Consider the following 144,179-nt stretch of genomic DNA (forward strand, 5'->3'; position numbering starts at 1 on the left):
AACTGGATGGTCACAGTTGGTACAAAGATTACTAATGATCCAAGGGTGTGTCATGGATTTGATCCAACATCATTCCGGCAAGTTCAAGGTCAGTGGAAAAAATAGCAGTTTTGTCCGACCCATTTATTTGTAATAGAGAGTCACTGCAAGCTTATACTTGATATAGGAATTGCTTATGACAAAAGGGTTTGCCACGACCTTCATCCAAGGTTATTCCTGTAAGTTCAAGGTCACTGACAGAAAAGTGTAAGATTATTGTATGTGCTATAATTTTGAAAGCTCATATTTGGAACAAAGATTACTTATGATCCACGGGTTTGAGATAACATTGTACTAGACTGGCAGAAAAAGTTGCAAAATTTGTGCCTGGATTATAAATTTATAAGGGGTGGGAGGAACACAGGAAACTTTTTCTCAGATTGCTAAAGATGGGTTTGTCCTGACCTTGAACAAAGGTTTTTCCGGCAAGTTTAAGGTCACCGGCAGATAAATATTAATTTTTTTCCATGCTATAACTTTGTAATATAAAATCACTGGAAGCTTTGACTTAATACAGAGATTGTTTATGATCCAAGGATATGTTTTGACCTTGATCCTAGGTCTTTCTGGCAAGTTCAACGTCACTGACAGAAAAGTGTAATATTCTTTTCCAGGTATACCTTTTGTCATTGAGTATCACTGGAAGCTCATAATTTATTCAAAGGTTGTTTTTAACCTTATCATAGGTCATTTAGTCAAGTTCAAGGTCATTGATATAATAAGTGTAAAATTCAAAAAGGTCTAGTAGCCCATGTGGCGCAGTGGTAAGAGTGTCTGCTCTAGAGTGGTGGAGTAAGGAGTTGATCCTTACGTCGCAGGTTCGAATCCCACTGTGGGACGCAGAGACGGGTCTTTCGGATGAGACCGTATAAACCGAGGTCCCGTCTGGCAGTAGGTGCTGGCACGAAAAAGATCCCTCACTGTTCAATGGCCATGAGTGCTGAGTATAGTTCAAAATTTGCAGATCTCCATCGGCAAATGTTGGCATCTCCATATGATTGAAAAAATCTCGAGAGGGACGTTAAACAACATACAAAAAAAAACAAACAAAAAATCAATAATCTTGGACAAGTTCAAGTTCACTGACAGGGGAATTCTACATTCCTGTACTGTCTTTCTACTGTTGAAACATTGCAAGTTGATACCCCTTACAGGATTGTTTATAACCTTAAAATGTTGCATGACCTTGACTCAAGGTCGCTATGTCCTGTCCAGAGCTCCGACGGAAGACCTATTCGTTGCATTGCAACGAGCTCGGCTCTAGTTCTTTTTTTTTCCTAGACGCCAACTTTGAGAACTCATATCTCGCTCATTTCTCAACGGATTTTGCTCAAATTTGTAGGGTTTATAGACGTTACAAAACTCTATCAGAATGTTGTCAAACATTTCAAAAATCCACTTCCGCTTTTGGGTTATCTCCCTTTAAATGAAAATTTAGTAGGCTTCATTTCCAGACAAAGGCTCAGAGACTACAAAAGCTGGAGTAGAAAATCTACCGAATTTAAATAATAGAAGCACTGAAGTTGTGCACATCGGTTTTTGTTTTTCAATTTCTGTATTCAAAATGGCGCTAGAGAGGGGTCAAAAATAAGAACGCCTAAGAGAGCGAAAATTTACACATATTTTCTTTTTTATCTTCTAAACTAAAAATATTTTGATAAAACATGTAGAATAAAAGTTGTGCACAATTTTAAGGCCTTTCATCTGACACCACTAAAAAAGGTCTGGCCCCTAAAATTAGGGATCTGGGGCCCTTTAAAGTTTTTGCTTTATAACTCAAAAACGGTAAATATTTCAAAATAGCTGCCGTAATTAAAGTTGTTATTTAACATCTTATTGAAAAAAAGATAACCTTTTCTTCTTATCATATAAAAACAAACAATAAAGTTAAAAAATAAAACAAAACTTTAAACAGAGACTATTCAAAGCCATTAAGTACACGCCTTTCACATTCACCTTGTGTGTTTACAATTATGTAACCCCTCACTCGATAGCGCGTGGCAAAGGAGGTCACCGAGGATCAATCGGCGTGTGAACCAGCGACCTAAGGTCATACACAAAACAAACCATAGAATGGCCATTCCAAATACATTTTGTAATCTAAGTGATGAGTGGATAAATATGTCGAATCTTTTAAATTATTTTATAATATCTTTGATTAAGTCGCTAGAACATTTCAACTTATATTTTATTCGCTGAATTACAAGAAAGTTGCATATTTATTTTTATAAACATTGTATTTCTCGATGTTGAGATAATTGCGCTTTGTGGAAAATTACTTTAAAATCATTTCGAATCTTCCATATGATTTCGTCTTAGTCTGTTTATCACTCGCTCGTTTTAATCAGCTAGTCTTAACTGCCTTTCACTTATTCACTTCAAATTCAATGCATTTTGAATGCCGAAAAGACCACTTTGTTTGCGTATCAAAGAGACAGTTAATTTATCTCTCTAATGTTATTATTTAATTAGTTGCTATTTCTTTCATGAACATTAAACAGCATGTATATAACTATCACGATAATTGTACGTAGAGGTCACATTTTTAATTGTCAGGAAAATCGAAAATAAAATTAAGTACTTTTGAGTTTGTATTATTTTCTTCCTAACTTACAATATTATTGCATACAAAATACTAGGTCGGACGCAAGTAACCTAAATATTTCACTTGTATTTGAAAATTCTATCGAGAGTCGAATGAATTTTACCCGTTAAAAAGTGTACAAAAAACCCTTTCTATGCAGTTTTCTTTGGAAATCAATTGGATTAGATAGTCTACTCCGACATGTGTTGACAAAACTCACGCAATGAGAAACCATACATTTCAAACATGTAACCTCTTGGTCAGTGCATGTTGAAGATTAGTGTCTGGAAAACGAAGTATGGTTTATAAATGATTTGACAGGTTAAGATTTGTTCTCATTCCAAATTAAATACAGACACAAATGCGTTATTTTCTTTGTTATTTTATACCGTCAGTTATATTAGATAGATTGTTTTAAAAACGTGTTGTTTAGGAAGATTAATCTTATGCATTTGTTTTATTTCAACTAATAAACTGAATTTACCCATGACACGAATTACTGGTACATGCATGTAAGTACGCGTAAATGCGGTTTTATTTGTTTATCTGGAAGAGCGCCCAAAATAAATACACTTCGAACTCTGGAATTTCCCTATTTTACTGTTTAAATCATGGGTCCGCTCAGCTGACGAGTTGTTTTAATAACGGTAATAAATTATATTCAAGTCCTGGCCAGCGATCGTTACGCTTGGTGACATTGCAATTAAACAGGTAGATACTAAGGTACTAAGATACTAATGGGTATATATATTTTCACCTAATATGTTTTCATTGAGTGTTTTCATAAGAAGTAAATTGCTGGAGGTTATCATGTTCTCCCTGATCACATCGATAGCGCGTAGAAACAGCGGTACATGAACACGCGCTTTTGTGTACAAAGCAAACGTGTAAACCAAAAGAATGGAAAAAAACGATGAAATAAAAACATTTCTCTATTAACTGAAATTGTTGTCTTTGGACAGATAAAAATAAATGAACTTTAGACAGATAAAAATAAATGAATATCCGCCTGAGAACATGTGAAAATTATACCCATATACAATGTAACGAAGGATGTTGGGTTTAATCCGAGTACACAATTATAGCAATGATGTGTACATGTACATGCAGAATACCGCTTTTTTAGCCTTCGTCCATGTGTTCCTCCTTAACGGAAAAAATTATCAGTAAATTATATTATACCGAACGAGGTTGAAAAATGCCGAACTTTATTTTTTAAATTAACAGCAATTATCAGACTTTTCTCATATTACTGTAACAAGAATAGATATGGGTTACCCAATATCCAAGATATTCGACTTTTAATTTATTCGAATTTTCATTGTGCTCAGATGATTTCTAATAAAAACAAATATTTATTGACAAAACGTCAGAGATACTCAAGCTGTAGAAAGTAAACTATAAAAGTGCCATATCCTAAAACTACATAATATTTAGGCTACTGAGTTTCAACATCTTTTGTTGAATAAAATATGCATGTACTAGGAAACAAACTGCATGTACATATATAACGTTACATGCATGTAGTGACTTTATCACAAAAACATAGTTTTAATTTCACATAGAACATAGACTGAATATAATTAATCATTTTAAAAATGTATTTAACACCTCACTCGTTTTCAGGAATATTTAATCCAAATAGCATGTTACAGGCCTGTAGCAACGTTTTCAAAGTGAGAGATGGGGGGGGGGGCTCCGAAAAAATCCCGCGTACTATGGGCCTGTGCTACATGTGTATCATCTAACTTTCCAATGATAGAATCTTCTGTAAAAAAAAAATTCAAAACAAGTCCAAGCCGTTATGGATTATAAAAGATAGCCCAATTTTTTTAAATAGCAAACTATAGATCTATCAAGGATAGATATTAATTTTTTTTTTAATTTTGTGCTATTAAAGTACTATCACTCAAAGTATAGGCAGATGTTAAAGATGGTTCAACCTGTCACCTTTTAGAGTAATCAACGAACTCCTCCAGAGATGCATTGACGGCCTTTGTTAAAGGAAAGTGCGGTTGCGACTGTGGAGCATCACTGAATATTCCTTCGTCATAGAATAGAATCCGACATTTATCACTTAAAATAGATTTTGAACATACAGACGTTTTGAAGATAAACTTCATTTTTGTTTCTAGAAATGTTTTTATTTACAAAATGTATATTTTCGTGTCTTTAAACTGAGTAGATCGATGACCTAGCATCGTTTTAGATAACTCAGCCCCTCTTGCCCAGTCTAGGGCTTGAGTAAGAAACCTGCACTTGTTATGAAACTGGTGTATAGTTCTAATCTTCTTCGTGTCCGTAGCAAATACTGATACCCAGTCTGCATGATCTAAGCGTCACTAGGGAACGGTGCGCACACCTGTGCTTGCAAGACCAAATAGCATAGGTCTACACTTTCCAACTAGCTCGGAAAATCACGTTGCTTTGCCGAGAAGTTACGATTGCAGGTGTTTATCCATAATAACCATTCTGTTATTTAAAAAAAGAGAAAAAACACACACACCGTTAATGATTAACATTCTAACTCAAAAGAAAATATACGGCAATTAACGAACAATAATCACGACAGTAATATATAATTGGTGAAAAGATTTATCATTATCAATCGAAGTTTGACCTATATATTTTCGTAAAAAAGACTGAGGAGGCAGCGAGCGTAGGAATATGAAAACTTTTTATCTGCTTTTCTGGGGAAAAAGTGATTTTCTTAAATCTTTTTACGTTAATTTTGTTTTCTTTAACGTTTTATATTTACATTTTATGTGTTTTTCTACTAAGCCAACTGTGAAATTGATTTGAAAGTCATTTTTGTGTAAACTCACGCGTAGAAATATACACGGTGAAACTCGCGCTAAAGTGACGTCACAATGAGGCTACAGAGACGTAAATAAAAATGTAACGATAAAGGGCAGCAAGAAATTCAAATATTGAGCATAATATTGGTTCTTTTAAACTTGTAAAATGTACATATAAGGAATATTTTTAAGTTTAGTGTGAATTATTGGTGTGTAAATCACACAGACTTGCACGTAGGCATATTTATTATACACAAGATTTAATAAATCAAATTTTTATGTGGCATTGGGCCCCTAACCCGACCCAAAACTGGTCGGGACCCCTTTTCAAGATTCCTGTATCCGCCACTGAAAAAAGAATGTGTTGTTTTCTTGGATGTCGATATCTGAATTAATTAAACACCCTGTCTAATATATCATGGGCGCCCATAATAGGACGATTTTTTGTTTTTAAAATAAAGTGTTTCTTACAGATGTTAAAAAAAACTTTATAAACGGCTAAATAATTATTTAATTCATCTACAACAAATGTTAGTTTAGTTCTTTGCTTACATAATCTAACTTTTATAAATTAACACGAAAGTCGTGCGATCGTATACAAATACTCAGAAACAATCTTTCATATTTAATGAACGTATAGGTGAATAAATTTCCTCTCATCACTTTACATATACCCCCATCCCCGAAATAAATGGAATGTTTTCCTTCGCAGTCGGTTGGTTTTACCAGGTACAGGTAAGTACAAGTGAGGATGGAGCTTTACAGAAGCAGGTGATGAATTCCAAGAAAAAGGCACTGCCTATTTTATATACATGTACATTCCTAGGGACCTGGTTTTCTGAACCGATGTCACTGTTATTCAAAGACCTAGGTAGAAATTCTCTCTCTCTCTCTCTCTTTTGAAATGCAGGCCCGTCGATCGTAAAAAAAAAGAGAAAATAATTTCAATGTTTAATAAGTATCTCATCTCCCAAACTAAAGACCAAGTAAGCTTTTCTGTTCATAATTCTTCATCTTTGTTTGCTTTCTTGGTGTATATAAGCGTTATCGTCGTTGTCGTTCTAAAGCTACTTGTAAATTTTTCTCATTTTTATCTTATCAAGAACCACTGGACCATAACAACGAAAATTAACGCAGAATATTTTTGGTAAAGTTTTGTTCAAATGAAGGGTCACATCCTCTTTTAATGGATACATGTAGTAAAAATTAGATGGGGTCCAGGCGCGGATCAAGGAATTTTTTCCCACGTGGAAGGGGGGGGGGGATCCCAATAAAAAAAAATATTTCAACCCAGAAATTTCTTGACGAGCCAAAAAAAAAAAAACTCTTTTCCCAAACGTGAAAAACCTATTTCGTGTGTGTGTTTTTGTGTGTGTATGGGAGTGGGGGGTGGGGGGGTCGTTGACTTTTAAAGCTTCATACCTAAGACTTTTCATACCATTTTAACACAGATCCGCGTTTTCGAGGAAGGGTCCGCGTTTTCTAGGGGCGGGGGGGGGGGGGGCATGGTCACTTTTACTTGGTTTAGTATATACAGTTTACTGCCCCCAACCCCCTCTAGATCCGCGCATGGGGTCATTTGAAAATAGTATTCTCAAGAACCCCTGGACTAGAATGAGAAAATTTCCAACGTAGCATACATTCTTTTTTTTCTTCAAATATTGATTCCAAGGAGAAGGGTTGCGCCGGAAAGAGTGTTCATAATTTAACATAGCAATTTACATATCTCCCCAAACGAAGTGTGTGGATTTGGGGTGGGGGTGTTTTGAGTTTTTTGGAATCACACTGTCCGTCTGCCTAGCTGTCCGTCTGTACGTGATAGTTTGCCCAGGATATAACTTTGTTATGAAGAAACTGGAAGGTCATTCTTGGTACAAAGATTACTAATGATCCGAGGGTGTGTCATGGTTTTGATCCAACATCATTCCGGCAAGTTCAAGGTCACTGGAAAAAAAATAGCAAAATTTTGTCCGATTCATTTATTTGTAGTAGAGAGTCACTGGAAGCTCATACTTGATACAGGAATTGCTTATGACAAAAGGGTTTGCCACGACCTTCATCCAAGGTCATTCCTGTAAGTTCAAGGTCACTGACAGAAAAGTGTAAGATTACTGTATGTGCTATAAGTTTGGAAGCTCATACTTGGAACAAAGATTGCTTATGATCCACGGGTTTGAGATAACATAGTACTAGATTGGCAGAAGAAGTGGCAAAATTTGTGCCTGGATTATAAATTTATAAGGGGTGGGAGGAACACAGGAAACTTTTTCTCAGATTGCTTGAGATGGGTTTGTCCTGACCTTGAACAAAGGTTTTTCCGGCAAGTTCAAGGTCACCGGCAGATAAATATTAATTTTTTTTTCTATATTATAACTTTGTAATATAAAATCATTGGAAGCTTTTACTTGCTACAGAGATTGCTTATGGTCCAAGGATGTGCTTTGACCTTGATCCAAGGTCTATCTTGCAAGTTCAAGGTCACGGACAGAAAAGTGCAATATTCTTATTCAGGAATATCTTTGTCATTGAGTATCACTGGAAGCTCATAATTTGTTCAAACGTTGTTTTTGACCTTGACATAGGTCATTTAAGCAAGTTCAAGGTCACTGATATAATAAGTATAAAATTTAAAAGGTCTAGTCGCCCACGTGGCGCAGTGGTAAGAGTGTTTGCTCTAGAGCCGTGGATTAAGGAGTTGATCGTTACGTCGCAGGTTCGAATCCCACTGTGGGACGCAGAGACCTATCCTTCGGATGAGACTGTATAAACTGAGGTCCCGTCTGGCAGTAGGTGCTGGCACGAAAAAGATCCCTCACTGCTCAATGGCTATGAGTGCCGAGTATAGGTCAAAATTTGCAGATCTCCATCGGCAAATGGTGGCCTCTGCATTTGATTGAAAAATTCTCGAAAGGGACGTTAAACAACATACAAACAAAAAAGTCTATAATTTTGTAATAGAAAAAATTGCATGCATTCCCATTTCACTGAAATGATGATAAATATATCATCCAGAGTGTGTAATGGCCTTGACTTAAATTCGAGGTCACTTAGAATATGATGTTTTGGATGAATAGTCTGAAATACGTGACTGTGATTTTTTTTATGTTGGTGACATACAGATGGTGTATGCTCTTAACCAGCTGCAGAATGTGTCATGGCTTGACGCAAGGTTATTTGGACAAGTTTAAGTTCACTGACAGGGGAATTTTACATTCCTTTACTGTCTTTCTACTGTTGAAACATTGGAAGTTGATGCCCCTTACAGGATTGTTTATAACCTTAAAATGTTTCATGACCTTCACTTAAGGTCGCTATGTCCTGTCCGGAGCTCCGACGGAAGACCTATTCGTTGCATTGCAACGAGCTCGGCTCTAGTTATTTAATGATCATTGTGATTGTATAGATTTTCAATTATAAACCCTGGATTTTCATCAGAATAGACCAACACACTTTGATCATACAACAGTTCTGAGATTTACACTTTTGCCAAAATATTCAAGAAGAGCTAAGAGCGAGAAAAAAATGCGAAGATATATTAGAATTTCAAAAAGTGTGTTTTTTCCAACAAACAGGTATTTAATGCTGAGAGAGTATTCATAGTCCGGTTTCATATAGTAAGACTTCCCTCATAGTGAGACCCCACCCCCACCCACCCCCCTCGGAAGACTGGCTATATAGTGAGAGAGTCTGTGGCTATATAACAAGTCTTCCCTCCCCCTAACAAAGCAAAATGAGCCCCCCCCCCCTCCTACGTGGTTGGTATTATTATTATACATATCGTAGATATATTATTTTTATCAGGAACTGTTTTATATAGTAGTAAATATTGATGTTGATCTCGGGCGCATTTGATTTGGATCTGGGCGCACTTGAAAAGTGAAAATTTCGTTGATCCATCACATATGATATTTTAGCATGCTATTGATATAGGGTTCATGTAATACAGACATCGAAAATATTTTATAATATATTCAATAATATATATTGTGTTTCGATCTGCTAAAAGTTCTTTTGAATATGGCATGATGAGTCATGGGGTACAAAATGTTACTTTAAGACAAGTCTAAAGATTTGTCAATTCCAGGTCATCTCTCCATAATTTTAAAGCATTATAATTTTGTGAGAATTTTAACAAAACACATCGTCGCAAACCACACTATGCACCGCCAAAAAGTACAGTAACTACACGTATCCTCTCACATTCTGGAGAAAAAGAGAGAGAGAGAGAGCTGCAAAATCCTGCTAGCTACTTGGGACGATGAACTCATCAAAATGAGGAAACATTTGTAAAAAAGAAATGGATAGAAGACACGGAGACCATATAAAAAATTCCAAAAAACAACAACGACAAAAATGTAAATGCACTGCTTCATTGTTGTTGTTGTATAGTAGAAATCTCCTATAGAGAGACACCCCCTGGAATTCTGCCTTTATTATGAGATTTCTCTGTGGAAGACTGGATATTTCTTGAGAAAAGACCAAAAAGAACATTTCAAGAACTTAACTGAAGGGGAAAACATCGCTATGAAGGGGGATAGCCTAAGACTTTCCCCCTGGAAGACTGGCTATGAAGTAAAACTTTCTCGGGGGAAGTCTTACTCACAGGCGCTTGACGTTTTTTAACCTTTCTTTCCATAAATAAAACCCCCCATACTATAATAATAACAAGGTTCGTCACGGTCGCCATCTTGAATTTTTCAGTTCAGCTACTTAGCCTCGATTTTTAGTCTACAATGTGTTTAAAATTAACGGATACAACCGTTTCCCTCAAGTACTTACTTTAACTATGCCTCCACTTTCGGGCAATTCAACTCAAATCACATTAAATCCTCTCTAATTCTTAAAATGTCAATTCAAACTCAGTCTACTGCTACCGATTCCGTAAAACTTAGAAAAGGGAGGCCGGAAGTTGATGTTAGAACGTCACTATCCGGGAAAACCCTTTTCTGGTCGGTGGATATCTTGAGAGTTATATTGATATTAAGACGTGTTTAAAAATGGAGCTTGAGCAGTTCTAGACTACTGGTACGTATTTTATAAATAACTTAGTAATATATATTGATACATTTAAGAAACACTGAAATATTTAGGCTGAATATTATACACTGTACTTTACATACAAAGGCGTAGTTACACACCTGAAAGTATTTTAGGGGGGCTTAAATCCAAATAAAAATTCAATTATATTGTCAAAACATAAAAGCGTTTACAATTTAATTCTGAAACTGCAATGGGAATAAATTCTAGCTACGTCTCAGCATATGTCTTTGAAGTTGTCTCAATACCTGCCAAATATCTCATGGATTTCTCAGGACACAGAAAGTTTTGCCCAAGAATGATGCTTAAAATGTCAGGAGTGCAACATCTTTTTGTGATTTTTGAAAATTCAATATTTTTTGAAGATCTGTATAATAAATAGTAATGGTTAATGTTGGGAAGAAAGGCTTTCCTGATAATCTTCAAAGTATTGAGCTTTAAATGTAGACTTTAGCAACTTTTGTTTGTGGTCATGACTGATGTTGAAAAAAAATGTTATACTATGTCAGGAGTGCAACAGAAAAAAATGTAGTGTTGCCAAAAACACTGATTTTAAAAATCTGTATGACAATAAAGCAGAGCTGCCAACATCATAAAATGAAAAATGGAAACAAGGAGATCCAGAGGCCTCTTAGACCCGCGGCCGCTAGATATTTGATTTTGATTACTTTGAAATGATTTAGATCTCAAGTTAGCATTATGATAGAAAGGGACAATAACAAGTCAAGGAAGCGTCGTAAGGACCATGGCTTTTGTATTGTAATGGTGAAAACTGATTGTTAGAAAGCTATGAAAATAACAGTGTTTCAAACATTTGACGGAGAGAAACAGGTATCTTAAGGATAAATAAATAAATCGTAAGGCGTATTTTAGACCCCCACACCGTAAGCCTTACGCCAAAATCGTAAGGGTTGGCAGCTCTGATAAAGTCAAAAAAGAATTTTAAAAGCGTAAAACAATAACTGATATACTATTTAAAACTTAAAAATATTACATAAATCACAAGCAACATTAACGGAATTAGAGTCAAGTATCTGTGCATGCCAAAATTATGCCAAGAGTGCAACATTTGATGTTTTGCTCCCCAACATGGAAAAAACTTTTATCGGTATATGATTCGGTGATATCTAAAGACACAAAGAACATTTTACCAAATAGATCTATCAATTATAGGGTCTGTGTGTGTTTCATATCTATATTTCTATGGTAAGGAGTGCAACACATTTTTTAAAGATCCAAGTTTTATGATGAAAAGACTTCTATTCATACCGATAAATTTTCTTTAATCAAAAATGATCTGATGAATAATTTAGTACTAAATATTGAGAGTTTTGTTATTAAAATCTTTCTCTTTTTTCAGTTTTATCAATCCATATGTGTTTTATCTTTGAATTTTTTTATGAAAGTAAAGAAAAAACAATGAAAAATTGTTATAAAATTCAAGTTATTCCACCTCAAATTCAATGAAACACAGAACACGTTCTGATGTAATTTATGCCTCGCAATTCTACTTTAAAGACTTGCATTCTCTTGGTCAGGAGTGCGACAAAAATGTTAGAATTATTGCTGATGAAATATGCATAAATATAAAGAAAAAATCGATTCATGTAGTAGAATGTTTCTGGTTGTCCACAATTGCTTACAATGTTTGTCCCATGAAGGAAAATACACAATAGAATATACTTCTGAATATAATTTTAGCAGGGTTTTTTTTTTAATATATAGGGAGTAACTCAAATACAATGCCAAGTTTAAACACTTTTATGTGTTTAAACCATGAAGTTATGGACAGTAAATACTGCACAATTTCGTTATCAGTTGATGTTGCCAACACTTTATGATTTTTTTTTTTTTATTATTTATTTTTTTTCTATTTCATTTTTTTTTTTTGTGTTCTATGGTTTAAATGTTAAATTTTACTGCAGTCAGAAGTACAACAAAACTGTTTTATAATTATCAATGAACTTCATCTATCTATACTAAAAATGAATTGCAGAAAATGTTTGAAACTATTTGTAGTTCAAATCATTATGTCTATCAATTAATTGCAGATATTGTTTGGACATTTTACAGTCAATTCACAGAATAATTTTCATCACTAAACATATATTTTTTATATATATTACACAAGCAAACATATTTTGTAGTCTAGACAATATGAAAAACTTGCTGTAAATGATAAAAAAAAATATCAAAACGATGAACTGATTTTACAAACTTTGAATGAGTTATTGTGTGTCATAATATTTAGATAATGTTTAATAAAATACATTGCATAAACATGTATCAGATGTCAGGAGTGCATCAAAATAAGGTTAAATAGGATCACTGCAAATTCTAGTATTTTTTGTAAGAAAACTTGTATATCAAAATTCTTTTTTGGCTTAGATTTAAAGAACTGACTTAAATGGACTAAACAATACTTTTGGGGAATTATTGCATCATATTTCTTTTATATTAAAACTTTTCAAACTAGAATTGAAAAAGATTAATGCTAAATATCAATTAAAAAGCCAATTTCTTTCACATACACAAGAGAAGATACTCAGTCAAGGTTAAGATCTAATCATTCTTATCCCTGACACCATTTTGAAGCATAAAAAACATTAAAAAAAATCATTTTACATTTGATTATGTATTTTTGAAAGTCTTTCAGGATGTAGTAATATTTTCTTTTTTCAATTAAGCTTCACTAATAAAAATTCTGAAACTTTTTTATGCAGTTGTCTATTTTTTTTGCCATTTCAGGAATTTTGACTAGAATCCATGCTCAGTATGATGATATAAGTGAAAAATGTTATGGTTAGTTAAAATTTTTTCTCAAAAAAATTTAATTGTGGTCATTGTTTTTTAAATAACCCAGATAGGTTTTGCTTATATGAGCAATGAACAGAACATTAATTTTAAAATATGTTCAATGAATTTCAATTCTATTATAAATTTCTTTCAAGAATTCGAACGTATGTTCTTTCAAGAAAACAAAAGTTTTAACTTTAAATTCTATTTGGAATTTTTGTACTGCCAAACATGATAGATAGACTACCCATTGTGGGCCCCACCCTACCCCATGGGACTGATTTAAACAAATCTGAATCTACACTACCTAAGGATGTTTCCCTATAAATAATAACAAACCTGCTGTTTTTAAAGTTTTTTCCTGTATATTCATATGTACAAAAAAAAAAAAAAATGATCGCCCATTGTGGGCCCTACCCTACATCCCATGGGATTAATTTGAACAAAGTTGAATCTACACTACCTAAGGATGTTTCCCTATAAACAATAATAAACCTGCTATTTTTAAAGTTTTTTCCTGTACATGTATATTCATATGAAAAAAATTTGATCGCCCATTGTGGGCCCCATCCTACATCCCATGGGATTAATTTGAACAAAGTTGAATCTACAATACATAAGGATGTTTCCCTATAAATGATCACAAACCTGCTGTTTTTAAAAGTTTTTTCCCGTTATCATATGTAAAAAAAAAAATATTATCGCCCATTGTAGACCCATCACCATCCTCGCAAGCCAGGGGTCCTGAGTCAACACGTAACGGCATCGTGTTGACTCAGGACCCCTGGCTTGCGAGGATGACCCATCACATAAATCTACACTACCTGAGGATGTTTCCATATAATTATCACAAATCAGGTTTTTGTTGTTCTTGAGAAGATTTTTAAATATTTTCGATCTACTCCTAAGTAAAACTTTGATTGCCCACTATGGCCCAACCCTTCCCCTGGGATCATAATTTGAACAAACTTGAATCTACACACCCTGAGCATGCTTCCCCATAGAATTGTCTAATCATGGCTTTTTCTGTTCTCTAGAAGAAGTATTTTATATGATTATTTTTCCCTAAATATCCCTATGCAATCATTGCATTACCCATTGTGGCCTATACCACCGGGGATCATGATTTCATAAATTCAAATCTACACTATATAATAAAACTTAAACATCTTTCATAACTTCTGGCCAATTTGTTCTTGAAAAGATTTTTGAAAGATGTCATTATATTTTTACTAATTTTTAATTATCTGCCCTTGAAAGAGGGTTTGGCCCTTCATTTCAACAAACTTGAATCCCCTTTAGCCAGTTGTCAGATGAGCCAAGTTAAAAGACAGCGATAATGATAAACGGACAAACTTCAGAAAAGATAACTTGAGTCATTAGTTCAGGTATGGGAATGAAAAAAATTGAGCCTAACTTGTAAAATATTTTTCGTGGCATTATTCTTTGCAATAATTCATACATTAACTAAACACAAACCAAAGATTTTTTAACAAAAATTTAATCAAATGTTTATTTATCTTTTGGTTCAAGTGATTTTCAAACATTTATATCATATAAACAAGTGTTTATAATCATTTATAATTAGTTCAACCATGTTTTCATTTAACCTGCTAAAACATCCAAGGCAGTCAAATAAAATATTTGGATGTAAAGATGAAACAAAATAAAGAAAATATGTAGTTTTGTAAACCTCAATTACATTAAGAATATAACCTTAATTACATTAAGGATATCACATTCTCAATTTTAAACTATATCAGATCAAAAACTGTAAATTAAAGGGTATAAAGTTTTCTTTGTTTGAACACATCTATTTTTCATTTAAAATTTACTTAAAGATATGCCTTTTTAAACAAATGAAATAATTAAAAAGAAAAAAGGAATCCGTAAAAAAAACTATGAGATACTTAATTTTTAATTTTAACAGCTGTACAACAAATAAAAAATATTATGCTTTGCATATTCATATGTAAGACAAAAACACAAAACAGGTTGAAGAAACAATCTGTTTTTTAAGCTTTGTAGTGATAAATGTAATTACTTGACAGTTAATTGCATTGATTATTTAACAAAATAAAGACAAAAACAAATGAATGAATAATAACTAGAAAACTAGAAAAAAAAAATATTCAAACATTTGAATTAAGCTTCATTGGTTTTAAAATTGTTACATCTTTTAAAGTATGTTTAAAAGCAAATGTGCTTAAATAAATGCTACATAAACATAAAACACCAGCAGTGCTACATCTATAGACAATGAAGGCACATAATTTAGGATACACTGTCCAAAAATAAGAACAAGTATCGCCTTTTATATGTCTGATTAAAAATGATTCATGGAATCCTCTAATCGTTTTATTAAACAACAAAAATCAAGAAAAATACAACAAAATTGGTGCTATATCATAGCAGAACCATACAGATTCGACTATCTTCAACCATATTTAAAAAACATGAAACAAAAAAAAAACAACTAAATCTAAGAATACGTTATGTCTAAATCCACTTATAAATCAGAATAAGCGACAGACTAGACATTACTAAATCTACCAACACAAACCTACATTTGTAAATAGTAACTAAAGTAGACGTAAAGTCTAACACTGGGTCATTATTGACAACTTCTTTGTTTGGATTTTCTTTGCATGATTCTGATGCGTTTCAAGAAAATAATCCTTTGGAGGAATATCGCCGAAGATAAAATGTGCTTAAAATATATATTTATATATTCACATGCAACTCCAGAAAATCATGCCAGGAAAAGGACAGATTTTTGTGTTTTCTTTGAGTTTTTTCCCTTTTCTCTTCAAAATTTTTTTTTCCAAAAATAAAATTTAAAGTCAACTGGACATTTTCACTTTGTCAATGAATGGTGTTGAGGCATTTTCCTCCTCTGCTTTTTGAACGGAGTCAATTATCTCCATAAATGTACCGCTTTTTGAATGTGATAACGAGGCGTGGTATCTCTCTCTATCTTCTGGCTGACTGGGCCCCCAACTTTCTAGAGGGGTTGTCAACTTGTTCCACCTCTGCAAAAGAGAATACGGTGGTTGCTTCATTAAGTTAGGTCTCCAACACTTTAATATTTTCTGAGACACATCAACAATTACACAATTTTCGTCCCCAACATAAGCTTGTTGTACGAGAAGCATTTAATGAATTAATTAGTACATGTAGTTACTTCTTTTCAACACTTGAAATTTGCTGAAGCACATCAATAATAAAATGATTTTTTTTCAAAAGCTAAATGTAAGAGAGACCTCTGATGATTTTATTGGTAGTTACTCCCTTCCATATAAAATTTTAATGAAATATGTGAATAACCAGTGCAAAATTTCAGCATGTGCTTTTTTTTTCGATATTAACTCTATTTCATGGAATAGTAATTGAAACAACGATTTTCACCTCACAAAGTGTTCCTTCTGAACATATAAAAGACGTGATAGCAATAATTGGAATCGGAAGCATTGATGCCACACCAAGACACCATCCAAAAACTATGGCCCACTCGGGATATGCTCTCCCATCGTATGTAACAGGTCCTAGAGTGATGACGCTGAATAACCAAATGCCCTGTTCAATTATAATTTTTTTTTTAAAATAAGGGTAAGAGTCTTACGTGAATATCACAAAAAAGATCTAAAAATAGATGATATAAGAAATGTTCAATAAAAATCAATATAAACAAAATAAAATTACCAAGATTATAGTTGGTGTAATATATCGCCACATTATATGCCAAATGGCATGAGGTTTGTACCCAAGCATTAATTCAATGTCTTTGTAAAATCGCTCTGTGCCTGAAATATACCATTCATCATCAATTGAAAAGTAACGTGATAAATTGTAAACTATGAGGGTATGCATGCATTCACATGTATCTCAGTTCTGTATCAATACAACAACAGTCTAAGATTCTCAAAAATGTCAACTTTATGAGGCAATATAAATGTAAATATATTCCAACAGCTCGTACCAATATTATTAAAACTGAAGCAGAAAACATTCTCAGATCCGTCTTTATTCCATTTGGATAAGAAAAGCAATTCAGAAGACATCTAAATATTTACCATATATCCATGCAATAGCCAGACATTCTGTTAGGGAGATAAGCATTAACGAGAAGCTAGCACAGTACCAATCCATTATCTGCAGAACGTAAATTCCACCCTGAAAATAGAAATTTTGCGTAACATTTCAGAGAAATCTAGCTTCTGTCAACACACTTAAAAGGAAACGATATGAATTCGTTCGATTTCTTTTTTTATGTACATTTTTTATCAATATTAAAGCTGAAGAAAAAAAGGTGAAAATTTAATAACTCTTAACAATCAGCTTTAAGATTATTTCATATTAACACATATATATCTCACCTGTGTAATGCAAGGAAGACCCAACAGAAATTCAAAGAGACAGGCTAAGAAACAAATCAGTGTTCTCTTCTTTCGCAATAAATGTGGGTATTCGTCCAAAAATGCTGATATGCAAGTTTCAACCATACCAAACTAAATAAAATAATTTTTGAAATACTATAACATCGGATCTTTTATAAATTAACCCTTTTTTCCTTTTAACACTATAGCATGTAAATATGAAGGCAACAAAATATATCAGATATCTATAATTGCTTCAGTCATATCTTTGGAAAACCAAATTTAAAAACACAGTGATTTCAAATTTAGATATTTACACATCATTGTATTCTATTTGCCATTTCTTTAATTTAGATAAGATAAAGCAATTACAAATACTGAAAAATATATAGTAGTTATAAAATCACCACTCATAACCTGAGTATGATACTAATAAACAAGCAGTCTGATTTGGATGCATTTCTGTTTTTATGGGGTAAAGGGAATTTAGTTTTGTGACCACATTAATTTACAAAATTTGTAAGTATTGAGAAGTTATTTGGGGTAGAAAGATGTCCATATTCTTGGGTAAATATAAAAGCATATTCATTTAATTTTACGAAGAAGTAACCTAAAAATTAAATTGTACACATTAAAAAAACTAAAACAAATCCATGGGGTGAAGATATGTCATTGAAATGTTAATTGATCATGCTTAGGAATATAAATTTACATTCCTCCCTAAGGATGAAATTAATTCACTTTATGCAACATCACCACATCATTATTTTAAAAAGGGGACTGTGATTAAATATTTCTCATATGAATATTTTCACCCCGTATATCGATATCCTAGTTCCTCAAATATTTCAATTTAACATCTATGTTTCGATCACAAAATGGACATATAAAAACCTATTTGACTTTCAGCCTGGCGATGCCTGTTCGAGGCCCCCTTTGCTTCTGTTGCCGACCATACCTGTCTCAATGAAGGAAATCAAAATCATGTAACACACAACACTATCTCAAACCGATTTTTCTTTGAAAATTTTGAGAAAAAAAATATCCAGTTAGTCCAAAAATCGACTAGATTTGGATCCAACTTTGAGTCCAGACAATCCAGATGAAGCAGAAATATATGCATTCGCTAAATCTGCATGATAAATATATTTTGTCTGATTTATAGAATGCATAAAGATATATCTGATTGAATTATTGAACATAAATTAGAACTTTGAAGTATGTGTGCTTTATTTTCCAATCTTTGAAACCGGAAGGTTTAAACATGTACGAATTCATGGAATTATATATTTGAAGCATCAAAATTGAACAATATCACGCTTTGTAATATATGAAGTAAAACTACATACAGTGTCCTTTTTTTAAAAAATCGTTTTATGTTTGGCTCACGATTAAGCAGTTTCTTCACTGCATAGATATATATTTTTTAAATTGTTCAAAGACACGTTTTTGGGAATGAAACCTATGCACTAACTATTTAAGGGAGAATTTTTATTGCAAACTTCAGTATACTCACGATCAAATTCTAAGGAATTCTTTGTCAACTGTTTTGCAAATAATTAGATTTCAGTGTATATCTACTAAATGTACCTAATCTTAAAATGTTCATGACGTGTACATAACAAATTTGATATGGATCCTTTGTATTTTTAAACGGGGAAAAGAGCAGTGCTAGGTAACGACATCTACAGATTCTTAAATGGATACTACATGATTACGAAAGCTGAACAGGGGCCAGGCCCTTATTTCGGCAATTTGGTAATTGAGCAAAAAGGTTTCACAATAAAACGTTATTTTACTTTTGTTGATGTACATGACTTTAATATTATCTCGAGCTCTCTCTCTCTCTCTCTCTCTCTCTTTCTCTCTTGTACAATTACACACCTACTGGCAAAAAACTAAAGCAAAATTCATTTACAACTTTACTCAAAAGGTTCATTCATTCAATATTCAATCATTTATATACAAATACTCATGCGTTGATTGACGAGCATATAAAGAATTGGATAAAAAACACCCTGTCAAAACCAGAAAGCGTGATATAGAAAGCATTTTTAAAAGCATGAAATACTTTTCTGAAATGCTTTCAATTATCAAAGCCAGGATTTCAACAAAGTGTTTGTTACAGACATGAAAATAATTAATTTCACAATGTACCCTTGTTTTCTCTAACACTCTGTTTCATGTATTTGCTTACCTGGATGAATTAAAAGGTCGACCTTACCCCCAAAGAAAAGCGCTTCACATTCACCTTCTAACAGAATATAGTTTGTTTCATGTATACAAAAACTGTTAATTTTGAAAATGAACTTTTCAGCATGGATAACATAGTTGCTCCTTTCAATCTTTTAAAAATTAATCTAAAATATATATATTTTCAATTCAAAATATCTTAAAATTTCCATATTTAAAAGTATGGGTTATTTTTCAATTTCAGAAATATACATTATTTTCTTATATACCCTCCCAACACAGAATATAATTTTTTTGAAGAACTGACAACACTTTAAAGCACTTTATATGAAAGATAGTTTGTGTTAGATGACCTTTTAGGCACTTTATATGAAAGATAGTTTGTGTTAGATGACCTTTTACAAAATGAGAATGCTAACATTTTCAATGTCATTTTAACTTATGAGTGAATGGAGTTTAACGTAACTGAAAACAGCATTCAATGCAACAAACCATACAAGACTGGCTAACCAATTATAAAAGCTGGTTTCATGACTATGCAACAAACAGGATTTTTTTTCTGACCCTTTCCTTCACTTAAAATTCAAGTCATACAATGTACATGTACTTAAACTTATAGCACACTGTCCTTGCATCTCTGAATTCACACTATGAATACATCTATATGCCTATTGTAATTTTGAAACATAAATCTCATTATTACTATTTTGATAAGAATTTTCTGTGTTGGGATAGTAAACAATACCTTCAAACAAAATCTGAAGTCATTTTAAGATTACATTCTCTGCAACTTTGTTTTCCATATATCAGAAAGAGTAAAACGTCTTTTTAGCTTGGGTAAAACTAACTCAAACTTTATCATTTATAAAGAAAAAATTACAAATATTCCATTATATATATAGTTGATACAGTAAAACACTCTAAAATCTACACATGTTAATTCAGAATATTTTTCACCTCTGAAAAGTTTGATATTCATAATTCTCATTCTGTAATATAAAACTGCTTACATACTTGTGAATGGTGTTGCTTTCTGTCTAATGTTAATTTAAGGTAACAGGAAAATATTCAATTCAGTCTACTTGAGAGTGTCAAACCACATTTATTCCATTTTTCTTGGCTCTTTCTCGAAAAACAAGTAAAGGGATTTAGCAACAAAATTTTTACATCAAAAATAGTCTTCACCAATTTTAATTTCTTTATCTAAATCTGTGTGAAAGGTTGTACAGATATGTGCATAGAATATTTTGATTGGTGAACCACAATCAGTGATTGCTTTCAATAAATATTCAGAAACTTGTGTACATGTTCCATATGTAACCATCATATAACCATCTGTTCTACATCATTTCTTCAATATACCTGCCTTACCTATTGATTCACCTGCACATCTTCTTGGATAAATTTATAATATATACAAAACATTCAAATGTACGTGCACTTTTAAATGTTTCAACATAATATGCTAATTGCCTTGAAGTTTACAAATGGTTACATGTACTATCTGATTTAGTTATCTTATTTATCTAATAGGGTTTTTTCTTTATTTTTCTTTTGTTTTTGTTTTGAAAAAAAGAGCCTTCACCATGAAATTTGGAAAAATGAATAAGTTCATCTTTTAAATATCAATTTTTTTATCATTATAAGCATTTTCAAATGTAATAAATAACTCAGAAAAGGTTACTTGACCTCTCAAATAGACTAGGGAACAGAAAATGTAACGTAAATGATAAGGAGATGAGGTTTTAGCTACCTGGCTGTCCAAACCAATGGTGAATAACATCAGAAAAAATAGAACTGCCCACATAGGTGAAATGGGGAGGTTGGCAACAGCTTCTGGATATGCCACAAATGTTAATCCAGGTCCTATGGATAAAATATTTTACAAATTTAGTTTAACATTAATGCCTTGAACAAAAAAGTTCATTTTTGAATTTTGATATTGACTAGTATTTAGCTATTTGAAACCATTAATTTTATTTCTTTCCAGAATATTTTCAACTACCAAATATACTTTTCTCGTGAAATAAGTAAGAAAGAAAATTTTATCCTTCTTATCCTTAATTCTCTGAAAATTTTGCAACTTCACTGGATTTAATTCAGCATTGTTTTTTTTTCTATAATAATAAGTTATGTTTCTACATTCATGCCTATCTTTTCGGTTTCTAATGACTATTAAATTACAAATTGTTTGCAAAAATAGCTTGAAAATCAAAGATTTAATATAATTCGAATTTGGAAATTTGATCATTAATTTAACAGATCTCTCATGAAATTTTCTATCAGTGTGAGTTGCTGGTGTGTTGATTAATTTAATGTTTATACCTTGACTGACAACATTTTCAACTGTTGTATTGGCGGACTCTGCCATGAATCCCAAAATGGAAAAAATCACAAAACCCGCAAAAATGCTGGTGCTGCAGTTAATTATGGGCACCAACATTGCATCCCTTAAAATAAAAATAATAACATATATGATTATAAACATGGGTGATGATATTCTAACACCAAAAATACGTCTGTTTAGCGTTGGCCATGGTCTACTGACCGACTTTACTAACCTTGATATTGAAAAAAACTAATATGAAACTTCATCCGCAGCTTTTAAATTCATACATAATTAACTGTGTTTCATGTTGAAAAATAAACCTTATATTAAGAAAACGGTAAACAAGACTACAATATTATATTTTTCTTCATATTAAGCTTACAGAAACGGGATTATCTTCATATTTTATTGATCATCATACCTGTAAATATTATTGCTGAACCTGTTATAACTGGCCATAGTAATAATTCCTCCCCATGCCATGCCCACTGAGTAGAATATCTGTAGCGCAGCATCTCCCCACACCTACCACACATCAAAATCAAACATATATTATTTAATCATTTCGAAGAATAATTCTGTATTTTGTAAAACTGGGGGTGGGTTCGGGGTGATGTCGGGGAGGGGGGGGGGGGTGAAGAGTTTCATTGAAAATCTTAGGACGAAAAATGTCTACGAACTTCCTGAATCCAATATACTCCAACCCCTCCCTTTTAACTTGTGAACGTTATTTATTAATACACACGGGACCATTGAAACCTCAAAAGAAGAGCTTAAGAATTGCCTTCACAAAATTTCTCTAAAAGATAATCATTTCTGAGGAATTTCGATGATGACTTTCTGAAGTTACACATGGCTTCACATGGTGCTTAAATGTATTTTGTTTGGCAAAGATGCAGAATTCAACTTTGCCAGTAATAATTCTTTCGGTTGAAGCTGTGTTTCACTTCCAGCAAGAGTGAAAAGATAACATAAAGCCTATCTCACATCTGTAATTTGCCAACTTGAAAGTACAGAAGTAACACCAAGTTAATAATTACAAAATAGATGGTACACTTTTTTTCTTTCTCTGGATGCTAAATCACAAAAACCTTTCCCCGTTTGTGTATGAAAGTAGAGTTAGCTTACTTTAAGCGAAAGTTCTGAATGTCTGCATCTCTCAATTTTTGGTCGTTCACACTTTGTATTAGATTGAACAAGCGGAGGCTTACGGGCCTCAGTGCTCATCCGACTGCCCATTCACTATTCACTGTGACAAATTTATATGTGGATGTCGTTAACTGAACCCCTTATTATGGTCGATAAATTACAGTCTTACAGTCGTCCACAACTTCAACAATGTTAATTTACAATATAGTAAGGCCTGACTTCAACTTTACAAGTTCTAGCCTTTTTGTCTTATGAATATCTTATTATTTCTGTATAAATCTGCGCCCTCAGTCCATGTCCAAACATGAAGCTACTACATGAAAAGGAACCTGGGGTGGGGGTGCCCCCCAGTAATTTTGCCCATATATAGAATACTATAGAAAACATAACTATATGCTTGTGCCCCCTCAATGAAAACGTCTGATAACCTTTTTTTTTTTTTTTTTGGTTATAAGTGCCTCCCCAACTGAAAATGTATGTCTGTGCCCCCCAAACTAAATTGCTTCTTACGGACCTGATGCTGACTTAATTATTATGACCCTGCTGGTTTTCTCCTCCATGATTTTGGTCAACCCTTAAAAAAATGAAGGGGGTCCGAGAAAGGGGGATCCTAAAAAGCATCATGTTCAAGCTTGTCCTACTTAGCCAACTATGTTTTGGATTTAATTTTCAAAAAAGAAATATCAGTCATATAACTGCAGAAAATTACGTCTGTCTTTAGAATGTTTTAAAAGATTTCTTCTACATATTCATAATACCTAATACCATGTAAATCATAACTGTATTGTGACCCTACCCAAGCCGAAGGGGCCATGATGTGAACAAATCTGATTTTAACCTAAACTACTGTTCCTTTCTTTTTAAAGATTTTCCATTTATTAAAAAGATATTATCTGCTACGACCCCAGTCTTGCTTATAGCAAACTTCAATACATCTATACTACCTGATGATTCTTGTATAAAAATTTGACTGCGGTATTTGTGTTCTTCTTGAGAAGATTTTTATTTTTTTTATTTTTTTTTTATTTATTGTAATTTTTGTATACATATATTTAACTTTGACCCCCTATTTCTCATATTGGACCCACAAGCCATGATATGGAAAAAATTTTAACAATACAATACTATGTATTGAGAAGTTTCCAAAATAAGTTCTGTCTTTTCTGGCCAAGCGGTTCTTTAGAAGATTTTTAAGGGATCTCACACTAAATTCTGTATAGTTTATATTTCTTTTTTTTTTATATCCCCTCCATATGAAAATATTTTTATCCCCTTTATGCAATGATGCTCTATGACAAGTTTGGTCGAAATTGGCCCCTGGGTACTTGAGAAAAAGATGAAAATGTGAAACTTTACACACACAAACACACACACGATGAACATAATAAATCCTCTTACTCAAGTTTGCAAATATTTACATTTGATTATCTATTTAGAGAGCAAAAAAACATTGCTATTTCGAAATATCGATCGAGAATATTCTGGGTTCGTGTTCAAATTAGGTTTTTGTCACGGGAAGTAAATACGACTCCTCTATCGTATATTGTGTTCTATTTTCAAACTTATCTTTTAAATTCAATATCTGTGTCATGTATCTAACAAAAGAAATTTTCCGCTATTTTGAAATTATATACATACTGTTAACCGCTGCCAAAACAAACCACTTATTTTTTAAATTTATTCAAAAATTTAATATAATACAATCAAAATTTATCAGTCGATTGCCAACCATTTGCTCAGATCTTCCTCAAGACGCATGCTGTGAAAAACTCGCGAAATATCCATAACATTTGTTGACGCTCGTTTAAAGTACAATGTTATTTTATTACGAAACCTTGAACATGTTAAAAGAGCTTTTTTGTACTTGGAACTATTTTCTCCAATTAGTCTGTGTGGGTTTTTTTTATTTACCTGGTAGTCAGCCAGCCTCTCCCACTTCGGTAAAATGTAGAATTTAATGCCGTTCACTGCACCCGGCAGGGTTACTCCTCTGATCAATAATACTAGCAAGACTAGATATGGAAAAGGGGCTGCAAAATGCATCACCTGAAATAAAATAAAAATCTTTAATGCAATACATGTGTATATATCTAATTACGGGATTAGCAGTACTCTACAGAAAAGCTTAGCTTCAAACGTCCCAAATTCAAGAGTAGTATTAAGCAGAAAAAAAAATATGTTTTATCAAACGTTTATTTATGTGTTTATATGGTGCTGATGACGAGATTCCGAATTGTCTTCTCCATATAGATTTTAAAACAATAGAACAGTCAATATAAATCTATTCAAAATATTGATTAATAATACTAGGATAAGTAAGAACATTTTATTCTCTTATTTCATCATACATATACGATGTTCATATACCGTTTAACATTTGTTGCATTAAAAGTTATGGTTAATATATATAATTCTGATGATTCATATATAAGAGGAATTGTTGAAGAGTCAAATATACTTGTATATCATGTTCAACACCTGTTCAAATGAGTCACCAAAATTAATATCGTATCTGAATGAAAATTTCAATCAATTTTTGATCTTTGCTAACAAGGATATAAGGATGCGTTCTAGGTCAAATGACTGTTAAATGAAGACAAAAATAATTTGTTTTAGTTGAATGTGCTGCTAAGTTTTTATTATGTAAACCACAAAACAATTGACACTTTATGTTGCTCAATATTTTTTTTTAAGCAAATCTTCAAAATTTGAGCACTTGACATTATCTAACGAGAGGTCACTTTTATTGTTTGGGTGAAGACTTGCTTAATACTTCTAGCTATTTATGGTCGTCCTATTTATGCATGTACTTTAATCTTATTGAACGTATGTGTGATCACAACTGTGATTCTACTGAGGCCCAAGTTCAACGTACCTTTCCTAAAACTTTGACACCTTTAAATAGGCACAAAAACACGGTGACCCACGCCAGAGTCAAGCAAATCAACAGCTGCCATCGTATGGTACCCGGATTGTTTATTCCTTCAGTAATTTCTAGAACGTGCCGTCTGCAAGAAATAAAAAATAAATAATAAATTTTAAAAAATAACAGTCTTTATATCTTCTAGAAAAGCAATATTGACCATGATGTAATAAATTCATAATCAAAGTCGACATATATACAAAATACATCAATTTAATAAAAGTGAGGAGAGATTTAATAAAAACAGTATTTACATAATTAATTGATCAACACACAGTAGTTCCGACAAAAAAAATATTTTTGAATTTATGAATACTCACGTCCAAAACTCCTCGCTTGCTGACATCTTTTTGCCGACAAGAGCCGTTGCGGCCACAGTCCCATTGAAGAAAGTACTATTTGTGTTAGATGTATCATTGTATGTAGAATTTCCCAGGGAGAAGGCTGAAACATTACCCCGAGTAGGATTGTGAATATTTCCTATTCCTACAACGCAATTTTCCGTATTCCAATCATTATCACACGTACTCCAAGGCAGAACTGCCCGGAAAGACATGTACAGAAAATACAACGTCCAGGCTACTATCACGTTATAGTAAATACACACGATTGCAGACACCATAACCATTCCTACTCCAACACCTGAAACATAAATACTTTTCATTTTTAAGCAAGAATTTTATGTTTTTGTAGTTTTTTAAAACCTATTTAAGTGTTGTTTGATATATTTTTTTTCTGATACATGTGAAAAGTAGATAAATTGAAGTTTTGAACATAAAATGTTAGAAATTCTTGCAAATTTTACAAGGTTAGCATGGTAAGATTTGCCTAACAAGGGCAATGGCGTATTTTGCTGTCTCTTTGAAAGATTTTCTTATTATCCATTAAAAAAATTCCCACAATGCATATTTCTATTGCTAGGAAATATGCCAGAAAGATCACTTACTTCATGAACTTTGTGACTTTAAGGATAAGGGTCAGTAAACTTTTCCCAGGGCCTTATCAATGGGCATTGCACCTTAAAGATTGCCCTAGGCAAGTATCAATGTACAGGTAGCCTATTGTTATAGTCCACATAACCTCACATTCACAAGGTAAATGTATTGTTTTTCAAAACATGTCAGTTGCCAGTGCTTATCAGTTTAATTTGCACCAATTGCCCTTGTCTAAAGTTCTATTGCACGCACTGCAAATGAGAGAAAAAAGTGGGAATTTTCCATGCTTATTTCGCTGACTGTTGCAAATTCTACACGTTGCATGCATGAATCGATTTTTATTTCATCACAAAATAAGGAGAAATTTCCTGCACCTTTCTTTGTTGTTATACACCGACAAGTATACGTGTAGTTTCCGGCTTATAAAATACAACGAATTATCAGTTTTCTTCCGGAAAAACGTAGAGAAGCGGAACCTTTTTAACAAATGAAAATTCAAGTATGGTAGTGCTCGAGTGTTGTAAATAATGTTATGTGTAAACGGACACGTAAATTACAACATGCAAGTATAGTGAATGAAAAAGTTAAACCATGTGGCGCACAGACAAATTTCTTGCCAGTGATGGGCAAACGGGTAACCAAGCCACGGACAGGTAAACCGGCCGTTATTGCCTATAAACTCCTGCTCAACATTGATCTATCTTACCTTTGAACAGTGGGCACATTCTCCATACTGAAATTGGACTCAGACTAGAGAACTGTCCATAAGACGCCTCCAGAAAGAAAAGAGGTACCCCGCAAAGGACTAGAAACATCACATAGGGAATGAAGAAAGCACCTGAAAATCAATTACCTTTATTAATTTTAAGAAAATACAGTAAATATCATTTCTTCTAAATTTAAAGAAATCTATAAATTCCACATTTTGACCTGTCATATCTCTGTAATTCTAACGTTTTAAAAACTTGCAATTGCATAAAACGGAATCATGAATACCCTGAAAAAAAATGTTGCGACATTTAATAAAACCGGCGAAATATTCATTTGCCGCAATTACATTTTAACACAAGTTATGTCCTCGATGGATCCATTAATGTAGTCTCGGAAAATAAAATATCGATCTGATCAATAGAGACTGATAGAATTCTTTTGTTGACTATCGCTACGTGCTCTGCAACACCATTCTCTGATATTTTAATTTTAACTTTTTATGGCAAAATAACATAACATTCCAAATATTTTTTAAGTAAGGAGCTTCTTTCAAATATTAAATATCTTTAACGCTAATCTCGCGGTCTCCGTTACGGAAGACTAATACAATACGGGACATTTCACCAGTCAAAAATAGGTCAAAGTTTTAAGGTTCTTCTTTCACCACTGTGATCTAGATAACCAAGTCACTGTCCGTTTTTTCCATCCTTATAATTCTTAAACATAGGCTAAGCTTGATCCTGTTTTTACTAAATCGTCAGGACATTTTCACTGTGTCATCCAATTTAAGTACATTAGTACTCCTGCATGGAGCGCTATTATAAATATTTGTTTACAAAGTCAGGAAAATATACATGTACATGTAGCTGTCGAGGCCTTTTTTTTTTAAATATTTAAATTTTTTTTGTTTTTGTTTTATGTACTCCGACCCCCATTTCTCAAGGTGGGTAGGTGGTAGGTAAGTAGTGTTTTTCTTTTCTTTAGAACGCATTGATAATCGTCATTTAAACGACTTTTAAAAATATTGATGTTTCATTATAATATATACACTAGACAGCAAGACAGATTTTAAATTATTGCTGTAAAAACATTCAATCTAAAAAAAAGCGTCTTTGGGAAATGATAAACCTTAACTTTAAAAAAAAATCTGTGTTTCAGTGGAAACAAAAATAAATAAATTTAATTTAATTTAATTTAAAGTGCTGAAAAAAAAAAATGATCGGAGAGCTGTGATTTTGACGGGTCGCTCAGGCTCAGAGCATATCAAACAAATCATTTTATTTTTAATTTTGGACCCAACATATTAATTTGAAAAGTTATCAGTAAGGGTATTTACAACTGTTAGTGTAAATATTTTCATGTCAACATATCCTTCGCATTTTTACGGTATATAAGTGATTAAGTGGAAAAAAACTTCCTCCACTGCTTTGTTGTGTGTTTACGTAAACTATGTACATATACTTGTTTTGTCAATTTACTGAGTATACAAGGATCACAAGAAAGTCTATATGGATAACACGACTGTAAGCAAGACTTAGTTCTTAAATTTCATCTCGCGATTCTTTACATCTAACGGAAACCTTTCACTGTCATTAAATGACGACGTCTCAATATTCCAACACAAACTAATCACAAGTAATTTCTCTCTCTCTCTCTCTTTGGTTTTACTATATATACATTAATCCATGCGCTATTAAATAAATCTTTTACTGTTATAGCATATTTTTTCCCCTTCTCATTTAGATTCCAAAGCAATCCTTCATAACAATAGCACTGTCACTTTATTCATTCTGTCTGTACTAAAAAATAAAACCATTGCATTTCCTTCCCTATTGCATTTACTGCATTTACTTTAACCAAACCTCAAACATTAATACTATATAAATATCAGCATAATGAATTCAGGCTTTTCAACAGGCATGTGAGGTATGATGCACATTGTAATTTAGAAATATTTCCCAAAGTCTACACAAAGAACACACATCTTGGATTCTGAAGATTACATTTACATCCATAACGGAATGTGTAATTATAGACAATGTTTATTTTCCTTGATTTTCCACACCTCGGGCACAACATTTCAGATCTATTTTTATTCTTTCATACAGCATATTTGTCGCTGATCTTTTGACTTACATCCAAATGCTTATGCAAATGAAGGCACTTTAAGCAGCTACATCCTTTTCATTTACAAAAATTATATATATTATTTTTTTAATTAACAATTTTTTTTTCGAGAGTTACCTAAAAACTTTTGCACCCCTCCCTTATTTTTTTATAAAAAGAAATTCACATTTACTTAATTTTTTTTTTAAAGGTGCGTAAATGTGCATTCTTTGTCATCTTAAAGTAATAAAATTCATTATATGAGGTACCAATTATCAACGCAAAATCACTTACCACCACCGCTTTTGTAACAAAGGTAAGGAAATCTCCAAATATTTCCCAATCCCACGGCATACCCAATGCATGTCATAATAAAGTCCAGTCGCCCTTTCCAGCCATCCCTCTCTTGGATTTTTTTCTTCTGCTGGACAATAGAATCGTCAGAAGAGCAGCTTTTAGAAGACTCTGCATCCTCCTTCTTCATCTTTGCAATATCTAGCGTAAATTCCAAATCCTGCGTAGAATAAACAAAGATCAATAAGATAATTAGGAGTTTTCCAAGTGTCATTCTTCTTACAGATGTATACATTTGTCCAATGGCATGCCGTAGTGTGTTTTCTTCTCTTTATTTTGAATATTCATTAAAGTCAACATGTCTGCTCTATCCACCCTTTTGGTTTAATGTTTTCTCCACATATATATTATTATTGTCTTTCATGATTAAATTTGCAGAATTTGTTGACTTTTTATTTATTTATTTATTGTTATCTACATTATTATGGTGCTTACAAACTTTAAATTTAATTTACCATTACTTTGAAAAGAAATATTATAAAATATCAAAAACAGAAAATATTTCCTAAATGAGCTGGATATAGCCTAGTTGAGCATGTGTTTACATGCTGTATTCTTGACAAGCCTATTGCATTTATTTATGTAAATTCAATGAAGACCTTTTAAGGATTCGTATTAGCAAAGTTATTTTATACTTAGGGTGGGATCAAACGATCGATGTCTGATCCAAAAAAATTCAAGGGGGGGGGGGGAGGGGGAGGGGTTAAAAGCCCCAACAGTTTTCCGACATTTGATGATTACATTTTTAAAAAAGCACATTGTACACAAATATGTTAAACAGTATATATTCCATTTACAGAGCTCTAGTTCCCAAGCATTATTTTAACAAAAAATATATCTATATTTATCATTTTATTCTATAGACGTGTAGTTTTTGTTATTTTAAACGAAATGATTTCAATACACATAGTTAACTTATTTTTTTAAAATTAAACAATGGCTAAATTTCATAGTTACAGATACTTTTTAAACTTCCATAACATGACAACCTTCTGCTTTTTCAAACCTCCAAAACAGGCGAGCAGACGTTTTTAATTTCATCGTTCGAATTGACTATGAATTTAACCGGATATGATACTGCGAAACTAAGTCATGAAACCCGTACGATTACGCATCTACATTCCGTTCGTATATAGATATTTACATTACATGGGTAATTAAATAAGAGATCATATATTTAAAATTCGCGCTTCTTTAATAAAATAAAAATGATTTTATTAGTAATCGAATTTTGTCCTTTTTCCATAAATAATCTATGCGATAATGGTTCTGTATGAATATTTCCGAGAAAAAATATGAGAATTATTATTGTTCTAAGCTTTCAAATAGATTTAGATTTTTTTTCAGATTTATTACCCCTTTCTGAGCATGCAGCATGCACGGTTATATAAAATCAAACAATTCACAATACATGTATTGTAATATTTTGCAGTATATATCATTTTATTTAAAATAATAATATACATCTTCATCTGTTCATATAATTGAATAAAACAGTTATAAGAATATATATCTTTAAAACTATTCTTTACCCTCACACGAACATCGATCATAAACCACGCGGTTTTTTTATTCACAATGCAAAATCCATGATAACACATTTAGACAAAAAACATAGAATGTCCTACCTTAAAATTGGTAGTTTTTAATTTATATCCAAAACTCTTTTTTAAATAAAAATTGAAATATTTTTATTAACAAAATGGACAATTGAGCTCGGGGATCGTCTCTTGCATCTAACAAAAAAGTCGGTCACTGCTTGAATATATGTTCGAGGTTACAAGAAAATTTTCCTCTACGTCACTTCACCCTACAGGGTTGTGCTAAAATCAGAGGAGTTTGGTATATAGTAAAGTTCAAAAACATTTCCTCTTAGTCAAAGGTTTTTACTGATACATTTTCAAATTTGTTAAACCTTAAATAGAAGTAAGTTGACCACAAAAAAATGAAACAGTAATTGATGAACATGTCGTAAAATACTATGTATTTACCGGCATATACTTGATTTATATCTATAAATTTGTTTGTTTGTTTTTATTGTAATGCATTTTTAAACTACAGAAAGCAATGGTTTATATCTGCCGTATACATATTTTTACCGCTAAATTATTCATCTAGTCTTTCTGGAAGTGGCAACATAAATTAACGAGAACTGCATTAAAAAAAAATTCTGGGAATAGCCGTACAACATCATGGGGTCATTCACGTGACCTTGCAATAAACAATTAATCAACAGCGTATATTATCCGCATTAAATTCATGGTAGTTTATTCCTATTTTTAGGCCGTTTAAACACCTATTAAAATGCGTATGATACTACTCGGCGTACCCTCCATTTAAAGCGCTATAACTACAACAAATAAAAAAGCCAAACAAATTAACAAACAAACAAACAAAAAAGAACAAGAAAAAAATATGCATGGCCGTGCCGGAGAGTAAGTTGTTAAAAAATTCAATTAAGACAGGTATGGTCCGGGCTTTAAAAAATTGTCAATTTTATTTATCTATTTATTTATTTATCTATTTTTTATTTACTTGCAATTGCATGAATAACTACTTTATAACTAACTCGATCGTAAACTAACTAAAAAGACATGTCTTTTCATGTTTATTATTATGTATAATGATGAACTTAATAAATAGAATGCATATAACAAATACAAAAGAAAAGCATACAGCTGTGTACGTAATATATATTTTTACCCCCCCCCCCACAAAAAAAAATGTATCTCCATGTAAAATATTCTCTTAATTTTAATTAAAAATCTTATATGAGTAACTTCAATTTGTAATACCTTTCAAAAATTGTTTGATTCCTTTAAAAAAGTCTAACATTTCCTTTTTTTCTGAGCGGCCTGAAAAAAAAAATCGATGTTGGACTGCAAGGCGAGATATTGGACCTGTCGATGAGATATTGGACCGCTATGACGTTATTACGTCACAATATAGACGGGATTAAGGTTAAATCTAATTAAGTAATTACAAACAAGGAAGCCATCGCAATGTCCCCGAACACAGTCAAAAAATGTATATTATTACCCACGAGATCTAGTGTACTAAACTTACAACAATTACTATAATAGTAAGTCTAGCGAAATTATGCAGTGTTAAAGAAAGCGCGTATTTGCTGGCTCTCTCGAATGCTATAGCAACTACATGTTTTAATGGAATTCTGGCGCGGATCCAGGATTTTGTTTTAAAGAGGTGCTGTTAGATTGCGAGGGATATGGACACCGCCGAGGACCCATCGGGTTTAAGACAATGCCCGGAAGGGGCCTTGGGGTGACTTGGCAATTAGGTAAAGATACGTGTATTTATTTTAACACAAAAATGACTAATTCGACTTTTATTTCATCCATATATGGAAATGAAAACTACATCTGAAATTATTTGGGTTATAGAGGGGGCGTTCATCGAGAGTGCCCCTACCTGACTCCGCGCCTGGAATACGCATGCTCGAATTCACGGCAGCATTTTGAAAAATAATCGTATTACATCGATGTGTCATCTGAAAATTAATTCATATCATCTGCAGTTTCGTGTTTTGTCTGTCGTCTAACCTTTACAAAAAAGTACCAACTTATCTTAGGTCCTATTATACCAAGACAGCAGAGATCAGTTATATTTCTAAAATTGATAACACAGTCATGTGAATACCTTACTCGGGCTTTTCTTCGGGCAAGCTCGGAATTGGTACAGTGTACGCTAGCGTCCATGACAACCTTATTTTCTTAGAAACATTGAAATATATAAATGTTTTGGCGCCTCTAATCTATATAGAGGCTGGAGGTAAACTTCATTGAATGCAACGTACGATGTAACCTAAATATATACTAAGAAGAGAAAATCAACTCTGTCTATAGCAAAATTAATACTTTAATTAATGGGAAGCGACTCCATTTTGTACAACATTTTAACCTCCGTCGGGTGATGTAAAGTTTTTCTGAGCTTTTCGAAAAGGCCCGAGAAGTTGTGATTGCTACTTTATCATTCTGAATCGAGACCCCCCCCCCTAGCTCCCTCCCCCAGTGCAGCGCAATCTTCCTATTAATAGTTATCTGCTCAGAAAAATAATCATCTGCTTCTGTTTTCAATAATGGCTACAGCGCTAGCTTTTTTAAAAATATAAGCTTGTTTGTATATTACATTATGAAAAAATTCAAGCTTTGGTGGCAATTTTGATTTCTTTTGGGTAATAGTTGTTTGTTTGCTAAATACGTCCCTTTAAGAATACGTGTATGTTAGGACGCCACCATAAGCCGACGGAGAGATGAATTCAAATTTAAACCAGTAAACCAGTTTGACACTATGGCCTTGAGCATGCATTGAAGAATTTTTTCAATGAAAAACATTTTGACATTTTCATACAGATGTGCAAGGAAGAAGACCAAAGAGCAGCTAGGGTCATGGAAACATGCACAGCAGTACGTGGTCATCATTAAACCGCTGTTGGCTGGGAAAATTACTGCAATAAATCCCTCTAACATTCCTAGCCCCAGGATTGTGAAACGATTTGGCCTTCAGTCGAAACATGTATAGCGTCCTGAAATGGTGGAAAGGCCAAAATAATGCATCACCAGAGTGCTTATTTTGAGTTCAAGTTCAGATTCCAGTTACTAGTATTAATGGTATTTTACAGAAGATTGGACTCTGTGTGTGTCTTTTACGATCCCGGGGCCTGGACCCTATCAGAGAAAGCACCATTCCCTCCACAACATGTTTTTTACTTCCCTATGAAATATATACGTATATATGCATTGTATGACAATTTGATTCGAACTCTGAATGTTATGGTTTAAGACCCCCCCCCCCCCCAACTTAACCATCTCTCCCACTCCCAATCTGAAAAGCTGTTAGGGACCTAGCTGCAATTAATCCATTTTTTTTTCTCTTAGAGTGTTTTTCCCCTCTAAATCCATGAGTTAAGTTCAATTCACTCTTGCTTTCATGACTTATACAACATATCTGTTTTCTTAAGAAATATGATCCGCCAAGATATATTTCAAGACAAAGTTGAATGTAAATGTTGAATATAAGACAAAGTAAAGTTGAATGATCTTTGGGTTACTTGTAAAAAAAAGTAGAAATTTAAGCTAAATCAAACAAATTTTAAATTCTACAGATCAAATATAAACAATTTTTTAGTGCTTTTCAATGTCATTTATTTAGGGACATCCCTTGATTGATTGTGTAAATATTCTAAAAACAGAATTTTAATGAATTATAAGTGAACATACACTTCGGCTATCTTGTGGTTAATGAAGAACTATGTTTATTGAAAATGAACTCCACTTAATAAAGAACTGCATTTCTAGTTTCGTGTTGGGTTCTAATCTAATAACTGAAGCCGGTGACTATACTGATGAAAATTGGTTGTATTATAATTCCTTACTTTTGAGCGAAATAATTTACATTGTATATTAGAATATATAATGATCGTTTCGACATGAAATACCAGGCCCCTAGAACGCGGGGTAGGGGACCCCTCCTTTTTTCTGAGCTCGAGTATAGTATTTTTGCTATAGTAAATTTTCTTTTAGATGCTGGTTGCCCCCGCCCCCCCCTCCTCCTTCCACTTTTTTTTGTTGTAAAGTCGAACACTCTCAAATTCTAGAATTTCGAAAGTTCATATTTAATTTTGGGAATACCACAGCAGTTAAAGTGCTTCAAATATCTTAATTTTTCTTTATTTTTCTACTTTTATATACATGCGTATTTTTTGTTCATGCTTATATGTTAGAAATAATCCTGGGGCCTCAGAAAATAAATTCGTCAGCAAAAAGTGCACAGTACATGTATATAAGCATTTTGTAAATTAAGTTTCATTTGTCCGGCTATAAAATGGAGAATGATCTAAACTAAGTTTGATTTAGGCTTCAACCTCATGTTTTCTTCGAGGCACGATAAAAAGACAGTCAAAAAATTAGAGAATCTCCATGGACTTGAGGCCTTTCCAATCAAATTTAATCATTTTTCCATGCACATGTCTACCGTACCATTTTACAAAATTAACAAATTTAATACCCTTTCATCAGACAAATCATGTACTTTTATATATATAACTATAAAATAGGTATAATATGGAAGTACATGTACTTTATTTATATATGTTACTATAAAATAGGCATAATATGGAATAACCATCTTAATTTATGAAATGTTTCAGAAAGGAGATAAACTGATACTGAAAATAAAATTGGATTGTACGTCAGAAACATTTATGTTTTTTAAAGCCATTTTCATTGCATTTTTTTTAACCAGTTACCAGTTATACTTATTATACTACGCTTGTATGACTTTGCATAGACCTACATGCATAATTTCAAAGCGATATTTATAGTTTCAGAACTTAAAAACTTAACTTAAAGAACTTCTTTAAAAAAAAAAAAAGGAAAAATAAGACTTCTTTATCGACTCTCCAAAGTTCGTCAACCAAACCAGCATTATCTTCATATGGTATGCGAAATCATAAACTGTCCCTTTACCTTGATCTATCAATGCGTCTGAAAACATTGTCCCCATTTTTTTTTTTTTCTAATATTGTCAACATTAAAAGTACAGAAAGGTGGAAAATCCTCATTGTACACTTTACTCATACATAACAACGTTCTGGAATGGAATGTTATTTGTCCCACAGTATTGTATGACGCTGAAATATATGTAAGTGTGTTAGCATAAATACTTTAATCATTTAAAAAATATATTAGTATTCTTATTACATTGTATTTCCCAGTTCCTGAATTATCAGTGCGATTTAATCTCTCTCTCTCTCTCTCTCTCTCTCTCTCTCTCTCTCTCTCTCTCCATACATGTACATGTACGTGTATTATGTATAGTGTTGTTGAATATTATATCCAAGAAAGGTAACTCTAGGAACTGTAAAAAAAAAATAGATCTGTAAACCTGCTTAATTTTCAGGTACTTGTAATTAAAGAATGAAATCTTTATCACGTTTAAAATGTCAAATAAAAGTGATTTACAGTAAATCTTGTAAACTAAATCGTGGAAAGTTACATAAATAAAATGTATTACCTCCTCTTAGTTCATCCAGTAACCAGAATCAAATGTAACCGAGTTTCATTAATGCGGACAATCTAAAAATTGTCTTGGTCTCTTTTTTATTGACCTTTAGATGTGATATAACACGTCTTGTCCCTACACTGAATTAAACCCTTCTGTTCAACAATCAAAAGGTAAATTTAATTTTTTAGCTCACCTGTGCCAAATGCAATTTCGTCTCCAGAAACACTAAGCCAATCTAATCAAAATTTCGTACAATTTTGTTTAAAAGATGGGCCTTGTGAAAATAGAATAAGGTCGTTTAAATACCCCACCCCCTCAAGAAACACAGAGTCTGTTAAAATAAGTTTTATATACATGTACGTGCCCTGATACAGTATTACCTATTCATTTAATCATTTCTTCCTTTTTTTTTAAATCATGACCAATGCAGGAGCTAGGATGGGGCCACATGTATAATAGGAAGTCAAAATTTATTAAAGGTATAAGTTGAAAATATCTTAAGGCATACACCATATTCTTCTCAAGAACAGATGAACCATACTGAGTTAGTCAAATTAATACACAACCTCCCTATGAAGCTATGTAAAGATTATCGTTTTTCCAGATTTTGACAGAGGAACGTTTTATTGGGGGGGGGGGGGGTCAAACTTTACAAATATTCATAAAAACAATTATATAGGGCAAAAAATATGCACCTTAAAAACTTCCCAAGGGCAACCAGATAGCAATTACACGCCCGCCCGGTCGTATAGGGAGCAATTTCAGTTGTTGTTGGGGGGGGGGCATTTTCAGTTGAAGGGAGATTGCCAAAAAATTCTTGACAAGCCAAAAAGGGATCATCAGACGTAAATATAGAGGGGTAAATCCTGAAAGTAGCTTTGTTTCTATAGTAAATATACCAGATATTGTTAAATTGACATATAACATATCTGCATATAACAGATTTCCTGCAAAGGAAGTCCAAACATCGCCCCAAGGGTAATTTTCTTGCACTTAGCAATGCTGCTGCAAATAAGCACAGAAATATACATGAAAAAATGAAATTCTGAAGAAAAGAAAGTTAACAGATTTTTGCCATTCCCCATATTCGCTAGATCTCAGCCATTGTGAGATCTTTTTATTCCAAAAATGCATGAAAACAATCAAAGGAAGATTGTACAATATTAGATATGTCATGGGAAGTGATATTCATCAGTGTCTTTGGGGCATCCCTAAAGATGGGTATGCTGAGGTTTTCTGGCCATGGGTACAAAGACTTAAGACATATGTAAAGGACAACAGGGAATGCTTTGAGGGATTGAAAATGTTTAGCATATGTATTACGTACTTTTCTTACTTTTAGATGACCTGTTGCATTATTTATTGAACGACCCTCGTATCTACATTCAAACCTCAGGAGGTAAAATGTGACTCAGGTGAGCGTTGTGGTTCAACGACCATTTTTTTTTTTAATTTTGTAAGTTTCTATTTTATAGATTAATTTTACTAAAACTCTTCTTCTTGTATACATGTACTATTTATTTATGTTTTTGTCCTTTGTAAATGAGGTGTATGGTAATAATTTCTTCATTGAAATATCCACGCCATTTGAGAAGAACGGACTTCCACTGGTGATTGTGACTTTTCCTTAAGGTAACAGCAATATATTGTGATACAGGTTTCAACTAAATAAATACAATTTATTGCAAAAAGGGGCCCACTGCTAGACTGATTGTAACTCTATGCACCGACGTCTCAGTTTGACTGCTTATATACTTCATTCCTGGGGAAAAATACAATATTAAGTACGTAATTCATCTAATTTTGAATAAAATCTTACAAATATACAGAAATAATGAACACTTTTAGGAGAGGAAATAAATCAAGCAATTATGATTACCTGAAAGGTGGACGGAGGACATATCAACATATAATTTTTCTTCTGTTTCGTCTACATGTTTGTTCGTTCACAAGACTTCTCAGTTAAAAAATTGGCAAAGGTTTATAATGGACGATCGGTCAAACTTTTAAGCGGTTACTTTTAAGGTTACAGGTGTGAATATTGGGATTATTTCATACATGCAAAAAGCCTAAATTATGAACTTTAATCTAACATGAATGATTATATACTATTCCAAGAGAGGGGGAGAGAGAGATACGATGCATTCTAGAAATGCTCTTTACACAAGAAGAAAGTAACACGACGTGATAAATTCTCTTTAATTTCCATTATGATATATCGGCTTCCTTCGCAACTTCGACCGAAAACACATTAAAAATACAGGAAGATCTCGCTCAAGTCTCGAAGATTTTCATCCGAACTCCCTTTACATTCAGCTATATTTATCACTGATAAAGAATACAATTATATGTACAGAAGTACATCATAATTATATACGAACCCGACATCGTTTCTACTTTTTTATACAGCACTACATATAATTTGAGTGCTGTGCAGCCACTTTAATAGAAAGCTCGTCCAGCTTTAATAGAAAGCTGAATTTAAAGGCATCTTTTTGGGAAAAAAACGTTAAATAATGTAATGAACGTTTCGAGGAAATTCAATGACTGATATTATTAGTACAGAGGGCATTCCGCCATGTATGTTTACCAACAATTCATGCAGATGCTGGAACATTGTCAAGGTTGCGATTTCTTTACAACATAAACAATAATCTGCGATTTGGAGCAACATCCTTTGGAATTTTAAGAATTTTTTGCATAAAGCAAAAACTAAAGCGCATTTGCTTAAATTCTGATAATGTTCTTTTTTACGCTATCTGATCAGATCTAGAATGATGCGCGTGCTCAAGTATTTTTGGAATCTGTAACAAACGACGCACGTGCTATTGTTTTGACCCACTTTCTTCCTACACAGTGCCTTATTAAGAGAATTGTTAAGAATCATGAGACGATTTTTTTTTTATTTTGAAAAAGAAATTAAGCATGCAGTTTAATGCCAAGTATATGAAGCGGTATATTAATTTAGAATTCTCTCTTCAAAAAAAAAAAAAAAAAAAAAAAAAAAAAAAAAAAAGGCATCGAATTTTGAGGCAAAGTCACAATGTATTCAAACCAAGTTGCAATTAAAAACATTTTATGAATATGTTCTTTGATATTTTTGAAGGAACAATACAAATTATCTTTAAAGTTCGACTTCATAGTTAATTAACAATCCAATAATTTAATGCATTCGTCATTGTAAGTAAATTAAGTTAAAAGGGACTGAAAAATCGACGGAAAGCGCGTGTATAAACCTAAAGCAAGAATGGTCTACTTTATTCACATTTGTTTTTTATTAAATCTTTAATAAATTAATCTTTATTTATATATATATATTTCCTTCAGTTAATTTTGCTACACGCTACACAAAAGAACATTGTATGGTACATAAAATGTTCTTGTGTATATAATGTTCTTACCTTCATAGTACAATAGTACTTGCAGCAACAACGTAGATAGGTCAAATGATTCGAAATAATCCTGGGATATGTTATATAGAGGTAGCATATAATTCCTTGAAACCACTTTCAACCGGTTTGCTCGGGAGCAAGTATAGTTAGTAGACTTGTCTAGTGCTCTTTTACACGGTTTTTACATGTACTCTTAAGTAATGGTTGATCTGAGCCTAGTTCAAGTATATAGAGCACAATTGGTAACATAATTACGCACTTATTACAACAAAACATGTAGAGAAGAGAAAAAATAATATTCATATGTTGTAGATGGGCATCTAATTGTATTAAATGTCATTTTGGACATGGAATTGCGTCGTATGCTTACTTCATACCTTTATTTCATCAGAACACCTTTATATGGTTATCCAGGGGAGATCATTCCGATAAAATAAGCAGGGGTATTGCGCTTGTAAACAGAAACTTTATTCAAAAGTAAGAAGAATTAACAAGAGGCCCATGGGCCTCCATCATCAACTTGGATATGCTGTTTTTCATCAGTTTTTTTTTTTTTTTTTTTTTTTTTAAAGAATCCTTTCTTTTGTCCTTTGAAAGATTTTGACCGAATACTGTACATTCATGTACATTATCTTCATGGGATTATGACTTAACCGAAATTGAAACCACACAACATAGGATGCATCGGGATAATGCTTCTATATCGACATAACTAAAATGGCCTTACTGCTTTGGAAAAGAATATTTCTTTTATTTTTTTCTGTAAACATGCATAATGGAAAATTTGACCCCCCCCCCCCAATTTTAGCCCCATACTAAGCCAAGGTACTTTAATTTGATTTGAAAAAGTTTAGTATGTACATACAATTTGCAAATAATATTTTTTGCCCCACAAAACCCCCAGAGGCCAAGAAACTTGTTTTATACTCCCTGAGGCTGTTTGTACATCAATATAAATACATTTAAATTCCAATGTAAAATGACTAATCGTGTCTTGCTGTTCTTGAAAAGAAAATTTTAATGATTTTTCTTATATATTTCCATGTCTCCTATTATGGACTCACCCTGTCCTCGAGGGCCATGATTAGGGGTGTAACAATACATTGATACATCAATGTACATGTATAGGGTATCGATTTGATACATCGAAACACAAGAATCGATTTGGAGAGTTCTGGAGAAGATTCAAGAAGTCAAAATTGTCAAAAGTTAGACATACAGACGACAGTCAACAGTTGTCACTGGAACTTTTGGTTCAAGTGAGCTAAAATTGCTAACGACTTAAATCGCTGGAGCTTTTAGTTCAGGTGAGCTAAAATTGCTGACGACTTAAATCGCTGGAACTTTTAGTTCAGATGAGCTGAAATTGCTGACGACCGACTTAAGTCGCTGGAACTTTTAGTTCAGATGAGCTAAAATTGCTGACGATCGACTTAAATCGCTGGAACTTTTAGTTCAGATGAACTAAAATTGTAACGACTAAAATCGCTGGATTTTTTAGTTCAGGTGAGCTAAAATTGCTGACGATCGACTTAAATCGCTTGAACTTATAGTTCCGGTGAGATAAAATTGCTGACACAGGTAGAACACAGGTACTTGTGAACAGGATCCTGTGCTCAAGACCCCCTCCCCCCTTACATTTTTTAATCTTTAACTTCGTTTCTGTTTAAAACTTATATATATTAGGGGGTATAACAAGTATTAATACGTCTAGATACTACTGATGAGTCATTTTTAAATAGAAGCACGTAGACGAAGAAGTTTCATATTTAATTTTTATGCCCCCGTAATGGAAGATTCGGGGGCATGTAGTTTTTGCCCTGTCCGTCTGTCTGTATGTTTGTCTGCAAAACTTTAACCTTACCGATAATTTTTGATTGGTTGGAGCTATGGCTTTCATATTTCACATGTGTACTCCTTGTGACAAGACCTTTCTTTGGGTACCATTATATTTGACCTTTTGACCTTGGAGTTTGACCCACTTTTGCAAAATTTTATGAGACTTTAACATTGGCCATAACTTTTGAACACGTGGAGCAAGGGCTTTCAATTTTCACAAGTGTATTTCTTGTGTAAAGGCCTTCCTTTGGATACCAACGTCTTTGACCCTTTGACCTTGACTTTGGAGTTTAACCTACAGTTGAAAAAACTTTAACATTGGCTTTAACTTTTGAACAGTTTGAGCTAGGTCTTTAATACTTCGCATTTGTACTTCTTGTGACATGACCTTTCTTTGCATACTAACAGCTTTGACCTTTTGACCTTGACCTTGGAGTTTGACCTACTTCAATTTTGAAAAAAAATTGACCTTGGCAATAACTTTTGAATAGTTAGTGCTAGGGTTTTTATTCTTCACATATGCTTTCCTTGTGAGAAGACCTTCCTTTAAATACCAACAGCTTTGACCTTTTGACCTTGACCTTGGAGTTTAATCCACTTTTGCAAAATTTTAACCTTGGCCATAACTTTTCAACAGTTGGTGTTAGGGTTTTCATACTTCACATATGCATTCCTTGTGACAAGACCTTCCTTTAAATACCAACATCTCTGACCCTTTGACCTTGACCTTGAAGTTTGACCTGCTTTTTAAAAACTATAACCTTGGCCATAACTTTTGAACAGTTGGTTTAGGGCTTTCATACTTCACAAGTATATTCCTTGTGACAAGACCTTCCTTTGGATACCAACAATTTTGGCATTGACCTTGACCTTGGAGTTTGACCTACTTTTAAAAATTTTTAACATTAGCCATAATATTTGAACGTATGGTCCTAGGGCTTTCACATTTCACGATCATGTGTATCACTTGTGACAAGAACTTCCCTTGGGCACCATTTGATCTTGACCTTGCCATTTTACTTACTTAAAAAACTTTAACCTTCGCCATAACTTTTCAATGATTTATACAAGGGCTTTCATATTTCACAGGTATATTCCTAGAGACAAGACCTTTCTTTGGGTATCAACATTTTTGATTTTTTGACCTGGAGTTTGACTTGCATTTAAGAAACATTAACCTTCGCCATAAGCTGCCATACGGGGGCATCAGTGTTTCACAAACACATCTTGTTTAATTAAATAATTAAATGCTAAAGAAGTCATGAAATGGGGGGGGGGGGGTCGTAAGGACAGGGTCTTGTCCACAAGTACCTGCGTCTGAAATCAAGAACGTATATTGATATGTGAATTGCACTATGGGTGGGCGACCAGGCGGTTTCAAACACGTTTTCTCTCTTCTACATGCAAGTACATGTAATGAAAATTTGCTTAATCTCTTGAATTAAACCAAGTTTTTATAAATACACATTTACTTTGCAAAATTTCTCGTTCTTTTTTTCAATATATTGATCAAAGGCACACAGCAACTAATTTACTAATTTCTTTGGTAAAAATTACATACTTTCTAAAGCCACAGTGCAATTCTGAGATAGTTTTATAAATGATGGATTAGGTCAGAATTATAGTAAGAATATGATTATTTATCATTTATAGTGAAGGAATTCATAAAACGAAATAATGCACTATATATACATGTATTTTCCTGATAATCTTCAGTGGAGGGGATATTGAGATATTGTACAATGTTATGAAAATTATTTAACATATTTAAATCTGCCAATTTTAGGAGTAAATATTAAATAAATCTATCTATCTATCTATCTATCTATCTATATATATATATATATATATATATATATATATATATATATATATATATATATATATATATATATATATATATATATATATATAATCCGGACTTCTTGGTTAGGGAACCCAGTTAAGCATTTATATATCGGTCTGGGACCCCGATGGATTAAGCAGACTTTTTCCGGTCTCCCTAATATTTTAACTGATCATTAAGGCAGTGTACTTTGTGGTAAGATGACTGATGTCCTGAAATAAGACTCTTTCGTAATTATTTTTTTTCAATGCAATTATAATTTCTGCATTTTTTATTCGCATAGCGAGAAATAATTAAATTATTTATAACCCGGCATATATTTTCATAGGAATATATATATCTATTAAGTCGCCCAGAGAAAATGTGTAATATTAATCAAAATCCGCTATATATGAATAGTTTTAATTAATATCCCATTTAGTTTAATCATTTCCTATATTTTCTTACCCTTCATTCATTCGTGAGTTCAGTATTTAAAATTTCGAAAATTCATGGTCTACAAATGACTCATGTTTGTCTGGCAATAAGTTGCCTGGTTTCCGGTCGACCTGGAGAACCAGAAAAGAAGACGATGGCAGACGCCGCGCCTCGAAGTGCTTTGGATCCTTTTTCGTAAGTATAAATCTGTTACTTACTATCATTTGCAGCTGTTTTTTTTATGTTTTAGGCCTATATCTTTTGTATATTATTTTCCCCTTTTTTATACGACGCGCTTGCATAGCGTCAATATTGACTAACAGCGAACGTCGAGGAAATTCTGAATACACATTTTTAATTTCTTTTCATTCATAATGATACATCTTTTTAAAAATCATCAAATATTTATTTTAATTAATTATTAAGTTTGTGGATGCTCATGGTTTGACGTTCGAAACATGGATATGATTGACGCATTATTTAAAGAAGCTGATAGTAAGCGCGGGGGGGGGGGGGGGGGGGTTCTTGTGTACGAGAATCTGAGATTTGTGTTTTGAGATACAATAACAAACGATTCTACAAAAATTAATGCAACACAAACCACTTCCCTCCTTTTATGACACTCTTTAGTTTTTGAACAATGAGTAAAATTTGGTTTAAGATTTGAACAAGACTTACAATGTCATATATTGTCAAAGACTACTTCTACAATTACATGTTCAAGAATTTAAGGTATTGCAGAGGTTTTTACTCTATTCTGCAGTTTTCAATGATGTAAACAGTTTCTGTCTATAATTTTAGATATTATAAGTAAAGATATGTTATTTTGTAGTAACAATAATTTGGCTATTAATTCATGTAATTTTCTAAGGTACTACATTTGATAATTTTTAGGTATAAATATTATTTTTTAATATTATGTCATAATCTGTTTTATCAGCATATATCATAATTATATTAATAACAACTCAAATATGAATCTGAGTCTTCAAGGTCTTTAAGTGTATAATTTCTTTTCACTGCCCATAAAGCATTAAAATAAAATTTGTTATGTTCCCCAGAAACATAATTTTAGGAGGTAAATCTATTATTCGTATTTTAAATCTAAATTCCTGGATGAATATTAAATTTCTATTACCGTAAAAAACTGTTCTTAAAACAGTTTCTATATACCCCTTCCCCCTCATGTGTGCCAAAATTTAGTAAAGGTGAAATAATCATTTTTTTGGTTAGATATTGCTTTTATTATACATAAAATATACATAACACAACTCACAAAACTGATTTAAAAAGGACCCAAATCCTGGGAGCTTAAAGGGGCTTTTGTCCTTTACCCACTGGGGCCACAAGGTGGCCCTCACTGGCTCAGACCCCATTATTAGCCTGTTGAACCCCCCTTTAAAAAATCCTGGGTCTACCAAAGATAATTTTGAAGTCTTTATATAAAATGTATTTATTAGCAAAAGAAAAAGGATATAAAACGGGGGTAGTGTACCACAACTACCCAATTTAAAAAAAAAAAATCAATAAAATTCTAATTAGAAGATTTAAATGTCAAAAAAGCTTCAAGATAAGTATACATACATATTTTTGTTGTATGATACATGTACTTACATGTATGATAACTCTGCTAATTAGTGTATTAATAAAATTGGGTTTACTTGTACTTTTTCTTACTTATATGCCTCTTTGGGGCACACTGTACCAATTAGTGTGTTATGAAGTACTTTTATTAGTATTTTTAATTACTACTTACTTATCACAGGCACTTGTTTCAGTAATAAATTTTTTAACCCATAGTATAGTAATAACGCAATATTATTATACTATGGGTTAATTTTTTTTTATCGAATCAAGTGCCTGTGTTACTTATACCTTTTTTTTTTGGGGGGGGGGGGGCATATGCCACCCACAAGATTTTTCCAGGACTCAATCCTGTGCAATCCTTAAATTAAAATCATTAATAAATGAATATACATTTTGGTGGGTTCTGGTGCATCCTTGAAGTCATTTTTCACATATAAAATAAAGAAAGTCTAGCAGTGTTACTTTAAACAAATGAATTATTATCTACTCTGTTTCAAAAATGATATTTTTGAGTGTTTCTTCAGGGGAGGGGGGGGGGGGGCTTGTGTCCAACATTCCCCACCATTACCACTTCTCTGTTCCTACGGCCCTCTATTCTACTGTACTGCTACCCTAAGAGGGGATAATAGTCTGCTCTTGGGATAGTCAGGTTGAACTGAATTCCAGCAACACAAAGTAAAACAAAGATAAATATTTGATGTGAAATTTTATTTACAAGGAATAAATGAGAATAAATGAGAAACATGTACTTCCAGTTGTACTCAAAATAATGGGGAAAAGGTGATTTATATGATTAATGAAAATTTGAAGGAGCTTAAAATTTTATTAAAAATTACTTAGAAGATATGGATTTTAGCATTGTTTAGAGAAATCCGTTGAATTTAGATCGGGTTCGAAATTCTTAATGTTCTCAATATGGCGCCTAAGTAAATGCAAAGATTTGGAGAGAACCAAAAAAAATGGTAAGTTATTAGGAATTCATTGCTCTCATAATTTGTACCGAAGTCAATATGGAGTGGTCAGAAACGGGAAGATGGGCTAAGTTGCCAAGAACAGTGGACGTAAGAACTCACACAGCAGGGGTGTGCAATTACAAAAATTAGTTCCTAGCCCGTCGGGCTAGTGGCAGTAACAAAGTTACTAGCCCGAGGTTGCCAGTCACTAGCCCATTAACTACCGAAAACAATACATGTATAAGTATAACAAAAAGGTTAAAAAAAACATTTAAGTTGAAATAAATAAAACAAATAATGGTTTGCGCTTTTTTCTCCCTATTTTTATCGACTATGATAATCAGGGACCTATATACTAGGTCCCTGCTATAATTATTATGTCACTGAAACGACTGGCGATAGCAACACACAAAACATATAGGTTAAAACGAATTAAAGATTATGATTTTACAACAAGGTTAATTCGTACATCAATTCAGTCGCCGTAAATATATGTATACTTTCGTTTTAGATTTACCAGTGTTTACTAGCCCGACGGGCTAACGCAGTATAGATTTATGATAGCCCGATCTCTAAAATTGGTAGCCCCGGGCGTCGGGCGATGGTAATTGCACACCCCTGCACACAAGACAATTGAAACAAACAAGTATGGTTAGAATAATGTCCGTCGAACTCAGTAACATGTATACATGTAACAGGAATGATGCTAAAAAAAATTTAAAAGGCATGCTCCATAAACTGATTAACTGAATGTAAAATAAATCAATGAATACCTTGCAAATGAAGAAAAACTCGAATTCATTTAGAAGAAAAAGTGTTAAATATGATATTTTCTCTAATCTGCTAACAGGGACCTATATACTAACAATATATAGGTCCCTGCTGCTAATTACAACCAAATTTTGCTATTTTTTCCAAATAGAAAAGCCCAGGCTCTTGATTTAAAGACCTAGAAAAACCCCTGTATGTTAACAGTACATGTATCACCGTTGGGTGAGCGCAGATGGTGGAATATTGGATACATATTCAGTTTTAACTTTAACCCCTTTGAAATATGTTTTGGGATGTGTAAAAATGCTGTGTTCTGATTGGGCAGAAAAATATTTACGTGTATATGATGTATACTTATGGCAACTTTCAGTTATCGTTCTTGACTTCCATTTTTGGAAATCGTCCAGACCTGATAATGTGCCAAATAAATAATAAATATGTCGTCAGTAGTCAAGTAAAGAGGTGATATTTCTTTTTTATTAGCTAAATTATGAAACAATGTCATTAATTTGAAATCAATTTCACAGGTATCATTTGCAATGAAGCGTAACTAACTAATCCCATCGTCTTTCTGCACGAGATAATCATGCCACATTGTGTACACAAACTGTAATTAGTATTTTTACGTGGAATCCAATTTCAGTGTGTTAAAAACTGCAGGTTTTAACTTTTTCGTAATGATAACCTACTACATTAGAAAATGTTCGGTAATACATTACAGCCATAAAAAGTGCTTACCACATGTTTATAGCTATGTATTGGTAGGCAGGTGTATGTTCATGACCATCGGAAAGAATTTTTATTTTTCTCACTCTTGAAATTTTTTGGATTTTTCTTTGAGGCATGGTGATGAAAGTAATGGTAAAACAACCAGTTTTGGAAAAGAAATTAGCAGTATTATAACAGCTGGCTTTGCATATAACATTTAGAATTAGGAATCCCAAGGGGGGGGGGGGGGGAGTAGGATAGTTATTCAATTTGTTTCGCCAAGCTGTCGGGGAACCACACCTGGATGCCTTAGGGCTCTCGATTGTCTATAATTAGGGCCATTCAAGGGCCCCATTCCTAATTCAAAAGAGGTACCTTTCTTCCCAGTTGAATGTGTTAATTTTCCCAATAGTCATTTATCACCAAAATTAATGAAAATATGGTTGGATCTGTAATAAATAAACTTGCTATTCATATTCCTCTGTATTACAAAACAAAAATTTAGTTCATAACAAAGACCAGAAACCCAGTACAGTGGACTCCGGATATAACGAGATGCACGGGACTTATTCAGGACCCTACTTTCGTTTTGTGTACATGACTTGCATTTCGAATTTATACTTTTCTCTTTGTTGCCAGCTTACAACGACAGATTATGGTCCAATATTCATTATAACATGTGAAATTAATTAACACACACAATAATATTGAAATTGCCTAATTAAAAATTATTTATTTAAAAAAAAAATTGTTAAAGTACAAACCAGCAGAGCTACAGTCTCATCAGAGACTTCTGGTTTTGACACAAGTCATCAACATATTGACTTCATTTTCATACCATGATGTCATAAACATGCAGCAAAATGTGAAGATTTAAAGAGGCTGGGGGGTTGTGGCCATTTTTAGACTATATTGATCTCCATTAGAAGAAGAGCTCCATATGAAGATATAGAAAATGATCAAATTTTAAAACTAAAATTTTTGAAATTTTTCTTTGCCAAATGATAGTTCACAGCTTAAGATACCATATCTAAAAAATTAAGTTAAATCTGGTGGTTAATTTGTGGTTAATTTCAGGGTTCGAAATTCACTATATACAACTCGCAAAACGCGAGGTAGAATTCCCCAATTGCGAGTTAAAAATTAAGTAACTCGCAAAAACTTGCGAGTTGATTTTTTTTGCATTGAAATTGTAGCAAAATTATATAATATGACAGAACACAATGCCTTTGATTTAAATCAGTAATTTAAATAAAAGTCACACTGTAGTTGTGTTTTGTGTATTGTACAGTAGTTACTTTTTCCTTAAGTTACATGTATTTAATTTATATGAATTTAACTTTATATGAAAATTGCGAGTAGTCTTATAAAATTGCAAGTTCACTTTCTTGGTACTCGCAATTATTTGCGAGTTGTAGTTTTAAGGAGTTTCTAACCCTGAATTTGTTGACCCCCCAGCCTCCTTAAATGTAATATGTACATGTATGCCAAATTCTATTATGATCTGAATTGTGGTTATGTTACTCCTTGTATTAGACACAAAATCCTTTAACAAATATGACTGACCTCATTGCAAAAATGGTGAGAAAAAAGGGAAAATTAAATGAATTTTGAACGAAACAAAGAAGAAAGCAAAATGGTAGTTAATTAACAGGGAAATTCCAATCTTTCAGGTGATGAAAAGGTGACTACAAAGATATTTTTACTTATATAACTAAGCAAATTTACGTTTGATCTCTTGAACTCTCAGTCTCTTGATTCAGAAATCCATGATCCCTCCAAGTCAAAATGCAGTCTTGATATGCATAATCTGTTGTTATTTACTCTCAATACCTCGAAGTGTCTATGTTTTAATGTTTACATGTTTTCAAAAACCCCAGTCACATTTCCAAGAAAGACCAACGGGTGACAGTTTTTGAGGCAAAAATACCTTCTTCAGGCAACAGTCAGCTGTTCATCTGCCATTGTCTTGCCCGAATTTGACCTCTTTTTTTGTCAGCCTACCAATTTTGTGTCTGTTGGGCCATGTTATAATTTTCTCTGCATCGGTGGTCGATTCCTTCAATTGAAGCAGTCGTACAATAGTCTGTCGACCAACCTTCAATCATCATCCGAACATTGGTAGACAGTTCTTAAAGTCGTTCGTCGATGGGTCAACATTATTGGAATTGAGTTTTTGTAAATGTTGGCTGATGGTGAAAATCAAACTGTGGCTTAGTGAACGATGATTGGGCGACTATTGGCCAACTTAGAATTATCTAAATTTTGAAAATTACCAGTGTTCTTAGGAATTAATGTGACTGCTCCACGTCGCTCGATACTACTGTCGGCTGATCATGTTTTTAAGCTGACGATACGACAAAAATTTGATTTGCCTGACCATCAGCTTAAATGTGACCTAGGCATAACTCTGCACACTTTACTGAACACAAACCCACAACACATGATTGCAGTCCTGCATACTTTGAGGTATTGAGAGATACCTATACTAAATGTAGAACTCTTCAGTGAGCAGTGTTTAAAGCTTCCTTTAATTCAAACAAAGGTGTGATGTGGGGATGGGGGCTTGTGATTAATTCCAGATAGGTGAACTTGTTACGTGTCTTTGAGATCAAAGACTGTTGAAGGAGTGAACAAAATAGTAGTTTAGACTATATGAATCAGCCTTGATAGTTCAATGGTTAGAACATTTGACTAGTGAAACAGGTGTCCTTAGTTCGATTCCAACCTTTTATTTTCTTTATACATTCCTTTTCTACTACAATAGGTTACAGATTAAAAAAAAATGTATATTTATATTTTAAAAATGTGTTTGTTATGACTTATTCACAAACAAAGGTGTGATGGAGGTGGGGGTGGGGGCTTGTGATTAATTCCAGATAGGTGAACTTGTTACGTGTCCTTGAGATGAAAGACTGTTGAGGGAGTGAACAAAATAGTAGTTTAGACTATACGAAACAGCCTTGATAGTTCAGTGGTTAGAACATTTGACTAGTGAAACAGGTGTCCTTAGTTCGATTCCAACCTTTTATTTTCTTTATACATTCCTTTTCTACTACAGTAGGTTACAGATTAAAAAAAAATGTATATTTATATTTTAAAAATGTGTTTGTTATGACTTATTTACATGTTAAGGAAAACATTTAGATTTTAGAGTGATTAATAATCTGTTAAGAGAGGTACTTTTGAGTTTGATTAAAATACCTGTAATTATGAAGCTTTTATTTCCCTACAGATGTCAACAATGAAAATGAAACAAACCAATCAGTGGATCGAATTAAAAGTTTTGGTAAAAGAAAACAGTTGCATATACATGCTAACAAGAAAGGACTTATATGAAGAAGTGTTGTACAACTATGAGAATGGAAGGAGGATTTGGTGTTTAATTGAGGTAATTTAAAGTGTTGATTCCTAGGGCTGTTTGTTTGATGATTTTAACCATTAGAATATTTAGTTTTGAAGAAATTTAAAATAAAATTATGCATGCAATTCCATTCAGGTGAGTTTTGTGACCAAAAGTCATCTTTTTCCTGATATTTTATCACAAAATTTTGTAAGAATTACAGTAAAACATGCTTATAACAAAGTGCCAGGGATGGAAAATTTTGCTTCATTATAAGTGTAATTCGTTTATATATCCAATAAGTTTACAATATATTTTAAAGTCACAGGGAATAAAAATCACTTTGCTCAGGGAATAAAAATCACTTTGCTCTAAGAGTCAATTCATTAGAAGTGTGTTAGCTATAAGCGTGTTTTACTGCATGTAGAAAGAATGATATATAATTTCAAAATCTGGTCACCTTAAAGATTTTTTAGTTACACTGTAAAGAAATATATTCTAAAGGTGAAGGTAAAGTTGTTAATTATGTAACGCTGTACACATATCCACTTTGAGGTATCAATGGTAAAATACAATAGATTATGCACAGCGGGTCTGCATTTTAACTTTGAGGGTTTTGAGAGATTGAGAGTTAAGAGATCAAGAGAAAATTTGCTAAGTTATATATAGAAAAAATCTGTGGATCTTTTCACAAAAAATCTTACAACATATTTTTATCTTAAGTGAAAACTTATGATAAAAATCGTTTTTACAAAAATTCTTAAGAAAGTCGTAAGTGCAAAATCTGTCATAACTTTACGAGAGCCCCAACCCTCTCTTAAGTATTTTAAAAATGATTTTATTGTAAAAATATAACCGCAAAAACCAAAATACATGTTAAATTGAACTTTGTAAAGCAACTTACAATAATATTTTATATTTTTTTCACAATCATTGTCAAAAATTTAAGTGAATTACACTACAAAATATTTACGATGTAAGTTTCACTTTAATATGACCTTCTTTTACGTCAGACTTTTGATTGTGACATAGATTTTAAATTTCCTTGCTTCACAAACGATTGCATTCGATATTTGTTGTCAATAATGTTTGTTATGCTGACAAATGTTAAAAACTAAGTTTTATTTTTATTTTCACCCACTTATTTAAGGATTATAAAGCATATTGAAGTCGTTGCTAGGGATGAAGTCTGTCGTAAATAAAATCTTAACTTCAATCTGCCATGAATGTGTTCTTGTCGTAAGAAATTCTTAAGTTAAAATCTTACTCAAAAACTTAAGTTTTTTTGTGAAAAGGGCTACTAGACCCAAGGCTAATATTTCAAGCAATCAAGAACGTCGAAAGATCGATGTTTGAGCCATTTGGAGTTGCCTGTAGTAAGGAAATGTGTTGCTTAACTTTATAATATCTGAGAATTTTCATACCTGTAATGACATAATCCCCCTGTTATTCTGGCATTCCCCCCTCAGCCCCCTTTAGCATAGCTAGAGGAATCCAAGACACCCTTCTACTTTTAAAATGTCTCATTTCTATTTCATTTCTTATGGATAACCCTGAATACCTGGTCACCTCAATAATTATTTTAAAGAACTGGGTACGTTAAGTATAACAGAGCGGCCCTGTCTCCAAATTTGATTTCAGTTTTTTACAAACATGCCTACGATGTGTCCTTTCAAAATCATTTTATTTTTTTTAATTATCACAAACCGTTTTTCCGTCAGAGGTCTCGAAAAATGGGAAGTTATCTTTAAAATAACAAATTTTGATGTGATAACGTCATCACGTCGTTACTGATTTTAACGTTACGTTAAAAGAAATCTGTAAATTCTCTGAACCGGAAACTATTTACTTTAACCTGCCTTATGTTCCAGAAAACAATTTTGAACTTTTATTTCAATTCATCGTAATGTATCTTTAATAGCTGGAAGGAGTATATCAATTTAAAGGAAAATATATTTTATTACAAAGGATTTCATCAGACAAGTAATGAAGCTTGAGTCATCCATACAGACGAGACAAGGTAGTACTTCTTTTAAAATGTGCTCGTATCAAATTCATCATTTTTTATGTAAAAATGTCCTAATGATTTCTTCAGTCATTTTCCGGATTGTCTATGAAGTTACATTAAAATTTTTAAAGATACATGAATCAGTATTAAAAAGAAAATTGGAACGTCCCATATAAAGTTGTCAAAATTGGATTTTTGGCAATGAAAAAGCCATCAACACCACTCCCCTTTTCCATTCCAACAAATGGCAGCACTATTAATTTCGTTTTTTGTTTGTTTGTTTTTTGGTGTTTTTTTTTGGATAAACGTATAAATCACTCACTATTACGGGGTTACGAGGTGTCTTAAACTGCGTTAAAAATTTTTTCTCTGATGTTAGGATTTCTTTTATAGATCGTTATTTATTCATTCCAGTGGATCCGCTTTACTGCATGGTTCATGTAAAATACCCTAACCAGCAACAATCCCCAATATACTTACACACAATCTCTTTCTATATTAAAACCACAAGAGGAGACCGGTTATAAGAGTCCTGATTTATGAGGCAATTCCAAGTTTTTTCTTTGTTTAGCGTCCATCCTAAATTCGAAAAACTATCTTCCTATCCGAGAAAACACACAAACCAAAAGGGGAAAACGCAGCATTTTCAGAACAGTTCTAGATTTTTTTATTATCATTTGAGACCTCTCCTCGCCATAAAACTTAGTTTAACTGCTAGTAATTGAAATAAAAAAAATTATTACACCTCTTAAAAAAGAGAGATGTTAATCCCAAAAAAAGTAAAATGCATTACAGAGATTCGTATTTGTTGATTTTAATTTGAGTTAAATTTGTGTTTGCATTTCAAAGCTTTGTTTTTATCAATTTTAATTTGTATTTGTTTTTAATTTCATAACCTCAAAACCAATTCGTCCGCGTACACTGCACATAGAAAAAAAAAGCAAAAAAAAAAAAAAAAAACTTCGAATGGCCTTATCATAACTTGCGTTACAGACCTTGAAAAATTTTCCTTCAAATAAAAACCGTGAATCTCCAAAGGCTTAAAAAAGGGTGTGCGATTTGTTTCGATCAATTTTTCGATGAAAAAAATATTTTTTTTATAGCCAATGCTAATAATTTAATTTTAGAGACAAACACAGTACTTTGCATGTACATACTCATTATTTGATTAACAAAATCGAAAATTATATGCCTAAATCTGCGTAGTGAATTCGACAGGAAATGCACACGAATTCTCGGGAAGGGATTCAGAAGCCTGTAATACACCTTAAAGGGCATAATTCCCTAAAACTAAAAGTTATAAAAATAAGGATATAATATTATGTGTATGATTTGCATATAGAGTTTATCCGCGTCAGCTTTGAATATATGCGCATGTCGTCTTCAAAGCAATGCAGCATGAAACGGCAGACACTTGCATTTATATCGATCAGTAAAGATCGATCAACGGTCACAGTCCATTGGGGAGCCAAAGGAAATTGGAAAGGGATGTGTTTAGTTTTAAATCAAATACTTGATATATTCTTTTTATTGGTACTCATTTCAGTACATGTATAACTTGATTATCAGTAAGCCCCCCCCCCCCACTTCTATTTACATAGAGACAAAATACAAATAATCGAAATGCACAATTATAACAGAACACTCACATAGAAGAATTAAAATTCACTTTCACGTCCCTTTTTATAAGCTACATAGAGATTTTATTTCTAGTTCAGTTATCAAATTATACGAAATCTTATGTTATTTTGTTACTTTGTTACTTGTGGGAACAATACGCAAAAACGTCACAGTGCTTCTTTATAGAGTTATCCTTGCCATTCCCGGATTATAACACTAGCTTGATTATGTACTTTTTCATGTTAGTGTCCGATAAAAAAAAAAAATCTTAAAAAATATACCTTACAAACTGCTGACATGGATTGCAAGACGATACATTACATCATCTACTAAGACAAAAACTGCATTAAAATAGATAAAGATTTTCTTGAGAACTCCTCCCTATGTTTACATGTTACACAGCCGTATGTAAGATATTTGATATATTTCGGTGACAATGATAATTTTATCACTTCCTTTGGATACATTAACTCTTTGGGGCATTTCCTTGTGCATTTGTCCTTGCAGTAACGATAAAATACTTTTAATTTGTTTTTTTCTTCTGGAACGGATATTTATCACAGACGGACGTTGAATCTTTAAAATTTAGCGATAATGTGCACCGCCGTTTTCACAGAGGTGTTATTGGACAGTTGCTCCTCCAGCCCCGATGAACATCTATTGGAATACTAAACATATTTTCTATGAAATATATTACTATTATTTTATGGATAATCTGGATAAAATCCTTTTAAAAATACTCGCTTACTTCAAGATTAACAATAGTGTACATGTAGTTAATATGTACATTCATTTTTTATACAGATAAATATCTATAGAGAAATCTTTCTTTTTTTTCTTCTTTTTTTCGTTTCAAGACTTGGAATGCCTTAAAATGTAAATAGGAAAACAATTTCTGGAAAAAAAAAAATAACGAGTTAAACCATCGATTATGGAGCGGAAAGGGGGTGTCTTGTCCACAAGTAATGCAAGATCGTGTTTGTATTTCTTACAGAACTGGGAACAGATAATCTTTATTTATTGACAATAAAAAAGGTTGATTGTTTCATGTTTCACTTAAATTTTCGTAGAAAATACGTACACCACTGTATACGTTTTTTAAGCCTTATAAACTTGGTCAACATAATTATCTAAAATTCCTTGTAAATTATAAATTAAACCCAATTTTACTTGAAAACACTGATGTCAATATTCCGATCAGCATGATAAATGTATATATATAATTAATAAGTATAAATACATGTAAGAACTTTTCCATTCCCAGCTGCTGACCTTCAGTAAGTAAATATAGGTCGGCAGTGGCAGATTAAAAAGTATTTAGTCATATATAAAAACACTTCCTGATTATGCGATAAAAAACTAGAATCCTTTCTGACATAATTAATTTTGTCAAATGAAAATCTGCAACAATACAGTGACAAGAATAACAAGTTTTGAAAAGAAATGTTCAAATGGTGACTGCTATACATGTAAGCCAAGCTTCCAATCTACCTCCCCACCCCACCCCACCCCCACCCCCAAAAAACGTTAGCTATTGTCTTCTGACATTCATGAATCCCAGACATATATAAATTGAAAACGAATAAAACATACTTAAGATGATTTTCAACAAAAAATGTTAAAAATAATCTTTTCTTGAAGTCAAATAAAGTCGATGTCCACTATGAAAGAGACGCGCGTTTTAATTGGAGGTACATTGTACATATAGGATTAAATGTAAATTGATTGTCTGAACCATCCCAACTTATGTCGTTAAATTACTCTTTCACGCTGTAAATATTGATTGAATATTTATCATAGTTGCGAAGACTGAAGAATGTTTCAAGTACATATTTTCAACATGATTGCTCTTTGTGACGTCATTTTTTCAATGCATTGCGTCACTAATATACATGTAATGTCCCATAGTAAAATTTCACTGAGAAAGGTTCATATGGTTTTCATTTGCATAAATAATTGTATTAAATTAATTTTTTTTCAAACGCAGAATTGAATTTAAAAGACAATAAAAAAATAATAAAGCCTTCAGATATAGAATTAAACAATTAATTTCTTTAAAAATATAAATTTTATTGTGGAGAAAAGGTGACGTCTATCCAAAAATGCAGCATTTTAACTTCAATTTTTTGTAAAAATGGATGTGGCCGCACTTTTGTAAGGTTATTTTTTCTCTTTAATATTAAAAATCGTAGTGTATTTGTTCTTTCTGCAAAGTTTCGCATACATACTCGGATGCAGCCATATCGAAATATAGACTTGAAGAGGAGGAAAATGTCCAAAATAGGGGAATTCCGGAATATTAGACCGGTTTTGAACGTTATATAAATGAAAGGGCATGTGAGTTGAGAAAAAATTATTCCTATTTCACACACAGGGAAACCTTAACAGTTAATTGATACAATTGATAGAATGTAATCATGCGTTTAATTTTTGCCGAATTTACAGGGCCGTAACTTGGTCTTAACGTACCCAGCTCTTTCAAGGATCATACATATATCTCTGGTCCCCTTAAAGCTGACATGAACTCTTAAATATGCGATATTTTCATCCTGGTACAACTTATTTCATTCTCGTACTCCCTTTTTCCGCCATATTTCTTTCAGATTCGCTCTCTTATTTTACCGGCTATATAAACCCTGATGACCCTGATGCCTTTGTTACACTTGAGTGATTTTCTAGCCTGGCTGTCGACATGTACACATCTCTGATAGCAAAGTCTTGGAACACGCCATGAACTGACATAAAAACATGTAGACCTGTACACATCTCTGATAAAGCAGTTTTGGAACATACCATAAATCTGAAAAACTAGGAATTTTACTGAAAACCATAAAGAAGTATTTAAATTTTAAATAATTTAGATGCAATGCATTAAAATCAAAATAGCACATGCATGTTTGATTCACACATATATTTGAACAATAAACAAGAAAAGGCTACCACATGCTACCTCATTTTTCAAATAACACTGTACTATTGAGCATTATGCCTGCTACACGGTATATGCACATACTATGCAACTTATGCATTCAAGTATAACAAATTCAGATGTACATGCATGCATGCCGAGAAAACGCATCGAATGCTTTAAAATCTACCTGAAATACTGCTATCGGTACAGGGATGTGCACATGTCGAGAGAATAACTTCCTTTTTAATGAAATATGCATCATGGAAGAAATAAATCCATTTGTAACTCAACGGTAAACACATAGTCACTAGCACTTAAACACATGTGGTCCCTGTTGATCAGTATTTTTGGTCAGGGAAAATATCAAAGGTGAAAGTGACACTGGTATTTTGCCTGATTACACAAAATAGTCACGCAAATAAAACGTTTCAGAAATCAAAATAACTGTTTCGATATATGTATTAATAGTTCATGAATGTGGCTTCATTACATCAAATTTAATACATAAACATACATTCTTGTTACGGATTTTACATCTTTTAAAGAAAATAAAAGGAGGGGGTGGGGGTGGAATATGTATAATACATTTTTCAATATATTTTAAACAAACGTCGGAAAAAAGTCGGATTTTCCTTGATCAAATATATTTAAATACGTACAATGAACTGGCTTAAACTGTTTTAGATATAAAACTAAAACTAATATATCGTAAATTTAAGCAACACTGAACAATTTGTTTCTGTACATAGATTATTTTCAAATCGGGGCCCTTTCAGGCATCACAAATTACAAGCATGATTGATACAATTACCGACAAGAACAGACATAATTATGTGTATATAAAATAATCTACAGTACATGTTTTGGTTTAAATTGAAGTTGAGTAAGTACATGTATTACACTATTAGTATATATTAGGGATGTCAGAGCCGGAAATAAAAATGTTGCTATCACAAACATGATTATCAAGGATTGTTTACCACTGATTGTTGTAAATGGAGAGGACGTTCAAGAATTGTTTGGTTTTGTAGATTCAAATTATAAAGCTTCAACCTGCAATTCCATAAGATCTGACGTGATGCAGCTATTCATAAAGAATATTAAACAGCTGTTACAAAATTGTAAATACATGTAAACTGGGGGACAGTTATGAGTGTAATTAAATGGATATTAATATCATGCAGTCTTTTTAGCTCACCTGAGCCGAAGGCTCAAGTGAGCTTTTCTGATCGAAATTTGTCCGTTGTCTGTCGTCGTTGTCGTCGTCGTTGGCGTTGTCGTAAACTTTTCACATTTTCATCTTCTTCTCTAGATCTACTGGGCCAATTTCAATCAAACTTAGCACAAAGTATCATTGGGTGAAGGGGATTCAAGTTTGTTCAAATGAAGGGCCACGCCCCCCTCCAAGGGGAGATAATTACGAAATAGCAAAAAATTAATGGCATTATTGAAAAATCTTCTCAAGAACCAATGGGCCAGGAAAGATGAAATTCATGTGGAATTATTGTCAGGTAGTGTAGACTCAAATTTGTTCAAATCATGACCCCCGGGGGTAGGGTGGGGCCACAATGGACGATCAAAGTTTTACATAGGGATATAGAGGAAAAATCTTCAAAAATCTTCTCAAGAACAGCAAAGCTATGATTGGTCATATTTATATGGAAGCATCCTCAGGTGGTGTAGATTCAAATTTGTACAAATCATGACCCCCGGGGCTAGGGTGGGGCCACAATGGACGATCAAAGTTTTACATAGGAATATATAGGAAAAATCTTCAATAATCTTCTTCTCAAGAACAGCAAAGCAGTGATTGGTAATATTTATATGGAAGCATCCTCAGGGGGTGTAGATTCAAGTTTGTTCAAATCATGACCCCCAGGGGTAGGGTGGGGCCACAATGGACGATCAAAGTTTAACATCTATTAGGTGTATATAGGAAAAATCTTCAAAAATCTTCTTCTCAAGAACAGCAAAGCTATGATTGGTCATATTTATATGGAAGCATCCTCAGGTGATATTGTTTCAAGTTTGTTCAAATCATGACCCCGGGGTAGGGTGGGGCCACAATGGAAGATTAAAGTTTTAATTAACATAAAAGTATATAGGAAAAATCTTCAAAAATCTTCTTCTCAAAAACAGCAAAGCTATGATTAGTAAAATTTATTTGGAAGCATCTGTAGGTGGTGTAGATTCAAATTTGTTCAAATCATGACCCCCGGGGGTTGGGTGGGGCCACAATGGATGATCAAAGTTTTAAATAGGAGTATATAGGAAAAATATTCAAAAATCTTCTTCTCGAGAAAGCCATTTTTTGATTGGTCATATTTATTTGGAAGCATAATCAGGTGGTGTAGATTCAAGTTTGTTCAAATCATGACCCCTGGGGGTAGGGTGGGGCCACAATGGACGATCAAAGTTTTACGTAGAAATATATATAGGAAAAATCTTCAAAAATCTTCTTCTCAAGAACAGCAAAGCTATGATTGGTCATATTTACAATGGAGCATCCTCAGGTAGTGTTCAAATCATGACCCCCGGGGATAGGGTTGGGCCACAATGGACGATCAAAGTTTTACATAGGAGTATATAGGAAAAATCTTCAAAAATCTTCTTCTCAAGAACAGCAAACTTTTGATTGGTCATATTTATTTGGAAGCATCCTCAGGTGATATTGGTTCAATTTTGTTCAAATCATGACCCCTGGGGGTAGGGTGGGGCCACAATGGGTTATCAAAGTTTTACATAGGAATACATAGGAAAAATCTGTAAAAATCTTCTACTCAAGAACAGCAAAGTCATGATTGGTCATATTTAATTGGAAGCATCCTCAGGTAATGTACATTCAAATTTGTTCAATTCTTCCCCCCCCCCCCCCCCCCAAACCACTTTTATATTTAAACTTTTCAACCTTTCAAGACTGAACTGATTTCTGCTTTTTCCTAGCCATAGTGCTCAGGTGAGCGATGTGGCCCCTGGGCCTCTTGTTAAGATTGTATTGATAATTTGCACAAAATCTCATAATTAAAAGTTCTCTCTGTTTTTATAAGAGGCACGCTTTAATTGTTTACCAGTCAAAGGTCACTGACATGACGTAGAAATGGCTTCAATTAACGGGTACATGTAGTCTCATTATGACAAGAAAGGACAAATGCAAGCATTTGATATCCTGCATTTAGATAAAATGTGCAGTAAATATTATATTAATTTTGAAATCAAATGCATTGGATAAATGTAGATGTATAGTATTTATTGTACTGCGTAAATGTTTACAAATCAGAAATTCGTTGTATAATGGTGATAGCGTAGGTTAAATATTGTACAACTAGTCTATAAAAGACAAATAGTGAAAATGACATGAAAAATTAATTTAAATTTCAACAACTATTCGACTATCATTCGACTAAAGCCTCCAACTATTCGACTAAGCTGTTCGAATAAAATTGACATCCCTAGTATATATGAAAGTAACATTGGTAATTGAAATAGTTCTAACCGTGTACCCAAATGTAAAGTGAGGAGATTCTTGAAACCACTCATGTATGCTTACACGAGAGGGAGAGAGAGAGAGAGAATGTGTGTGTGTATACTTGTATGAAAATGCAAAAAAGTATTTATCCACAATCTTGCGGGTAGGGTTTCAAGTAATCCTTACAGATTCTCTTAAAATACAAGAAATTGTATAGGTATCAAATTTTATACTACCTAGGGAAAATTTTCAAACTGGATGGGCTTCCTATACATACATATAAAACAGGCATGTAGCACTGTTTCTCAAAATGTGTATATGCGATGGGGAGCAGGGGGCAGTAAAATGATTGATAAGCCAAAAAAACAAAAAAAAAACAAAACTTTCGGCACTTAAAATTTGGAGGGGTTCAGAAAAATGCCAAAATACTTTGGGGAAAAATGAAAAAGGAAAAAAGGGATTGAAAAAAATCCGTAGTCAGGGGGAGGACAGATTCCATTCATACTATCATTTTCAGAAGAAAAATATTTGAGTATTCAATACAGTATCGTAATATCGAAAGAAATATGGCAGAATACGGCTAGTTGGTATGAAACAAGTCATACATTGATGCAAATGTTGCGCTTTTAAGAATTCATGTCAGCTTTAATGATAGTTTCATGCATGTAAGCTAGATTTTTGATTTATAGGATTAGTTTATTCATCAGTTTTAAGAAAAAGTGAGGAATCATTGCTTAAATGTAATTGATTAATGTTTTACATGCTTAAATATAGAATATCCAAGGTTGTGCTCAAGATGTGGGGGCCAGGGAAATTCCCCATCTGTAATTACTTAATCCCCCTGGCATTGCTTCCTCAAACCCCACTAGAGGAGGAATCCAAGACACCCTTCCACTTTTGAAATGTCCCCTTTCTATTTCAGTTCTTATGGACAAACCTGAATACCTGGTCACCTTAATAAAGATTTTAAAGTTCAAGAATCATGCATATATCTCTGGTCCCCTTAATGATGGGTTAATGCATGTAAGCTAGATTTTTGATTTTTAAGGATGTTTTATTCTTCAATGTTAAGGAATAGTGAGGAATCATGTTGCTTAAATGCAGAATACCCAAGGTTGTTATATGATATCATATATATATCTCTGGTCACCTTAATAATGGGTTTTATGCTAGATTTTTGTTTGATACATTTTCATTCACCAAATTGTACCACCAATTTTTTTCCTTTTGAGTTTTGCAGGTCTTTGTGACATTCTAGATGAAAATTGGGTATTTCATGACCTTAATAAAGATTTTTGAGTTAAACGAGTACTTGTATGAGGGTTGTCCAGAAAGTTCTTAGACAAATGCCATAATTTTCTTGATATTGACCACTCTGCCAAATGTTTACAACATAATTTTAATATAGACCATGATTTAGTAAATATATAAAAATTAAACAATATACACTATTTCACAAAAATTATAGGTGTGAATAGATTGTATATACAAGCTGCACAGCCCAGTATGACATTAAGTTAGTTTCATGATAACGTCAAGAATATGGATTTTGAATTTTTAGCTCACCTCAACGAAGTTGGGGAGCTTATGTAATACCGTCAGTGCAGGCGTCCGCATCCCAGGTTAAAGTTTTTGGAGCAGATTTCTTTTCAAGTACAGTCAAACCTCGTTATCTCGAACTCAAAGGGACAAGGAAAATACTTTGAGATAACCAAGGATTTAAGATATTCAGGGTAAAATACTTAAGGAATAAGCAGATGGGACTTCGAAATATAACTTCGACATATCCATGGTATTTGAGATATATCCGTGTTCAAAAAACAGAAGGTCAGCTGTACTTCTATGCCCTATATTAATCAGAGATGCATGAAGGATGCTTCTAGAATGTTTCATTATACCAGTCAAGATTTCAGATGCTGCAAATTCAGCTAAAAGGAGCATTTCCAAGTAACTATAAGCCCTATATTGACCAGACTTGCATGGATAATACATATAAGGATGCACATTAATGGACTTGCTTCAATTGCTGGATCTGACCTACATTTTCCAGATGAGTGACCAGATTAAAGTTTTTTAAGCAGGTTTCATTTCCAAGTAACTATAAGCCCTAGGTTGAACAAACTTGTACAAATGATACATCTTAGGATGCACACTATACTTGACTTCCTTCAGATGCTGAATATGACCTACATTTTCCTTCCGGATGAGTGACCAGGATAAAGTTTTTGGAGCAGATTTCATTTCATAGTAACTATAAGCCTGGTGTTAACCAAACTTGCATGGATGATACATCTAAGGATGCACATTAATGGACTTGCTTCAGATGTTGGATCTGACCTACATTTTCCAGATAAGTGACCAGGTTTAAAGATTTTTAACAGGTATATTGCCAAGAAATTATAAGGGCAATCTGTACCAAACTTGCATGATGATGCATCATGGGATAAACACTCTCAAACTTGCTTCAGATGGTGGATTTGACTTACATTTTCTGGATGAGTGACTAGTTTAAATTTTTTAGGTAAGTCCATTCCCAAGTAACTGCAAGCCCTATTAGACTAAAATTGCATAAATGTTACATCTAGGGATGCAGACTACTAGATTATTAGTTTAGTGTGGGACTTTGCCTTACTTAAAGACAACATTCGTTGAGGTGAGCTCTGTTATCTCTTATAACCTATGATTATCAAGTATTTGTGGTGCACATACAATTTTTTCTTGATTTAGCCACATGCACTGCTAGTGTGTGTGTGATATTTACATATAGACCATAATGGAGTAAATTTTTTAAATTCAATAAACGATAATTTAAGAGTATCATCAGTATGCACACTTCCTGTATATAGCTGCAGAGCCCAGTCCGATGTTGTGTTTTATTTATTACACATTATTATGCTTCCTGTCAGTTTGTCTCTATATAATCAATACCCAACTATTTTCGCATAGTGTTCTAAGGAATTATATATCGTAAACATACTATGCCGAAATAGCTAGTGCGTGGCTTCTTTTTCTGAAAAAAATCCAACAGCTCCCACGCCATGGATCGAACTCACGACCCCGACATCATCAGTCTGACTCGCTACCGATTACGCCACAGACGACATTGTCTAAAGCACTGTATTATAATATATATAAACTTCGTTTCAAATATTTTACACTTAAAGAAAAAAAAAAATAAACAAATTAATTTTCTAAAATAGTTTCTTGCAATTTTTTCCCCTTCACTCAACTAAAATTCTCTGAAACTACATGTGTCTGTACATGGATCATTCAAAATTAAAGAAAAAAGATAATGTACATGTAGCACAATGTGACGTCATGATAGGGGTGTACTAACATGAATGTAAGAAGTGATGAAACATTGGAAATGGAGAAGATGTTGTCGATTTTATACAGCAGTCAGCATAATAATAACTATACTGTTGTACTTTGCATGCACTATGCCTAAATAGTAGTCAGGGTTTGACACATAGTGCACTCGCCTCCGGCTCGTGCACCATGTGTCAAACCCTGACTACTATTTAGGCATAGTGCATGCAAATTACAACACTATTATATAATTATGTCATAATTTTATTTTCATCAAATAACAGTAACAGTAGTTTTCCACTTTTTGTACTGTCTTTCAAATTGTACTCTCCTTTGAAAAATCATATATACCAATTTCAAATCAATGACCTAAATATATTCTAATAATTTTTAGATGTTTGTCAATGAATAATTAGTTTGTCTCTGACAGATAATACATAATTTTATGATTGGACGCTGTTCCATACGGATGGCCGACATCGCTTTTTCTGTCAATTTTTGAAACATATTTGTTGCAGTTTTTTCTTAAGGTCAAGAATTAGTAAATGAAAGGAGCCTACAATTTCTTTAATTTGAGAAATTGATTCCTTTAATGACTATAACTTGGTCAAATAAGGTGTATTGGGGCATAACTTTTAGGTAAACAAGATTTTAAAAAATCATATTTTAAGCTGTTATTTTCAGTGAAAAATTAAGAAAACCTGTCATGAATATGGGAGTTTTTTTCCATGTCAGACAAAGGAAATGTATCCAGATTGCCTAGTATACTGTCTCTAAGAAAACTGTAATTTGTATGTTCTTAGCCTTTGAGGTAAAAAGTTTAATTTAACATGTACCATATAGCTGAACTCAGACAATTAGTCACCAAAATATTTGTCTATTGATGACAGGAAAGTTGAATTTCTCTGCCATTGACATTAGGTGTGTAACAGGAAAATGCTGCATAAGCAAGAACAGGATTTGAACCCAGCCCTCTGTATCACTAATCAGGTGCTTTAGCATGTTTATTAACTGAGTGATCTGGCGATGGGGATCAAGCCTGTCTGATCGCCAAATTCCTCCCTCCTTAAATTGTATTTGCCCTTGAAGACACAACTCAAGTTCTTTTTACCCCTGGCAAGCCTTTTACCTGCAAGTCGAGGGGTGATCAATGGCACCAAATAAATATGGGATGGACCAAACCAGGATTTGAACCTAGGTCCCCTGAATCACTAGTGTAAGTTTCTTTTTAAAAGGAATAACATTTTAATACACATAGTAAATTAGAATTTCATTTTTTTCAGGAAATGGATAAAAAATTGGTATGTGTCAAGCAACTATAGCCACCTGATAGAAGGGTAAATTAGAAAGTTCAGATTACATTATGCCAACAGAGATGATAACAATGCCAACCAAGCTAAAAGTTGTCCAGGTTAGAATTATTTTTTTCAATAAATTACAATGTATGTACATTTAATATTTTCATATCAACTTACATGTATGAAGGTTGTTATTTTTTTAATTACCTGTTGTGTAGGAAAACTTTTGTATTGGAGACAAGACAAGTTAATGACTTAATGATAGACTCACTGCAGAGAGAGATGTTGGAAAAGTGGATTTTGTTAACAAAAGGAAGATAAGGTAAAATATGAGAGGAGTTGTGAGTTTTGTATGACACAGTACTATTTGTTAACCAAAAAATTAATCTGAAAAATCTTGAGAAATTTAACTAAAGAAAACTTCATGAAAAGGAGCACATGCACATAAGGGGAAGCAACCTATTGAAAATTATCTTGCAGCTGTTCTCGGGTCAAAAAGTGATTTAGGATTAATAACTTGTATGCATATACATGTATATAAGGAAAATCTACATAAGAGAAGAAAGGGGGTGCATCTAGATAAACAATTTTATTTCTCTATGTTAAATAGCTGACATTGACTGTGTTCTTGATTTAAAAAAATACGTACATATGTTGGGGTAACTTCAACTGAATGTTAATATCTACTTTAGTTCATCGAAACTTGTGGACAGGATCATATGATCCTGCATGTACTATTCAAGCCTTAATTTTTTTTTTTTTAACTTAGATGCTTAATTCAGCTTTGACAACTGAGTGTGTTGAACATCATTATCAAAGATTCCATTCATTTAAGATTTTATGTTGGTTAAGAAATGTGTCATTTAGGGAGATTTGTTTTTTATACATGTGCGTAAGTTATTTTGTAATTATTTTATAGCAAAGTAAATTTTTCAATTATGATTGTTCTAAGTTTTAGAGATTAATAGAGATTTTTCTTTTCTTTTTTTTTTTTACAGATCAAGGCTGCCAACCTTTGAGAGATACACTTCAAAAAGAGTGTTTAAATTCAAGACATTCAGTCACAGTACTCTGTAAATATTATAAAGTAAAAGTTATTTATTTAATTTGGAAAAGCATTTGAGAAACAGAGGATGTGAAAAAGACTTTGTCCATTTCAAGCTATCTGTTGTCAAGTACCAGGAATATGTGGATTTTATTCAACAACTTTATTATGAATTTGAATAGCAACTTTCAATGTCTGGAAGCTTTTTTATCAGTAGGGATGTAGATGTGAAATTATATAAAAATTATTTTTTAAAAGATATTAATCAAGAAAATTTTTGTAGATTAATAACAGGTAAAATTTGTAATGAGAGATCTTTTATTGATCATTTGCAGTAGTAAGCGACAGTTGTTATAATTATACCTCCACTCTGAAGTAGGGGGGTATACTCATTTACCCTTGTGTGTCTGTCTGTAACAATTTTTTGTCGCAGTTTTCTCAGCAACTACTCATCAAAGATGCTTGAAATTTTGACACTCTCTTTGACTAGGCATGCCATATTGTGGGATTCATGAGAGTGTATATTCACATCAGAGCGGGGGTATTACTAGTGAGCATTGGCTCACAGACTTCCTGTTTGCTGAAGTTTGTGTTCGACTTTCATGTCTTTAACATGATATGGCTTAAGGATATGCGCAGTATAGTTTGAACTATATTTTCTTATTCTCTCTATAATTTAAGAAATCCAGTAATTGAAAGATCTTTGTGCAATTTTATGATACCTGGTAATGCTTGCACACCTTATCTGAATCAAATTTTGAAGAAAATACCACATAAAACATTTGGGGGGGGGATTTTTCTTTTAAAAAATGCAAGGGTTTTCATCATTTGATATTTTTTCAAAAACTCCTGATACATGTAATGTATGCTGATTTTTTTGTCAAAGAACACCTAATGGTATCATGATTTTCAATTATATTTTCTCTGAAAATTATTAGTTCGAAGGTTCACTGTAAAGTGCATGTACATTGCATATGACCTTAAAAATACTGTGGTGGCAAAAGACAAGAAAATTTTTTTTTTCAGTTTTGGTACATGTACTATATTATTATTTCGTTAACCTGTCAATTTTAGGTCAAATGAATAAAGGTTAAAAACTATTATTTGACTCTTTGTTTTCGTGAGTTATCTAGAGCAGGCTCGTAGCAACAGTTTCAAAAGAAAAACAAAAACAAACTGACCAAAAGTGGGGGGGGGGGGGACTTCCCGAAATTATCTGACAAGCAAAAAAGAAAAGGTGATTTACTGTCCAAATCCTGGAATTTGCCAGTGCTGGACCTTACAACATCAAAAAGTGTGTGTGTGTTTGGGGGGGGGGGGGGCATCCAGCATCTAAAGGGAAACTTACTATAGCAAAATACTATAACCTCCACACCCACCCCCCGCATTCTACGGGCCTGCTAGAGACATCTAATAGTCTATTTTAATCAACATGAGAATGCAAATTTCAAATGGTTTGTCAAGATAGATGTATGTTGGAAAGGACCAAGAGAATTTTGTAATTATATAGATGTACATTATACAGCTGACCATATGGTCTGAAGCTGACATTAAAAATTGCAAAGTTGTAGAGTAAAATCAAAATTTGTGCCCCAATTTTTGTGATGACAGTGGCATTTTTCTTTTTAAAAAAAATTTATGAGTTTAAGTGAGCTTTAATGATTTTTATCTCACATGATCTGAAAGCTCAAGTGAGCTTTTATGATCACCTGTTGTCCAGTGTCTGCCCATCTGACTATCCACTTGTCTGTAAACTTTTCACATTCGACTTCTCAGGAACCGCTAGGCCATTTTTAACTTAGTTTACTTATTTGCAACTGTTAAATAATTGTGTACCTCTAAAAATACCCATTATTATATATTATACATTTCAAAATTATAAAGACCAATAGCGCTTTTGAATTAGATTCAGCACGTACTGTTGAATTGGGTTCTTTGGATATAGGAAAGGGAATTTTTTTCCCAGATATTGTGTGTTGTTTTACTAAAATTTACCTTGAATTTGTTACAAAATTTTATTTACACACGTTTTTCTATACATTTGCTATCTCCAGGTCATCGCTCCACGATTTAAAAAGTTATTTGTGTGTATCAAACTATTGACATTAAAATTTTAGATCCCTAAAAGCCTTTTCTCGACATATTCAGCCATATTTTGTTTTTAAAAACTAGAAATAAAATTGCAGTTTTGCTAAAAATTTTATTTGAAACATTTTTGAGTATCGGACAATTCCCTGGTGTTTGGAAACATACTCATGTAATTTCTGTCTTTAAAACAAATTCATCAAGTTAATTACATACTGGTATCCTTATTATGCTGCATAGGAAAAATCTTTGAAAGAATATAATGTTCAAATACTTTGTAAATTGTTATACAAACTACATTATGGCAGGTGCGTAGCCAAATAAAAGTGAAGTATACGAAGAGGACGATGGGGGTGGGGTGGGGGTTAATTTCCAGTTTTCACAAAAAACTATATTAAAAATATTATCAAATTAGCATGGTTTAACTATGCTACAACAAAAAGTGGATGGGGGCAACCACCCTTTCAGTGAACATTTTCAATAGTCAAAAGTTAGGTTTGGAAAAGAATAGGCAGGGAACCACCCCCCCCCCCCCCATACTACATGCCTGCTGGTGAGGGCCCAGAAGTTTCTGAGTTTTACCAAATACATGTATATCATTCATTTTCTTGCAAAATAAAAATTATGTCATTTATCTTTTGTTTAGAAATAGAAGACATAATATTTATTGTTTTAACGCAAAGTTAATACTTCTACGGAAACTTAGTGTACATGTAGTTTAGGCTAAATATCTAATCGATATTTGGTATCATACTCTTTTCTATCGTTCAACAACTTGTATACTTAATGTTAATTATTAACAAAAAATATCGTATTTTAAATCATATACTACATGTAGTAGATCATGACATTCAAGGATGTGTCTGAAATTTTATTTCTCAAAGATCTTTAAAAAATATCAAAAATTATCAATGTATCAAAGAACGAATACAAGTTCATGAATGCTTTATTTAAATTTGGCAATGATTTAATAAAGGACTTCAAATTTTATTATATAGTCATGATTATATAAAATTCAAAGCGCTCTTCAGCAGTATGACACAAAATAATTCGAAATCCGAATATTTGTTGGATGGTACTGAGATTTTTTCTTCGAATAACTCTCTCTCTTTCCCATAGATTTTATTTATTTATTCATCTATTATATTTATTTGTTTATTTTTTACAATTATGTGTATGCACTTGCATATTTGCGTATAGGCAGCTACGCGCCTATGTGGGTTTTTAAGAAATCATTAAACAGTCACCCAGTTAAAAGAAATTTATCATAATAAATGGTTTGTGTTAAACAATAAAGAATTCGAATTAACTTGTTTTGCATTTTGTGATAACAGCAAGACATTCAATACGGTTTGTTTAAAAGAACAAGAGACAGCATAGATTTGCGGGTGAAGGTCTTACCCTGGTACCTTGTTGACTAATTATCTTTTCAATCAATCGCAACAGATCGAAAATAAATTTTCAGTATATTTAGTGAGAAGGACGGAAGCTGGAGTTCCCCAGGGCTCTATTCTTGGACTTCAACTTTTCTTACTTGATATACAAGACCTACCAGGTGGTCTATTGGGTACCTCTAGGATATTGTCATATGATGCATGTTCGTGTCAAACACCTTTCAAAACGTGCAGAACTTAGAAAGGCTGAGCAATCACGACTTATAAATGAAGAATGGCTAAAAACGACTTGTGAAATTTAATCCCACTTACCAAGCTAAAATTATTAATATTTTTCAGCAATGAAGATAAAATATATAACTGCACTTAGTGTTGAATAATCAGCAAATCGATCCTTCTCTTGGTCACTATCATCTTAAACTTGCATTCTCAAACCCTGGGGAGTGGAAAAACCACACTGACAGTATTATACAAAAGGCTTCCAAAGAAATTGCAGTTTTTCGTAAATTAAAAGGGTTACGTATCGTGACTTCTTAGCTTAAATGTATTCTAGTATTACGTTTATACATGTAAGACCGATACCACTTTTGGAATATGCATTAGAAGCATGGAACAGCATCTCCGCAGCTGCTCTGAAAGGCCTGATAAACTTCAGCAAGAAGCTGTACATATTGTAACTGGCGTTCCTGTTTATCGTGCCTTGCAAGATTTCAAGTATTTTGTGCTGCCACGGTATATTATTCTTAAATTGAATCATTTAACTATTCTCTGTTAAATTTTAGTTCACTATAACCTTACAACTGTAAGAATAAAAAAATGTCGACCTAAGCCAGATTTAGTACTTACGAAAATATACACTGGTCACCTTAACTCACGTGAAAGGGTTACAAAATATTAGGGAGACCAATTTTTTTGTATATTTTTACCTACAAGTTTTCTGTAAAATTTAGCGTTAAAATGGTAATTAATAAGCCCAAGTACCAACAAAAATGCATTTGGTTTTTATTTCAAAGCAATGGGGAAAAAGATAAATTTTGTCTACTTAAGCCAGATTTCATGGCATTGGTCCCCTAACCCAGAAATCAGGATTATATATATATATATATATATATATATATATATATTTATTTATTTATTTATTTATTTATTTATTTATTTATTTATTTATTTTAAAAAAAAGAGTTCTCATAGCATTTATTCAGTACAAACTGTCGAAGCTCACTTACATCCGAAGCATTGAATGCGATTGTTCTTTTTGCAGAAAAAATATGAAAAATATTTATGGTGACACAAATTTATTTTTTACTGTCGGATAATAAATTTCTTTCAAATGTGACAATATCACTGACATGAGAGATAACTCTCAGAGAGTAAAGTTACTATTAATCCTTTATGAAATTGTCAAGTTAAATGCTATTTCTGTCAAATTTTGCACCGCAGAGTATGTTGAAATTGTGTGCATTTTAATTAAAAAGTATATTTCTTTTCGAAATCATTAGTGCATGTTAAAGCAGACTTTTATATGAATGACAGATGGATGACAAACCTTATCATGGTTAAAAATCTGGCATTCTAAATTCCTTTAAAAAAATGCAATTTTGTGTGCTACATTCAGTGGCCTAAATTATTCTAACAATCATATGCGGATTATTGCTGATATTTATAGTATTTATAGTATTACTTATGACAGAAAAAAAAATGCAGTCAAAACACCAAAAAATGAAATATATGTATGGACTCCTCGCACATATATGTAAACATAATTACATAAACAATTGCAAAGAAAATGTCAATCATCGCGACAGTTTAGTAAGGCATATTTTAAATTTTGCCATTTTTGTCCATTCTTTAATCTATAGTTCATTTTAGTATTCTAACGATTTTGGGTATGATAATATACAATCTAATTAAAATTAGATGTTCCGAATCCGCTACCGCTTCTCAGCATCTAATTTTAATTAGATTGGATAATATACAACTGTATATTAAACAAATTATGTCCTTTTTGTACTTTCAACAACAGGAGTTGTAAGAAAACTCTAGAAAAAGAAGGAAGCTGGACGTGTAAAAAACCAAATGCGCAATTATTCTAAAAATAAATGTATCAACAATCACACAAATGGCTATCTATTTAGGAAGAATAAATGAGATTCTATATATCGATCTGAAACTGCGTCTGTCAGAGTTTAACTAGGTCTATGGGTGATATAATTTATACGAGACTGTCCGTGTGACATTGGCCAATGGACTTTTTTAAAACCTGAAAATATCTTTATCTTTCAGTTGAATTCTTTATTCAACATTTTTGTTTAACATAGATGTACATGTACATGTTAAATACCTTAAGTTGTGCAAAACAAGCCTTGATCAAGACAATGCGGTTTTATTCGCATGATTTATTCAGATCGAAATGGTTACTACGGAAGCCGGTAGGTGCCAGGTAGAAAAATATTTTATCTGGCGGCCGCCAGATAAGTTTCTGGCGGCCGCCAAATAATTATCTGGCGGCCGCCAGAAACCTATCTGGCGGCCGCCATATAATTTTCTGGCGGCCGCCAGATAAATATTTGGCGGCCGCCAGATAACTTATCCAGATAATTTCTGGCGGCCGCCAAATAACTCTCTGGCGGCCGCCAGAAAATTATTTGGCGGCCGCCAGTTATTTATGTGGCGGCCGCCAGATAATTATTTGGCGGCCGCCAGATAAAATATTTTTTCTACCTGGCACCAACCGGCTTCCGTAGGTTACACTGTATAACTGGTATAAATATATGCGTTAGAGAAGTTTTCATTTCGCAACACTTTCACGTACATGCAAGATCTGTACAGATACATGATCATAATACACAACGTCTTTGCTTGTTCAGAGTGCACTGAACTTCAAAGAATCCTGGCAAGAAAATCTGAAAGTATACGAACTTTGTGTCATCGACGTGTGCAATATAGAGAGTATTATACAGGTCTGGGGATTATTTTTTCTTCTTTGATTAGAAGTTTTTTAATACCTAATACCACGTGCACATGTAATTACATATAGACTTCTACAAATTGTTCTAAAGACGGAGCCGATTGCATCTGTTCGAATCTTTCTACTCATTATATACGATACATGTATATATTTGGCAAAGATTTATAGCTGAAATATTTTTAAATTAGTCTTTGCAATGCCAATGTATTTTTGGTTACTTTCCTCATATACACATTACTTATTTGTCCTGAGGAGAGAATTGTATTGTTGTTCTGAAACGCATTTTTTACAAATTGTTTCCTTTGTTATTGTTTGTTTATTTATCAGTAGAGTAGTGCTTTATATACATTCATTTCGTGGCCTTGCATTAATTTTACATTTGTTTTCCTTCATTTCTTTTTTTTTAGATCTCTCTCTCTCTCTCTCTCTCTCTCTCTCTCTCTCTCTCTCTCTCTCTCTCTCTAACAACAATGCAAACGAACCTTCGATCATTCCCCCCAGTTGGGAGACAGAAGGCCAACTGTTTTGTCGAGAACTTGACATCTTGTTTGGTTTCAGTATACAGAGGATAAGGTGGATCAACATATAGTGACCTTTTCACAAGGGGGTATTTAATTCTTGATATACCTGTAAATAGATATACGCCATATATATACATGATTATTCATTTACATACTTGATCTATTTCGTATATTTATACAATTGTATACGAAGAGGTTTGGTCGTGAAAATAAATAAACTTATGCGTTATATTTATTTAGCATGTCATTATAATATTATGTCAATGATGCACAGTATTCAATTAATTAAATATGAAATTAATTTGACGTCTGAGTAAATTATTATAATAGTAAATACATATATGTAACAACCCCCATCCCTAAAATGATTCATCCAGTACAAAATATCAAAATCAAATGCAACCAATCCATCTCATCAACAAAAACTTAGGATTTTTTCTTGATACCTGGTATATGATATCGAAAATATTTATATAGTATTAACTGTTATATTGCTCATTTGTACAATTGATTTACGTCTTTTTGAGAATATTTTACACACATTGGGATGCCACGAATTGCAAGTGGAAGACTGCAAATTTAGGCCTGTAATCTGAATATATACTTATGGTCACATTGCCGATGATGAAGCAGCGAGGGATCATTTTCGTACCAGCTTCTACTACGGCACGGGGCGGGTATTTACGGTCTCATCCGAAGGACTAGTAAAAATGTGTTACATTAAAGTTTATCAAAAAACTTATTTATAATTATGGTGAGCATATTGGACCATATTAACAACTGACTATAAAGATGGTCAACTGCTAATATCTAGTCCATCCCTTATGCCATGCGTACATTTACTTCGGAGGCGCTAAATTGTGGATAGTTTCAGAGGAAACTCGAAATCTTGCTGCTACCCTTAATTAAATGATCAGCAATGCGGGCAGAAATATATCTTGATGTTAGGGATATGTGATTGTCTCTTTGGTCTCATCTTTCGTGGACAGTCTTAACATGATCTGATCAAGTTTTCCTCAGTGCAGCGACTACTGACCAATCGATATACAGTTGTTTAGTGTAAATTAAAATGACGAGCAGCCAGTTACATTTGATATAAGCACAAAGCAGCTGTCCTTAATGAATTACGAAATATTTCCTTTATTCAGTGTAATTCAATGTACAGCTTATGACATTCCCTTTACCTCGTACGAGTTACTGATGAATAAATATGTACAACTTACTATGTACCCGCCACTCCCAAAAGCGACACCTATGAGTCATTTTTCGAAGTCATTTTTCGAAATGAAAGAAGAAAAGAAATAGTATAATCTAATCTTTTTTCTTTGGTTTTGCTCGAGGATTCTTAAACCATGGGTAATATAAATGGCTATTACATATAATGTTCTTATTTCAGACATTTCTTTCATAGGTAAAACATGAATCGATGAATTTGTGCGTACTTTTCAGCTCTTATTTCGTGAGCTTGTGTACAGTGTATCATAATTTAGACACGGTGGCCTGATTTTCAACCAAATGTTGGCATTATCCTGTTATTCGCACCGCGGAGTGAATAATATTTGACGTTGTTGACGTTATGTTTTTCTACTTGCCTTTGAAAGAATATATATTTTAATAAAAGAAATTAGCCTTTATTCCGTCGTAATTTTTTCTTTGATTATCATATATTCTTAAACTCAAATTAAATGACGTTTTTTCGTATTTTAAACCTCCCTTGAAAGAATATATATTTTAAGAAATTAGCGTTTATTTCGTCGGAATTCTTTTTAACCCCGATTAAATTTCAGTATTGAGTGAAATTTTAAATGTGAGATAATATAGAGCGTTTTTTCCGTGATTTTCTTTATTTCTTTTGCGTGAGGAAATAAATTTCATCAAGTTACTCTCTATATAATGTAACGGAATAAACCCTATTTTCATTAATAATTTCATGTTCATTCATTTCTCAGGGAATAAAGTGAAATATATTATATTTTCATGCTTGTTTTATTACGGAATAAACCATAATTATCTTCATGTTTTATCTATTGTTTGTTTACACGTTAATTTAAAACTGAGGAAATTAATAATGTACTCAACTGTATAATATATTTTATGTTTATTTATACACCTGTAACTGAATAAACCATATTTTCATGCCATTTCAATTAAAATTTCTTTTAGGTAAGGAAGTCATGCGTTTGCAGAGACACAGTCCTGTATATTTTTGTGAATTTACAAAACACATTATGTCATTTGAACAGGGAATACATCTCTGTACATACATGATATCATTTCTTCGATCTTTACTGTATCTGATCTTTAAATTCAATGCCATAACAACAATTAAAGAAAAATACGCTTTCACATTTACTCCTAACAATAGGAACAATGACTAACAGATGCATGAATAGCATTCACCTATGGTCCAGTTAACACTGCTAAACAATTGAGAATGGCGTTTGTAAAAAATCTACCTCTGTTCATTCGCACCGGTGCGAATAAGTATAACTCTATTTTCATCCATAAAATGCCTTTTCATCATGAATATCCCCCCCCCCCCCCCCAAAAAAAATCCAGAGAACTTCAGCTTGAAAATGGAAATTAAGATTGTCTGTATATATATACTCCTGTTATTCGCACCGGTGCGAATAAGTATGGCCCTATGTCCTTTCATAAAATGCCAATTTTAGAGTGAATATCCCCCAAAAAACTCCAAGCCCCATTTTTTATATACTCTCCCCCAAAGAAACCCTTTTCCCGGGAAATCTTCCCTTTTCAGAGCATTTTAGCTTGAAATTGGAAAGATCGTCGGTATATATGTACTCCTGTTATTCGCACCGGTGCGAATAAGTATGGCCCTATGTCCTTTCATAAAATGCCAATTTTAGAGTGAATATCCCCCCAAAAACTCCAAGCCCCATTTTTTATATACTCTCCCCCAAAGAAACCCTTTTCCCGGGAAGTCTTCCCTTTCCAGAGCATTTTAGCTTGAAATTGGAAAGATCGTCTGTATATATATACTCCTGTTATTCGCACCAGTGCGAATAAGTATGGCCCTATGTCCTTTCATAAAATGCCAATTTTAGAGTGAATATCCCCCAAAAAACTCCAAGCCCCATTTTTTATATACTCTCCCCCAAAGAAACCCTTTTCCCGAGAAGTCTTCCCTTTCCAGAGCATTTTATCTTGAAAATGGAAAGATCGTCTGTATATATATACTCCTGTTATTCGCACCGGTGCGAATAAGTATGGCCCTATGTCCTTTCATAAAATGCCAATTTTAGAGTGAATATTCCCCCAAAAACTCCAAGCCCCATTTTTTATGTACTCTCCCCAAAAGAAACCCTTTTCCCGAGAAGTTTTCCCTTTCCAGAGCATTTTATCTTGAAAATGGAAAGATCGTCTGTATATATATACTCCTGTTATTCGCACCGGTGCGAATAAGTATGGCCCTATGTCCTTTCATAAAATGCCAATTTTAGAGTGAATATTCCCCCAAAAACTCCAAGCCCCATTTTTTATGTACTCTCCCCAAAAGAAACCCTTTTCCCGAGAAGTCTTCCCTTTCCAGAGCATTTTAGCTTGAAAATGGAAAGATCGTCGGCATATATATACTCCTGTTATTCGCACCGGTGCGAATAAGTATGGCCCTTTGTCCTTGCATAAAATGTTTATGCACACGGGCAAACTTTCAAATTTCATTTATAAATTTCTTATTTTATATTGTGAAGATAAAATATAAAACAACGCTTGAAATTTGTATGTTTATTATGTAGGCTACATATAGATTCAGTCCTGAACTCTTGATTTCCCTTTCCTGTATTTAGTAGCACCTCCACCTATAAAACTCTCAAATACTGACCTCACATCGACCAATGGTTTTCATTTGACATAACGTCAATAACGTCAAATATTATTCACCCCGCGGAGCGAATAACAGGATAATGCCCAAATGTTTAAGTCCAAGTGTAAAATCTATTCCTTGTTACCAATTTATATAGCTGCAGAACTGTAGCTCTCTGATTCAGAAAATTCGGACAGACAAAAATAAAATAGAGGGCGAGTAGTAGCAAGAGATAAGAGCTGTATTGAGTACGTTGTAGAACCCAAATTATGATTTTTTACAACGGTAAAAAGTTCAAGCTAGACGGCCAGCATTGTAAAATCCTGGTCATACTAAAATTACGCCTGCTAGAGGTAAATACACCAGCCTAGAAAATCTGTACACCTGCCCTGTTATGTATCAAATATATTCCGCACGCTTCGAGTGTTATTGCTTGTATAACATGCATTCCCCACCAAAATTATGGTATCTGTTAATTAACTATATATTTTACTCATAACTTTGGTACCTTTCAATGGTCCCAAACAACCCTAAGTGGCTTGGAATATTTGTGTGTTTTTTTTTTACATCGCATTCTGACATCATTGCCATCATGCTGTTTGAGACCATTAAAAGGTGAATAAAGTAATTAGTATCAAGATTATGATTAAATGTATGGTTAATTAAAGGATAGGCAGGGAATGCATATGATACACAAAATAGCACCCGAAGCATGCCACAAAATAGTAAGAATAATCTAACTTTGTCTCAGGACAGGCCCTCACCACAGTTAGAATGCCTCCCATGTACATGTACCCACAATGTACATGTAGCAGAAAATTCCAGAATTGTTCCAAAACGATTTTGGATAAAGTAAATGGAGTTGCATTGAAAATAGCCTCAATTAATCATAACAAACCTTTTTGAAAGACTAGTATGGATACATTTTAAACAAAAGATTTATTTAATCCATATAATGGAAGGTTTCAACACTTTCTCTCAAATATTTTAACTCATTTCAAATTTACTCATCATGTTCACGTTCCAAACTCTCTGGATATGCACCATGGAACACATTCTATCCTACAACCGGGTCCGTAGGACATTTTTCATTTTAATGATAGAACATTCTGTCTAGCCACAAAAAAGCACTGCCATGATTTTTTCAATGCTTGGATCTGTAGTTGGTGGTCTGTGTGAATTTTCTCTACCAGAGAGCTACAGTTCTGCAGCTAAACTTTATTTAATGTATAAATGTATTGTATATAAGTGCATACAATCTTGACTCTTTATTTTTCAATATAAGGTACACTTGATAAGTTGGGGAACTGGCCTTTTGCATCTCTGATGGCCACCATCATTGTTTTTGTGGGAGTTGGTGTGTTTTGTGGAACCCTGTACCGAGCATTACAGATCATCATTATCAATGTCATGGAGGGGTTGTTTCAGTTTACAGTGACATGGTAAGTGGCACCTGAAAACAAACATCACTTACTTAAAAGATTTTAATCATGTTATGATTAGAGTAAATTCATAGTTTTTCTAAGTCCAGAAATTAGATTTATAATCCTCTCTGAAGACATTTAGTAAGAAATCTTTGATGTGTTAAAAAACAATGAAAATAATCTATGTATATCCATGTCAACATTTTTTTTCCCAGACCAGTAAAGCAGACCATTTTCATTATATATTTTTAATATACAGGAGTATTCATTTTTAAACATAGTTAAGACATGTACCTTGGTAATTTGTATTTGTGATTAATGAGAAAGTGTACTTGTCTTTCTTTACTTTTAATTTCCTAAACTTCATTTAAAGGTGCTTGGACACAGATTTGAAGTTAATATTTTCTCAAATTTTCTGTATAATTTCATGACTTATATGTTGCTATAGCATTTCATACTAAAATATAATAAAAATCTTATTTCAACTCGAAGTTATTAAAACTTTGAATTTCTGGACGCGTTGGATCGACACATCCTTGCGCTTTCACATATTTTAATTTTATTCTTAATACTTAAAAAAAGTGGCAATTTTGTTGTGTATTAATGAAAAATATTAAAACTATAACCCAGAGAATTCAGAGTAGAAATGTTCGAAAGCAAAACCCACTCACAGTATTGTAAGTCCGTGCTCAGTGGTGTGTGCAGAGTTTAACAATTGAACACACCCGGTGAATGGTAAACATTAACAATAGCAGAGCTCGTGCCCAGTTTACAAAAACAGTTTACGTTTCACGGGTGTGTTCAATTTGTTAAACTCTGTACACATCACAGAGCACGGACTGACAATACTGATTTTTCTGGATTATAGATGTAATACTTTTCATTAATACATAACAAAATCACTTCATTTCTTAAATATTAAGGATAAAGTTAAAATTTGTGTAAGTGCAAAGATGTGTTAATCAAACGCGTCCCGGAATTTGTAGTTCCAATAATTTCCAGATTAAATAGGTTTTAATTATATTTTTGTGTGAAATGCTATTGCAATATATGATATTATACAGAAAATTTGAGAAAATGTTATGTTCAAATCTGTGTCTAAGCACCTTTAAGCATTTTATTTTAAAAAATATAATTATAAAGGAGATAGGTGAATGTAGCATGCAGAAAGCCTATAGCTTCAGATATATAAAAATTATGTTCAATTTGTGAATTTAGTATTTAGAGTAAAGTTCTCATTATTTAAATCTATGAAATTATGATAAACAAAACTTTTCTGAGGAAAATTTTCTCTGCAAAATTTATTCTTTTATCTAAAAAATAATGTAGTATTTGTGGGGTTCGAACCCTTGCAATAAAAATCTTGAGTATCATTTTCTTTCGAGACTAGCACGCTAACCACTAGACTACTCAAGTCCTGTTGAAGAGTGGCATTTAAATCATGTTTGTGATATGACCCTTGACTTAATGGACTTCAAGTATTTCTCGAAAAGATGCGAATGCTATGTCATAAAAGTATATTTTTAAGGTATAGTGGGTCTTTGCTCCATATTTTTGGTAATCAAAAAATGTTTATTTTTATGCAAACTTTGAGGATTAACTTTCAAAAAAGTGGAGCGAAGACCCACTCATATCGAAAAATAGTGTTATAGTATGAGGAAATGACTCTTTTTGCCCTGGCCGGCCCTTTAGTTTGTTTATAATATTTCATAGGCAAATAATTTCCATCTTTGAGGGATTTTTGCAAATTGTAGAGATTTTACATAAAGTATATTTTAATGTTAGATGAAATATCAAGGAAAATTTTGATATAATCATGTATAATTGAAATTTAATTTTTCACCTTCATGTTTGTCACACTATAGGCTTTTCACTTGTCATGTTCACCCATCTTCTCTATTAAAAGATGCTTTTATGCAAGAGAAAAAAAAAACAAACATTATGTATCGAAAGAAAAGGAAACAAATAATTTTTTGTCAAGACCTGGTTTATATTGATATACTGTGGAATCATTATTGTTCATGGGGGACCAATGTTCAAGATGTTCATGGATTTCATGTGTAACCCTTACCCGAAAAATTACATCCACATGAATGTTTATTTTGTAAACATATTGTTTCATTGAATCTACCGTATAAATGATAGGACTGGGCAATAATACCGATATTCCGGTATATTGCGGTATGTTGACCAAAAATATCAAATTGCAATACGTTTTTGAAATACCGATATACCAACAAAATGCTTGGATTTAGGAATTCTGTCATAAAATATAAAGAAAAGTTGTCAGATAGGTTTGTGATGATGCCAAACAGAAAGACAAAAGCTGTTGTATTGGTGTATTTAGTTGTTTAAGTTTAATTCAATCAACAAGATATCTTTTATTGGTTATTTATCATAGTTATGTACATTCTACATGTAAAAGGCAGTTAATATAATAAGAAAATTTCTTTTAAATTTTTGTTGAAAATTTTGCAATACATTGTACATATCGCAATACACTTAAAAATATGGCAATAAATCACAATACGAAATCTCTAGCCAATACCCAGCCCTAATAAATGAGTAAACCATGAAATTACAACCCCACAAAAGATGTTTAATATGTAATATTTTGCTTGCCTGCAAAAATTGGCCCCCACGAATTAAAATGATTCCACAGTATTTGAATTCCTTTGTTTGAATGTTCTAGGTTGTCTGTGGTACAGATTGTGTTTATTGTGATTGCTGTAGTGATGGCACTGTTCTCCATTGTCCTGTTGGTTTTTGGTTTCCTAGCAACAGGAGCAACCAGACAAAATGTGTACTCTGGGAAGAGATGCATTATGGGAGGACAAGTGTCTGCTGGATTTGTAAGTTCATCTTATTATTATGAATTATATTAAATGTACAGAGTATTTGGTAAGTAGATATATATTACATAGCTCATTAAATGTAACTTTTTATCAGTTGCAACCAAGATATGAAATTAATTTGATTACATGTACCAAACACAGGAATTGTGCTGTCGTATCACTAAAAGGAAATATTGGTTGCACAAATAAGTTCCACCCATTTTTCTATCATATATCTTTTGACTTCAAAGCATCTGTACAGCTACCCAACATCAAAGAATGAAAGATAGATGAATGATGCATTACAGCTATTGCTGCAATTGTTGAAACAGCAACGTCCAAGCAACTCTGTGTTCATGGTGTTAAAGAAACATTTTGAGAAAGGACATATTACTAATTTACTATCCTTATTCACTCTGCTATACAGACTATTTACTTTTATCGACATAAAGTAAAACATTGTACCTAAATAACAACTGATAGATTTAGTGAGAATTATTTTTATTTAACACATGTTTAAACAATATTTTATTCACAAAAGAAAATGGGACTGAGCAGCAAGCTCAGTCTATTTTAGCCTTCTCCCTAAGTGAGAATTAGAGGGGATAAAGGTTTGATTGAAATCCATCATATTACCGGTATTTAAAAGTATAATTAAAGAAATGCTGAAAAGAAAAGTAAAACATTCTTTTTCAAAATGATGCAGACAGATTTCATTTTACTTTACAGTTTATGGTGATATCATTTCTTACACTTAATGGTGATGTCATTTCTTTTCAGTTTATGATGATGTCATTCCTGTTGAGTTTAGTCTGGATCGTGATAGTTGGATTGGCTACCATTCCTGTGTTTCTGTACATCATGCTGGGTTCCATCTGTAACCAGGAAGTGTACAACAACAACTACCAAACTGTCAATTACTGCTTTGAACTCAAGCATTATGGTCAGTTCTTAATGTTAATTACTGCTTCAAACTCAAACATTTTGTCCAGTTCTTAATGACAATGACTGCTTCAAACTCAAAAATTATGGCCAGTTCTTAATGACAATGACTGCTTCAAACTCAAACATTTTGGCCAGTTCTTAATGACAATGACTGCTTCAAACTCAAAAATTATGGCCAGTTCTTAATGACAATGACTGCTTCAAACTCAAACATTTTGGCCAGTTCTTAATGACAATGACTGCTTCAAACTCAAACATTTTGGCCAGTTCTTAATGACAATGACTGCTTCAAACTCAAACATTTTGGTCAGTTCTTAATGTCACTTGCTGCTTCAAATTCAAACTTCAATCATGAATTTCTTTGATAATTTTATACAGTACAGCTCGCGAGTAATTGCCACCACACCATGGTAGGCAGGGATTAAGGCTGAAGATGACATGCATGTACACACATAATATAGATATGTTTGTTTCCTATGTAGCTTATAGGATGCGTTATGATTTGGTACTGTGCAGGGTTGTCGTAAAATTTGAAAAAGCAGGGGACATTAAAAAAGTAGAAGGGGGTCTGGGGTTCCTCTCCTAAGAGGGGGTTGAGTAGGCCTTTCAACTGCCGCTAGGGTTCGATGAAAAGAACGATAACCCATTACCGGATCTTGTTTACAACGAGTCCGAGGAAGCTAACTGTTTCTAAGCATGTCAAGTTTTAGCATTTTTCAATTGTTTCTTCACTGTCAGCGGAATCCAGTAGTTCGAAAATTTAGCACAAATGTTTAACTTATTTATCATGTAGTTACCGACAATGCACAATAACATATAAGTGAAATTTTTAATAAAAATATAAAGTGAAATCAACCCCCCTTCTAAATTTTCACCTGATTAAATTTTTATAATTGATCGTTCTTCTTCGTGCTTAGTAAAATGAATAAGATAATTTTTTTATGCATTTAATAGTAGAAATCTATATCTTTATAGATGAAGCACAACAATGCACACGTAAAATACATGGCATTAAATTTTCTTCTACATACCAACTGTCAGAGAGAGTTAAAAATCTTGAAAATAGTCCTTTCCCTGTTCATTTGATCCCGTTATTTCATGGAGAGTGAAGACATTCCCTTGTTTTGGTCAACCCTCTTGTGTACCGAAGAATATAAGGAAAGCTATTGTGTACATAACAATACCAACTGAAGCAGCCTATATGTCATTCCTATAAACGATAACTCATAAATCGGCACTTTGTTGGTCGTTTTTTACACTTGAGTTACCTGTCCTTAAAACACAACATCGTACAAATCAAATATTAATAATTAATTTTTTGGGATTTAATGAAATGTATGTATAGTGTACTATCTTTTTTTGAGAATTTCACGTACATACAGATCCATCTATAAAATGGTATTTACCATATGTGCAACTTGAAAAATTAGTTGAAAGGCCTAGGTTGAGGGGGAATACCAGAGAAACCAGGGGATAACATCATAATAGGCAGGGAAATTCCCCAACCCTCAGGTCATAGGGACAACCCTTACTGTGGAATCATATTCTGTACACCCTGAGGCTAAAGGCCAGAGGTTGTATGGAATGGAATCAGGGTACATACTGTAAATCCCTGTACACAATTCATTGAGTCTGGATAAGTAATAAATCCTACATGTAAACCTGGCATAATGATTGAAATACTGGTTTTAGAGTTTCATAAAGTTTCTGAATATTTTTAACGATTTTCATTTTTTCTCCTCTAGGTATCTACAGGAATTCCACATATCCATTTCTGGGTGTTGCTCCCCCAGGGAGGGATGCAATCTGTAACCCCGTAGAGCTGAGGGTCTTATGTGATAGGGTCAGTATACGTGTAGATGTAACTTAAGATAAAATGTGTATGTAAAGTCTATGTATCATGTCATCTTACATCAAAGCATCACCTCAACCTTTTGAGATATTTTTTTTACAGTTTCTCAGAAAACATAAAAATAAAATTAATATGAATGCTAGCAAAGACATAAATAACAAAAGCTTTGCAATTAATAAAAATCTCACTACATGTCAAGGGTCTTATTGTTTAGTAAATTTCAATTCTCCATTTTATCTTTAAAATTATCAAAGGTAATGAAATAATTCTTTTAAATCTTATAAGTAAGATGTACACATGTACACATTGGAGAATTAACACTGACAAAAATCATCTGAGAATCATAAGTCCAGTGTTACATGTATCCCCTTGCATTTTATTTTTTATGCCCCGCCATGAATATGGCCGGGGCATATAGTGTTTGTCATGTCCGTCTTCCGTCCTTCCGTCCTTCCGTCCTTCTGTCCTTCCGTCTGTCCTTCCGTCACACTTTGCGTTTAGCTCTGTTCAAAGCTCAGTTTCAAAGAAACTATCCAAGATATTTTTATCAAACTTCATATGCTGATAGATATTGATGAGGGCTATGCAACTGCATCAACATTTTTTGACCTTGACCTTTCCTTTGACCTTGACCTCACTTTTCTTAAATTAGTGTTTAGCTCAGTTTTAAAGATACCATTCAAGATAGTGTAATCAAACTTCATATGCTGATACATACTGATGTAAGCTATTCAATTGCATCAACATTTTTTTGACCTTGACCTTTATTTTGACCTTGACCTCACTTTTCTTAAATTAATGTTTAGCTCTGTTTTAATGAAACCATTCAAGATATTTTTAACAAACTTCATATGCTGATACATACTGATGAGAGCTATTCAACTGCATCAACATTTTTTGACCTTGACCTTTCCCTTGACCTTGACCTCACTTTTCTTAAATTAGTGTCAAACTTCATATGCTGATACATACTGATGAGAGCTATTCAACTGCATCAATATTTTTTGACCTTGACCTTTCCTTTGACCTTGACCTCACTTTTCTTAAATTAGTGTTTAGCTCAGTTTTAAAGAAACCATTCATAATATTTTCATCAAACTTCATATGCTAATACATACTGATGTAACCTTTTCAACTGCATCAACATTTTTTGACCTTGACCTTTCCTTTGACCTTGACCTCACTTTTCTTAAATTAGTGTCAAACTTCATATGCTGATACATACTGATGAGAGCTATTCAACTGCATCAATATTTTTTGACCTTGACCTTTCCTTTGACCTTGACCTCACTTTTCTTAAATTAGTGTTTAGCTAAGTTTTAAAGAAACCATTCATAATATTTTCATCAAACTTCATATGTTAATACATACTGATGTAACCTTTTCAACTACATCAACATTTTTTGATCTTGACCTTTCCTTTGATCTTGACCTCACTTTTCTTAAATTAGTTTCTGAATCAAACGTCATATGCTGATACATACTGATGTAAGCTATTCAACTGCAGCAATATTTTTTGACCTTGACCTTTCCTTTGACCTTGACCTCACTTTTCTCAATTTGTGTTAAAATGTTGCATTACTAATATACCCTTGGCGGGGCATTCATGTCCTATGGACATATTTCTAGTTTATAAGTTAACCATATATTTTAAAGACAAAATTTTGCCCAATAGATATTAGTTATTCATGTTTTACAGTGTAAGAAAAAAGCAGGTTAAATGCACAATTGTTTTTACCAGTTGATTAGTAATGGTACCAGATTTTAGGCTTCCAGTTTTTGCAATTTAAAAATATTTTAAGTCAAATTAAGAATACATTTTATAATAAAAAATTACGACGGTTTTTGGAAAAATGTCAGCCATTCAGTTTTGACAAAAAGCGCAGACTTGCAAGATCTTGATTACTCCTTGTAATCTACATAGTAGATAATCTCATAATTCCAAAATAAATTAAAATTAAAAAAAAAAATTGACCTGTCTTACATTTGTTGTGTGTTTTCAGTTTGCTGAAGCAGGTCCTCTGTTTTGCACAGCCTTAGCTGGGGCAGCATGTATCATCAGTGGTATGGTATGTACTCAAAATTATATTTTATGCATGTTCATACATTAGATTTCATTGTCAAAGAGGCTTAGTACAATTCTCTTTTCTGCTTGAACTTTTAGTAAGGCGTGACATTCTCGGCGATACATAATTAGCGTCTCTCAAATGGTGACCTTGATTCTCATTGGTTAAGAAATTAATAACATTAGCAACTTAAGATTGTTGTTAACAAACGATGAGATGACATAAGCCACACCTCTTTACTGTAAGAAACGATGTAATTGGTTCCTTGCGTCACTTGTTGACGTCTGATCCATTTTTATACCATGTGTATTTCACCCATGAATGGAAAGCTGTGTAAATTTCAGTATTGACGAGCTAATCAGGCAACCAATGATAATCTAGGTCACTATTTGAGAGACACTAATTACGTATAGCCGAGAATGTCACGCCTTACTGAAAGTTCAAGCAGAAAAGAGGATTGTACTGTGTGGAATTTAAATCAACAACAACAGGGCAACAAAGTATAAAAGACTAACATTTCATTATACCGCCTGCAAAAAAGTTATATGTTATTCTGGATTCACCATCTTATCCATCTGTCTGTCTGCCAAGATGAAAATTTCATCATACATTCAGATGATCCTGTAATGGAGTTGTAAGATGGTTATACTGGAATTATTGTTTCCATTTGTCTGTCTGTCCTTGCTTATGTACATGGGTATGCTCAGTATTTAGATCACTTTTCAGCATCTCAAGGGGAATCCAAACCAACATCGCAGAAGTGGTGATTCTGTTGATGCCAAATGAGATTTATACTTTTATAATTCCCTTCTGGGAATAATCAGTTTCATTTAGGACAGATACAGGTATTTCAAATGAAAAATCAGTGGTTTTATCATCCTTTCATATACATTTTTCTTTATTTGGTAGATATTATTCATGTCCATCCTATCAGCCAACTACACCAGAATCAAAATCTCCAAGGAGCTGACAGATTATCGCAATGCTGTAGATATGGAGGAGATAGACCTACATAGCAATGGAAAGGGGATTCTGGATCAGACCTATGACAAGAGCAGCTACCGGTGATCTGATTCACGGAAATGTTTAAAGATGAGGCATATATCCTCTTCACATGAGAAAATCCACACTGTTGAAATCTTTGTCCATATTCTTTGTCCATTCCAACAGATTCCGAACATTTTATGAATGACTGGATGTACTCTTGTCTTAGCAATTGTCATACTTTTTAAAAATTGTAGATAAAAATAGTAGTACTTTTTTGTATATGTACCATCACAATGGTAACGATCATTTAATACATTTGAGCATATAAACATACATGTGACTCCATTGTGTTATTTATGAATCGGTCTTTTTATCTGCAAACTTATCTTTTGTATATTGTATGGTTGTGAAATGGTGTTTTTTTTATATATAATATGTACTTTTTGTTGAGTATAAAAATGTGATAAGCATTACCTAAGGGTTATGTGCAGTAAACTTTTAAAAAATATTTTACAAATATTATCATTTATCTGTGAAAATATATTTTTATGCATTAGCATTCCCAATATTTTTCTTTTTGATGCAGCCTAAATTTTCCACTTGTGAAATAAGTTTTTTTTTTTTGGAAACATGCCTGATTCTGATGAACCAGAAGTACATGTAAATCACGCCTTACAAGGGAAATAACTCCCTTAGCACATTCCATTGTTTATGTATTGCTACTTGTATATATACCTTCAATTTTTATTGTATTTTGTATGTATCATATCATATTGAATTCATTTTTTATATTTTTTGCCATATATTTTGACATCAACTCTTTATCTTTAGTCTAACCTGACCATATCTTTCATATACATGTGCTTCTTGAGTTTTTAGTGCATGTGTAATAGTATTTTTTAATTACTATGTTCAATAAAAAGTAATATAAATATATACATATATTTTGAATATAAAGGTTGTTTTATAGACAGATTATTTATTCTACATAAAGTAATTTTATGACATATAAAAATTACCTCTTTTTATGAATATTATCAGGTCTTTTGCCAAGAAAATCAAGAACACATATCATTAATGAAAGAGACATTAAAAATGTCTGATGTTGTACATATTTATATTAAGTATTGTCTTTGTAATATCTGCTCTGCGGAATCCATAAGAATCTTTTATTTTAATTGAGGAAATAATGATTTCAGGTATTTCAAATTTATCGAATGCCTCAATGCTCTATGATTTGACGGTATATTTTTAATTAAATTCGCATTGTATGTGTACTAAGTGCATTATGTATGTAATAAAAACAATCTTAAAGTATAAGTTTTCATCCTCTGTCATATGTAAGAGAAATTATCACTTTAAGGGAACAATATGATGAGGCTTATGGAATCATGTATCATGGTGTTACATAATATGTAGTTTCAAATAGCAATATTCACCAAAATAAATTTCATTTCTGAAGATTGTCCGGAAAACATTTTTGATTAATTTTGTTTTCAATAGTTTTAAGTCGATTAACTTTTTAAACATATTTTCACCATTGTCATATATTAAATGTGGCCTGCTTGTAAACAGTGTCTAAATTATAATTTATACTAAAGTAAGGCATTTGGATGACAGTGTTTACTAATATTTTATTGTAAGGTGCGAAGCTTGCGTGATATTTAACCTAAAAACCTGTAAATACTACGTATTGTTAAAAAATAAATAAATGAATAGATAGAAGGCGCAAAAACTGTGTAGAACTGCTACATCAAATAATCACCGGCTAGAACGCTACATTCGGGATGCCGCTCACCACGTGAGACGCAGAAACCGCCATCCGGGGTGTCACATCGAGTTTGAAGCCTAATTGACTTAATTACTAAAATATATTGACCTACAAGGTACCAATGAAGCTAAATTCTATTGCAATATTGCTATACCATTTAAGGTATTAGGAAAGACACCTTCTGAGGGTCAATTTTGATACAGAATTTTACGTCCAAAGTCTAAACTTCTGAAAAGTGAGGAGGAGTGTCTGAGAAAACTGAACTCTTTTATGTGTCGTTCATAGTTGTATACTCACCTTGTTTATCTTTTCTCCGCTTCGGGGCCGCCACCCCGAATGTAGTAATTTATCCGGTGATAATGCAGTTGGACAACTACTGCAAGTTAAGGAGGGAATATTTTTACTTTCTTAAGGAAAACTTGCATTTACTAGACGACTACATGAACTAAATTCATAGTTCATAGTCTAAAATTGAAGAGACTTGCAGTGTTCATTTGGGTGACCATTGAGAGAAATTTATATTTTACGTTACAATTATATGAATGCATGGAGTGACGTAGGAAAGCCCAAAAATGTTATTCCTAAAAATCTCCTTTGAAGTTTACTTTTTTTGCTTTTATTTTTTATACACATGTAGGTGGGCCACCACGTACAATCACATCCTGATGCAAATGGTTATATATAGCCATCAATGACGTTTTCCGAAGGAATACCCAAAAACTTAATCGAAAAAAGACTATAGTTTCTATTTAATAGAAATCTTAGTCTTTTTTTCGATTAAGGTTATGAAAGCTGCCATACGGATGTAAATTTGAATTCATTGCTTTCACCGCAGTCTTCCTAGAACAATGTTTAATGGAAAATACGTATTCCAAGAGTTTCACCATTCAAATAGCTATTATAAATAGAAATCTATCAAAATTCAACATATTGCTTCAAACAGCTGAAATTTCACACTTTACATTGTATTTCTGTCTGTTCTTGTCGGACGTCGTTCATAGTTTGTAAACATTTTTAAGTTTCTTCTCTGGAAAGACTACACCATTTTCAACTAATTTTGCTTTATGGCATCCTCTATTGGAAAAGGGAAACAAAAATTTTGAATGTCATGATCTCTACCTCACTGGCGCCTGAGGATGTGGTAGTTAATCATATGTTGAAAAATACTTTATATTTTTAAAATCTTCTTTACTTATGGAAACCTGGCAGACAAACTGTTGGTATGTTTATAACAGTTTTCAACCTTTTTGCCGAAAATGAATAGTGAAATATGTGCCCTAGGGTGGGTCTTAATTTGCCATATATTTGAAAACCTTCCTTTAAAATCTTTACTCTTCGGCATTTAGCAAGCAAAGTTTTATATGATATCTAATAAGCATAGGAAGAAATTAAACATTTCAGTCACTGATTGGAAGAGTGCATTTCTGTGATATCTCAGTTATTCATTCACAGTCAGCCACATTTCGGTTGCATCCATGGACACATTTAACTTATCATTCAGTGAAATTTTCCTGGCATGTATTTATTCACTTTCATGCTTATTTTTTATTGTGAAAATAGTTACATATATGACAGTGACTATAAAACTACATGTAAGAAAACAGAAAAAAATATATTAATCGGGTAAAATTAAGCAGCTTATTAAAAAGAAACAACCGAAAGATAAGTAAAAGCTTAAGGTGCTGAAACGTATCTGCCATTCAGTTGACGTAAAGGTCACTGAAATGTCATTGACGGCTCATTTCAAATTGTTAAATTCATGGTCCCCTGGCCCATGGTTCAAACCCAGAGTGGGCCCAAGTTGGTAATATTTTGAAAAATACACCACAACTGTGCAAATCTTCTTCTTTACCCATGAAGACGTACATATAGCAGTCAAACTCTTTGTATGATTACAATTGGACTTAAGTACCTCGTTCGAAAATTAGAATTGATGCCTCCTTGGTCCAACAGTCTTGTCACAGGGAAGGGCTAAGTTGGTCAAAGATGTATTTTGAAAATTTATTACACTTCTGAAGTTTTTCTTATTTACTCCTGGATATCTGGAGGACAAACTGTTTTCAGGATCATAATTATCACCTATAGTTATCTACCTAAATAGTAAAATTCAAGGACACTGGCCCATGGTTCAGGGCCCAGTGTGGGCCTAAGTTGGTTTATTGATAAATAGTCTTCTACTAAAGAAGACTAGTTTATCGTCAATGTGTAACAGGCATTGCACTGTTTGCACAGTAATAGTGAGAATTTATGAGCCTTTCACAAAATTCCTTGGTCCAGGATTCAGACCCTAGGATGTGGCTTCGTTGATCTTTAATTGAAAATACATTAAATTTTAAAAACATTTTTACTCATGGACATCTGGCAGACAAACTTTTTACATGATTTTAGTAACTTATCCTGTGCTAAATTTTTTTTTTAAACTTTTCGACCCTGTCCCATTGTTCAGGCTCCAGGGTGTGGCAAAGTTCGTCATATATTGAAAACTGAATAATTACATCTTTGAAAATCTACATTAAACAGGGATATATAGAAGATAAATGTTTGTCATATTAAGCAGTTAGCCTTCCTCTACAAAAAATATAAAATCCTGGAATCAGGGGCCTCAGGGAGGGACTTTTAGTTGGTCATATATTGAAATTTATTTTACAGTGTATCCTATCAATTCTAATCCTGAACTTCTAGGGTAAAATCTGCATAAATATGATGATGATAATTTAGTTATCACCAAACTGTAATTTTTTTGTCATACATGTAGCAGTCCAGAGCAGTTCCAGGTGGACGGTCAAAAGTTGTCACACACTGTAAAACTCCTGAAAATCAGGTGACCATCAAGGCCCATGGGCCTTTTGTTATAGATATTTATTTGTTTTCGGTCTTTGCATCGTTCAAACTGTACTTCAAAAATTTCAATGAACACTCTTCTTTGCAGGTACATGTACATGTATTATGAAAGAATGCTTTTTACTGTTTACTTTTGACTGTGCTCTTGCTTAAGGAAGCTCTAAAATCTGCTCACTGAAGTTCTTTTTATGCAGTTAGAGTGATACTAGTATGCCCTCTGTTATAAAATAGAATAAACGGAAATCTACAGCAAATGAAACAATTGAAATGAATTATTCATAACATTAATTTAGACAAAGATAGAGTAATTAAAACATTATTTGCATTATTTCCCCTATGCAAGATATCAACAGTGACATCCCTTCACTAATACAACTTTTTCCTGCAGAACTATGGCAGAAGTCCTAGATGGAATATTAACAATATAAAATAATTGCCCAAAGAACATCTTTCACTAGACAGTTTAAGCTTCCTTGAGAGACTGGCTTTGCATAGAAAAACAATTCTCAGAAAAATGCAAAGAAAACAAATCAAATGGAGAAAATTAATAATTTAATGAAGTTAATATGTGTTACTGAACTGGAATATGATAATAATGATATCGATAATGAAGGTATTATGTAGACGTTATTTACTTATTTCGTAAATTTCCATTCATTCAACATTAAGTTAAAGGTCTGATAGCACAGTAATTTTTGCATTATCTAAATAAACAATCTTAAGATCTAACCTATATTGTTCTATAGTTTTAGTTTCATTACTTTTTACACACGACAGAGTAAATGAGTATAAAACATACATGTATTCTATATAATTAAAACATCAAGACATTAGACTAGAATGAACATGAAATAGGAAATTTTTGGACACGCAAGCTTCAATTAATGTATATTTTTTTAGAGAAAAAAATAGCACATTCTTACATCTGTCATTCTCACAACCATGTATCTATGAGTCAACTCTTTACTGTTGAACCCCTGACAAATTTTAATCGATATTCTATTGGTTTGCTTTTCTCATTGAGAAGCACAAATAGAGGCTTTCATAAGTTGATATAAAAGGTAAATAGAAAGTAAGTAGTGGACACCTCACATTGCACGTGTTGTTTGTTACCGAAAGGTTTAATGTGATTGGTCGAGAGATAAGAAAAACAATCAAGATTTGTTATTTCTCCGAAAGACGTCGCTGCAGTCAGCTCGTAGAATAAATTAAGAATGAAATTTGTCAGGGGTCCAACGGCAACGAGTCAACTCAGGTCCCCCATGACGTTGTGAGGATGTACATCTATAAAAATTATGTTATTGAATATATTTTTTATTTTGTAGATGAAAGAGTTTTTCTAAAACCAAACCAATTCTAACACAAATAAGCAAGAGTAAATTTTTTATCTCCTCTTAATGCGAAAAGATCAAATGTTGCCATTCGCCTATACCTCAAGTTTTCCATTTTCAATCGCCAAATTGTTCCTTAACTTGATATTATTGGCTTTTTCTTGAATTTCAGCTAGAAAACTCTTCGACCAGCTTTTGTCAATGGTAGTGAAGGGGCTGTCGAAGTTCATCAACTTTACTCCGTGTGGACTAGTTGTGCCGAGTTTGCGTTCTGTTAATACCATATCATCATTGAAATGAACATGGTTCTCTCTGTCGCGTCTTTTCAACGGTTTGCTGTAAAGGTCTTCAATTGATTGTTGGGTATTCTGTTCAAAATGTCTCTGATGAAGGCTGTGTTTGGAATAGATGTCGTCTGCTGTCTGATAATGTGTGTGAAGCGCACGTAAATTGTTGACATTTTTCCAAGAGGGAATGCCGTCGCTAAACGAGCGAGTGAAAAACTCAGTCGGATGGTCGTATCCATAATTATCCCAGTTCGATTCCATCTGGGAAAATCTGTTGGTGGTTGGAGTTAATTTGTTGGAAAGAGACACGTCGGTTAAAGACGTATCCGTCTACAAAATAGAGGTAAATTTTGCAGTTCCGCCAATTTCCGAGGTGCAATTGAAAATCTACTTTTAGTCTAGTTCTATGCTACTTTGCTGAATGAATATACTTCAGAGAACACCCTTACGTGTATGAATACATTTTTTTTGAGACAGCTTGGAACATACAATTTCCTAAAAAAGACAGAGAAGGCAGAAGGAAACCTACCGAAGATGATTTTCTGTTGTCTATCAATCTGTCTCTTTTGTTAGATTTGCCAAGAGAAGCTGACAAACTAGATCTGCTCTTCCGTTGCGATCTGCGCTCAAAAGCAGTCTTCACCTACATTTACGTTATGATTACAGGTGTGTAGAAGAAATGAAACAATGTATAGTCTAAAAATGTTAATGACTCAAATTAAGAGGCATAAAACACGATATTCCTTGCATTTATAGTTTTCAAAATAAAAACATGAATCGAAAAATATTTAGATGTACTGAATGTATTCAACTTGTATCAAAATTTTCAAAAATTAAAGATGACAAAAATTTATTACAGTGTATGCCCATTTTAGAACATCAGTCAAATTTCAGTTGTGAAATCTGAGCCTTCAATTATTATGTCAGGAACTTACATGTATATGTTAATCGTATTTATCACAAATATTGAAAAACAGCATGTCATATTTCATTGCTAAGATTTGAGACCTTGAATACTTTAGATGTAAATTATGTATTTTCTAAAAATCTTAATATCAACAGTAATTAAGAATTACTTACATCAGTACTCATCAGGCAATGGAACAGGAAAAAGAAAACACCCTAAAACAATATGAATATTTTCAAGAGTCAGAACTTAATTCAAGTAAAAGTTGGGTATATAGAAATGTGCAAAGAAACGCCCAGAGAGAGAGAGAGAGAGAGAGAACAAAACACAAATTTGTACCTGAAGAGAGTTGAGGAATGTGAAAAGATATGTAAAGACAAGTGTGTCCTTGGAGTCAATAGAAAAAAATCCCAATGTCCAAGTCAGGCCGAGAATAGGAAGTAAGACAGCAGCTGCCTTAAGACCAGTTCTGTAAAAAGACAAGGTCTAGATAAATCTTTTAAACGTAATATTTTCTCAAAAAAGAAAACAAAATATGTGTCTAAATTCCTTAAAACATGATATGAAAAAGGATGTCCTTTTTTTTTATAAACGAAAATTAACTTTCCTCCCTCTGTATTCTGGTTAAATAAGATGGGATTTATGTTTACCTAACGCCAGATCGTTCGTCCGTTCCAATTTTGGCAGACACCGAAATCGAACGCATCATAGTCCTCAACACAACGAATAAGACGATCGTGTTCAGCTTATAATGAGAAAAAAAAATATGTGACGAAAAAGAATAATCAACATATTTCATATAGGTCAATAATATTAGAAAAATTAACTTTAAATTAAAGAATTTGGTTACCAAAATTAAAAGTCCCACGGCTGGCACAAACGCCACAAGCAAAACTTTTCGTGTTAACCAGCATCTGTAAAGATACAAAGTTAATTTTACTACGATTCATTCATCATCGGATGAATTTCAGCGAAATTAATTCATATGTACAATTTTTGGCACTTTTCGGCCTACACTCACACTGTTTTGGAGCCGTACTCATCATGAAATATCCCAGCCGATATCCCTACTATCACCACAGGTAAACCTGTGTTTAAAAAGGTGTATTAAAGATTATTTATGTCAGTAAATGTAAATATCACATCAAGCCAGGGCTACAAAAGCTTTCTGGAGCAATAATTATAGACTGTATTATACATACCCCAACCAAACGCTAGGTATTTTTTGAAATTCCTGTTTGTTTTAAAGACTTGCACGAGCATAACATAGAGATGGAAACCCTCGATCAACATCCAGCAAAACATACTCAGAAGAAAATAATGTAGTAATATAGCCATCGACATACAGGCATACTGGAAGAAAATAGTGTAGTAATATAGCCATGGACATACAGGCATACTGGAAGAAATTTTAAAACTTCATCAAAAAGGTCGTACAAGAATGGATGAGTATAAAGCGCATTATTATATAATTATAATATAATTATAAGCTTAACGATTCCAAAGCACTCATTCATCTAGTATGAATGAAATAGTTATTGTTTTTAAAAGCAATCTATCTAAATGGCTCGTACCTTATTCTCTGTGCGATCTATCCCTATTAGGTATATTATTTGAACCATTATAATACTGATTGCAAGTTGTTCATGAATCTTGATTCTCTCTTTCTTCAGTCTTGAATCAAATAAAAAGATGATAAAATGAAAGGTATTATTCACTGGTACTGGAATTTATATATCACTTATTCGGAAAGATGATATCAGTCAGTATACATAGGTTAAGTGAATGTGAGAGTTTACCTGAAAAATTCAAAAATGACAACAGTGATGAGACATCCAGTTATAGACAGACCACATCCTATATACGTCATGATTGTCAGAATCATAGAATTGTCATGGTCAATCTTACTCTGAAACAAGATGAGTAAATGTATATACCAGAAGTTCAAAACTTCTGCTCAATATATAGTGGAAAATAGTACTGTTGTCCCTTTTAATATCTTCTCTTGCTTAATTACTTAATTTCGTTAAAGTTTGATATATCCATGTCATTACTGGAATGCATACTTGCAAAATAGTAAATTGAAGAGTCAACAAGTTAAATCTCGGTGATATGTTAGGAAAAGCAACCACTATTTCTAGATGCGTTTTCTAATGTCTTAAAATCAGTTTAAGTCATACCTGTACTTCAAAAACATCCATTAGGATAGCGAAGTTAGTCAAATGTGAACAAACACAAACTGCATGGGTTAGATTGCTTTGTAGGGGATCCAAATGGCACCCTTCTGGTGACCAACGATTTTCTATGGAACTAAACAAGATATTAATTATTGTGTGTATTCTTATACCCAGTATATAAGCATACACTATTGATCTTCCCTCTGATTTTGGTATTTTATCTTATACTCATTCTCTGATTCTCTCTATGACTATAGACTTCACAATAAAGAGATTTACTAGAGTACAAGATGGCAAGTAAATGATACTTGTTATATGTAACCTTAAAGCAACAGTTCATACGCCCCCTTATTACTCATGATGAATTTGATTTATTCATTGCCTTAGACGTTCAAAATAGGAAAATGTTTTTTTAATGTTTTTAAGTCAGAGATAATGAACTAATTAGAGATCATACCCATCTGTCATGTTGAGGGCAACACAGGTTCTCTGGTAAGAAGAGTTCCATGTCGTATTCTAAGAACATATAATAATATGTTATGTTTTTTTTTTTTTTTGCTAAATGGAATATATATTTGAACTTATTGTACATATTTATATGATATTCACAGCTTAAAAGACTCCAAATACAAAATTAAAAAGCTTACATCTACACGAAAGACAATGGTAATAGGGTGCCTGAGATCTCGATAAGCAGACTCTGGAGTGTTCAACACTCGGGCCGAAACGATGTCGGAATTAATAAACTGACTTTGTCTGGAAATATTTGGATATCTGCAATATCAGAAAGAAGACATTTAACAAAATACAATCTCCCACATTCTTTAAAAAAATATACCTGAATAAGAATGCTAAAAAGTTACAATCTGTAAAGCATTACAAAATGCACTCTATTAAGGACCCTCTCTATACTAAATAAAAAGTTTTTTGGACATTGCGAAAATTATATGTGTAAATATTGAGCTTATTTATATTTTCAACATAGGGTGCCTTGCTTTTACTTCCAGGAAAAATGTTCAAAGTCAACAAAGTTTTGATGAACAGAAATGACTGTTGTTTAATTAAGTGGGGGAAAACATGCAGATGAATTGTTCAGTTCATTTATCTTGGCCTAACAAAATGTTAAGAATGCTTGAATTGATTAGAAATTGATTGATAAACTGTAGATTTCAATTTATTTTAAAATAGATCTATGGACAGATTAACTACATAAAAATTCAACAGAATCGGAACTCTTTAGTGTGCAGTGCATAGAGGGTTCTTAAGGAAGATGTTCTTCAAATTTCATGACAACGCGCACCGTCACTGTAGCTCAGTCGGTAGAGCGCTCGCTCCGTGATCTGAAGGTCCTGTGTTCGAATCACGGCAGCGACTGACCTAAGTCGATAAAAAAAAAATATGTAGCAACTGTTCCTTCGCCAAGTGCTCGGCACTTTGAAGTGAAAGTTGCGGGTCCTTCGGATGATACCTTAGAAACCGAGGCCCCGTGTCATGGTGGACGTTGGCACGATAAAGAACGCTCACTGCTCAATGGCCCTAAGTGCCGAGTAAAGGTCTAAATTTGAAGCCCTTAATTCACCGGTATATGGTGACGTCTCTATATGAGTGAATAATTCTCGAATGGGACGTTTAACAACATACAATCAATCATGTCAACACGGTCAAAGTAACATACAGTATAGCAGCATTGCTACCTACATGTAGTTGTATTTCGTTTCTTCCTCTGCAGCAGAAGACAATATATTTGGAATAGTTGGAAATCGTCCAGTGTAAATCTGTATATATTTATCTACAAAAGGATATTTAATCATATATTACTATGTATAGTAAACGTTTTGCGTAGTAATATACTGTGATGATCTGAAACAATAAGCTGTACCTTTTGTAGAACCAATAGCCGCTTTGAATACAGATGACGTCAGAATGAATCCGTCTGACTTGGCAGGACCGACGCTTAAATCTACTGTGTCATCACAAACAGCAACTCTCTCGTGAAATGATATTTCAAAATCTGTGAAAAAAAATCAGAACTCCTTAGAAAATCTCCTTACCAAAATTTATAGACTAAGTGTGCATTGTGAATACTATCAAATTTCAAAACTTTCATAAAACAAAACAATGGATACACTTTGTAGCTAATGAGAATATTTATACTGATTAATATTGGCATATTTGCTAAACAAAATTAATTAAGGATAATAAAAGTCTCTCTCTCTCTCTCTCTCTCTCTCTCTCTCTCTCTCTCTCTCTCTCTCTCTCTCTCTCTCTCTCAGCCATACCTATATTTTCATGTGAAACATTTATGCGATCATTGAGTGAGTAGTTATTGGCAGAACGGTATAATCGTTTCTTCATCATTGAGATTTTCTTTCTTGCGATGTGCGAAGACATAATCTCAACTGAATTTAGAATATTGAGAAATTTTCTTTCAACGGTGGACTGAAAAATGAAGATGATATAAAGTGTTTTAACAGGTTTTGGAATATTTATAAACATACAATATCAAAATTTGAATAAAATTAATTTTATAGGAATTTGAAAATCTTACGAATGCCAATATTTTCCAAGTGTTTGTTGTTTCTGGATCAACGATTTCATTTACAGCCTTTCCATAGCCCTATAACAAATAAACTATAAAATTTTAAAAATTAGTTTTATGAAGCTAAATTTTACAAAAAGGGGGGTCTAGAATACTTTAGATTACTAGTACTTTATTTTGTATTCGAATTGTGTAGCTGCATCTTTATATGACTACTTGATTACCATTGCAATTTCTAACAAGGAATACTCGTGTACGGATGCATTTGCTGTTACATCTGAAATAGTCACAACGGTTCGAGTTGCCTCTGTTAGATCACCAGGATAAAGGGATGTGTTCGATTTCCTTTTGGCGATGACGTCAGCAAGACTTGATGTGACGTTCAGAATTGACGATGAAGATACTACACTTTTATTTCTGAGTGACTCTGCCTAAAGAAGGGTTGAAATTTAATTAAGTTGTTTCTCATTTATATTTGATATCATAAATATTGTTCCTAATTTATCTCTATAATTAATTTTTAATTCTTAAAGAAGTCTTTGCACTCAAAATCTGAATATCTACAATAAATAAGAAAGTACATTAAAGGCACTGAATACCCATTTGCGATCAAAGATTATGTAAAATATCACCGTTCAAGAGAGACAAGAAGACGTAGACATCAATTAAACTAAACATTACAGTTAGAGCTACGAATTCTGATTTAGTTAAAATAGTTACCTCGTTGAAGATATTTTTCATCGCTAGACTGACACAGTGTTCCAAGTTTGGTCTTCCCCAATTCGGATAACCATCGACATCAATGCACCTTCGAGACATATAACCTGAATAAGGAATCATTTGGAATTTATTTATTTGTTGAATACTATATATGCAAGATTTTATATTTCTGTCTCATAAGATTTGTCTCCAATCCTTTATTACCCTGCTGTAGCCTCGTAAGGTTGTTCTAAGCAATCAAATTTTTTTAAAATTATTTTTATCCTACGGTTAGTCGCCGCTAGTCATGCAAACGCAGACTGGTAAGTGTGACACTTTAAAAACAAAAAACAGTAAAAAAGAAAAAGAAAAAAAAACAAGCATGTCATAAACCCCCTTAAAAATACAAAATTAACAACACTTTTTAAAAAAATCTACACCCATATCAGGTTCACTTTTCTATATATCAGTGCTACTTGAACATTTAGTAACAGAATGCTGTGTTCAAATGTATACTGTAACTTACCCTCTGTTGAGTAGGGACGTTTAGTAACTGTTTCCAGGTGTAACGACGAAAAGTGACCCCTAGAATATTGACCGGGGATCATTTGTCTACATAGAAATTTTTTCCCCCTGGTCAATACTCTACGTAGGAAAATACCCACTTTTTTGTAGAAATTATGGCCTTAGAGTCATTTTTCTCCATGTGGATAGTATAAAAATGACGCTGTAGAATAATGATCCTGTGTCATTTTTTGACACAAGGAAAAAAATACTGCATGGTTTTGGTAGGAAAATTCTTGTTGGGCAAAAACACAGGGGTTAAATCACGCAGCCTTATGATATGAAGTGTTCATTTCCAAAAGCTTTAAAGTTTAAATGACAAAATTAAAAGGTTATACTATAGTTTACCTTAAAAATGCAAGATCTTTTATCCACATTAAAAGAAAGCCTAACAAGGCTATAATGATGTTCTATCACTATTAGAGCAAGAATACATGGTCGTACATTCTTTTATTTGTTTTATTACATTTAATAAATTAAAATAAGTTTCCACAGTTGTAACTTTTAAAAAAATCAAGATCATTTTCCGAGTCGGTGTAAGAAAAAGACACATATATATATATATAAAAAGAAATATCTTCCATAATTGTAATCCTCTTTGATTTTACTCTGGGAAAATAATGTGCAACAAATTAAAATATAGTCTTCCTTTTTTTTCTTTAGAAGTTATAAGAAAGGTTGACGTTTTGGAACCCTACCCAAATAAATTTGCGTGAAAAGAATGGAAGATTGATAAGAAAATTCGATCTCGTAAATATCTTTGATTTTCTATGAATAAAGTCTCAAACTTTTTCTCATAAAAATATAGGGAAGATTACATTTGTGAAAAATTAAAATAACACAGAACTAAATCAACATGCCTCTGACCTTCGATATCAGGGGTCACAAAAAGTGATTAGCTCAAAATCTTTACCAATGTCTTTTGTCGTTTGTTAGTGTCAACAAAGTCTTTAACAAAATGAGGCGTTTTACATAAAAAAATTGATTGCTTATAAAAAAAGAAGAAGATGTGTTTGGTATACCAAGAATTGACACAAGTTTCTACAAGGTAGTATCGTCTTTTCCCTTTCTAGTTACATGTAAAAAAAAATACCAATATAAAAAACGGAAATGTTGCATTATGAAAAAAAGCTTCTCAGTCTAATTTACATGATATTTTCCTGAGTATGATTGGCAATATTAGCACATTTGAAGTTGCATGTGCAAAAAATATAGAACTGTACAAAAATGTATTGTAACACATTGTGTTAGAATCAAGAACCATGCGAGATTCGTACAAGCTTATCTTTTAAAAAGATTGGTTAGCTAGCGCCGTAGCATAATAAAATACAGAAGATATCTGAACCATTTGTTAAATTTGCTGAATCGATTAATTATTAAGAGGGCTGGGTGGTCGTGGCCATTTTTAGACTATATTGATCTCCTTTAGAAGAAGAGCTCCATATAAAGATATACAAAAATGATCAAATTTTAAAACTAAAATGTATGAATTTTTTCTTTGCCAAATGATAGTTGACAGCTTAAGATATCATATCTAAAAAAATAAGTTATATCTGATGGTTAATTTGTTGACCCCCCAGCCTCCTTAAGGAGTTTAGGGGTGGGTGGGCACAATTCAAAATGGTGAATCTAAGAGTGTGCTTCACGTCGGCAATGGCATAACTCCTAACTGTGCTTTAAGCATTCTGTATTTTACTGTAATTTCAATTTCGAGGTGAAAAATAAAAGGTCAGTAGAACAATGAGCACCTTCTGCCCTTTCCGGCAAGCTCGGAAAACATATCCGAGGTTGCTGCGGTTTTCCGAGCTTGCCGGAAAGATCCATGAAGGTAGATTAGAAAAGCTATGTATTCATTACAACTTTAGAAATAACAGTCTTGGTTTTATAAGACCCGAGTTACTGTTACTTTTTGTTCATTTACGTGCAGGTTGGACAACAAAACACGAAACTTCAGATCATATGTATTCTCAGATGATAAACACTAAATTGACATGTCTTTCCGACATACTCTGAAAAAGATTTTTGTTGTTGTTGTTTTTTCCGAGCTTGCCGGAATTATCCACTAAGGTGGTAAAACTGTAAGGAAAGCTAGATGTCTAGAATCTTGGCATTATATGGCCAAATTTTTTCTTGTACTTTTATGTGTAGGTTAGACAATAAATTAAAAAAAAAATTCAGAATCCGGATCTAGACTGGTATTGACTGTCTCTAACCTACGAAATGTATATCGCGCATATCAGACAGGAAAGGCCAGTGTAAATTCGGATCATTTCTATTTTTGTATGACAAAACGAAATTGTTATCGCACAGTCTATCTACAGTAGTTTTCCCAGAATCCCCGACCGTGAAGTCGAGCATGCGTATTTCAGAAATATAGACTAACGTAGTTGCTAGCGCTCGAGAGCGCTAGCAATAAGCGTATCTATAGTGGCGAGTTTTGAAGGGGTTACGGGGTTGTAACCCACTCTTTAAATTTGCTACATGTAGTAGCCTATAGGAAAAAAAAATTCCCTTCTGGCCATGTACGTCTTTCCTATAAACAAATTAAGCGTTCTTGCTGTCTGAAACGAGGTTTAAAAATAGGATAAAAGTGAAGAAATCTTTTCTTTTCACCGAAAATCCTCTTATAAGGATTTTATTTACATAATGCATATGTGCATTGTAAGGCAGGCTGTTTTAAAGATTTACAAAGAGACAGGTACATTAGTAGTGAAAATCGGCCCTTCGTTGAAAATTTAAAATTATGATAAAGGAATGACTTGAGGATTTACACTTTATAAATATATTAACAATTTTTATCTATCTTTTATAGTTTAGTTGCAATAGCCCTCTAAAAATGGAAGTATTTTATTGCATTTAACCGCTTTGAGCACTATGACGTCATAATTGCCGTCAATTTAGAACATTTAAATAACAACTTTAATGTATCAATGTATGTTATACGTAAAGATCTTATATTAAAATGTTTACATTGCACTGTTTAATTACTTCAAAGAAAATATTGCACAAAAAAGAACGTTTTAAAGAATAAATGACCTCCATAGTGTCGGTATATCTGAATATCATAACTGCAGTCAAAATTCCATGCATAATGTGCAGTCTGTTTTTCTCCAAAAATAAATTATTTTTTTTAAGAATGTTTAAAAAATAGAGAGAGGATGCAAAAAGATCTTAAAATGAAATTTGATTAACAAACAAGAAGAGTAAACGAGGAAATATAACTTACTTTAGCATTAATTTTGACCTATTTGCACTTAAGTTCAAATTATAATATTATAATGCCGAAAATCGCCCTTTTGGAGATTAACCAATACAATTTAAAACAATATTTAATTATTCATTCAAAAGAGAACAATGGGCAGCAAAATAATAAGGAATTATATCAACAGGATTAAATGATAACTCAGGCACGAAGTATCGGGGGGGGGGGGGGGCTGCTGTCCCTTTTATTCAAACATTACCTTTTATATCGAAAATGTCCATTGAAGGGCTAGATGTAGTTCCTCCCCTCCCCAACTTTTTCCCCGCATTTCAAAACCGATACTACGAGCCTTCAACTTAAGAAATATCTACTAAAGTTCATTGACTTCAGAATCCGGAAATTCTGCATTACTGCAAGGTTTTGTTTAATTCTAGATCGCTATTCCGCTGAGAAAGGGAGGAAAGGGGGTGAAAGTGAGCTATACTGGTATAACAAATATAAAAAAAAAAATCAAACTTGACACCAAGGTTCCTTGTGTGCTGTACGTCAAAGTTAACTTTTTTTAATTTGTCAAAACTTATAGATACGGTATAGACTGGATCGAAATTACACATCTTTAAGTCAGAGTCAGGCTCTAGGTGACATGCCTTCATCATTTCCATCAGCATTTTCTTCTAGTTTACGATAGCCTTGCAAATTGATCTTTGAATTTAGACCACTGACAAAGGTGTCAACTACCTAAGAATAATTTAAAATCTTCTTTCTAACTTACCAACAAGGAACTTGTAAAGCCATACAAAACAGCTGATGTAAATTCAAATAATAGTAGACAAAGTGATAAGATTTAATTTCATTTGTCTAAGGGGGAATTTCAGGCAAAACTTTTCTTCCAAAACTTTGTGAAATATGGGATGAATTGCTTTGTCAAATGAGCTAGAAATATTTCGATTATTCCCAGTAATTTTAACAATCATTAATTATGTCTCTATTTTAACATTCATTTATTATGTCTCTGACGTCGTTTTTGTCATATCAACACATTAATTTATGATTGGACGCTGTTCCGTTTTCATGGTCATTACTTGTGATTTTTCTAAATATATACACCATCCCTCCAATAATCGATATTAAAGATATCAGAAAATGAAGACGGTCGACTCATCTCATACACGACATATTAAATTTTTATTAAGCTTTGACTTGGTTTATACATGATAAGTATATATTTTCAACCTTCATAAAAAAGGTTGTAACATTTCAACCCTGGGCCATACGCACTATCTGCGACCTTAAAGATGGCGATTTTTTATTTTATTTATTTATTTATTTTTTACAAAAAAGTAATTACATTGGGTTGCCTTAAGTTGGATGAAAAGTAAAGCGATGAGGTTACTAGTGTCTCGAAACGCGGAGATATTCAAAATGACCGTAAGCATAAGGTAAAAAAAAATATGACTTTTAATAACGCATCAACCAGGGTCATGTTGAATTCATTCCTCTCCTGGTTTCAGCTTTAGAACCTGACTGTTGATCATCTGAGGACAAACAACAACAAGAAATTAAAATCTGAAAATAGTTCAACTTCCCGATTTCCTAGATTTTAAGTATGATATATAAGCTTATAAATAGCCTCAGTGGGACCCACCCACCCCCACCCCTTTAAACACATACATATTATTATACCTCATCATAATTATTCTATAAAACGCGTTATCTGATTGGTTCTAAGTTGTCACGTAACAGAGCCATAAAACTTCATATTTCCCTGTCGTCGTCATGCTTTTCATCATACTTAACCTCCTAGGAGACCACTTGCATTTTCTCGCAATACTTATAAATCGTTCGTTAGAAAAATGAAATTTATAAAATAAGAAGAAAAAAATTCAGTATCTTAGAATTTCATAAAATTATATGAAGCTGTCGCATTCAGAGGTTTTCATTACAATGAGTTTCATTTTTAGTCAAACATTATTTTCATGCGCCCCCCCTCAACAATTTGCATAGTTATTAAATGTATATGGTAAAGCAACTAGAAGTGACTTGGACCCCCCCCCCCCCCCCGGAAAACGCGGACCCCTGTTAAGTTGGTAGGAAAAGTTATACATACAAAGTTTTAGAAGTGAAACGGAGCGGCAACCCTCCCCCTTTTTTTGTTTTGTTTTGCTTATTAAGAAAATTCTGGGTTAGATTCTTTTATTTTTAATTGACTAGGGTGGAATTCCCCAACCCGACCCCCACCCCTTTGGAAAAAAATCCAGGATCCGCGCCTGATTTTATTTATTCTCATCTTCACTTTTCTGAAGGAAAACTTAATAATAGATTTATGTAATCCCCCACCCACTTTCTTTCTCCCCCTTGAATTTTACCGCATTGTTTCACCGTTTTTAGGGACATAAATAACATATACTTACACCTCTACTGTTAGTCTCAAAATTAACATTTCAATTTATTTTTTGAGAAGACATAAAATAAAACATATTCAATGGTATATGTATTCTTTTTCGTTTCTAGGCGATGGTATATGAATTTAATTTATTAAAGGATTATCATACTGAAAATATACTAAGTATAACTATGTACTAATTGAGCTTTTGGAGAAAGGGTGGTAAATGCTATATTATTAAAATAATTCATCATGTAAACTTTCCAGCATTTTTACAGATAAATAAAAAAAAGTCATTGAGATTTATTATATCTAAAATGAATCATCTGACTACAGTTTTCTCTTTTTCTCTGGAGAAATTCTCAATTTTTTTTTTAACAAAATGTTTGATAAATCAACGTATTGTTTACAGTAAAATATTGAAAAAGACTGAAATATGGGAAAAAACTTTTGGCACGTCACTGTACGTTATCAATGTAAACAATGAGAGCGTCTATATTTAGAGTTCGATGTATAACCTGGAGACGCGACGTTAGGGTTTTGCCTTAAAATTAACATAAGATACCTTTTAATAAATTTATCAATCCCAATGACATCTCAATTACATGTATACCTTTTTACAACACACCTGAAATTTAGACGTTATATGTGCGTGTACATTTGCCTGTGTTTTGTTAGTCCCGAATTTGCCTGGAATGAGAATGAAAGTGTGGTTGTGGATACGAACTTTTATCAACTGAGTTATTGAAATAATGCATTTATCGTTTAGATTCCTACAAAATAAACATGTCTTCAATTGATATTTATTTTCTAAGAATATAATCAAAATACCAAGCTAATATTCCATTCCCCTCACGTCAAGATCCGTAAAGCAGACGACTGATAATATCAGAATTTTTAAAAATTCAATGTGGCCACAGCCCACGGCCAGAACGAAACCTGTATAAATCAATCCCTTTCATGTTATAGTATTTCTAGTTAAAATATCTTTGTGGCCGATGCATGTGGCCACATCGAATTTTCCCAAAAACTGAGTGAATAATGAAGAAAATTGCTTGTTTTCCGGATACGGCATAGGTTTGGATACTACATAGCAGCATAAGAAGCTTGGATCCGCCCAAATGTTTACATATACAAGGACTTAGGTTCATAAACTTTATAAATATACATGGTTAGTGAGGATACGCAAACTTTATTTTTCAAGTATTTTGCAGGGCCTGTTGACGTTAGCTAACGAGCCTTGCTCTTTTATCTCTTTAACGTTACGTGACTTGAGGAGAGCGGTATGCGCGACAGAGGCAACGTTGTAGCAATTTTTGAGCACACATTTTGAATGGCTCTCTTTTTTATTGAATGGAATGATTGTAATTTTCCCAGAAGGGCTAAGGCCTGTTATAAGGTTAACATTTACTCAAATTACACTGATGGGCCAACGGTAAATCTTATAATACTACCCATTCAAAAGCTACGGTTAGTAGAGTAGAACCATGCAAGAAGTAAAGGTTACATGTAGGTTTTATTAACAGTACGCATTTGAATAAAGCAGCAAACGAACATTCATATGCAATGAGAAAATATGACATACCAGGTAATGCGTAGAACAACGAGGGAGTCATTATGCAAATGCATTTTGGCTAACATTCAACGCAACGACACGATATCTGAACTGGACAAAAATTATAAAAATATAAGTAAACCGAATGCATGCAAGGGAAACGGATAGTGAATGTCAAACCCATATCACATACTTGATCAAATAAAGAATAATTTATAGACCTCCTCTCAGCATGTGGATGATTTAGATACTTTTCATAACCGTACAACAAATGATAAGTAATGTCCAACTGGGATTTCAAGCTGACATATCATCTTCCTTGCATATAAAATTCTTCTTCATTAAATACGCAAACAAACAACGCAATGATCTTATTGGGAACTGAGAAGCAGTATTTTCTGCTGTGTGAAGTTATCGCCCGTATAATTTTAAATTGCATTCATTTTTTGCATAAATAAACTTTTCTGCTAAATTCTTTTTAAAGTAAAAAGATCAAGAATAAACATTTTATAATTTATTTTAAAATAACGATTAAAATTTTCTCCATTATTTCTTCATTATTTTTTATTTATTTATTTTATTGTAAAAAACTGTGAAACATGTATGTTTCAGGCATATATGTAATTTATTTTAAAGGATTAAGTGTTACTGAGACAGACGAACAAGAAATAAATAAAGAGAGAAGGAGGGAGAGAGAGAGAGAGAGGCTGGTAAGAGAGAGGGTAGAGAAAGAGAGTTGGACGAAAGACAGAGAGCGATTGGGGAGAGAGTGAGGAGGGGGAGAGAGAGTGGAGAGAGAGCGAGTGGGGAGGGAGGGGGTGATAGAGGGAAAGGGTGGAGAGAGTGAGGTGATAGAGAGGAAGGGTGGAGAGAAAGAAAGTGGGGAGAAAAAGAGAGTAAGTGGGGAGGAGAGTGTGAGTGAATGCGTGGGTGTAGAGAGGGTGAGGAGGGGAGAGAGTGAGTAGTGTTACAATTTCATATTAAAAATTATGTCAGTAGTTTTTGCATATACAACTGAGCTGTGTTTTTTGCATTTTTGATGTTGTAAATTTAGCTTTTCTGGTATGGGTACTTAAAAATTTACTCTTATTTTGACCCTATTGATATCATACTTGTATATTTCTTCTACTTGTATAAAACAAGATATTTTAACTTGAATGTGCTGCAAAAAAATCATACCGCAAACATTGTATATGATGATAGTATTAGGAAGTAGCTTCATTTAAAGGAGGGAGAATATACTTTGCTCCCAACATACATTTGAGAGTATACAAAATATCGGGAGACGCAGTTATCTCTGGGCCTTCGCCGACCATCCCCCAACCATTGAATGAAAGCCTATCTCATTTCTAAAGGTTTTATAGTAAAATTTGTCTAATCCGGACACTACTGATTCCATAGAAAATGGCCGGATTAGACAACATTTAAAACAAATGAATTTACTGAAATGGACTTAAAGTTAACATCGTAACAAGCAAGATTTCGGATTATACATCCGGATTAGACAAGTTTTACTTGTATTATATAATATAGATAAAAAGTAGGGGATCAGAGTTCTATGGGGGTCATTTTTCAACGTGTGTGGAGTTGTAGAATTACCAGCCTGGAAGGGTTTTCTACGGTGGAAAAATGACCCTACTTGCTGTAGAATATTGACCGCGGGTCACTTTTTCACGTAGAAATTTGACCCTTCGGTCAATATTCTGCGGGGGTCACTTTTCGTCGTTACGCCGGCACATGAATGCTGTGTTCCAGTGTATACTGTAACTTACCCTCTGTCGAGTAGGGACATTTAGTAAATGTTTCCCGGCACATGAATGCTGTGTTCCAGTGTTTATAACCGTAACTGTAACTTACCCTCTGTTGAGTGGGGCATTTAGTAACTGTTTCCCGGCACATGAATGCTGTGTTCCAGTGTTTATAACTGTAACTGTAACTTACCCTCTGTTGAGTAGGGGCATTTAGTAACTGTTTCCCGACATATGAATGCTGTGTTCCAGTGTATACTGTACTCATCCATTACAGTTTTCTCTTCAGCACAGAACTTCCCAACTTCAAATAAAAATCCCAGTCTGATCGTTTATGATTCAATTTTTTTTCTTATATTTAGACAACACATATTAGCATTTTGCAATTTCAATTTCACAACATGGTAAGTCAAACTGATTCCATAAGCTCAAATACTTCTGTCATACACAGTTGTTATATTTAATTTTATAGGAATTTTAGAACAGGGGTGTGATTGGTTATAAGCCAAGGCTTGTATGATTTTTAAATTTCCAGTTAAGATTATGAATTGAAATCATCAAACTTTCATCTTACTTTTAATTAACTCAAACTCAAAATGTTAACATATTTCGTAGATCTTGTACAGATCATACCAAGACCTAAAACAAATCTGCAAAAAGCTCTCTCTATAGCTATTTATAGGTTTGGGTTCACTAACCTTCATATTTTAGACTGAAGTTAGAGTCTTTAATAAATGCAGTATCAACTTGAAACTGAATCAACAATGAATTGCTTGATGATAGAGATGTGGTCATATTCCTGCGAATGTCCTCAAACTGCCCAGGTGCAATACAGAATGTTCCATTTTGCCCCATAAGGCCTAGAACCTAATTTAAAAAACCGATGTTAAATTGCAAGCCTTTTTTCTCTTTTTGCAATATATTGCTAAACTAAGTTGTTTCATTTGATTGATTTTTTTTAAAAGGACTAATTTTTTTTACTATATTTATTTGAGAGTACTGGTTTTTGAACGATAATATTCCTCTCAAGGAAAAAAGAAATTTTACAGTGTAAACATAATTATTAGATCTTTCTTTGTATACTGTTGAAGATAAACATTTGGGTAATTTGTTTGATTCCACCGAGGAAAACTTAGTATTAATTTTTCTTTCGAAATTCATCAGTCATATGCTACATAGCTTGTTATATGCTATGGGGGAATAATAAAGATATGCATGTACTTTCTCATCTTTCACTACGCTTTCCAAACTTAAGATAAAAATTTATTTAAAGAAAAATATTATAATTTTTGTAATACGAAATAAATAGCCAATGAAATGCATTTTATTTTTGATTGCAAGTGTGTGTAAAACTTTTTCATGTCTAACAAAACAAAATAATTAGACATAAGTACTAGATTGTAGATTCAGTGATACTCAAAATATTTTTAAATTCAGTGAATTCATGCCAACTACTGAATTGAAAACAATGGAAAAAAAATTGTTTCTTTATACTTTGATGACTAACAATTGAAGTATTTAATTGTACATACATGTACATATACGTTGTACAGGTAGCTCAAAATAAATATGTGTTATTTAAGGAATGTTTTTAACTTTTGTGCGAGTTATTGGTGTGTAAATCACACAGACTTGTCACGTAGGCATATTTCATGAAGCGCGCTGGCGCTTCATGAAAAATATGCCTACTTGCAAGTCTTTGTGATTTACACACCAATAATTCACACTAAACTTAAAAAACATTTCTTATATTTACATTTTACATGTTTAATTTTACATGTTTAAAAGCACCAAAAATATACTCGGTGTTTGAATAATTCACTGCCATATTTCGTTACTTTTGTAGCCTCAATGTGACGTCACTTTAGCGCGAGTTTCTCCTTGCGTATTTCTACGCGTGAGTATGCACGAAAATGGCATTCAAATCAATTTCACAGTTGGCTTAGTAGAAAAACACAGCAAATGTAAATACATGTATTAATAAATGTTAATTTTTGTCTTGGTGGTGAATATCAAACCATATTCACCGCCAATAGAGTCCATAATTGTATAGTATTTACCTGTGTTTCAAAGTTTGTTTTGGTGTTACCGTATAATATCGATATTTGATATAAGTAAGTTGTACTTAATTTTGTACTTGGTATTGACACACGTATATATTGTCTTTTTCCTTGTCATCTTGATTTAATAAACTCGAACTGGGGATTACAGTCATTGACAGCCTACTGTATACCTGACATAGCAGTAGGTAGCATTTATATCTTTCTACACCTTTAGTGTAAATATTTTACACAGTGATATTATTTTTTTTTAATTTTCAAATCAGTTGTATTTTTATCATTTCAAGTTTTATAATTTAATGAAAAGTTTAAACACTGAATTTCAATGAAGTTTTATTTTTAATGATAAAAACCTTTTCAAATTTCAAATTTGTATTGTTGTTTGTTGCTTAATATCTTGGTTGAACCATAAAATCAGAGAAAACCTTAGTGTGAAGGAATATGGGCATAATTTATTATCGGTCTGACTGCCCTTCTTTATTTATCTAAATATACTAGCAATGTTTGTACATATTTTTCTCGATTTTTTAATAAATACAGTACCTCTTTCTACATATTCATTTATTTAATTTTTTGTAACTCGTTTGCCATTATATAAATAGAGTTAGAATAAATTGAACTTGAACTAGTAATTTAAAAACAGAGATAAATTGTTTTTATACCAAATGATGACTAAGTAAGGCGAAACATTTCTAAAACATGTAAATGTTGCTGGGATCTCTCAATATGTGCCCAGACTGCACTCAAATTAAGCAGACTAATTAGGTCCCGAGTTCAAAAAGGAATGAAAGTAAATATAACTATAGAGAGAAGACGAACGTTATAATCGGCATCAAGACACCTTTTGAAGACAATCAATGAAGAATTGCTATCAAAAAAGGGAAATGACCGAAATGGCTGACCTTTAAATTGCTTTTCCGCGACTCACAAGATATATCTGCTGTTGGATTCAGGTTGTAAGGCCAACCTTTGAAGTATGTTACATTTATCAAAGTGTTTTTTGGACTTTTGATGTTCCACTGATGGTGTTGGATCCCGCTTTCTGAATAACTTCTGTAATCCACTGTTATATATTTATCACTAACATTCTGAGTAAAGTCTGTGGCGTTGAAATGAATTTCATAGAAAGGAGTATTTTGCAGACTATCGTTGTTGCACAAATCTGTAATTAAATGTTTCAACATTCAAATAGCTATGGATTAAAGTATATCATGTGTTAACGTAAAATTCTAGGATGATTTTTTTTTCTAAATCAATGTGTCATATTGTTGGTACCGCCAATGTATTGTAAAACATGAATAAACACAATATAGAAATGAACTTTAATTCCTTATGATAAATTAGTACAAAACAAAAGATTGAACATCTGCAAAATAATGCTCTTTCGTTTTTTTTAGATAAAAAGATTAATCAGACATTATAATATTTAAAATAGCTTTATTTCAGAATTAATATTACAATTAAAGCTTTCTCCCTTCTTTACTTACAGCAAAAAAAGCATGGTAAGAGAATGAGTATGATATATCTCGTGGGCGTGGCAAACATATTGGATATAATCTGAAATATACATAATACCTACATGTATAATAAAATATAGTCATAAGTACATGTATATATAGTCATAAGAAGTAGTAAAAATACCCATATATTAGAAGTTCTTCGAAAAATGGGGAGTTGGAACACATAAAAAAAATGAAAGGAAACTAAAAAAATGATAAAAATTATTTAATAATAAATCGTATTATGTGAAAAAAATGTTTTTTTGATTTTTTTCTGTGAATAATACATATTGCATCATCAATACTCTGCCAATGAGATTTTATTTTTAAAAAAGAATTGAGCGTTATTTTGTTAGAGAATTTAACAAGTCATGGAGTGTGTGTCACTCTAACTCAAATATATTATGGTGTGACTTTAACATCGTTCTTCAATATCTAAGCTTCAATGGCAGTAGGGCAAACTACGATCGAAATTGCATGCAAACACACTTTTATCGCAAAAACCTATCATTACGTTGGTTAGTGTCAAAACAAAACGACAAAACAGAGCCTTAAAGATGGCCAACTAATTGCACATAATCATCTTCTGAAAAATGAAAGTGTTTAAGAAGTCTCCATGACTATCTCGTTTCGTCAGCTCCAGATCATCTCGGATCTTTAAACATTTGGTCAACACTGGTATTTCCGATTATTTATGTAATGAAGTCCGCTTGACAAACAACCCTTATTTACACTTGCAAGTGACACTCCGTAAACACAGAGACATTCCGAAACATTAGCTCCCGTCTTTACTGTTTAAGTGCCTTTCACTAACTGTATCCTTCTTTGCTCACATATCTGATACATGTAGTCTTACTATGTCAAGACTTTGATATTTTTATTTTACATCCCATTGTCACTCCTTTGATTAGCTTTGGTGCCAACTATACCTAAACTGTACTTTTATCCTCATGTTCAAGTACAGAACATAAATTTGCTGTTGTATATAACTGTGTTACTCTACAGCACTTAAAAATTTTAATTTTAAAAATGCAGTATTATCGAAATACATATGGAAGTACAGTTCCCAATTTACATTATTAAATATTTCTTTTAAAGTGAAGACAAATAAAAATAATGCTTAAAATTCTTACGTTGAGAATCAGTGATGGTCAGTGATAAGAAATAAAGATAAATAAAATAATTTGACCCAATATATAGCATGGTTGGGAAAGACAGTGATTATTTTTGAGGTATCAATTAAAATATGCACAGGTATTTAAGTCAACTACATGTATGCCAAAAACAATTTCAACTTTTCAACAATTTCCAATTAAACAACCTAGATATGAATGGGAAGAAGTTTAATTGATAGACCATGACCCAACTTCATCCCCACTACACCCTGAATGGAAATACATGTACTTCTAATCAGGTTAGGGTTAGATTCCGTGTGCCAAAAACTTCGTCAATACGCTGAAATCGACTGGAAAGTTAAAAATACAATCATCTCCAAAATAAAGGACATATATTTCCTTAAAATCTAATCGCGAAACAGAACCGTGTGTTACATCAAATATTTCAAAACAAGAAATTTCAGCCCTGGCATAGCTTAGATGTGGCGTTCTTCCTATTCGTTTAGGATCTGGTCGTTATAAAATTGAACCTTTAAGTGAAAGGACGTATGTTTTCTGTTCAAGTTCGTCTGTCGAAGATGAAAAACACTTCTTATTAGATTGTCAAATTTATGATAATATAAGGAAAAAATATTTTGATAGATTATATAATGATCACCCAAATAGTAATGATACTGATTATTTATTCAAAGTTTTAAATCAAAATTACCAGACAAAGTTAGCCAAATTTGTACATACAGCCTTTAACCAAAGAAAAAATCGTCTGCATGTGTAAATTTATATTTAATGAAAAGTGACTTACAGGTCTAATGGGCCGGGTGCAGTTTATTTTGTTCACTGTGTAAATTACAATGTTTATAATGCACAATGTCACTCTAATAAATGATTACTTACATGTACTTACTTACGATAATCAAGAGTAGATTGGTGCTGTTTCAAAACAAATCTGGGCACGAAAAGAAGTGAAAAGCCTTCCCATTAACCTTAGACCAGAGTTGGTAATGTACAATGATCTTCAAGTAGTTTAGATTTAAGGTTTGTAAAAATCATTGTTTGGACCCAAGATGAGCCACCTAGGGGGTCGGATTTACAAAGGTTTATACATTTAGGATCTTCTCAAAAACAACGTGGTCATGAAAATGAATAAAACTAATATGCAACCATTCCCATGTGTGTAAATAACTTTGTAGATATCATGCATGGGAAATATTATATTTTTATTTAAAAGATTCCCTAAAACGTCGATAATATTTGCATATAATAATGTATAAAGGAGAAAACGATAATCAGATGGGTTTTATGTACGCTAATATTAAACTTCTCTCTCGAATGATTTCATTGGTATTAAACAGTAGAGAATTTAGGGGACATACGGCCTTCCATATTTCACCTCGATTTTTTTCCCTGGAAATTTTTTTTTTAAATTTTTTTTTTACAAAATGGTTAGGGGATTTTAAAAAAAAAAGATCATTAAAACAGAGAAACCCCGCATTTTTAATTCAAGCCGTTGTGACTATTTCTTGTCAAACTTTTTTTTCGCTGCTTCTTACTCAAATTTATGGGTCCATCCCATTTTATCGTACATGCTTGATGGTATTGGAAAATGTCTTACCTTTTGCTCTTTATGCAACTTCAGGTCATCATCAGTTTTGTCGCAGGGCAAGATTTACACTTCGAAATGTTGCAGTAGTTTTTAATATCTATAAAATGTAAATATATTGGTTTGTTTATTTACTTTCCAAAGTATCACTTTTAATCGAAACAAATCATTTGTTTGGCAATAATTAAAGTTAAAGTTCATATTCATATTTGTATGAGTATATTAATACTTATCCCTTATAAATGATCGAGTATTTGTGTAAAACACTTTGATGAGCAAATAAACTTGCATGCTGACGAACTAGTAGTTATTTCGTGTCGACATATATAAGATATATATTAGCATAATTAAATGTATCTGATATTTTGTTATACATGTACATGTAAGACAAAAAAAATTACGGGGACGTTGACCCTTGTTTGTTGAAATAACTATTGTTACTCTGTCAACATAACTAAGTTACATGTATATATGTCGACACAACTAGTTATGTGCCGATATTAATAAGTAGATTTAACCTAAATATATAATTGATTTTTAAAGTGTAAAGAAAGTTAAACAATTATCTTGCGGGTAATACTAAATAAATTACATCTTGCAAGTTCAATGTAAGATTTCACTACTGGCCACTCTTTGTTTTTGTTTTTTTGTTTTGTTTTTTTTTTTTGGGGGGGGGGGTATTTTATATGAATGTTAAATGTATTTTGGTTTTTTTTTCTTTTTTAAACTTTTTATTTTAAAATAATATGTATATATTTAATTTAAAAATGTCACTCTTGCTATATCAATTATATTCCTTTTCATAATACCCTGTACGTGAATGTACATGTATTGTCTTGGGAGCTACAAAACGATGTTTGTACAAATTTTCCTTGTTCTTGCTGCATACGATTTTTATCTAGCGTGTGCGAAATGACATTTTTAGCATGCACATTTTCAGAATGGTTTAGACATACACATGTATGCATTTTTCAGTATGGTTCCCATTAGAAAGGATAATATTATTTGAAATTCTGTATCAATCGTTTTTGTTACTCACCTCTATAAATACAATAATTAGATCATATCAAATCAAATGAAAGAATTCATGCTCAAAACTATTCATCAAACATGATCATAATTTTTCATTAAAATTAATTCGGAGAGTTTCCTTAATAATTCAAATGTAATAAGTGTTCTCATAAAAACACAAACGTGAAGATATCGAAAGACGACCGATCGCATGATTAATTAATTATCTTGATAAAAGTTAACTTTTTAAACTTTTGATTAAGAATAGAGAGGTCTCCAATAAAAGACAAATGTTAGTTTTCTCCTAACTGCAGCTCTATATTTTTTTAAGCATAAAACATATTTATTGATGAGAGAGAGAGTTAACTTCATTAACATTCTAATAGCAACTCATTTTACTTTGTTTAAATATAATGGACAAAATTCGCAAAATTATTTAAATATTTTTAAACCGGGTGTGATGCAAAATCACCGAAATTAAGAGAAAAATTACACATGCATCACTGCTATTTCTTAGTAAGAGTTTATTTTATGAACTATTTATCACAAAAAAATGAACTGAACTGAATTTTTCGATTGACAAATATCAAATCATAATGTAATTTTCAGTCACTAAAAGGATTCATCTTTAAGGAAAAAAAGTTTGAAATAATCATACCGAAATTAATGTTCCCACGTTTGCTTTAAAAATCAGTAATCACTTTTTCTTTTGATTCATAAATACCTATCTGTCCTCAAATTAACCCAGTATTTTTACTTACATGATTTTTGTCGGTTAAATCTCCGTTAGGCTGAGGAAAATACCAGTGTACAATGAATTCCGTTATCTTGTCCTGCGTCTTGAGTTTATCGTCTGCCTCTTTGATCTAAGTCAACAGAGCGCTTCCGTAAACGATGTTTGGCCAGAAACTCCCTTTGGTATCAGCTATGTTTAAAACATTACTGACTTCGTTGAATCATAATCATCAGATTTCAAAAACTGTCATTTAGTACGTGCCCTAAAACAGGTTCTGAACTAGTATTCATATGAAGTTAATTAGGCATATATTTTTAATTGAGCAGTTTAATTATTTTATCTCAAAATGAAATGTATACGGCAAGAACATCTAATTAAAACTAATGCACAATGTAATATTGCTTGACCCATATGGGTGTATTATGCAATAAAGAATAATAAAAAATTTCGGCAGGAAAAATAAGAGTTCACCAACATTTTGTTTCTTTTGTTTTAAAACGAACATTAATTATTGATTCCATGGGATGCTTTTCTTTGGAAAGGGGGGGGGGGGGGGGTCTACGAAAGGTAGACACATCTTTTTTTTTTTTTTTTTTTTTTTTTTGCTTCGTCCTTTCTTCAGAAACATTTTTGCTATCGGATTTTTAATAAGATGCAATGCAAATGAAAAGTACTCATCTAAAAATATAACAAAAATAATACCCTTCAAATATTTAAAATCGAAATAATCTACTCCTTTCAAAAATCCCCCAATAAATAACATGTATACGGTTCCTTGATTGAAAGAATTGACATATCGTCGAAGTCGCTCGGTAACCAATTATCCGGGGGATGAAATAGCTAAGCTACTGCGAAAATGACCTACCTAACTTCATATCATTCCTGACTGTGTAGTTGAACCATTCAGTATAATGGCATTATAATTTAAATAAATTCATTTTTCATTTATAAATGAACTACTATTTCCAGTTTTGTGTTTGGATTGTGATAATGAATTCGGAACATGCCCCTGCTTTGAAATGTTATGAATATATATATATATATATATATATATATATATATATATATATATATATATATATATATATATATATATATATATATATATATATATATATATATATATATATATATATATATTCTATAGCTAGTTTTTCATATTTGTAAATAAGTGAGCTTTTTTATTACATTGTCTGGCATCCATCTGTCTGTCTGTAATTAATTTTTCAAATTTTCAAATTATTCTACAGAAGCACTGTGCCATTTTTAACCAAACTTGCCACGAAACATCCTTGGGTGAAGGGAATTCAAGTTCGTTCAAAATAAGGGCAACATGCATTTTCAAGGGGAGATAATTAAGAATATGTGAAAATATGGTGGCATCTTTTTTAGGCCCGATATCTTCTTAAAAACCACTGCCACAGAAAAGATGAAATATATGTTCTAAAACTTCCTGATATTGTGTAAATTCAAATTTGTTCAAATCATGGCCCGAAAGGATAGGATCGTGCCACACAAGGACATCAAAATTTTACCTAGGATTGTATAGAAAACAATTTAATATTTCAAAAATATTTTTCTACCATGAATACTAGTAGTGATACGGATCCAGGAATTTTTTTCCAAGGGGGGGGGGGGGGTTCCACCCCAGTGAAAAAAATTCCAACCCAAAAATTTCATGACAAGCAGAAAAAAATAAGTCCCTTCCCATACGTATTAAACCCAGAAATTTTCTTGACAAGCAAAAATAAAAAAAATTTTGACAAGTAAAACCCATTTTCCAAACGTGAAAAACACCTATTTCGTGGTGGTGATGGTGGGGTCTACGTTTTCTAGGGGGGTCAAAAGTGTTTTTTATTTGCTTCAGTATATACTTTTGATAACTCTGCAAATTCCCGGGGGAGTCCGGACCCCACCTCTGACCCCCCCCCCCCTTCTAGATCCACACATGACAAATATGGGAAAAAATCTTTAATTAATTATAAAATCTTATTCTCAATAACAGTATTGCCACGAATATTAATACAAGCAAGCATCCTCAGGGAGTTTACAAGTTTGTTTAAGTGATAATCCCCCTCTTAAACAGGGAGAGACCAAAAAGAGAATCAATTTTTACTTGGAAATATTCAGGAGAAAATCTTTTTAAAATCTTGTGAAGATCTAGGGCCAGAATGACTCAGGTGAGCCTTGTGGTCCAATGGCCTCTTGGTTTGTGTGTTTTAACTTTTAGATAAAAACTTGACATTTGGTCGCCTCTCTATAGCAATAACTCAGTCATTTTTTTACATGAAAATTAGAATTGTTCCTAGACTTAAAACAAATTCTAATTATTCACTTTTTCCGGATTATTTGTGGTCAGCTGTTTTTGATAGCATGTTTATTGATTCCTTGATTCCTTAACGATCAATAAAGGGTGACTGTGTTGTCTCACCGGCATTCTGATCCTTACATTTTGAAAATATCTATTTTCCCCTGCATAGGTTGGTTTTGCATAAGATACCTGTATAATCCTAAATAAACGCTACTTTTGACAACAGTGGTCATTCCATTAACAAACATTCTCCGAAGAAGAAAACGAATACCACTTGAAAGTATGCAATCTTTATCAACTATCATTTATAAAATAAAATATTTACACTGTCTTCATACATGTAAAGTTCTTTCTAATATTTTTGCTTGTATATGTACAAAAGGATTCCAAATGAAATATTGAGCACAATATTTCAATCATTTTCTTTTTTTTTTTTACTATCTGCATTAGGTACAAAACAGATGTAGATCAACCAACAATATTTTTTTTCATAGTGTTTTTAACACTTCACCAAAACATCACTCATTATATCCGTCAATGTAGCACTGTGGTACACAATTTAGCACATTTTTGATGATAATTTAGCACATTAATGTTGATCGTAATCTAGCACATCACAATTGTTATAATTTTTAATCTCTGACAGTCGTATGGAATCACGTGTATCTAGGTGTCTCCATGCCCCACAGGAAGTTGTCAATGTGTGGAAGAAGTGTTGACGTCATGTTGTAGATATCCTCCATCGTGTTCCCAATGGATGGAATGGAATACGTGACGTCACTGTCTAACTTCCGTTTCTTCTTTGTCGGTGTGGGATCATCCTGAAAAGGATCTCTGATCCTGATGTTGGACTTGAGAATAGACGATTCTGTAAGTTCTGGTGTGAATGAAACACAGCCGGTCTCATTGCTTGGTGACTTCGATGAAGGTGTCTCAAAGGCTGATGCGAGTGCTGGGAAGGAGAAGGGAGCGTATCCACTGGAGAGTGATGGAGCACCGAAACACGGAGGCGGATTTGGCCAAACTGACTGTGTCATATGTGGTTCTTCCATAAGAATACGCAATGTTTCCTTCACATTGTTGTGTGCTGTTTCTTCATCCACAAGAATCCGCCTACGCTTCTTGGATGTTGGTTGCAGCTGGAAAACGGATCTGGTTTTCTGTAAAGTACGTAACAGCTCGGAGATGTCACCACGAACCGGCTGTTTACTGTGATTACGATCTGTTTTTCTTCTTCCTTTGAACCAAGCCTGAAAATTCAACAATTACATAAATGAATCATAATATGTAACAGAGGAAGAATTTTGAACTTCTGTAGAATAAATTAATCTTTGTCCGAAGAATTGAACTCTATCGATTTAGATATTTTTAGTGTGAATATTTTTTTTAAATCTATTCATTTGATCAATTTAAAGAAAGAAGATGGGGGAACAAGAAATAGAACATAGAAATGCCTATAGTGCGACAAACATGAAGGTTAAAAAAATCAAATCTCAATTATAACAAAATTTTCTTTGATATTTCATCTTATTTTAGAATATACTTTATGTAAAATCTCCACAATTTGCAAAAATTTCACAAAGATTAAAATTATTTGCCTTTGAAATAGCATACACACACTAAAAAGGGCAAAAAGTATCACTTTTCTCAAACTATAACACAATTTAGATATGAGTGGGTCTTCGCTCCATTTTTTTTTTTTTGGAAAGTTTATCCTCAAACAGGGATGGGGTCAATTACATAGGAATGTAATTAATTAAATTACAATTACTTTCCCAAAACCTTCAATTAAATTACCATTACCATTACAAGGATTTTGAAATATAATTAATTAAATTACAATTACTTTGCAAATGTAATTAATTAAATTACAAATTACATTTTAAGAAAACACTTATATAGTCATGAACGTTCCTTTTTATTCATATCAGATTCCGTTACATTTTTGCTCAACATTTACATTATTTAGATGTTTATCGATGTATCAAATACTGTGTTCCCTAACCTATGTCTATCAGGTTTGACGCTTTTTCCTGCCACACTGAAAATTCTTTCTGCTGGGGCATATGTGACAGGAATAGGATAATGACTAACAAGTTTACTCATGTTTTTACCTAATTCATATGTTTACAAAATTCTATGTCATTTTTTAAGCTTTCTGATATATTTATGTAAAACAATGGATGCATTTTGCCTTGATGGTTCCTTTTTCAGCATTCTAAGATTTCTCAAAATGTTGGTTTTTGACATATTGTGTGTCAAACTACCATAAATGCAACGTCTAAGTGTGCACTTCTAACACAAGCTGAAAACAGATTTGGCAAACAAAAGATTAGAAACCCTTGGACTATTTAATTTAACTGTCAGTTAATAAACAACTTAATCAAAATTATTAATTTATATGTTAATTAAACACAGAGATATTATTTGGATTCAAAAGTTTTAAAGAAAATGCACAAGAGAAAAAAAATCACTAAGAAGGACAAATATTTAAATTCCTTTGACAAAAATAACTAGCAAAATATTTTGTCAAAAAGATCAGTTAAGCTTTTCTGAATGTTGTGTCTGGAGGGGAGTGGGGTATTTTTCATTCAATAAACATCATTGTAATTGAAAAGTAATTGTGAATTACATGCTTTTCTTGAAAGTAATTAATTAAATTACAATTACATGTAATTGAAAGTTTGGTCAATTACACATTACTTTCAATTACATCGAAATTTGTAATTAATTACGGTCAATTACCATTACACATTACCATTACCATCCCTGTCCTCAAACTTAATTTTGCGTAAAAATGTACATGTACATTTTTTGGCTAACAAAAGCATGGAGCAAAGACCCACTAAACTTTAAAAATACCATTTTATGACACAACAATTTTTTGATATGAGTGGGTCTTTGCTCTATTTTTTTTTTTTTTTTTTTTTTTTTGTAGTTTATCCGCAAAGTGCGTAAAAAATACATTTTTGGTTAACAAAAGCATGGAGAAAAGGCCCACTGTACCTTAAAAATACACTTTTATAACACAAGATTTGCATCTTTCCGAGAAATACCTGAAGTCCATTTAGTCAAGGGTCATATCACAAACATGATTTAAGTGCCATTATTCATCAGGAGTTGTGTAGCGTAGTGGTTAGCGTGTTGGTCTCAAAGGCAAATGATATTCAGGATTTTTATAGCTAAGGTTCGAACCCCACGAATACCTCATTATTTTTTTAATAACAGAATAAAATTTTCCTCGGAATTTCATTTATTTCAATAATGAGGACATTACTCTAAATACTAAATTCACAAATTGAATATGTTTTTTTGTACACCTGAAGCTATAGGTATTCTGCATGCCCTGTTCACCCATCTCCTCAGATCTCGTCGATTGTAAACTTATACGGAGCTTAATTTTTGCTTAATTTTAGAGTAATATGCTTCCTTTACCATGTATTCTGCTTTAAATAGGGGACTTTATGTATTTGTAATATCATGCAGCGGCACATTTATATATACGTGTATCATCTACATGTATTTAAATATTGTTTGCCTCTTCTCGGTGTTTATGGAGGTAAAAGATGAATTATGCTAAGATGCTCACATATTTACTTTAAATTCTCGTGTTTCTTTAATCTTATGAAATAAAAATTTCATCCTGTTGTTCAACACAGGATCTTAATAAGCTAAGTGAATCAAACCCATATATATGTTTTTGACGTGGAAAACCTGCTTACATTGTAACTCCAACCAAGTGATAGGGCTGGTTGTATCTACCTTCCATAAACCTTATCTACAGTTAAAAAGGATTGAAAGTATATTTATATTTGTTAATGGAGAACAAAGGCCGAAAACAATTTTGAATGTAAACTGAAAAAAAAATATGTGTCATCTTAGTCTTGAAAAATGCGTGTTTTTCAATTTAAATATTTTTATGAATAAACGTTTAATTTTGGGAAAAAATACTCTCTTCATGTAGGTGGCTGCCAATTTAATCTCGATAATTTTGTGAATTTTTTTAAACGACACATTTTGAATTTATAGCGGAAATCCTTTCCCCTCCCCCGCTTTCTCCCTAAGTCACGTTTCTCCAAGGCTTGACACAAAACCAATTTTATGAATCTACAATACACATAAAAATCCAAGATGGAAAATATCTTTTGCTTTTAACATGTTATCTACATTATTTTTTTTTTATCAAAAACTTAATTGTATATTTAAATGTAGAGATAAAAGCAACTTCTGAAAATTTAAGACATCCCTTCTTTTCCTGCAACGCAGGCCATCCGAGCTGGATGAAACAATGGTGACATCTACAGTGATATATAAGAAACTCTATATATACGATATATAGTTTCTTATAATTATTCAAAACAAGAGATGATGGGGGGAGGGTTACCCCCCCCCCTCCCCGTATTATAAATGCATCCATCTGTTGGGTTGCTTCTATAAATATATACTGTCTAGTAAATAAAATGGACTTTCCGTTTTCGCATATAGTAACTTCAATGTATCAAACTGTAAATTCTTCATCTATTTTAAAATTATTCATGTGCCTGAATGACCATATACAGTGGTTTTTATTTATACAAGGAAATGCGAATGAAAACGTTTACAGACCAGTTTGCCGCAATGGGATGCTATATTCAGTTAATTTCAGTAAACAGCCCTTTTTGACTTTTGATACATACTTTGTATATATAATGCACATAGCTTTCAGCTCCTGTGTTCAGCAGATCTCACAGTAAATTTATCTGTGTATTTGTACAAAAAACAATTACAATTGTTCGGAAAACAGGAGGAATAACTCAACGAAGGGAAGGGAGAATATACATCTCCTACAATTTATTCCTCTTTGATCAGGGAACTTCTGAAAACGGTATATTTTTAATAAAAGAAAACAAAACAATATTCATTTGCATAATTATAAGAGAAAATAATCTGACTGTTATGTAGCCAAATGTAATTAAAAAATTAATTGACATAAAAATTGTCAGATAAAAAAACTGCTTTCAAATTGGTATGATCACGAATACAATTTAAACATGAATTCAAGGGATAATCTTTTTTCTTCCCCTTATGGAAGGGAGGGAGTTTAATGCAAATGCGAAAATAGTCAAGGATAAGATTTGATATTCACAAAGATATCGCAATCCCCCTAATCACCTTTCTCTTTTAGATACATCGGAATCGTAATTGCTCGTCATTTTGAAGCTTATCGCAGGAGTTATCTCCCCCCACTGTGTTGTACGTCGATACACCGACATAATATTATTCATTCGTCATTTTTAAAAATATTTTCCAAACATATCGCACGTGCATAACTTTATATATCCTCAATCTACATAATATAATTATTCATTCGCCATTTTAAAAAATATTTTTAATATATCGCACATGTTATTGTATAACTTTTATATATCTTCAAAAAGATGGAGCTGTAAATTTTAAAATGATTATAAATACATGTCTTGAGACTTAAGGTGGCAGAATTCTAGCCGTTTGCATTAGTCCGGTAAACATTTCTCAATTTAACAATTTAAATCAAGAACTTGTAAAGGATCTTTTATTCTCAATCTCTATCACACAACCCCCCCCCCCCTCCCCTCATCCTACATGAACTTATACACGTGAACTTTTTGATCGGTTGTGTCCCTATCATACTTGTTCTCAGTCCCCTATTTCATTAGTCTATAATTTACTCCTTTTATGGGTTTTTTCTCCTTATCAGCTAAGAATGTCAATACCTAACCCGGGTTATTGAGCAAATATGAACTACATGTATGTATAAGTGCATAACTTTCCTGCACTACTTCGAAAGTAGAATTTCCACCGCAAATAAATGTCATTGAAAAGCACATACAAAATTGATATATTATATACAATTAATCTTATCATGCTAAAATTTTACGTTTTTTACCTGAACTCTCTTCTCTGTTTCCCCGATGATTTCGCTAATGCACTGACGCTCGTCTTTCGTTGGAAATCCGCTGATAGCATAAACTTCCGTCATCACGTCAAGTGCAAATGCACTGAAAGTGCTGTAACGTTTGATTTCTGAAATTAATTAGCATAATTAGGTATCTCCATCAAAATGACAAGAAAATTCGTCAATTCTAGATCTTTGCGAAAATTGCATGAACTCTTTCGCCATGCCTTTTGAAAACATATATGCAGATTCTATATCTATTTTTTTTTTAAATGAAGGACAATTTATAGGACGATATTATTATATTTATATGCCTATATATTGTAGCGACTTATCAAAGCTAAGAAAATATTTAAGTAAAAGATATACTTGTGTTCAAATGTTTCTGAATCATTTTGTTACAAGTCTGAAATTGAATACATTTGCCCATTTCTTAGCAACGTAGATATAAAGCGACATTTTTTTTTTTTTTTGATTAAACGAAAACGTAACTGTTTAGGAAAAGATTAAGTTTTTTTTCTTTCTCTAACACTTGACACTTAAGTGTTAAAAAAGAGATGAGCACTTTTTTTTATTTTGTCTTGAAGTGCATATTTCTTATATATACATGTAATTCCTTTCAGACAGAATATCAAAATCCTTAGTAGCAATGACGTTAAAACCAAATGTAAAATACTCATGTATATGACTGGCAAAAAGATCTACCCTCGTCTTTAAAGATGACCTCTACTCGATCTTAAACAGTCATGTTGTTCTCTCCCCCCCCCCCCCCCCCCCGAAAAAAAACTTTATTCATAGTTTGTTGCTTGAGTCTCGTAATATACTTTATTAAAATTTATATAAATTGATAGTAAACTTATGACTTGCATCTATATTAAGAAATATTAGCTACACAACTTAAAAAATCATATTCTCAAGTTATGTTAAGTTTTAATTCTAACATTAAATTCCTGTAAAGTTCCGTAGCTTTAATTACGCTAATTACAGACACACACTGCCACCCCCACGAAGCTTAGGACTATTATGGAACCAAATTAGACTTTACCACAAGACTTAGAGAATATGAACGAGTATTAAAATTGTTTCTTGGGTAAATATTTGAAGATTGATTTTCTTATTATTTCATCCATGAGATGCTGCTTAACCTGTCTTCGTGCAGATATAGATGAATCAAAATTAGTTTTCATTATGCAGGGAAGTTTGAAGTTGCCTATGCACATTAAATAATAATTTTATTAATTAATCTAATTACATCTACATGTAATTACTTAATAATTTTGGTCCTTATGTAACCGTACCTCAGTTTGGACAGGATACGTTGTACAATACAACCGTACATGGTATATCTTTTAATGATGTCTACGGTTTACATCGTACAAATGAAGCTTTTCTGGTGTAAATAATGTTTCTTACATGCGTTATTTACAAAATTTGAAAATTTTGAAATTTTACTTTATTTTGTCAACAATATTATTTTTTTTAAAACAAAATTTAATACAAAGGGGATTGAAAATGAAATGTACCTTACTCAAAATATACAAGTACATGCAGATATGTACTAGATTAAAGTTAGATGCAACAGATTTAAAGATTATTTTATACATGTATACACGTGAAATATATCGATGATGCATTGCAGGTAAGACATAAATTCTATTAAAGTTAAAAGTTGAACATAAATAATGTTTAAATTAAACGGGATCTAAAGGTGGAAAACTTAATTTGATAAATGTGCCGACTCTTTGACTAGTACATGTACAATGTACGTTCATGTACATGTATCTTCAAACGGAACAGAGGTTTTGGATGATCTGAAGAAGTTAGGGGATTCATCCCCCCTTTCCATCTTAAGTGTAATTCACCCCTCTGAAATACTTTATATAGGTTATTCATCGACAGGTAAGATTTGGCACAAACTAACTCAACAAAATTAAATTTACATATTACATCTTGTGAAAATGTACATATTATCTTGTGAAAATGTACATATCTTGTGATAATGATAATTAACTTAAAAAATGTATATTTTGTTTGAATTGAACATATTTTATTGACAAAGTCAAAAGGATCGGACACAAGTTCAGAAACTTAGATAGTCTTCTCCTAATACAACATTTTATAAAATTGCCAGATTAAAAAAACATATATACATATGGTCTACTACATATACATCGTAGTAATAGAAAGGAAAAAAAAGTTCTTTAAGTGTAAAAGTATAATTTGAATTGGTAAGAAGAAAAAAAATGAAGGTTATTTTGAAAAACGACCACATTCATTTAAGAAAGTTTGAATAGTCTTGAAAAGTTCAGCATTTTGTTCAATAGTGAGAGAATCATCGCCCCATAGCATTAAAGGTACATCTATAACATATAAATAATTAAATGACAATAGCTTATTCATTAAGGAATTCCTTGCTTTCACATAATATTTACAAGCAAAAAACAAATGATATGCATCTTCTAGTAGTCCACAAGAACAATTAGGACTGGTTATTAGGTTACAGCGATATAAGTCAGAATTTAGAATACAATTATGTCTTAATCTTGTATGAATTATGTTCAAAAACCTTTTTCCATATGAAAAATATTTTTGAGGTTTTTCAATACTGTTGTGCAGATAGTTTTTAAAAATTTTGATAGAAGTTGCCTCCCTTGTTTTAAGACTAAGGGAATTCCACTTTCTAACAGTATCAGGAATAAATGATTTATTATATAGTTCTAATCTGTATTTTGGCAAAGAATAATTTAAGGAATTCCTGGTAGTGTATCCTGAAATATTGCCTCTTGTATCAGGTACTAAATTTTGTAAATAATTAGGTACTAAATTATTGTGCATTTTATACATTGTTATTAGTTTTGCTCTGTTTCTTCTGTATTCCAATGGTTCCCAACCTGTTTCCAAATATAATGAATTTCTTGAAGCAATAATTGTAAGCCCAGTAACTATTCTTGCAGCAAATAATTGTACTTTTTCAAGATTCTCAATGTCTGTTTTTGTGCATCCAGACCAAACTTCAACAGCATATTCAAGTTGTGGTCTAATAAAAGATATATACATCTGGGATAGAATTTCTCTTGACACAGAAAATTTTAGTTTTTTAAGAAGCCCCAGCTTTTTGTATGCTTTCTGTATAATGATATCAATATGATCAGACCATCCTAAGTTGGACGACAGAAGTATCCCAAGATGTTTGTGTTCTGTAACATATTCCAATTGGCAATTGTCAAAAAATAATTTTGGAAACTGCTGCACATTTTTTAAGTTAAAAAATACAGCTTTGGTTTTCTGTGGATTAAATTTCAATAACCATTTCTTTGACCATTCATCTAGTATTTTAAGATCATGATTAAGATTTTGTTCAATATGATTGATATTATCTGAACATTGTTGTAAGGAATTATCGTCAGTATATAATCTACAAACAGATATCATATTTTCAGCCACATCATTTACATACAGTAAAAATAACAAGGGACCAAGTACTGAGCCCTGAGGAACTCCGGCTTTTACATGTCCTACAGAGGAAAAGTGATTTCTATACATGACTTGATATTTTGTTTTACAATTATCACTGATAATGGAACACATCGATGGGTTCAAATTTTAATGCAACAACCTATATCTTACTATCAAAATCTAAATATGAAAATGCTTTTGTTTTTCATGTACTATTAAAAGCAAATAAAAAAAGAAAACAAACAAATCACCCCACCCCACTCCCAAAAAAATCCATGGGGAACGGGATGCGCGTACATTGTATGCATACAGTGCTTCAACGGGCATAGGCTTACCGTTCGTTACCTTCATATTTCAATCTCTTTCGCACTATTATTATTCTTTATTTGCTTAATATATATATATATATATATATATATATATATATATATATATATATATATATATATATATATATATATATATATATATATATATATATATATATATATATATATATATAAAATAACAATTAATTTCAGTCATGAGATTTTGTATGAAATTATATATCTGTTATTTTTTTGTTTGATAATAGGAAAATGTTCATAAATTAATTTCTTGTCTTGTTCAAACCAGACAAATCCAAGTCCATTTTCAAAAAGTTTTTCCTTGATATGTACAACCCAGCTGTTGTGGAATATTCACAACACATTTTCGGGATACAATTATCAGTTTCTAACAACTTGAACCAAAATTTAAAAATACGAAAAATGCGAACAATCTTCATCGGGAGTCTACAAGTTTCAACATAAATCATAGCAGTATTTGACTGTGCTCTTTCTTACACCTAAAACATATTTAATAAAGTCCAAATGTACTTTTTCAATATTACTAGCATTGTGTCCCCCCATACTTTGCAACCATAATTCAATTTGCTTGCAACATAAGAATCAAAAAGTGAAAAGTAAGATGGTACTCGAGGTCATGCTTCGCTACTAGCATATAATAATTATTAATTAACAAAATTGAAAGTTTCTTGTTATATTCATTTAATTTTTTTTTACATGTTATAAAACAATTTTTTTTTGATGTTTTTTTTTCAGTCGCTGATTTTATTTCAAGTAAAGTAACCATTATTAAAAATTTTAATATCTAATAAATCATTGATTAAATCTTAATTACACTGTATCAAGGCTTGATTTGAAAACAAAACTTAGAAATGTCAATTTGGACACTGGGATATAATGATGAGTGCTAATTATGAGACAAAAGAGGGCACATCAAAATAAAGATTGTTAGGTCGGGAATAAAAAATAGATTTACTTTCATTAATATTGCAACGTGTATCAATGTATACAACCCGGGGTTGGCCATTTAAGCGGATGGACGGTTTTTTAATTTGTGGAAAATTTAGCGGAATATTTGTGGAAAATTTAGCGGAAGATTTATTGAACATCTTAGCTAAAGATTTATAGGATATCTTAGCTGAAATCAAAATTATATACCAGCACTATTAAAATATCAAGTCAAGACAAAACATAACATATTTACACTATTTATAAGTCAGTATTGGCTCTCTATCTGTTTATATGTATATTTACAAGTAAAATCTTACAGATAAAATTGTAATCAAATACGAAGGTCATTTACTTTCTCTTTTGATTTTTTCATGGCTATTACATGTAGTCCATATTACTGTTTCACCTAATGCATCAGATTGACAAGTACACAAGTATTAAAGCACATAACAATAGGCAGAAAAAAATATTTCTTTATGTAAAATCTGCTTTTTATTCCTTTAATGGTAGTTTACTAGAGTCATATTTAGTTAAGAATCTAGAAATATAGTAAAAACATAATTTACACCTACATGTATCGATCTACGCCTAATTTAAAAAAAAAAAACATTAAAGTTAGTCACATTGAATTTGATGAACAAACAAGCATCTTTAAAGCTTTTCAAAGAATGACCGTCATCAAAATTAAACCCAATTTCCTAAAATGACTTCTTTTTGTGACCAGCTGGTGACATGAATGTTACACTACATACTGCATTATAATGTTCTTACAGAATTTACGTTATAGATACATGTATGGCATGCGGAACTTATAAGGTATTCAATTAAGGGGGCCGACTGGGATTTTCATTGCGCAATACTTCGCGCAGCATAGTAAAATAAAGCGTATTTACTCTATTAAAGTAACTACATGTATTTTTACATAATTTATAAAAATTAACAAATTTAGGAAATCTCAGGTTAAAAAAATCTAATAACGTTTTTAAATAACTGATTTTTAAACGATTTTTCAAATGACGTGTAGATAGACGTCGTAATAGTGTGTTTTTGACGTTATGAATAACCGAAGTTCTTTAAGCGGGGTCATTAATTATGTCATAAAATAAAAAAAAAGTATAAAATATATGCTCTTGAAATTTTAAACATAGTAAATTGAGAATCTAACAATCATTTTTATTATTTTTTATGTAATTTTGTGCTATCTGTCATGTTTTGTTATACTCCATAAAAACAGGAAAATATCATGAATTTTGATATTTTGAGATTCCCCGATCTGGAAACCAGACGGTAGATTTTTGTGTTTCTTGCACAAAATGTAAAGTATAGTATTACCGATCATATAATTTAATTTGAGCAAAAAGTTTACAGTAGCATTTGTATAATTTGCTTCGAAGTGCGAAAAAATGGTATTTTCCTATATAATCCTATAGTAAATGTACCTGTATTTTGAGATGGTCCCTAAAAAATAACCAGACGGTAGATTTTCGCTAAACTTGGCATGTTTACTGAAGTCAATGAAAGGTACATATGGTATAAAATTAAAGAGTTTCTCTATATTAATTTTCACACAATAAAACCCCAGTCGGCTCCCTTTTAAACAATATCCATGAACAGCTGTGCAGATAATTTTGTCCATAATGTCATACATGTAGTGTCGTCGAATTTTACATGAGACATGAATCTAAGTAGTTCAGAGCAACTAAAATGTGGTTCAACGTTTTAATTTCATGGGCATGCTTATATTTGTAACGTGTAAACTGCCTTTCACTATTAAAATAAGTACATGTACATCTCTACCAGGTTGTATGTAAAGCATGTTAAAATTCCTAATACTTTCTACTCAAAAAATAAATATGACTCAATGAAATCTAATGTTTCGTTAATTTATGTCATGTTTACTAGACATTTCTATGGATGTTTAATAAAAACCAAAAAAATGGAGTAAATTGTATGAATAAGTGTAAATACCTGTCTTTCTTTTCTCTGCCATCTCTTGTGTCTTAGAGGTGTACCGTAAAACTGACCAGTGGAGGATTCTTTTCTTCAACTTAAGGCTACAAATATTTAATTGAGAGAACTTAATGAGGAGAACAGAAAGATGGTATGATATCATGTTTAAAGAAGCGGCTAATTATTTACTTCTAATTAAATTTAATTATAATATCGGAGATTGCTAGTAATTATTTTTTGTTCGAAATATGCATAATTACTTGAATAAGCAACATTGCCCCTTTTAATGCTTACACATATTACATAATTAATATGGACTGTATAATAGAAAAAGGAATTAAGTAAGATGTTTTTTTTTTAATTATATAGTGTATTGCCATCTGTAACCCAAGTTATAATGATTAAATTTACATGCATGATATACTCATGTTTCGTCGCATTCCTTTTTTCTTTCAAAATTTTATTGTAGAAAATTAAGATGTGAATTTATCTTATGACAGTTAAATCAAGTTTTAGGTTTAAATTACTTTGTCTTTGCTTTAATGCATTATGGAAAAAGCTTAAAATATTACATGTAGATTATAGTATTTATTAACTACATTATTATTTTATTATATGAGTCAAAGGTGTATTTATAAGATGTGATAAAACTTGACAGTTATCTTCAGATGATAAATCCATTGTACATGTACGGATTTCAGTAAGGTCTTTTAAAAGCATTAGCATTTATGTTCTACATAGGACTTACATGCATATTCAAGTGAAACAAAAACATGATCAATTCAATCCCACGGCACCGAAATCAGTCAAACACGAATGACTTTTTTTCAATTCTCTCTCTCTCTCTCTCTCTCTCTCTCTCTCTCAACAATGCGCGAATTGTTTTATACTACAATATGTAATTAGAATATATATTTATATATATTATAATTGTTTCTATATATTGTTTACATATGCATTACAGTCATAAACAAAATTAAAAGGTAGTTTACGGAATATCATCTACTGATTTACAAGTTACAATATATAACTTTATAATGTTGTAAATTTTGAATTTATTATAGAGAAAATGATGCATGACACCAGAGTGAAACCGGTGATATTTAATCAAAAGAAAATATTTTGGTCCAATATATCACAAAATATAAATTAAAAGAACAAATAAAATCCACAAACACATGTAGGCGAAATGCATAAAATAAAATGCTTTCCAGAAAAAGTAATAATGAACATAGAAATCCCGCGCAAGTTTTTACCACTCCTGACGGAATAATTCTAGTAATATATCTTATAGTATCAACTAAAAGTTAAATACAGGCTTATAGCAGGAAAATACATTTTTTTTTTCAAAATCCCGCAATTGGTTTAGGAGCAGAAGAGATATCCCCCCTCCCTTGCCTCTTCATCTTTTTTTTAACTTCAAATTCTCATTTTCACTAATTGACGTTTTCTCATTACATGTTGGTAACTTTATTTTGATACCTGATGTATTATGTTATATACGTATTGTACTTCGAGTATGCTCCGTTTCCATTTCCATCAAAAATAAAAGAAGGGAATGTGCACAGTTTACTGAATTTGCCACGGTATTTGGGGGGGGGGGTTTAGCTTTTCACACCTTACATGTATGTATAGGCCTGGTATTTAATACAAAATATTATGCAGAAAAATTGAAGTACACATTTTTAAAAGCTTTAGTAATTTGTGAAAATTTAGAACGAACCACTTTTACTTCGTATACTATACCGTATTCATTAATCGACATTTTCTTTTAAGCAAGATTGCTACAAGATACAAATTGTACTTAGGGTTCCTTGTCATGATGTTCTCAGTGGCAAATATGCACATTTTACTGAAAAATTTATTATCACAACCTACTAATAGTCTTTCGATATATAAATATATTCACAAATTATAGTGTTATTAATCTCTCAGCTGCTTCACCATTATTTTCATGCCCATTCACACAAAAGCTTTCTTTTATATTCATGTAATGATAATCTCTTTTTATCATCGGGCTGAATGCCAAATGTTGTTCTCAAAATTTCCGTTAAGATTAAGATCGGTGAATGACGAAAACGATTTCTACAGTTTGTTTTTAATCAGTTATCACAACTTATTTCTCTTTTGTCACTTAAAGCAATATGAACTGCATTTTTTGAGAATTTAATTTTGCTGTTAAAATGTGCTGTTTTGATAAATTTAGTGTAATTTGAACCTTTTTGATCAATTTGACATACATAAAGTATTAAATTGTTTCAGAAGAAAGATTTCTGTACAATCGAGTATAAGGAATCGATGTACATGACAACAATAATGTAATTCTGCTTCAATCAAAGCTTAAAAATAGTTCTTCCATCCCAAATATGAATAATAGAAGATTATAAACGTTCTTTTTTTTTGTCATTGAAATAGTAAATTACAATTTTGCAACAAAAATTTCCGACATCAAAGTTGCAGCTCATATTGCTTTAAATCACGTTTTGATTGAACAATTCATTAATGGCGTGTTATGAAATAATTAAACGATTGCTTGTTGCCAGTTTCACTAAAAATTGCCAGTAACTTAGATCCGCCAAGCGGAACCACCACCATTTGCTATTTCCAGCTGATTATCGAAAATGAAGGTAGACTTTTAATTAAATATAAGATAATTACTATGCGAGGAAATCTTAATTATATATAGTTTGCGGACATTACTGCATGTCTAGTGTGATATTAACGGAATAAGTATAAACTCTGGTGCAGGCGTTTCGGAGTTTATTTGCAACATTTATTAATTTATAAGTATAGAGGCTGTATATGTACGTGTAGACACCGGTATTAAGTCCACATAACAAGACCATTTTTCAGGTGTATGGAGTATATACATGTATACAACCACGTATACAATTTTGCATCAAAACTGCACCCAGTTTCATTTTCTGGTAGCTAAGGATCAAAATTAAGTCTAAAATGTCTTATAAATCTGTATCAATTTAATCTTCATGCACTCTTAGATTTTTAAAAAAATGTTTCGAGATGATGTATTTCCTTTCCATTCTTCACTCTCATAAAGTTTTCAGATTGACACCCTGAATTTTGTCGTGCAAGTGCACATGACGAATAACAAGAAGTCTGACTTGTTTTAAAGATGTGCTTTAATTATAATTTTATTTTAAGTAAGACAGGTAAAAGTAGGTAGAAGTAGCTACTTTAAGTAGATTTATATACCTAGGAAGTAAAATTTCCCCCCCCCCCCCCAAAAAAAAAAAAAATACTGTACATGTGGAGCGGCCCATTAAAGCTTTCGATATTTAACTCCGTAGATTTTTGTTTGTTTGTTTGTTTGTTTTATATGAAGAATAACGTTGTCACTGCATAAATCCTCATGATACGACTGCTCTTCTTCTCTGCTTCACTGTTCGAATCTTTAAAATAAGAAGAAAAAATTACACAAAAATAAGAGTACCTTTTTTTGTTTGTAATAGGAATGAAACAACATAAAATTTTTAACTTAACAGGAGCTTCAAGTTTATTTAGTATTAAGACTAGAGACAAAGAGAAACTTTATGTGTTGAATGAAATTGTCTGTAATAAATGTTATTCTCATCAGAGGTGTAATAAAAATAATTTACTCACTGTTGATTCCTGAATCAGGGCAGAGACATGACATCTGATGGTGTCTACAATTTCTGGGGACATGGTGTTGGCAATATCAGTGGTGTTGGTCAAAAAGTGTCCAAACTCTTCTAGCTTTGGGACAGTTGGCTGGCCAAATCTGTGTTGCTTTTCGAGACGTGACTCCCACCAAGATGTTTCCTCATCTGCCAGGCTTCCACATCTTTTCCACTTGGGGAGATCTGTCATCATGACATTTAAGCCCCCCTGCCTTTTTTCTGGCATGGCATTGATCGGAAGTGGTGAAGCATCAAAGGCTCTGGCCAACTCCGTGATGTCCAGCTCCTGGAAGGTTGCTCTCTGCAAGGGCCATTCCTTATATGACATGATGACCCTGTCCTCCTGAAGATGGAACCTGAAGCAGTGAGGGGACTTGTGGCCAGACAGCTGGATGGGTGACCGGAGTGCCGAGCTCGGTAGTCCCAAAGATCATCCATGTATTCTGTTGTGGGCTGGGGATGGTAGGCCACTTGGACTTCCTCATGGAGGGTATCTAGGGTCTTGATGGCCATCTTCCATATGTGGATAGATATCCTTGAAAACATCTGGTCCACATCCTCATGGATATGTCCTACCATCAAGAAGGACAGCTTCATCTACAGATAAGGAAAACGAACTACTGATACTTATAAGTATATATGTTATTACAATATTTTGAAAATTCTCTGAATGAGATTTTTTAAAAACTTTTTGACCAGTCTTTGGAGATGGTTATAATAACCATACCTTTTTAAATACTTTCATGAGAACCAAACTCCCAAGGAACGCCATCATGATGAATTTTTTGCCCTTTGCTGAATTGTCGGCCTGCAAGTAGAGTATGGGAGGCAACCGTCTTTGCTGCAATGAAAGGAATATTTTAAGTCTTAATTTGACCGATATAATAAACAAAACAATGTTGTAAAATTGATTACAGTAGGGAATGCCAGGCAAATTTACAAAGCACATATATTATAAAACTATCTTACTGAATAAATTATTATATTATAAAAACTGAATGTGTTCGTACCATAAGTAGATATTATTAAAGAATTAAAGATCTGAATAAGTGAAAATGGTTTATAGTTTCTAGATATATACCTGTGCAATGTCATCAAAGACTCTCAGCAAGCAATTCATTGATATTGGAATCACAGGAGAATTTGTCTGTTCATGTGAAGACATAGGATTTTCATTGACCATGGGCCAAGATTCCTGTGACGTGGTGATGGATCCTGGTGAGGCTGACATCTCCCTGTTAAAATAAATTTCATTGAGAAAATAAAAAAAAAAGAAATTGCAACAGACATGCACAGAAAGAAAGACAGATATAGAGCCAAGTCTAATAACTACGTGTAGTTGTCTGCTGCTTTGGACTAAAAATGATTGTGGTATATAGGGATTTTATTGTCGATAAATTAGTTTTAAACCTCATTTGAAAACTTTTGAAAAGATAGAGACGGAGGGGGAGGGTATGAAGGGCCATTGTGCTTTAAAATTTGTAATCATCAAACCTTAATTTAAAACTATAGTCAAAATTATGTTTACCTTATGATATGAGGGTAATCTGGGTAGATTTGTCTTCGCCTGGTCTATATTGTCGATGATAATCGAACAATACTTCTGTGGGTTGTCTCTTGCTTTCTTAATGTGCATGTAGTACTTTTCTCGCGCAATTCTACAATTAAAAGACACAATATTACATAATTGATCATTGTCTGTCATTGATATTACATACCCTGACATATCCATTGCCACTTCCTTTCTAAAGACATAAACAAAAGACTCGGTTTTCACTTAGTTACAGTGAAATCTTAAGATAAGTTCCAGCTAATTTTTCAGAAACTAAATTGGTTGTATTTAAACTGTACTAGCTGCTTTAAAAGATTTACATTTAATGTTTTACATTATATATAATAGTATATTCTTGATATATAATTTTATTTTCCTCTAATTTTAATTACTGGTATACAAATATGTTCCTGCCCCCGGGGATATCTATATTGTACTGGTATTTGCCTTTTAACATTGCCACTGCATAAATGATGGCTTTAAGTTAGACACACATTCAAGTGATATTACTACAATTTCTTATCACTGAAATGAAATTACTTCTGAACAAGAAGATGGGCTTTCTTTTGCTCTTCTAACAGCAGTAACTGTACCTTAGATAGGTTCCCAGCCTTTTGCATTTCTAATCATGGAACACTCCTTACATTCTGTAAATGTGGTTCTCTACAAAGATTTGAAAAAAAAAATGACGAGTATAAATTCATATAGATGTTGATAACATAAAGTGTTCCCTTTAAGCATGAAGGACAGATGTTGTACAGTGTGCCATTGGCAACACAAGATAATAATTTTTTTTTGTAAAAAGAAAAATATTTACATTTTAATTTAGATTTTCAAACTCTGATTTTATACAACTCTTAATTATTTACTAAAACTTTTGGTTGAGTTCAGCGTGACTAAATCTTTCATGCATGACTATAAGAATGCATGCTCTTTAATAAAATGTATTCAATGTACATTAATATCAGTATGCATGGCAATAAAAACATTCAATGATACATAAATTATGGATTTAGATAATTTAAAAAAAATCTACCATGCCCCTGATGCTTTGATTTCTGGAAAACGGTCATTAAAATGCTCCAGACAGTAGGGGTTGCTGTGTCCACTTGCGTACTCCTCATACATGTTGTGAATGGAGTAACATGTTGGGAGCATCACATTCCCATTGTTTGGCTGGACCTCCCCATGGGCTCTACCTGAGCTCCTGATGAAATTTACAACATCAGCTCTCCGGGGCCTGTCATATTTGTGTGAGGTTCTTGCATCTCTTCCCCTTCAGCACATAGTATCTAAATATAAGAACAATGGTCTTTTGTTCCAAGTGATTTAATGCATAATAATAATTTAATTATGTGTTCTTGTAAGTTCTTTGTTAATTTCACTTATTAAATAAAAGTTAACGTACTACCATTCCAACAACAGTGTGTCACTTCGCTTGATCAAAAATGCATAAGTTCTATATGTTGATCACCATATTTTATTACTCATTGATTGGCTGTTTGAACAGATCAAGGAAATCAAATCCTTATCATCCTCCATGTGAACTACTGACCAGATATCAAATCCATTTTATGAGCAAAATAAATGATGTCTCTTGAGCATCAGTCAACATCTTATCAATGGCCATGGAATGAGTTTCCTTTGCTCAGAGAAAAGGGACTTTCTTGGTGAATCATCATGATAAATTTGGCCCATTGTTTGTCTCGACTTATGACTTAATGCCCGAGATCCATTTTTTTTATAGATCTCATAGGTTTCTGTATTACCATAACTCTCTACAAGTCTACATAACTTGTAAAATCTAATAAATGTTCAATGAATTCGAAAAAAAAATGTCTGCAAGAGCTATTTTAATTTGACATAATCTAGTATGCTATCAACTGCTGCGGTGAGTGAATCTTAAAGTTTTCTGCCCAATTTCTAAGAGATTTGGATAAAACCTGCTTGATCAGATATGCTTCAGATTAATTAATTTTAATTTGAAAGAATCAATTTTATGCAAATAATATAGTGCACTACCATGACATATAATAGTGGTACACCCGTCGAATAATATTCAATTATCATAACCTGTTTGCACTGTACTGAGTGCACTGTAAAAAAAATCATGTCAAGCTTGGTACAAAGATTTCAATGTTTTTCTCATTCCAAATGTTTGATGTGCATCTCCTATGATGTAGATATTAATTAGATCAAATAATACCTCATATATTTCTCAACTAGTTGTAAAACTCTAACAAATGGTCATCTGCAGCTTTGTTCATAGTCACATAAGGCTACAGCCCTAAAAGACATCAAAACTCTAAACATTTTGTTCATCTTAGCGAGACATGATGACCTCTGATATTTTTTGTTGTTGAGATATAAAATAATAAATATCACATTATACAACATCAAATTAGTTTAAATTAACATGATTAACATCATTACACCATATGAACTACTTAATTTGACAAATCCTATACCAATCAATTGCAATAAAGATGCCAGACTCCTTTGCCCAACACCCCAGAGATATAGATGTGTATTTTCTTGATATAACATTTCAAAATATTTAGGTAACTGCAATACTCTTATATAGGGATTGTGTAACTTTAAAATGTAGTCTGGTGTTTTATTTAGTTTCACCTTAATTATTAAAGGTCCAGTTATCGTTAAGTAGGATGCGACACACCTTCTACATAAGACACTTTGCAAAAGTTGTGTCCCTTTGCAGGGTCAACCAAAAGGTCAAAAGGGAAAGGAATGTTATTTTTCCCCTTTATACTACCATACATTTTGGCATGCTTAGATAAATCTACTGTGTGTATTTTTTTTAAAGTATGGGTAGCCCTATCCTGGGGCAATCAAACAAGATGCAATTTATTTCCCAATTAAATGGCAAAATTACAAAGCAGAAAACTATAAAGGCAACTATGAGGATTCTATGGGGTTTCCCCATTGACGGTGGCCAATGGAAATGACTTTGTAAAAGTGTGGATTCAACTGGACAGGATTTTTTCCAAATTGGCCATATCATTTTAATTAAAGGTTACTTAGAGAAATATATATGTAAATATTCTATTGTTCAAAGTACAGATAGGAATTAAACCAAGGGAATTGTTCAAAATTATCTGTGTTTGTTTGTTTTGTTGTTTAGTGTTCCTCTCGAGAATTTTCACCGAGATGGAGACGCCACCACTTGCCGTTGGAGAGCTGCAAAATTTGACCTATACTCGGCACTCAAGGCGATGGAGCAGTGAGGGATCTTTTTCGTGCCAGCACCTACTGCGACACGGGACCTCGGTTTATACGGTCTCATCCGAAGGACCGGCCTCCACGTCCAACAGTGCGATTCGAACCCGAGATGTAAGGATCAACTCCTTACTGCGCGACTCTAGAGCAGACGCTCTACAAGTGCGCCACGCGGGCGACAAGTCATCTGTGTAACTTGGATAGATATAATTAATTATACCCGCACTTTCTAAAGAAAGTTCGGGTATATTGTTGTTACTCATGTTTATCCGTCCGTCCATCTGTCACACTCTTATTTCTCAAACTCCTCTTACATTTTACACAGTAGCCTAATCATCTTTTGGGAGGTGTTTGGTGGTGTCATGTAGATGTGCAGTAAAGTTTCGGAATTTTCATTTTCACCCTAGGGGTCAAATGGGGGTCGAAAAATGACGTTTTTCATGCAAAAAGCCCCTGGTTCCCTGAACTCCTCTTACATTTTACACAGTAGCCTAATTAGCTTTTGGGAGATGGTTGGTGGTGTCCTGTAGATGTGCAGTAAGGTTTCGGAATTTTCATTTTCACCCTGGGGGTCAAATGGGGGTCGAAAAATGACGTTTTTTATGCAAAAAGCCCCTGGTTCCCTGAACTCCTCTTACATTTTACACAGTAGCCTAATCATCTTTTGGGGGATGGTTAGTGGTGTCCTACAGATGTGCAGTAAGGTTTCGGAATTTTCATTTTCACCCTAGGGGTCAAATGGGGGTCGAAAAATGACGTTTTTCATGCAAAAAGCCCCTGGTTCCCAGAACTCCTCTTACATTTTACACAGTAGCCTAATCATCTTTTGGGGGATGGTTGGTGGTATCCTATAGATGTGCAGTAAGGTTTCGGAATTTTCATTTTCACCCTTGGGGTCAAATGGGGGTCGAAAAATGACGTTTTTCATGCAAAAAGCCCCTGGTTCCCAGAACTCCTCTTACATTTTACACAGCAGCCTAATCGTCTTTTGGGAGGTGGTTGGTGGTGTCATGTAGATGTGCAGTAAGGTTTCGGAATTTTCATTTTCACGATGGGGTCAAATAGGGGTTGAAAAATAACGTTTTTTATGCAAAAAGCCCCTGGTTCCCAGAACTCCTCTTACATTTTACACAGTAGCCTAATCATCTTTTGGGAGATGGTTGGTGGTGTCCTATAGATGTGCAGTAAGGTTTCGGAATTCTTATTTTCCCCCTGGGGGTCAAATGGGGGTCAATTTTTTTTTTAAAAATATTTAACACGTTTAAACATCCTGGTTCCCAGAACTTCCCTTATATTTTATGCACTAGCCTTAAATCATGATCATTTGGAAGATGATTGATTTTGTCCTGTGGATGTGTAAAATGGTTTTAAAATTTGCATTTCCATGTGGATAGCAAATAGGGGCAGGAAAAAAATGGCCCCTCCCTAACCCATAGGGTCATGATTTGTACAAACTTGAATCTACACTTCTTGGAATGTTTCCATATTAATCATGCTTTTGTTGTTCTTAAAAAGAATTTTGAAGATATTTTTTCCTTTTAAATCTCTATAAAACTTTGATCCCTTATTGTGGCCTGACCCTATCCTCAGAGGTCATGATTTGAAAACTAGAAATATGTCCATAGGACATAAATGCCCCGCTGAATGTATATTACTAATGCAACATGAAAATTTGTATGAGTGTATGAAGTTTGATGAGAATATCTTGAACAGTTTCTTTAAAATTGAAACTAAAATCTAAAAAAAATGGATATAGATGATAAATTCTCACAAAATTATCTATAAGTGCATGCTTACATAAAAATATCTTAGATTGTTTCTTTAAAACTAACCAAAATACAAATTAAAGAGAAGGGAGGTCAAGGTCACAGGAAAGTGCAAGGTGAAAAGTTTTCGATGCAGTGGAAGAGCTCTCACTAATACATATCAGCATATTAGGTTTGATAAAAATATCTTGAATGATTCATTTAAAACTGAGCTTAACACTTATTTGAGAAAAGAGAGGTCAAGGTCAACGGAAAGGTTGAGGT

The 144,179-nt window shown here is 32.7% G+C and overlaps 3 protein-coding genes and 1 long non-coding RNA gene across 6 annotated transcripts; 2 read left to right on the forward strand and 2 right to left on the reverse strand.

The window, feature by feature from the left end:
* Positions 1-14,739: 14,739 nt before the first annotated feature.
* LOC133191855 (sodium- and chloride-dependent GABA transporter 1-like) lies at positions 14,740-40,888 on the reverse strand. Of its 2 annotated transcripts, none has more exons than XM_061327587.1 (14): positions 40,755-40,888; positions 30,271-30,490; positions 27,866-27,997; positions 26,545-26,866; positions 26,177-26,309; positions 25,213-25,347; positions 22,574-22,677; positions 22,149-22,273; positions 21,577-21,689; positions 17,631-17,762; positions 17,328-17,427; positions 16,957-17,057; positions 16,663-16,830; positions 14,740-16,286 (listed from the first exon to the last, which is right to left on the reverse strand). In XM_061327587.1, the coding sequence occupies exons 1-14, from the start codon at positions 40,758-40,760 to the stop codon at positions 16,098-16,100; spliced, it is 1,980 nt and encodes a 659-aa protein (XP_061183571.1). In that variant the 5' UTR covers positions 40,761-40,888; the 3' UTR covers positions 14,740-16,097. The 2 variants fall into 2 exon arrangements, with proteins under 2 accessions (XP_061183571.1, XP_061183572.1); XM_061327588.1 differs by lacking the exon at positions 40,755-40,888 and adding an exon at positions 31,959-32,042.
* Positions 40,889-47,373: 6,485 nt separating this feature from the next.
* Positions 47,374-68,665, forward strand: LOC133192481 (uncharacterized). The gene is made up of 5 exons (XR_009721809.1): positions 47,374-47,396; positions 52,102-52,257; positions 66,807-66,934; positions 67,040-67,143; positions 67,820-68,665. It is a non-coding gene; the product is annotated as an uncharacterized LOC133192481 (long non-coding RNA).
* Positions 68,666-74,901: 6,236 nt separating this feature from the next.
* Positions 74,902-90,088, forward strand: LOC133192482 (neuronal membrane glycoprotein M6-a-like). 2 transcript variants are annotated; one of them, XM_061328485.1, is made up of 7 exons: positions 74,902-74,920; positions 79,946-80,102; positions 82,777-82,936; positions 83,699-83,861; positions 85,609-85,706; positions 87,719-87,784; positions 88,691-90,088. In XM_061328485.1, the coding sequence occupies exons 2-7, from the start codon at positions 79,987-79,989 to the stop codon at positions 88,847-88,849; spliced, it is 762 nt and encodes a 253-aa protein (XP_061184469.1). In that variant the 5' UTR covers positions 74,902-74,920; positions 79,946-79,986; the 3' UTR covers positions 88,850-90,088. The 2 variants fall into 2 exon arrangements, with proteins under 2 accessions (XP_061184469.1, XP_061184468.1); XM_061328484.1 differs by lacking the exon at positions 74,902-74,920 and adding an exon at positions 76,101-76,190.
* Positions 90,089-94,326: 4,238 nt separating this feature from the next.
* On the reverse strand, positions 94,327-114,377 carry LOC133192405 (adhesion G protein-coupled receptor L1-like). Its single transcript, XM_061328416.1, has 23 exons — positions 114,320-114,377; positions 113,735-113,994; positions 111,471-111,639; positions 110,966-111,076; positions 101,342-101,445; positions 100,846-101,052; positions 100,631-100,699; positions 100,362-100,521; positions 99,962-100,093; positions 99,781-99,871; positions 98,730-98,856; positions 98,540-98,598; positions 98,086-98,215; positions 97,705-97,814; positions 97,480-97,579; positions 97,108-97,258; positions 96,927-96,993; positions 96,756-96,819; positions 96,556-96,650; positions 96,245-96,374; positions 96,079-96,120; positions 95,528-95,641; positions 94,327-95,328 (listed from the first exon to the last, which is right to left on the reverse strand). Exons 1-23 carry the CDS (start codon positions 114,375-114,377, stop codon positions 94,807-94,809), a joined length of 3,072 nt encoding a protein of 1,023 aa, XP_061184400.1. The 3' UTR covers positions 94,327-94,806.
* Between the last annotated feature and the right edge of the window lie 29,802 nt (positions 114,378-144,179).

Source organism: Saccostrea echinata, unplaced genomic scaffold, assembly GCF_033153115.1.
Source record: "Saccostrea echinata isolate AGI-Se365-2 ecotype Australia unplaced genomic scaffold, CSIRO_AGI_Sech_v1 ptg000025l, whole genome shotgun sequence".
Taxonomy (NCBI): domain Eukaryota; kingdom Metazoa; phylum Mollusca; class Bivalvia; order Ostreida; family Ostreidae; genus Saccostrea; species Saccostrea echinata.

What these genes read in the sequence shown, in the direction of transcription:
- LOC133191855 (XM_061327587.1), bottom strand. An exon ending in GTGTCAAAGTTTTAGGAAAG is followed by an intron (nt 25,348 to 26,176) that starts GTACGTTGAACT and finishes ATTTTATTTCAG; the next exon opens with GTGATGCATTTTGCAGCCCC. An exon ending in AGAGGCTGGCTGACTACCAG is followed by an intron (nt 22,678 to 25,212) that starts GTAAATAAAAAA and finishes GATGTGTGGTAG; the next exon opens with GTGTGGGGAGATGCTGCGCT.
- LOC133192482 (XM_061328484.1), top strand. An exon ending in CTTTGAACTCAAGCATTATG is followed by an intron (nt 83,862 to 85,608) that starts GTCAGTTCTTAA and finishes TTTCTCCTCTAG; the next exon opens with GTATCTACAGGAATTCCACA. An exon ending in CATGTATCATCAGTGGTATG is followed by an intron (nt 87,785 to 88,690) that starts GTATGTACTCAA and finishes TTTATTTGGTAG; the next exon opens with ATATTATTCATGTCCATCCT.
- LOC133192405 (XM_061328416.1), bottom strand. Translation starts at nt 114,377, where the DNA reads ATGTTTGCCACGCCCACGAGATATATCATACTCATTCTCTTACCATGC. An exon ending in ATGCCCCTACTCAACAGAGG is followed by an intron (nt 101,446 to 110,965) that starts GTAAGTTACAGT and finishes TTCCTTATTCAG; the next exon opens with GTTATATGTCTCGAAGGTGC. An exon ending in CATTCCTCAACTCTCTTCAG is followed by an intron (nt 96,121 to 96,244) that starts GTACAAATTTGT and finishes ATATTGTTTTAG; the next exon opens with GGTGTTTTCTTTTTCCTGTT.